This window comes from Lycium barbarum, chromosome 3 (genome assembly GCF_019175385.1).
Source record: "Lycium barbarum isolate Lr01 chromosome 3, ASM1917538v2, whole genome shotgun sequence".
NCBI classification, from domain to species: Eukaryota; Viridiplantae; Streptophyta; class Magnoliopsida; order Solanales; family Solanaceae; genus Lycium; species Lycium barbarum.
Window position 1 is genome coordinate 139,406,534 of NC_083339.1, and position 144,179 is coordinate 139,550,712.

At 35.3% G+C, this 144,179-nt stretch overlaps 8 protein-coding genes and 1 pseudogene across 11 annotated transcripts; 8 read left to right on the top strand and 1 right to left on the bottom strand.

Annotated features, from left to right (window-relative positions):
* Window positions 1-20,179: 20,179 nt before the first annotated feature.
* LOC132632961 (endochitinase 3-like) lies at window positions 20,180-25,229 on the top strand. 2 transcript variants are annotated; one of them, XM_060349118.1, is made up of 3 exons: window positions 20,180-20,734; window positions 21,265-21,427; window positions 25,090-25,229. In XM_060349118.1, coding segments are annotated over exons 1-3 (678 nt in total). In that variant the 5' UTR covers window positions 20,180-20,220; the 3' UTR covers window positions 25,091-25,229. The 2 variants fall into 2 exon arrangements, with proteins under 2 accessions (XP_060205101.1, XP_060205102.1); XM_060349119.1 differs by lacking the exon at window positions 25,090-25,229 and having other exon boundaries at window positions 21,265-21,428.
* A 3,645-nt stretch (window positions 25,230-28,874) lies between these two features.
* LOC132632960 (protein DMR6-LIKE OXYGENASE 2-like) lies at window positions 28,875-59,049 on the top strand. Of its 3 annotated transcripts, none has more exons than XM_060349117.1 (4): window positions 28,875-29,285; window positions 57,630-57,917; window positions 58,151-58,472; window positions 58,568-59,049. In XM_060349117.1, exons 2-4 carry the CDS (start codon window positions 57,664-57,666, stop codon window positions 58,835-58,837), a joined length of 846 nt encoding a protein of 281 aa, XP_060205100.1. In that variant the 5' UTR covers window positions 28,875-29,285; window positions 57,630-57,663; the 3' UTR covers window positions 58,838-59,049. The 3 variants fall into 3 exon arrangements, with proteins under 3 accessions (XP_060205100.1, XP_060205099.1, XP_060205098.1); XM_060349116.1 differs by lacking the exon at window positions 28,875-29,285 and adding an exon at window positions 41,574-41,976; XM_060349115.1 differs by lacking the exon at window positions 28,875-29,285 and having other exon boundaries at window positions 55,699-57,917.
* Window positions 36,128-38,501, top strand: LOC132631469 (uncharacterized). Its single transcript, XM_060347044.1, has 4 exons — window positions 36,128-36,809; window positions 36,937-37,097; window positions 37,304-37,585; window positions 37,896-38,501. Exons 1-4 carry the CDS (start codon window positions 36,128-36,130, stop codon window positions 38,499-38,501), a joined length of 1,731 nt encoding a protein of 576 aa, XP_060203027.1.
* A 1,148-nt stretch (window positions 59,050-60,197) lies between the features above and the next one.
* Window positions 60,198-61,679, top strand: LOC132632962 (1-aminocyclopropane-1-carboxylate oxidase 5-like). Its single transcript, XM_060349120.1, has 4 exons — window positions 60,198-60,584; window positions 60,780-61,100; window position 61,215; window positions 61,353-61,679. Exons 1-4 carry the CDS (start codon window positions 60,250-60,252, stop codon window positions 61,620-61,622), a joined length of 927 nt encoding a protein of 308 aa, XP_060205103.1. The 5' UTR covers window positions 60,198-60,249; the 3' UTR covers window positions 61,623-61,679.
* Window positions 61,680-64,606: 2,927 nt separating this feature from the next.
* LOC132631470 (jasmonate-induced oxygenase 1-like) lies at window positions 64,607-66,722 on the top strand. Its single transcript, XM_060347045.1, has 3 exons — window positions 64,607-64,959; window positions 65,858-66,179; window positions 66,453-66,722. The coding sequence occupies exons 1-3, from the start codon at window positions 64,607-64,609 to the stop codon at window positions 66,720-66,722; spliced, it is 945 nt and encodes a 314-aa protein (XP_060203028.1).
* A 3,514-nt stretch (window positions 66,723-70,236) lies between these two features.
* On the top strand, window positions 70,237-72,047 carry LOC132632959 (endochitinase 3-like; annotated as a pseudogene).
* Window positions 72,048-78,347: 6,300 nt separating this feature from the next.
* On the top strand, window positions 78,348-81,809 carry LOC132632958 (endochitinase 3-like). The gene is made up of 3 exons (XM_060349113.1): window positions 78,348-78,856; window positions 79,348-79,516; window positions 81,276-81,809. Exons 1-3 carry the CDS (start codon window positions 78,388-78,390, stop codon window positions 81,667-81,669), a joined length of 1,032 nt encoding a protein of 343 aa, XP_060205096.1. The 5' UTR covers window positions 78,348-78,387; the 3' UTR covers window positions 81,670-81,809.
* A 41,563-nt stretch (window positions 81,810-123,372) lies between these two features.
* LOC132631471 (protein MAIN-LIKE 1-like) lies at window positions 123,373-124,082 on the bottom strand. Its single transcript, XM_060347046.1, has 2 exons — window positions 123,558-124,082; window positions 123,373-123,468 (listed from the first exon to the last, which is right to left on the bottom strand). Exons 1-2 carry the CDS (start codon window positions 124,080-124,082, stop codon window positions 123,373-123,375), a joined length of 621 nt encoding a protein of 206 aa, XP_060203029.1.
* A 15,851-nt stretch (window positions 124,083-139,933) lies between these two features.
* Window positions 139,934-142,404, top strand: LOC132631472 (uncharacterized). The gene is made up of 5 exons (XM_060347047.1): window positions 139,934-140,340; window positions 140,606-141,185; window positions 141,265-141,797; window positions 142,012-142,089; window positions 142,314-142,404. The coding sequence occupies exons 1-5, from the start codon at window positions 139,934-139,936 to the stop codon at window positions 142,402-142,404; spliced, it is 1,689 nt and encodes a 562-aa protein (XP_060203030.1).
* Window positions 142,405-144,179: the final 1,775 nt, after the last annotated feature.

Genomic DNA, 144,179 nt, shown 5'->3' on the forward strand with positions numbered 1-144,179 from the left:
CCAAATGTGGCAAAAGCCCTGATAAATTCTTAGGGTATGATGGTTCACCAATCATGCTGGCCGTATGATTCTTTACTCATTTTTCGTAATTTAATTTTTTTTCCGTTTCACCTATTCCTACTTCAACATATTAAGGAAATAATGTATACTTGATCATTTTTTTTTAGATATCTGTATTTTCATTTACATCGTCAGTTTTCAAACTATCTAAATTATTATTCTTAATGATTCTACGGTATTGCGTTTGAGAATTTTAATTCCATGGTAAGATAATTATCCCACTCTTCAACTTTTTTATTATATTCAAGGTGATTAAATAACAAAAACATAATAATAACTAAAAAAATTAAGATTGTTGGCAGCGTAAAATCAGTTACAGTAGATTGACAAGGAAAAGACATAAATAACAATGTGACCAAACCATAACGTGCTAAAAAGGACTACCAGGTGATGTTTGATTGAAATGATGGGATTTGTCCCTATTCTTCGTCTCTCATTTTAAAGGGGCCCGTTATTAATGTATATATACTATTCCTTTGGTCTCAATTGTTTTGATAATTTAATTTAAATTTCCTATTTTATTGTTAATGATACGATTTTTGCAGCCACACATTCTTTTATATTTAAGATTAAAAGCTTAAGGTTTATAATCACTTAAAATGTTATGTGACATCTGCAAGACCGCATTTTTTTTTTTTTACAAAATTTTTGTATGTAGTTAAACATGATCAGGTAAATTAAAATGAGAGAGTAGTAAAGAGTTCATTTAGAGTTTAAATGTGTATACATAGGCAGTGTATTTTTTTTTTAACAAGTGAGGTCATTCAATGGATATTTACAGCACATATGAGCTTTCAGCCTCTTTAAATATGAGATTTGTAATATTAAAAATAGTATAGGTTACCTTTTATAACAAGTAAATATGACATGATGGTGGTGAAGTTTCTTACACTAATAATGTACTCCCTCCATTCACTTTTACTCGTCTAGATTGGACTTTGTACATCCATTAAGAAACAATAATTGATATGGGTATTTTACCACACTCATATTATTGATGTTTAGTCTTAGTTCTGGGAAAATGATTTGGAGAATAAGTAATTAATGCCAAGGGTAAAACCTGAGAAAAAATATGTTTTTCTCTTGATATGTTAAAAGTGACGAGTAAAAGTGAAAACGTATTTATAGTATCGTGGACAAGTAAAAGCGAACGGACGGGCTATACTATAACTTAAACGCATTTATTAAAGGTACTACTATAATGGCTAGATTTTTCTTGTATTGATATTTTCTAATAATGACAATTTTTTTTTGGAAAAAGTGAATAATTCTTATATATGCTAATATAGATACTAAATAAAAGTGAAAATATTTTTTTAGTATAATGAACAATTAAAAGAGAATGGAAGGAGTAAAACGGATTGACAAGAAAAGGCCTTGAGTAATGGTGAAACGACTGTATAATGTTGTGGACTAGAAACATTATCCACAACGTGCTAAAAAGGACCACAGTTTGACGTTTTATTGAAGTAATGGTTGGATTTGTCCCTATTCCTCATGTCTCATTTAAGGTTCTATGCAAGTCACCCTAATAATGTACATTTGCTTGGTCTCAATTTATTTGATACTATTTGATTTGTTATAAATTTCTTTTAAAAAAGAAAGATTTTTGAATTTTTTGATCTAGAACAGGAACATTTGTGGGCAATAAATCATTTTATTAAGACTGAAGAGGAATTTTAAAGTTAAATTTTTTATAATTATAGAAATGTGACATTCTTTTTGGGATACTAAAAAGGAAAGGGTACTATTATTCCTTCTGCTTCTAATTTCTGTGACCTTATTTTTACAACACTATGTTTTAAATTATGAAAAATAATTTAACTTAAATCCGTCATTTTATTTTTACTGATAATATTTTATCACTGCGCAAATTTTTTTTTTAGTGATACCAAAATATTAGTAACATATTTAATATCATATATTATAATTGTTTTTAAAAAAAATCGGATTCGATTAACTAAGATACATAAAATAAAACACGGAAGTAGTTGTGATAATTTTTTTTTAAAATTAAACGTACTACAATACTTGATTTTTCTTGTATTGTAGTATTTGTTTCCTTAGGGTCTGTTTGGCAAACCACCTGGTAATTCAAATTGGTGTAATTACCAGGGTAGTAATTACACGGCCTAATAATTGCACAACACAGTAATTATAACGGCCTGTTTGTTTATTATAACGTAATTACAGTGTAATTACAAGCATATTGTTTGGTTGCACAAGTTTAATTACACCGTTAGATTAGATTTTATATAAAGTTAATTGTCAAAACTTAAAAGTTAATATTTGACAAATATGTGCCTTTATAAATGATATTAAATATGGTATTTAAGATACATATGTTTTTTTGAAAACATATTAACTAATAATCATATATTTGTAACTAATATTGTAAAAAAAATTGATATATATGTTTTAAATTAAATATATGTTAAATTTAATTAATTATAAAAATTAAAAGCACACGTTTTGTAAGAGCATCATGTAGAGCATCATGTACTGCATGTATGATGAAAAATATTAATTTTATAAATATAATTTCATAACATTATTCAAATGTTTGACAAAAAATAATCTATCAATTCTAACTGAAAAATGAACAACATGCAATGTGAAATAACAAGTCAATACTACTAAAGCAAATAAATTGGAACCATAAATATAACAGAAATTCAATATCTAACAAAAAAGTTAACATAATACTCTTAAATCAAATTCTATCATAATATAAAATAAGTCTCAACATAACTCAAATAAATATAATTCAAAAGAAAATGAAAACATAATAAGTCCATAACCTCACTCAAAAATGAAATTCTACTTTAGTGACATAACTCATTATATTTCAAGTTTGTTAATGACTATTTTTAATGTTAGGAGGTGTAGTTTCAAAATCTAGAATATTGACGCAATTATAGTAAATGAAGAAAATAAAACAAATAACCAATATGACCAATTACAGGAATCACAAGAAGTAAAGATTGAGAAATGAAAGATAAAAAATGCAAAAAGAAAAATAAAACATATTAAAAAGTAAAAAAGAAGAGAGCAAATTAAAATAATAGAAATAAAAAATTTATAAATAAAATAAATTAAAATAGAAACAAAAAAAAAATTAACCTTGTAATTACACAGCGTAATTACCTCCAATTCTCACCTTCCCCTAGAGAATTGAAGAGTGTAATTACATTTCTCTAATTACACTCAATTCCATGCTAACCAAATAATTACTCGACTAAATAAACATGTCAAACCGTATAATTACATTCAATTACAAACAAATCTAATTCCTAGGTGGCTTTTCAATCAGGCTCTTACGGTTTTGGGGATATGCCACTGATAGGTGACTAAAAACATTATTCACAACTTGCTAAAGAGGACCACAAGTGATGTTTGATTGACATAATGGCTGTATTTGTATTCCTCGCCCTATCATTCGAAGGTTCTAGGCCAAATACATAAATAGACCTTTAAAGTTGGAAGAAAGTTTCATTTTGGCACCTTACCTCAACTAGGTTCCTTTTGAGCAACTCTTGTATGCTAATAATTAGATTCATATTTCGAATCAAAGTTTAAAAAGAAAATCTCGCAAAATCCACAAGTGGATATGAATAATACGTTGTTGACAATTGCCCTTACTTAAAAATATGAGAAGAGTTTAAAAAAAAAATTAAACTTTTTTCCAATCAGTTAAAGAGTATTACTTATAGTCCCAAATATTAATTGTTTTAACATTTTAATTTTTTTAAAAGAAGTTTAAACACCGCTATGATTGAGGTTGTTAAATTTCCTTCTTTAAAGGCGTAAAAACACTTAAAGACAAATAGTATGAATTTTACGCTTAATTGTCACTTATTTTACTTTGCTAGAACCAAAGTAATATCTGAGTGGTTTTTTCCTAACAACCCTCCCCCTCCCTCCCCCCCCCCCCCCCCCGACCCCCATGTACCCTGGTTGTTTTGGAATTTAAGAAAAGGTGCAGTTCAACTATAAAAAAAATCTGAGTGGTTTTAAACTTTTTAGTGGTCCTAGATTTAGAAAAGGAAAACTTCAATTTAAGTAATGTGGGTTTAAATGACACAATTTGAGCCTGCATAAGGTGCTCAAAAGGAATCTAGCTAAGATAAGGTGTCAAAATGAATTTTTCTGTCAACTTTGAGGGTTTGTTCATGTATTTGGCCAAGGTTCTATCTTCTATGCATGCCCCACAATAATGTATTATTCTTTTTGCTTCCAATTTTGGCGATTCTTACTTCTTTTTTAATTTATTATAAAAGGAAGTAAAATTTTCAAAATAATTTAATTTAAATATTTTATTTTATTTTAATACAAGTTTTTATAGCTACACAAATATCACAGTGCATTTAAGATTATATGTGTAAACTTTTTTTACAGACACACAAAATGTTACTTATAATATATTAAGATCTTAATTTTTAAATTTGATATTACTTAAACAGGATAATATAAAATGAAAGGACCAGTAGGTTTGATGAACAACTTTTAAAGGTACTATAGTGGCTTGATTTTTCCTCTATTTGTATTTGTTTCCTTATTATTTTTGACATGTGCCAAATATGTTGTGGGGATGCACGAACTTAACTTTTAGGATACATTCAATAATAATTGTACTACTCCACATGCTAATAATTAGATTCTTATTTTCGATCAAAATTTAAAAAGAAAATCTCGCAAAATTCACAAGAATCATATGATGTTGACAATTGCCCTTGTTTAAAAATATGAAGAGGAGTTAAAAAAAAAAAATTGAAGTGTTTTCCAATCAATTAAAGAGTATTATTTATAGTCCCAAATATCAATCATTTTAACATTTTAATTTTTTAAAAGAAGTTTAAATATTCCTATGATTGAGGTTGTTAAATTTCCTTCTTTAAAGGTGTAAAAACACTTAAAGACAAATAGTATGAATCGAATCACAATCTTAATGTTGGAAGTGGGTAATGACTGAACAGTGTAAATGGACTCTAGTGGGCAAATACACGCATGGCAGACCCCAAATCGACTTGATTAGAACTAAATTCAAAGAGCAGATCCTCTAAAAGGTAAAGTGCGTATAGGCGTGTATGATTATCGTCATATTTTTCTAGATTTTGATAATGAAGCCGACCTAAATGATGTCTACTTTAGGAGATTTATTTCTACTGATAATGCTTTGATGAGAATGTTCAAGTGGTCTCTGGATTTCGACCCAAACGAGGAAACCTCTTTAGCCCCAATTTGGGTCTTATTACCGGAATTGAAGTATCACTTGTTCCAATGGAATTATCTTAGCCAAATTCTTTAGCAAGTAGGAACTCCATTAAAAGAAGATCTTGCTACTAATCTAAGAACTAGGCCAAACTTAGCCAAAGTAAGGATAGAGGTGGATCTGGAAAAAAATCTCCCAAATTCTATTTTTATTGGTATAGAAAAGAAAGGGGCTGGTTTGAAAGGCTATTACCAAAAATTGGAATACGAAGGAGTCCCGGCATTTTGCAGAATATGTAGATTACAAGGACATGATCAAATTAATTGTAAAGTGGCAGCTAGAAAGAATGGTAATCAACAGGAAGGAAAACAGATTGTTACAGAGGAAGGGCCGAGCAAACAAAAACAGGGGGAACAAGGAGAAGCACAACAACAAAAGGGAGAAGGAGTGGTTACAAAAAAGCAAGATGGTGATGGTTTCATAGAGGTCACCAGGAGGAAAAATAAGAAGGCTTTTTTTAAGCCAACAAATCAACAAAATGATAAACAAGGTACTAGAGAAACTGGGAACAATTTAGCCCGGAACAAAACCAACAATACCTACTGAAGAGTGTTGTAGTATATGGGGTTGGTGCGGAACCACACCAGCCAATTGCGATCCTAAAACTTGTCAAAGCCAATGTGAAACATCAATTCCGCAGGGACGATGCGGAAAGCAAGCTGCTGGTAGAAAATGTCCAACTGGAGTGTGTTGTAGTATATCTGGTTGGTGTGGAACCACACCAGACTACTGTGATCCTGTTTACCACTGTCAAAGCCAATGTTCAGGCCCGTTCCCGCCGGGACAATGCGGATGGCAAGCTGATGGTACAAAATGTCCTATTGGAATGTGTTGTAGTAATTTAGGTTTGTGTGGAAACAATTTTGAATTATGTGCTCGTCAAAATTGTCAAAGCCAATGCAATGATCTAATCTCGCCCACCAAGAATCCTATGAGAGGTATTGGAAGCTTCTTGCTCAACATTGTCTAGATGCTAGCTCATGTAGTCCCAATTACTAGCTAGCTAGAGGATGTACTTTTACTCCTCTTTTGGGACCAGTGAAGTGATCTAATATTTATGCGTGTAATAATAATGCATATGAAATGCATTATTTAATATAATAAATAAAGATCTTTTTTACTGTCTAAATTAAAATAGCAAAGGAGGTTCATTCTATAACGTGTTTCCCGCCATTTTCATCTATATTATCATATATATGGGGTAACACGGTGGAAAAAGCGCGATAGAAGGAAAATCTTAATTATTCTACTGCCATTTTAATTATCACTCTTTACGTTCCATAAATTATGATGATATTAGTTAAGTGGCTCGTGCTTCGCGCGGTCAGATATGTGGCTTTATAAATGTAGTTAGATAGAAAAGATACAAATAAAACATACATATGAAAGTGTCACATATAGTTCCCGAGGAAGAGCCCCTACACGAGTAAGGGAAGTGAACCTTCATTTTATAGAGAAAAAAGATACGTACCAAGTCTTCTAGCCATCCCTGGTTATTTATATTTTGTCCACAAATAAATTTTATTGTTATAAATACTAATATTTATTAGTAAATGTATTTAGAGGTAATTGTTAATTGTAATAAGAAATAGTTGGTCTCAAAAGAAACACATAATTTAGTCCAAGAGAAGAACGGCAATCCAAAAATGAAAAGTAGCAATTAGTGGAAGATTAGAAATAAAAGAAAGGAACTACGTACCATTGTTAAATAAATAAAGGCCAAACCCATCGACAGACACTTGTGGTCGTCCACTTCTTTCACTTGAGCACCTAAAGTGTCCCTTATTCCATTTAGACACTTCAGGTTGACACCTTCTGTTCCACTGAGACACTTTTTGTACATTCAGTCAAATATAGAGAGTGAGTGTAATACCCTCGCCGATGACGTGTCAAAACAACGAATTAAATGAAGACACATGACATATATACTAAAAATAATTATTAAAGAATAAAATATGAGTAGAAAAATTATTTTAAAACTATTTAATTTTTTTTTAATCAAAACTTTAAAACTAATTAGTAAATTAAAAAAAGGAGCAAAAAATAAAAAAACTATTTTCACCCCCTCCCATCTAACCCCTCCGTCCTCCACCTGCCATTCCCCCAACCTCACCTACTTCCTCTATGTCTTTTTTTCTTTACAGATTCATTTCATTTTCAACGATGATTAATTTATCAAGTAAGCAATTCCAAAGAAAATACAGCAAACCCAGATGAATGGCTATTGCGGGGAAAATTTCTGATCGAAATATTTGAAATTTCACCTTCAAGCTTCATATGAACTTCAATGGAGTTCCATGAGTTTTCAAGTTCAACTTTAGCAATATTTCAGTTGGTTTTAGCATCGAGTTAGTTCAAACACAACTCCACTTTAGTTTCAGATTCGACAAGCAATAGAACTCCAAAACTAATACTCAAGTCAAAGCTCCATCGGCCAACAATGGCGGATTTAATTTTTTGCCCGACAAATGCTTCAAACCCGATGTAGCTTTCATATTTTCAACTGTGATTGAACAATTTCGATCTTACAAACATCAGAATCAACTAACATCAACAAACAGACCCAAAGTTTGAGAATCGAAGCCAAACCAAAATTTCAAACTCAAGCTTAGACTCCAACAATGTCTTTCAAATATTCGCTCAAATTAAGGAACGATCACGGTTTTCAGCTCTAAATAATTGTTACTCGAAGATTTAAACCCAAATCCAAGAAACTCCATCTACATCAACTTCCAATCAGATTTTTCAACGCTGATAATAATTTATCTTCAAGTTCAGATTTTCAATCACCCAGTCGAGTTTCAAAGACACACCAATGATTTAAAATTGCAGAACCAAAACTCGTGCAGTGGATTAGACAAGACCAACAGTGAGATTTTTCTGTAATTTTCTAATGATTTTTTTTTTTGTTTTTTGATGTAAAAGAAAGAGAAAAGGAAGAAGAAAAGAAAGAGAAAAGGAAGAAGAAAATTAAAAAAAAAATGCGTTTTTTAGGTCTTCACGCGCCTATTTGCTGTGCAATTCACCCAAATTGTCAGATCAACAAAAAGTGTTTAAATGACACAGTCTAGCCCCACCTGAAGTGTCTAATTGTAACAAGGAGCACTTTAGGTGCTCAAATGAAAGAAGTGGACGACCACATGTGTCTGTCGATGGGTTTGGCCATAAATAAAAAACAAAAAGACAATGCATTCATAAGAGAATCCCAAATATAATAAGGAAATATTTAAAGTCCGGAAATTGATATAACGATAAAATAGAAATTATGTCCGAAGAAATAAGAAATCATACATTTATCATCATGTTGTTGTTATATTACCTATGATAATAATTACAGTATATAACATATATAGATGTAGATTTAGTGATCATATTAATAGTTTGCGTTTGTACTTCTCCTATATGATCATTCGTTATTCGAAACCCATTGATCGAGAAAATTTGGATTCTCGTTATTGCGCTATGTAATGACCCATAAAGAAGAAAAAGGGATCTGATAGTCGAAGATTATTTTTTCCTGTTGTTAATTTAATTGATAGAAAAAAGATTAAAAAAAAAAATTATAATCAAATAGAAGGATATCATCGAAAATAAAGGGTAAAGTAGAACGAATGTCGGAGGAGCAAATTTTCCTCAACTCCTTTTACAAATTTTAAAAATAGAACCAGTTTAATAACCCAAAGACTAAGACACGTTTGGACGTGAATATATTTTTTCCTTTTCTTCAATAAAAAAAATCAAAACATATACATTGAACTGATTTTTGGAAAAAATTTCTAAAGAAGAGTTTCAAGTTTGAAAAAGTAATTTTGACTAGTTTTCAAGTTTATTTTTTCTCCACTGACAAAACTTTTATTTTTTGCCTAAACACAGTTTTAACTTCCACGTAGGCATTTTCAATTTTTTTTCAAATATCACATTCGTGTTAGGTCCTAACACCTAACAGAGGGGCACGTGGATTTTATTAATTTTAAAATTAAACAATGAGGAAAATCGCAAATCGCAATTATATTATATTCCTGTAGACACTGAAATTTAGTCGAACTTAAATTCACAAATTAATTTGGATCATATTCTAAATTCTAAATATATTGGTCCAAACAAATATTATGGGCTAACATAAATGGATTTATTGCTTAAATCCAACATGTATGGATTTAATTGAAACACCAATTCAATTGGGTTAGTCTATCTTGTCGGACTTCACATGATGAGCCCACTCTATTAGCCCAAGGTCCATGCCATGTGTCAAATGATGTGGCGCGCCAAGTCAAGTCAAGGACCAATAAAATCATGCCACGTGCATAAGTGACGCAGCATGTCAAGTCAATAGAAGAACCAATCAAATGTCGCCAAGTGTTGAAATGACATGGTTCAACCAATCATATACAAACCCTAGCTCTCCCCTGCAACTATAAAAAGGGGTCTTCACAAAGCCAAAAAGGAGAAGAAAAAAATACATAGAGAAGCTCTCAGCCGCAAGTCTTCCGCATACTAAGAAGTCTTCGCTCCAAGTGGTGAGCCGCAAGTTTCCAAACCTCTACGTTTGTGATTAAAGCTCGGCTCCGCATTCGTAGTGAAATATCAACAACAAGTGATTCGTCCATTCAAGAACAAGCAAAAGCCCTTGATTGACGGTCATATCGTGAGGAGAAGAATCAGAGGATTACATCTTTTTATTTAAGATTTCATAAAGATTGTAACCCCCGCGCAAATACTTGAAATCAAATATTATTCTTTGTCGCTATTTTTCTTGTCTTGATTATTATTTTCAGGAACGAAAGATTAGTCGTTACAAATTTGGCACGCCCAGTGGGACAATCTTTACCTCTCATCTCTTCTCTTCAATAGTCGAACTTCAAAAACACTAAGATGGCTTCGAAGAAGGTTAACTCGAAATCCGCATCCGCAAAAACTACCGGATCCAAATTCTCCGTTGCTGTTGGAAACATCCTAGATGTTACTGAGGGGAACATCGGACCTGTCACGAGAAACCAAGCCAAATTGCTAGGGCAACGAGTTTCGGAAGCACAGCTTGAATCTGTTGTCGTCTTTGGTTCGTCTTCCGCAAACACCACAGAAGAAGGGGAGAATGTCGCCAAAATGGTGGAGAGGGTTCTTGCCCAACTTAGTTTATCTAAGCCCAAGAAATCCTTAAGGAAAGCTGACGATGATGTCTTGAGCACTGGATCTACTCCGTATAACATGTCTGCATCCTATGTTCGCGAAAATCTGTGTTATTCTTCTTCGTCTATGATGGAGATGCATGCGATGATGACCAATGCTTCAACTGTTGAAGAACAACTCGCGAGCTTGACAAAGGCAATTGGAGACTTGACCAAATATGTGCAAGATCAAGATAATCGAATTGTCAAGTTGACAGACAGGTTTGATAGTGTGATGGAGGGGGATTCGAGTCATGCCTCTGGAAAACGTCCGCAAGCACAAGAAAGGATTGAATCTCCCGCAAAACAAGTGGAACATGATTCAGAAATCCAAGTTTCCTCTGAAGGGATGATTCCAATCAATCAAATAAAAGAGTTCATCATAGGGACCATCAAGGATAAATATGATGTTTCCGCCAAATTATCCCTTACATATGTGAAGCCGTACACTGCAAGGATTGACAACTTGAAGATGCCTTCCGGTTATCAACCCTCAAAATTTCAGCAGTTTGATGGCAAGGGAAATCCGAAGCAACATGTGGCACACTTCATTGAAACATGCAACAACGCTGGAACATATGGTGATTACCTTGCCAAACAATTTGTTCGTTTCCTTAAAGGCTATGCTTTTGATTGGTACACAGACCTTGAGTCTGGTTCCATTGATAGTTGGGAGCAAATGGAGCAGGAGTTTCTCAACTGCTTCTATAGCACAAGACGCACCGTAAGCATGGTGGAACTTACAAACACTCGCCAGCGAAAGGAAGAACCAGTTATTGACTTCATCAACCGATGGAGGCATGCAAGTCTAAACTGCAAAGACAAACTTAGTGAAGCTTCTAGGATCGAAATTTGCATCCAAGGTATGCATTGGGGGTCTTCGTTACATATTGCAAGGAATAAAGCCCAAGACATTTGAAGAGTTGGCAACTCGTGCACCAGATATGGAATTAAGCATTGATACAAATGGAGATCAATGATTTTCTATCCGTGAGCCTCACGAAGATGAAGATATAAAAGACATCCATAGTGGGGGCAAGTTTGAATCCGAAGATGAAATAGAAGAGTCCATGTATGTTACAGCGCTCCTCGACGCAAGAGCCTAAACTGCAAGTTGAACCGCTCCTCGACGCAAGAGCCTAAACTACAAGTTGAACCGCTCCTCGACGCAAGAGCCTAAACTGCAAGTTGAACTGTTCCTTGACGCATGAGCATAAACTGTAAGTTGAAATGCTCCTTGACACAAGAGTCTAAACTGTACGTCACAAGCCTTCAAATTCAGGATAAATCCTCAAGTCATAAAGCTCATCAAATTCGAGCTAAATCTTCATGTCAAGAAATTCCCTAAATTCGAGCTAAATCGACAGTCGTGAAGCTCTTTAAATTCAAGCTAAACCTTCATATCAACAAGCTCCTCAAATTCGAGCTAAATCTACAAGTTGTGTCGCTCCTCAAATTCGAGCAAAGTCTTCAAGTTTCGAAGCTTCTCAAATTCCAGCTAAATGTTCAAGTCACTGGGTTGTTCAACTATGAGCCAAATCTTCAAGTTGTGGGGCTCTTCAAATACGAGCTGAGTCTTCAAGTTGCGAACATCTTCAAATACGAGCCAAATCTTCAAGTTGCAAAGCTTTGTAAATTTCAGCCGAATATTCAAGTTGCAAAGCTCTTCAAATACGAGCGGAGTCTTCGCGTTGCAAAGATCTTCAAATACGAGCCAAATCTTCAAGTTTTAAAGCTCTTCAAATTTGAGCCAAATCTTCAAGTTGCAAAGCTATTCAAACTTGAGCTAAATTCTGAAGTTACTAAGCTCTTCAAAATCGAGCAGATTCATAAAGTTACAAAAGCTCCGTTTTCAAGATGATACTCCTATCCCGCATGAGTTTAAACTGTGTACGGCCCCCAAAAAAAAAGTCTGCTAGGTTGAAAACCTCGAAAGGGGCGACTGTTATATCCCGTATTTTTGAACGTCGAATTATTTTTAAGCTGAGGTGGGGCCCACACGTCAAGATTTTTTTTTGGAACATGTGACAAGTTATATGAATCACATATGTAAAGTTAAACACAACTCATGAAGGACCCTTGGGCCAAATCAAAGTGGAAGCCCTCCAAACGAATATTTTTAAGAAAATGTTTTCGGGTGACCTGACTTCAAGGGGCAAAAACGGTATTATAAGTTTGGAATTTTGAAAAATATTAAGAAATATAAGTTGTAGATAATTGAATTAGCTTTCCAACCATAGGTCGTGGGTCCCCAGGTGACATCGGTACAAGGAGATATGGACGTTTTAAGGTCGAAAGGTCAGTGGGCTAGGCCCAACTCGGGATCAACCGGGTTGGCCCAAAAAAAAAAAAGAGAAAATTTAGGCCCAAAAGTGAGGTTGGCCGGCCATGGTGTAATGGCCCAAGCCCATGGGAATTTTCCATGTGGAAAATTAATATAAGGGATCATTTAAGTTGCCTTGAAACATTTAGAAACTTCAAGAACACTTGAGAAAAAGGAAAGAAGGAGAAATCTCCAAGGCCATTTCGGCCAAGTGCAAAAATTGCCAAGAAAATTGACAAAAATTTCTTCAAAAATTATTTTCTACCAATTAAAGGATTCCTAGCAAGGTGGAGTGGTCTTTGGAGCAAGAAAAATCCATATTCTAGCAAGTTGCAAGTCTTAGCTAAGTGAAAGATCAAGGAAGAAGGTAAGAACTTATTCTTTACATGTTATGGATATTTTTGCATGTTGTAGTGTGCAAAAGTGAGTGAAATTCATGAATAGCAATAATATAGTTGTGTGGCCGTGAGTTGTATATCACATGTATAGCCGTGTATATTTGGTGAATCATGAATGCATGGTGAGCAAGTTTTATTTAGTATGTTGGTTGTTGTGTTGTGGATTTTATATTGCAAACAAAAGCCTAATGAGCTTAGTGAAGTATTAGTAGTTGGAGGCTTGTCTTGGAAGATTATGTAAATTGAATATTATGTTCTTACATGTATGGAAGATAATGATATTAGTATGGTGTTGTTGGAATATATATTATAAGGTTGTTATTGTTTTCATTGGAGTTGGAAGGTTTTGAGAGAAGTAGTAAATTGATTAAGTTGTTATAATGTATCTTGGATTGAATATGGAAATTGTTAGTGTGGTTGTTGAAATTATGTTGATAGTTTGGCCGGGTTTGAATTCCCGGATTGTTGTTGATTAAAAAAATTGGCTAAGTCGAAGTTTTGGAGATGGCGTATTTATAGGAGAAGTGCTGCCGAAATTTCGGTAGACAAGTGTTACTTTAAGAATCCAACTCTAAATGTTCTAATCAAGGTTTGGTAAATGTGACCAATTTGTAGATTTCGGCGGATTTGCAACTTGAATTTGGAATAGCAAAAGGAGCGGAAAGAGGTATGTAAGGCATCACCCTTCCTTCTATGGCATGTCTTAGACGTAATAAGTTGGATACGAGCCTCGGGGACAACTCCATTCTCCGAAATCCGCACCCAAAGTTTCCCCTTTTTCGTTCAGTAGAATTGAACTAAAAATTGTGCGAAATGTTAGAAAAAAACTTCCTAAACATCTAGAACTTATATAAAGAGGACCCGACTACCCTAAAACCCTCCCAAGTGACCTCATGAAATGCAATGAACGTAAATTTGGTACGCCGCCTCATTTGACCCGAAGTGGGCCCATGGTTCTCGGATTTTCCTTATTGTTCCGCTTGACCTATTTTGATGTAGAATCCAAAGGAAACTTTTGATCCTTATACCGCTTATCTAACGACAAGTAATGTAGCTATTCTAATGAGAATATTTCTATGATGATAATGATAATGATGAAGTAAGGAAGAGAATATGTCTATGACAAGTATGACGAGAATGATTGTATGTCAAAAAGTCTTAAGTGAAGGATTCAATATGAATACAAGAATAATGGACTAGTTCTTGAGTCCAACCCTATTCCTTTGTCATGACTCTATTTTCTAAAGACTCTAAAGTACATGAAGTAATGTTTTATGAGTTTTACGATCTTGTCCCATGTTTTCTCTTAATGCTATTCTTCATTGATAGTCTCGCCTCATAATATTAGTTCCTTCAAGGTGAGACATAACGATCATGATTGTTTCATAATGTAATCGGAGGCTACCGACCTTACGTCACTCCGACGTGGACATGGTTTTCTTGGACTCCCGAGCGTGTTGTATGCATGTTATAAGTATATGTACATGATACACGTATATGTATATGATAAAAGAGCCAGAGCGCTATAGACGCTGATATATGTACATGATACACGTATATGTATATGATAAAAGAGCCAGAGCGCTATAGACGCTGATATATGTACATGATGTATGCATATGTATACGGGGAAGATGGAAATGAGGGCAGAGCGTTATATACGCATATCCACCTGATCAGTTGGTATTATATGACATGATATCGTCCCGGACGCGGGATGTGTATATTTATGGTTAAATGGATCGGCTGCCGACGCCTCAGCAATATGACATGTTCTATTTTTATATATATGAACAAGAAAGGCTTTTCAAAGAAAAGTTAAGCATGCATGGTATCTGCCAAAGGGCACTTATATGTACAGGTTATGTTTCTACCTCAGGACATGTGCTATAACTCTTTTATGTCATTATCCCTGTTTTATATTTTACGTATGTTATTATTCATGCCTTACATACTCGGTACACTATTCGTACTGACGTCCCTTCTTGTGGATGCTGCGTTTCATGCCGCGCAGGTCAACAGACAGGCGGATTTGGTTCCTAGGAGCCCTACCAGCAATACTTGTCAGCGCTCCAGTTGCCCCGGAGCCTCAGTTTCTTGGTACTATTTTGTGTATATATTCGGGCACGGCAGTACTCGGCCCTTTCTATGTATATGTGTACTATGTTTAGAGGCTCGTAGACAGATAGGTACAGTTAGATGTTTTGTATTTTGGATTGTTCGCGTCGCTGTATAACGTGATAGCAAAGTTTACCAGTCTATGTTTATGACGATGCTACTAATGTTAATGTCCAGTAACGAAAAAAAAAATATATGGCATAGTTCCTACGGCCCGCTGAGAGGTAAAGGTAAAAGGATAGATAAGGGGTTCTCGGTACAAGTACCGGGTACTCGTCACGGCCCCTAGTTGGGTCGTGACAGCGGCCTAGGCAAAATTTAGGACAAAAAAAAAACTCTTCTTTTTCGGAACTACGAAATGACTTGATCCTCTTCACCGAGGTACGTAGGCGCTTAGAGTTTCATTCTAAGTTCAGTCGCATAAAAAAAATCCTTTTTTTTCTCTTTCTGAACTACGATATTCTAAGTTCAGTCGCATGAGTAAAAAAAAAAATTAAAAAAAAAACTTATATATACACATATATAGCACAGCGATACGGGATCGACGCTTGACCTCTTTCAGCGAGGAGACAAACATGACTGGAATGAAGAAGACAATTCACAGCAATTGAAGCCGAAGATGATTGCAGTTCGTTTTAAACGCTTCTATCAAGTCAGCATTACTTCTTCAAAGAATGATGCCACTAAAAAATTTGATGGATTCTTCAAGTATTCGCTCGCCAAAGCTAGAATGTTGGTCCTATGACGAGTTGAGATTTTTTTTTTCTTCACCACAAATGCGCAAAGCTGAAGAGTCGAACAAGATAGATTCTAAGCTGAACTTGGAGAATTATCTATACAGATGTAGAGGTCATTTGACTGTAATTTTTAGAAATATTGTATCTCGATGAGTCGTCTTTCCAACAAAATTGGAATCTCGTCATTTCGGTACTCATACCCCGAGTTATGAATTTTCTCCCACCGAGGCGCAAAGCTGAAAAATAGAACAAGGCAGCATCAGAGTTGAAATTTGGAGAATTATCTGTACAAATATAAAAGAAATTTGGCCGTTATTTTTATATATATTGTATATCAATGAGTCCTCTTTCCATAGAAATTGGAATCTTATGATTCCAACGCTCGTACTCCGAGTTATGAATTTTCTCCCACCGAAGCGCGAAGCTGAAAAGTAGAACAAAGCAGAATCTAAGCTAACTTTGGAGAATTATCTGTACAAATCTAGAAGTAATTTGGCCGTGATTTTTTATACATATTGTAGATCAATGAATCCTCTTTCCATAGAAATTGGAATCTTGTGATTCCAACGCTCGTACTCGGAGTTATGAATTTTCTCCCACCCAAGCATGCAAATCTGGAAAGTCATTGCGGCAGATCCATTGATCAACTTCAAAATTTAATTCCAGCCGATCCTGAAGGAGTTTGGCTCTAATATTTTGATATGTAGCCTCTTTTGAAGTCTAGTTTCTTCAGAATCAAGAGGATCTCCATTCCATCATTACTACATCAAAGAATAAATATTTTTGCAAAGATGCGCCAAGTACTTGATCGCCGAAGTTTGGAAAGGAATACCCCAAGAGTCAACCTCGCCAAGTCGCAATGATGATATGCACCACATAGTTTCTCTCAAAGCTTCAATAGGGGATGCTAAACACTGCCAAAGGAGTGCTCCAAGTGCTTTTTTTACCGAGCCGCACAGAGGAGACAGCTTCATCTACTTCAATGCCAAATATGGGACGAAGAATTCACCATGTACATCTTCGACAAACTCAAGAAGAGGATGCTCCATGATTCATGAGCTTCGTCGCCAAAAAGGATGCACCACGTGTGGTTCGTCGCCAAAGTCGTAATTGCAAACGAAGGTATACCAAGTGATTCTTCGCCAGTCATTTAGCCATCACTTAAATCTCTTTAGTTTGATAGCGAAACACTCTCTTGAAAACCTGCAAAAAAAAATCTAAAGCTCTCAGTGCCAACGGCACGACGCTTCAATTTGGCACGATAGACATGGATTGAGGCCCCAATATCACGAAGCTTTATCTTGCGGCCAATAGTTTGATCTTGAATATCAATCTCTCTGCCACTAATGCTAAGTCGTCTTGGCATGTCCATTGGATCTGTTGTCAAGAACTCAACTGGCAAACTTTACCAAATACGGAAAGGGGAATAATCCAAGTATTGGAACATCCATTGGGATGAGAAGATTCGGTGGGCGCGACTTCTCGATGAATTGCGGACTTCAACAGAGGGACGTCCATAATAGTGGCCTTGACTGAGAAGTTGCTCATGACGTCTTTGGTCTCCTTTTTAGACCATTCAGCAAGATGAAGCGTAGAAAGCTCTCCGTCAAGTGAGAAGGCACCGATCACTGAAGGTTGAACCTCCAAGGCAAGGACGTGGCGTATCGCGATCACTAAAGTGCATCATATTTGTTTAAATTTAAAGCCGTACAGATGCGCCCAAAGACCTGCAAATAAAATAAAGGGGACGGGTAAGTTTAGTAGAACATGTCCAAAGCCAAGAAAGCAAAATCAGATTCTGTGGCTGATTAAAAAAAATATACCTGAGCCAATATAGAAGCAATTTGATTGTGGTTTTCGGATATGACGTAGTTCTATGAGTCTTCTTTCCTACGCCACAAACCGTTCGTGATTGCGATGTTCCTAAGTCAAGATATAAGATTTTTCGTCAGGACGCGCAACACTAATAAACCAGCGAACCAGAACTCAAAAGTCTGATTCTTGATCAATATCTGAGCAAATATAGATGCAATTGAGTCGTGATTTCTGCCTATGACGTATCTCTACGAGTGTAGTTTCTGAAACATCAAGCGGATCATGATTTCGACGTTCCTACATTGAAATATGAATTTTCTACCACAGACATGCAGAGCTGTGAAGAAAGTGACGAAAATACTTATGGAAGAAGAGAATTACCTGAAAGAGATGCGTTCGAACCAACTCGATGATTCTGCAAATTGACGTCAAACCACCATGATAATGCGGTGTATTTATAGATGTCAAAATCTGGTTCCTACATGGACTACACAAAGAAATCCTTGTTCCAGTTGGAATCTAATCATGGAAAGCTTAAGTTTATGGAAAGTTTAGGCTTCATATATGGAAAGTCTAGGCTTATGGAAAGTCACTATTCTCTCCTAATATGAGAAAGGGCTTATATATGGAAAATTTAAACTTATGGAAAGTTTATATTATCTCCTAATAAGTCAAAGAAGTACCATGCAAATATGGAAAGTATATGAGAGATATGCATGTTGATGGTATGATTTGCTTGGGACTAAAAAAAAGGTCTACAGGGATTTTCTAATACAAGTTTTAGCCGTGTGCTATGCTCAGGACTAAATCATACATTGTCTACAAGCCATTCTTTTGATACACATTATGCCCCTTGTGCAGTTGTAAAAAACAAAAGGCTACATCTTTCGACAAAACTTCGTTTTCCCAGCTATTGATAATAAAGGAATGCCATGCAATATTTTCATAAGCTGGAAACACCTCAAATTCAAAAAAATGAGTTGGCGAAAGACCAAAAGCTAATTGGACCTCTTGCAAAATTAGAGAATGCCACCGCAGAAAAGAAACTTGTGGACGATCAAGTTGCGGCACCATGGAAGAACTTGAGCGTAGTTATTTCTTATCACATTTCAAATATTTTGGGGGAAATCAACTAGATGGAGTAAAAAAAAGTGTTTGCTTCACGAATACTTCAAGTCTCGTCTTTAAAGGTTCGACAAGTCATGCACCTCAACAAGCCTTGAAGCAGGGGGCATTTGTGGACACTGAAATTTAGTCGAACTTAAATCCACAAATTAATTTGGATCATATTCTAAATTCTAAATATATTGGTCCAAACAAATATTATGGGCTAACATAAATGGATTTATTGCTTAAATCCAACATGTATGGATTTAATTGAAACACCAATTCAATTGGATTAGTCTATCTTGTCGGACTTCACATGATGAGCCCACTCTATTAGCCCAAGGTCCATGCCATGTGTCAAATGATGTGGCACGCCAAGTCAAGTCAAGTCAAGTCAAGGACCAATAAAATCATGCCACGTGCATAAGTGACGCAGCATGTCAAGTCATTAGAAGAACCAATCAAATGTCGCCAAGTGTTGAAATGACATGGTTCAACCAATTATATACAAACCCTAGCTCTCCCCTGCAACTATAAAAAGGGGTCTTCACAAAGCCAAAAAGGAGAAGAAAAACATACATAGAGAAGCTCTCAGCCACAAGTCTTCCACATACTAAGAAGTCTTCGCTCCAAGTGGTGAGCCGCAAGTTTCCAAACCTCTACGTTTGTGATTAAAGCTTGGCTCCGCATTCGTAGTGAAATATCAACAACAAGTGATTCGTCCATTCAAGAACAAGCAAAAGCCCTTGATTGACGGTCATATCCTGAGGAGAAGAATCAGAGGATTACATCTTTTTATTTAAGATTTCATAAAGATTGTAACCCCCGCGCAAATACTTGAAATCAAATATTATTCTTTGTCGCTATTTTTCTTGTCTTGATTATTATTTTCAGGAACGAAAGATTAGTCGTTACAATTCCTTAATGAAAGTACGGAAAAACAGTTCTAGAAGTGACATTTTACATTAATTATCTCCTCCTCATCCTCCAATACACTCCACCTCCACCCCAGTCCCATAACCCTCATAACCCACACTCCTATCATCCACGCCACCCCCCATTATATGAAGATTTCATCTATTTTCTAAGAAGATATTTTACTAGAAACGTGAAAAACATTTTCCTTTGTACCAAAGCCAAACACCCGTTGTCCTTTAGAATTTTCCTATAAATAGTTTAGGCATCTCACCATTTGTGATCATCCATTCATCCCCATCTCAATTATATGAATATGATGAAAATGAGGCTGAGCCAATTATGTGTATTTGCAACACTTTCAGTTCTTGCTATATTACTGATCCCAAGTGTCTTGGCCGAACAATGCGGCAAGCAAGCCAGTGGTGCACCGTGCCCCTCTGGGTACTGCTGCAGCAATTATGGTTGGTGTGGGACCACCGGTGATTATTGTGATCCCGACAAGTGTCAAAGCCAGTGTCCTTCACCGTCTCCTCCGCCTCCTCCATTCACTCCTCCTCCTCCTCCGCCTCCGCCTCCTCCATTCACTCCTCCACCACCCACTCCATCCGGTGCAGATATTACCGAAATCATTACTCGTGAATTATTTGACCAGCTGCTTTTGCGTCGGAATGATGATAGGTGTCCTGCTAAGGGCTTCTACAACTACGATGCCTTTGTTCAAGCGGCGAGGTATTTCCCTGGTTTTGCCACCACTGGTGACATTACTGACCGTAAAAGGGAGCTTGCTGCGTTCCTGGCTCAAACATCGCATGAAACTAATGGTAATTTCATGAATTTTTACTCCTTCCGCCTTAAACTGTTTCTTACTTTCTTTTATAGTTGTTTAAAAAAGAACAGTCTCTTTCCTTTGTTTTTTTTTTTAGCAATTCTTTAATTTTTCACGTGACATATTTAACACCACAAGATTAAAAGACATTTTGGTACATCCAACACATCTTTAATTTAAAATCACAAGATTCAAAGGTTTTCTTTATTTTCTTAAATTCATATCAAATCAAACCAAACAAACATTTTGAAACGGAGGGGTTATCCGTAAAGGTTATTAAAAAAAAAAAGTAAAGGTTAACTTCATAAACACATTTTCGACTTTAGTGTTTTTCACTTTCATTTTTAACTGTTAAGGTTAACTTCAATAGTACATTGATGCTGCCTTTCCAATTTGATTTCTCAAAGTGGCAATTAATTAAATTCCTGATTAAAATGTCCATGTCCGTTTTCTTTATTTAATCTTTCCAGCAAACTAGTTGCGTCAATTTTTAAACTTACATGGAAGATATATATGGTTGAACAGGTGGTTGGCCAACTGCAGAAGACGGGCCATACGCATGGGGTTACTGCTTCAAGAGAGAACAAGGCAACCCTGCAGACTTGCCTTCTTACTGTACTGAAAGTGCTGAGTGGCCATGCGCTCCTGGCAAGAAATATTATGGACGAGGCCCCATCCAAATATCATAGTAAGTAATTTCCCCCCTTTTCTAAGTAGGCATTTGGCCATGAAAATTAAATATTTTTCACTTTATTTGGTATTTTAGAGTTGAAATTAAAGATGGAGTTGTGTTTGGTTATAGTTTTGCAAAGAATATTTGGTTGTTTGAATGTATTGAAAGTGAGAAAAGTAAAGAAAAAAAAGTGAAAAATAAGTTTTGGTTGTTTTCCAAATTCCAAGCACAACTTCAACTTATATTCGGAATTTTTATGGCCAAACACCATAAAGTGAAAAAATATTTCGGAAAAAAGTGAATAATTCTCATGGACAAACGGGCCCTAAATCTCCCTCTTCACTCCTATTTGTGCATTGTGATATTATGAAAGAGGTAGTAACACAGAAGGTCACCTAATTATGAATAATGATCTCCCAAAGTCATGTTTATTTATTTTGTAACAATAAAGTCACTCAACTTTTCCTATATCACATCAAAAATCACCCAATAAATATATATATTTTTTTTTTATTTTTTTTTTATTTTTTATTTAAAGCCACCTTCATGGTGGGGGGGGGGGGGGGGGGGGCGACCCCTGTCTTATATATTAAGATCCAAAACGAGAATACATGAGCTCGAGGTACATGCTGCCTAACCTCTCCGAGTCTACTTAAGCCAATGGACATGCCCATTGTACTATAATGTTTCTTCCAAGACAATGTCTTGGTAATCAAGCAGAAATTATCGCCCGAAGGCTCTTTACAGTTGATGAGAATAGTGCTCTCATATTTTTCTTTGGGCTCACAAAAAAGTAGGTACCAACTATACATTATGTACCACATCACTAAGATTGATTTCTTTAGCTTTTTTGTTCCTTACCCGAAAGTTTGGAAAACCTGCTTTGTCCAGATTGATCAGACCTTTGACCTTTAGGAGGAGATCATCAAAATTGTTGTAAAGCTTGTTGGTCTGGAACGAGTGGCTCAATGAAGCAAGAGTGTCCGCCACCTTGTTAGCTTCTCTAAAACAGTGCTTAATCGACCAAGAAGTGCCAGTCAAAGCTCTTTTAATTTCCTTGATGATTGCGTCAACTTGCCAAGGGATCTTGAATACATCTTTAACCCATGCTGCAAGGATCATGGAATCAGTTTCCAATTCCAATGAATTTATCCCATTTTGAATGCTCCATTGGATGCCAAAGACAAGAGCTTTGGCTTCGGCCACATTGCTGGAAACCTCGTCGAATGGGATGGAGTATGCCATGATCATCTTCCCTTGAGAGTCTCTGATCACACCTCCTCCACCACTGGATCCATCCTTGTGACTTCCATCGCTATTAATTTTGAGAAAGTTGGTGGCTGGTCTCTTCCAGAAGACTGTCCTGCACACTTTAAAAGCCATTTTTTTCTCAAGAAGGCAAGTTAGTTCCATCCAAGATAAGTCATATTTAAAATTAAGAAACTGAAGTCTTACTACATTTAAAATATTTTGGGAGATCTGATAAAGAATTCTGGGCAAGAAAGGTTTTTTACTGCCATATTTACCACTGCATCTTGTTTTCCACAAAAACCAAGTAATGATTATAGGGCAAATTTTGAAGAGAAAAGAAATAATAGGGTTAGAAGGTCTTGAATTCCACCAAGTATCAAGGGCAAGCTGCAAGGAATTGAAATGGCTAGGAATGCCAAATTGGCAACCAAAATGGTTCCATACAGCAGCCGCAAGTGGTCCGTCAAGAAAAATATGATTTAAAGTTTCAGGTTGTGTTATCCTGCAACAGACACAGTTAAAAGTATCATTAGTATGAGCTCTGTTAATAATATCCTCGGTTGGGACTTTCCTCTTAAGAATTCTCCACACAAAGAAGGACATTTTGAAAGGTATGGACTTGTTCCACAATTTGCTCATAAAAGGAACCTCCCTTCTAGGTGACCTCAAGAAATTCCATGCACTTCCTGTCGAAAAGTTGCCTGAGTTTGTTTTCATCCAGCATGGTTTATCCTCTTCATCGTAAAATTTGAGATTCATATGAAGAATGTGATCTTTGATGTTATCAGGTACATCCCCACATGCATACCAGTACCAGTTTTGTCCGTTAAAGGCATCTCTAATGACACTCCTATTGGGGACAGTCCCTGTTGGTAGTAGTTTATAGAGAGGGCCTAGAGAAGTCCATTGATCATACCAAAAGGAGACATTACCTCTACCAATATTCCAGAAAATAGCCTTCTCCGCTTTTTCTTTGATGTCAGCCATGGATTTCCAGTTGTGGGATTGACCACTCCTCCATTTAACAGTGACAGGATGGGATCTAGGACTATATTTAGCTTTGAGAAATTGACTCCACAGAGAGTCTTGAGTCCTAAATCTCCACCATTGTTTGGCACTATAGGCTTTACAAATATCCATGAGCTTCCTGAAATTAGCTCCTCCCTCAGTATAGGGAAAAGATAAATTATCCCAGGATGCCCAGTGTTGTCTTTTTGCACCATCAACACCACTCCAGAAAAATCTGTTGAATTCTTTTTCAATGATCTCAAAAACTGTAGAGGGAGGGTGCATAACAGCAAGTAAATGGGAGGGCATGGCTTGAAGGACATGTTTTAAAAGGATACTTTTACCTCCAGTTGAAAGAAATTTATTATTCCAACCCCTAGTTCTTGCCAAGATTTTATCTATCATACCAGAGAAGGTGGAAATTCTCTTTCTTCCCAAATAAAGTGGGCAACCAAGGTACTGGAAGGGGAAGGATTCTTTTTTCATTCCAGTTAGTCTAGCAGCTCTGTCTGTCCTTCTTGAACTAGCTTTCGGATGGAGAATTATGGAACTTTTATGCTTGTTAACTATTTGACCAGAAGCTTCTTCATAGGTTCTCAGCACCCGCATGATCCTTTTTAAGGATTTCCTGTTACCACTTGTGAAAAGAATAACATCATCTGCAAAACAAAGGTGGTTAATCTTAGGACCATTCTTATGCATATAAAAGTTCCTAAAATTCAGATCATCATGTAATTTGTTAAGTAAAACAGATAGTAATTCAGCACTAAGAACAAAAAGGGAAGGGGATAAAGGGTCTCCCTGTCTAAGTCCATTTTCTGATTTGAAGAAGCCATATCTGCCACCATTGAGGACTAATGAGTACCAATTATTGGAAATGAGTTTGAGCACCAAATCCACCCATTTTTCATCAAAGCCAAGTTTTCTAAGTACAGCACAGAGGTAAGGCCATGACACCTTATCGTAGGCTTTGGCCATGTCAAGCTTGATAACTAAGTTTCCTCCCTTGTTGGGCTTATTCATATTGTTGATTATTTCCTGAGCCAAGAGAATACTTTCCGATATCATTCTTCCTTTAATAAAGCCACTCTGGTTTTTAGAAATGATGTTTGGAAGTATGGAAGCAAGTTTGGTATTGATAAGCTTTGAGATGATTTTGCTAGTAACGTTGCATAAACTAATAGGCCTGAGGTCAGAGAAAAATTGCGGATTTTCCACTTTGGGAATCATTACCAAGCAGGTATGAGTGTAGAATCTAGTAAGGTCAGCACCCCCAAAGAAACTCTGAATAGCCAAAGTAAGATCGTGAGAGATAATATCCCATGTTGCTTGAAAAAAATTTCCATTAAGACCATCAGGTCCTGGAGAGCTGTCAGGATCAATAGACATAACTGCTTCTTTGACTTCTTGTTTTGTAGGAATGGATAATAGAGCAGTATTGTCTTGATCAGAAACCATTGGGGTAAGAAAATCAAGGGCAGGATGGTCTTCATTGCCTTCCGAGGAGCATAACAGGTTTTGGAAATAGTTGATACCGGCATTTGCAATCTCATGTTTACCCAACAACCAGTTTCCAGCATTGTCTTTGATTTGTTGAATGTTGAGTTTTTTTCTTCTACCTTTGATAGTGCTATGAAAATAAGCCGAGTTTGCATCCCCTTCAGCAATCCATTTAATTCTGGCTTTTTGCCTCAGAAAAGACTCCTTCCTTTTTAGCATTTGGATATATTTGGCATTGGCCAGATTCAGAAGGGTCCTGTTTTCGGCCGAATTATCCATAATCAAGTTGTGCTCCAATTCTGAAATTTTATTCTCCATCCTGTCCACTTCTTCAAAGATGTCACCAAAAGTTACCTTGGACCAAACACTAAGGGCCTTGCAAGTCTTCTTCAATTTCTGGTGAAGAATCCACAGAGGATTTCCATAGATGTTCTCTTCCCAAGCTTGTTGAACAACAGTGAGAAAGTCATTATGTTCAACCCAAAAATTCAAGAACTTAAAGAACTTAATAGGATTAGAATCTTCAATATTAACATTGATCAATAGGGGGGCATGATCAGACCCTGATCTTGGCAGGTGGTTAACAGTAGTGAAATCAAAAACGTTACTCCACTCAGCATTGATCAAGACCCTATCTAGTCTTTTCCAAATGGCTCTATGGCCTCTGTTATCACACCAAGTGAATGGATCGCCAAGAAAACCAGCATCTTGTAAACCAGAGTCCTCTATACAGTTCAAGAAATCTAAACTGTTGGAAATATTGAAAGGTCTGCCTCCTTTTTTCTCCTCAGCACTGGTAATAACATTAAAATCTCCAAAAACTGCCCATGGACAGTCCACACTTGAAGAGAGAGTGTCAATAGCTTCCCAAAGGTCCTTTCTTTCCTCACTGTTACATTTGGCATAAACAGCGGTAAAAATTACCTTATCAATTCCACAAACACCTTTAACGCAAGCAGAAACATATTGATCATCACTAAATAAAACATTGACATCATATACATCATCCCAAAAGAGCCAAATTTTATTGTTGGGATTACAAAAGCATTTGTCCATGCCAAGCATAATTCGAAACTTGTCTCCTAAACCATCCTGGTTTGGGTCCTGTAAGACAGGTTCCTGAAGACTAATGAAAGAGATTTTGTATTTGGTTTTTAAAATTTTTAGCCTATCAAAGGCTCCCATCGTTCTTACTCCTCTAATATTCCAAGACAAAAAAGTAATCATGGAAAACATTAAAAAGGGGTTTTTTTTTTGTGAGCCTTTGAGCTCTAGTTTTTAGAGGGGAGAATTTGCCTTTCATGATTTCCTGGCTTTTGGACCCTCTTGGGGAGAGATTTCCCGCCATGGATTGCACATTGTCATCATTTGAATTTGTAGACATATTAAAGATGATTCGCCTTGCATTTTCATCATCGGATTTGGCACAATCTGAGAGATCATCATCTTGGACAGAATTATAATCATCACTCCAATCCCCCTCCTCATGATCTGGTGGTTCTCCAGCTTGTTCGTTAAGTCCATCTTTTTCTTGGAGAGATTCAAAAGCATTTCCAATGTCTATAATGATAGCTCCTCCTTTTATATTGTCTCCTGGAAGAATCCTTCTACAAATGCCATTTTTTGAGATCACCTCTTCAAAATCAGGCTCCTTTGACACCTCTAATATCCTATCAGAGAGGATACTAGAAGAAGTAGTGGCAGTCTCCTTATTGGTAGATGTATTTGGTCCCGGACCATCCTTTCCCTGGTCATTCTTCATATCACAATTGTTCGACGTATTCTGGGATGACAAACTGATCCCTGTAGGTTGGTAGATCTGGTTGGTTTTAGTAGGAAGGTCCTTTTTATAAGTCGTCTTAAGGGCAGTTTCAGCTTTTCGATCAGTGGCCTTCTCATTTTGGGGATCTTTGCTTTGATCAACTTTGGTGATTTCAAGATCATTCGAGTTATTTAGCACAATGTCATCATCTCTTGCCGTCTCCTGCTGAGCATCCTTGTCACTTTTATCTTCCTTTTTTTGATCCATCTTACCTTGTTTGGTGATTTTATTGGGGTTTTTTCCCATGTTCTGATTTTCCTCATCGCCTGAAGATTTCTTTTGTTGCGCAGGTTCTTTTTCTTTGTATTCTTCATCTTTTTTGCCCTGAGGGACCTGTTTGTAATCCTTATTGCTAGCATTGCCTCTGTTAGAGAGCTTATTGTTGTTAGTGTCTTTTCCCCCATCCTTCTCCTCTTTCCTTTGGTTCTCCAATCTCATTTGTTGAGATTTCTTCTTTTCAGCCCACTTACACACATCTAGGGAGTGACCAATCCTTTTACAATGAGTGCAGTATTTTGGCATTTGTTCATACTCGATTTTCTGATAAAAGCCTTTCAAAGGGGAATTTTCATCCTCTAAGCCAATCCAAATCTTATCAAGACGAGGTTTCGTTAGATCCATGATAACTCTTGCTTTGGCTAGCCCCGGTCTGCTTTTAATCACAGTGGCATTATCGGGGGCCTGAGGGGTGCCAATTGGACTAAGGATTTGTTTAAGGTAATCCCAATGATAACAATTAAGAGGAAGGCCTGGCAATAACACCCACACAGGAGCAAATGGAGAGTCTTCATCCGGTTTGAAATCCGGAGTCCACTGCTCCATCCACATTTGCTGGCCGTCGATCTCGAACATTCTTCTAAAGAAAGCATTTTTACAGTCTTCTTCCTCGATGGCCACTCTTCCTCCCGAATGGCTAGGCAAACCCTACTAGGATCCATAGTGACTATCCTTCCTCCCGAGTAGCCAGGCCAATCACAAACAATATAAATCATGGCAAAAGATTCGAATCATAATCCTAGCATAGAAGCCGAATCACTCAAATCATGGCATAGAAGTTGAATCACAAGTCATATCATGATAATCACATTATTCATTAAGGATTATGTTCGTCATCCCATTATAGGGGTACATCAAGCCATTTCAGTTTTAGAAACCGGGTTCACTTCTTTAAACAAGTTTCAAGTTCAACAGAATCCATTATAGAGCATTCACATGAGATAGTCAATGTTGACACTCAATTTTGTCCCTCCTTTAATCCAATTCATTTTCTTGAACTTCTAAATTATTAATAAACTAAATATCTTTTTTTTTTGCCTTTACTTTATTATAATTGCTACTACTATATTATTATTATTAAGTGTTGTTACTTGATTAATACCTCGCACATTTTCTACTCACTTATTACATATTAATCATAAGTATAACCCAGATAATATTTTACTCTACTATTACCTTACTTATATTTTATCTACTAATAATAAAATTAGCATGCTAAATCACACCTTATTAATGGTAATTGCTAAATTATTACTATCACATATATATAGTATTCATTTTCTTAATACAAAGAAGCTCAAAGAAATACAAGGAAAAGAGGCTTAAATCCTAAAATAGGCCAAAATGTTGTCCATTATATAGAAGCATCAGCAGCCTAGGTTTTACGACCCAATGTAGCCCAAAATTAGTCCTCAAACCCACTTAGACCGAGGCCCAATTAGGATAAGGCTAGCCCAATCTTCCAAGAGTCAAACTAGGTTTACCCTCTCTCATAATTTTCTCTCTCCACGCCTTCACTACATCACTTCTCCATCTTCAGCCAAAATCCAAATTCCTTCATTCATAAAACAGAGTTTGCCTTGCTATTCTTGTGCAAGAAATGATATTACCCTCTCTCTCTCTCTCTCTCTTTCTTTTTTCAACTACAAGATTCAGTCAAAAGGTGAATTCAAAAGATGACAAAGCCTTTCTTCAGAAATCTCAGCAAAAACAATACATTTCAGAGATTTGATTCTTAATTTCAAACGACTCTACACCCATGACTCTCTTTGTTGTGCTCAAAATTTCAAATCTAAAAACCCTAACTTTCTCCTATAAATATCTTGTTAATGCTTCAACCGAAATACAGCTTGAACTATGGAAAACTCTCTCATCTAAGATATTTATATTTTCTGTTGTCTCTCAAAGAAACTTTAGCTTTTTCATTACTCTTACACTCTGTCCGACTCAATCTTGCTTACAAAAGGGTGGATCTGAATAGGACCTCAAAGCTTTAGTTCACTGCACCCACAAGAGGTAAAATCTGAATTTCTCCTTATTTATTTAGTGTCGACATGTGTTTTGTTGTTTAGAAATCATGTTTTTAGTATCTAAGTTTATGTTCTAGAAAACATGACTATAGTAGTGAATTTGTTTAGTCGAATGTTATATAAATTTAGAATATGTGATATGTGTCTATTATATAGTATATGTATTTTTTATACACTTTAGAATTCATGTTATATGGTTGTTGGGTTTACTTCTCGTTGGAGTGCTTCCTGGATAAGAGTTCTAATGAATGGTTATATTCTGTTGAATATTTGAAAAGTGTGTTTGTCTTTGTTTCTTAGTAGAGTGTTTAGATATCACGAATATAGGACGCAATTTCAATCTGTGTTTAAATGGACTGCCTATAGATATGTTGGTGAATTCTAGATCAATTAGCTTTAGATCTCAAATGAAGATATACATCCTGATGGTAATCACTTAGAAACTGACATTTACGACCCTTCTATATGAGTAACAACCATGTTTAGTTCTGTAGCACATATTTGTAAGTTGTTAATTCTTGAATTTTAAGTTCTCTCTATGTTTAGCACCACTTAACTATGGGAGTATTCCTTGAGATGTTGAAGCCACTTCCGATATATAAATTGTACCTACCCCGAAGTGTATGTGATATTGATAGCAGAATTATAGCAGTTAGAAGTGAAGTCCAGGAATCAGTTAGCATTTAAAAGTTAGTTGGCCATGTCAGCAGTTGGTTAGTGAAGTCCAGGAATCAGTTAGCATTTAAAAGTTAGTTGGCCATGTCAGCAGTTGGTTAGAAGAAGTTAGTTAAGCAGTTTCAAGTTAATTCAGTAGCTGATTCATTAGCTGTCAATTAGCTGTAATTAGTCAAGTAGTTAGTAGATATTTTCGTTGTATTCAACAACTATAAAGCATTGTAATTGAAGGATTCCAATCATCAATATACAGATTCATAAATTCTCTCTCTAAACTTCTATTCTCTATTCTATTCCAATTCTTCTAGTTACATTGAACTGTCAAATTCAAGTACTCAAACCTAGAATTCTTGTTGAATTTTTGTATTTGAGTAACATTGGTATCAGAGCTTACGAATCCTTGGATCAAAATGACAAAATCAACTGAGAACTCTAACAGTGAAGTGGGTGAACTTCGTGAGATGATGCAAACAATGTTAGCAGAAATGAGCACCTTAGCTGGTGAAGTTTCAACACTAAAGAAACTTGATCAGGTAGTGCTAGAGATGAAGGAGAAATTGACAAATCCAGTGGTCAATTTGAGGGATAAATCTCCTATGGCAAGAGAGGAAATTCCAGAAGGGGTAAGGCAGTTTGAAGGAACCTCGAGGCAAGCTGAAGGTGGAAGACAATTTGAAGGACCTACTAGACAGTTTGAGGAAAGATTCCAAAGAGAAAGGAGTGTTAGCAGCTACACAAACCACAGTTCTCAATTTTCAAGGTGGTCAAAATTGGAGTTTCTGAGATTTTCTAGGGAGGATCTTAGATCTTGGTTGTTCAGAATTGAACAATTTTTCCACATGGATAATATCCCTAGGGAAGATAAAGTGCAAATTGCATCAATGCAGTTTGAAGGAGAAGCAGTGCAGTGGCACATTTCTTACATGAAGTATAGACAGTACTTACAACCTCCAACATGGACGGAGTATGTAATGGCTTTGGTAGAAAGATTTGGGATAGATTATGATGATCCAATGGAGGAGATTAAGAAGGTTAAACAAACTGGAAATGTGAAGGATTATCAGGCTGTTTTTGAGAAAAATTTGACAAGGGTCAATTTATCTCAAGAAAATGCTATCAGCTGTTTCCTTGGAGGGTTGAAACATGAACTTAACATGGATGTAAAGATACAGGGACCACAGACCTTGTCTTAGGCTTACAAGACAGCAAGGATGCAAGAAGCTTATCTTGCAGCCATAAGGCAAGGAGGTGGCACTGGAGTTCAGACTCAAACTAACACAAAAAGGTATGGAGATTAGAAGTTTCAATCCAAACCCCCATTATTACCAACTCCAACTTATGGAAATACAATGCCATATAAAGGGTTAATAGAAGAACTCTAAGTGTGGAAGAGATGAATGACAAAAGGGCTAAGGGACTCTGTTATTTTTGTGATGAAAAATATGTTCGTGGTCATAAATGTAAAATTTTGAAGCAGTTGTATCTGCTAGAAGTGGAAGAAGTGGTACCAGTAGTGGAAGAACCAAGTGAAGATGAGGTAATGGAGTTAGAGGAACAACAATTACAATTACCACACACATTAGAGCAAATGGAGATTTCAACTCATGCTTTGAATGGACCATTGGGATATAGGACTATGAGGGTAACTGGTTATCATTCAAAGAAACCACTCCACATTTTGATTGATACTGGAAGTTCTCATAATTTCATTAACCCTAATGTATTTATGAAGATAGGGTGTCAAATCAAACCTACTCTACCAAATGTGGTGTCAGCAGCTAATGGTAATGCAATGAAGGTGGATCAGATGTGCACCATTTCTTGGTTGCTGCAAGGAGTGGAATTCTCAGCTGAATTCTTACTCTTACCTTTAGGATTTTGCAGTATAGTATTGGGGGTCCAATGGCTATTGACATTAGGAGATATCAAGATGAACTTTAAGAACCTTACTATGGAGTTTTGGTATGAAGGGAAGAAGCACTGTCTTAGAGGATCTGGAAACCAAATCACTTCTCCAGGAGCTGGAAAAATAGCCAAAATATCAGGTAATCAATCTGAGTTATGCATGATACAAGTTGTCCCATCTATGAACACTGAATTTCAATGGTATGCCTTAGAGTCTACAACTGATCCAACTACTAATACTAGATTATTAGACTTAGTACATGAGTTTAAATAACTGTTTGAAGAACCAAAACAACTACCCCCATTTAGAGGTGTTTTTTACCACAGAATTGTGTTGAAAAGTGGTACCGAACCTGTCAATAAAAGACCATATAGATATCCTTCTGTTAAGAAAGACATCATTGAAGAAATGGTTCAGCAGATGTTGGATCAGGGAATTATTCAGCCCAGTTGCAGTCCCTTTGCTTCCCCAGTTGTGTTAGTAGGAAAAAAGGATGGGTCTTGGAGAATGTGTAGATTATAGAGACCTCAATAAGTTCACAGTAAAGAACAAATTTCCTATCCCTATTGTTGAAGACTTACTTGATGAGTTGGGAGGTTCAAAAATCTTTTCTAAGATTGATCTTAGATCAGGTTACCATCAATTAAGAATGGCAGTAGAAGATGTACCAAAAAACAGCTTTCAGAACTCATTCAGGACATTTTGAATACTTGGTCATGCCTTTTGTCCTTTCAAATGCCTCTGCCACATTTCAAGGCCTCATGAATGCTGTTTTTCACAATTTTCTTAGGAAATTTGTATTAGTGTTCTTTGATGATATATTGATATATAGTCAGTCAATGGATGATCACTTAGTCCATCTTAAGGCGGTATTTGGAGAAATGCAGAAACATCAACTTTTTGCAAAAGAAAGTAAGTGTTTCTTTGGAGTAGAAAGGATAGAATATTTGGGTCACTTCATCACTCAAGAGGGAGTATCCACTGACCCTCAAAAGATTGAAGCAGTTAGGAAATGGCCACTTCCTACAACCATCAAACAGTTAAAGGGTTTTCTGGGGTTAGCTGGTTATTACAGAAGATTCATACAAGGATTTGGAATCATTAGCAAGCCATTAACTGACTTGTTAAACTAGGATAACTTCAAATGGGTAGATGCTGCAACTGTTGCATTTGATAGATTGAAGGTGATGCTTACTCAAGCTCCTGTTCTAGCATTACCAGATGCAAAAAAGACTTTCATTGTGGAAACTGATGCAAGTGGCTATGGGATAGGAGCTGTTTTGATGCAGGAAGGTCATCCTATTGCATTTATCAGCAAGGCCTTATCACCAAGACATGCTGCTATGTCTGTCTATGACAGGGAATTATTGGCTATTGTCCAAGCTGTGACTAAATGGTCTCAATATTTGCTTGGTCAAAAGTTCATTATCAGAACTGACCAAAAGGCTTTGAAGTTTTTAATGGAACAAAAGTTACACACAAACTCTCAATTGTCTTGGCTCACTAAGTTGATGCCATTTGACTATACAATTGAGTACAGGCAATGGGTGGAAAATAAGGTTGCTGATGCACTTTCTAGAGTAACTGGTGCTGAATTGATGTCATTGGTTCTTTCTGCCAATAATACTGATCTGTTGCAGGCTATATCTGATAGTTGGGACTCAGATACTGAGTTAAAATCCTTGATTCACCAGTTGCAAACACAGGCTGGTTCTCATAAACAGTACACTTGGCAACACCAACAACTCAGGAGGAAAGGCAAACTGGTGGTGGGAATAAATTTAGGCTTGAGAAGGGAGATCATTACTCTTTGGCATTCATCTCCTCAAGGTGGGCATTCTGGCATTGAAGCAACTCTGAAGAGATTATTGACCTTTTTTTACTGGAAAGGTATCAGATATGATGTCAAGGACTTTGTGTTGAAGTGTGACATTTGTCAGAAGAACAAGTCTGATTTGGCAGCTTACCCTGGGCTGCTACAACCCTTGCCAATACCAGATGTTGTTTGGTCACAAATAAGCATGGATTTTGTTGATGGTTTGCCCAAGTCCAAAGGCTTTGAAGTCATTTTGGTGGTAGTTGATAGATTGAGTAAGTATGGACATTTCATTCCATTGAAACATCCTTACACTGCTCAATCTGTAGCCAAGGAATTCATGGATGTTATTGTAAGGTTGCATGGATTCCCTGATACCATAACTAGTGACAGAGATGCTGTATTTTTGAGCTCTTTTTGGCAAGAATTGTTCATTTTACAAGGAGTTCAACTAAACACTTCTTCTGCATATCATCCTCGGTCTGATGGTCAGACTGAGGTGTTGAACAGATGTCTTGAGACTTATTTGAGGTGTTTTTGTAATGAAGATGCTACTGATTGGTTCTCTTGTCTAGCTATGGCTGAGTATTGGTATAACACATCACATCATTCAGCCATTCACACCACACCTTATGAGGCTCTATATGGCAGACCACCTCCCTTACATTTGCCATACTTACCGGGGGAGTCTGCTTCTGCAGAAGTGGATCACACACTACTCAACAGGGAATTGAAGTTACAATTACTCAAACACCATTTGTTAAGAGCTCAGTTGAGGATGAAACAACAAGCTGATGCTCATAGAAGTGACAAGAGTTTTGAGGTTGGTGATTGGGTGTATTTCAAAATTCAACCTTACAGGCAGAGGACTGTTACAAATCAGTCTTTCCACAAGCTATCTGCCAAGTACTATGGTCCATTCCAAGTCATCAAGAGGGTGGGTCATGTAGCCTATACTCTCCTATTTCCAGATTCTGTGAAGATTCATCCTACTGTGCATGTGTCCTTACTCAAGAGATGTCATGAGGTGCCTAGTTTGATCACTTATCCTCCTTCTATTGACATTGCTCATCCACATTGTCCTGAACCTGAAGTTATTCTTCAGAGGAGGATGGTTAAAAAAGGTAATAAAGTTGTTGCACAAGTGCTGGTTCATTGGAAAGGGTTACCATCAGATGAGGCTACATGGGAATACTACAATGCTCTAAAGATCAGATTTCCACAGTTTGACTCAGTTGATCCTTGAGGTCAAGGATCTCTTTTGGGATGGGAGTATTGATAGCAGAATTATAGCAGTTAGAAGTGAAGTCCAGGAATCAGTTAGCATTTAAAAGTTAGTTGGCCATGTCAGCAGTTGGTTAGTGAAGTCCAGGAATCAGTTAGCATTTAAAAGTTAGTTGGCCATGTCAGCAGTTGGTTAGAAGAAGTTAGTTAAGCAGTTTCAAGTTAGTTAAGTAGCTGATTCATTAGCTGTCAATTAGTTGTAATTAGTCAAGTAGTTAGTAGATATTTTCATTGTATTCAACAACTATAAAGCATTGTAATTGAAGGATTCCAATCATCAATATACAGATTCATAAATTCTCTCTCTAAACTTCTATTCTCTTCTATTCTATTCCAATTCTTCTGGTTACATTGAACTGTCAAATTCAAGTACTCAAACCTAGAATTCTTGTTGAATTTTTGTATTTGAGTAACAGATATCCATTTTGTGTCGAAACATTCTCGACATGGCGAACTTGATGTACATTAATTTGGACTTAATTGCTTGGCTGCACATACGTTACTTTCTGTACTCTGTTAAGAATTAAGTTTCCTTGTGCTGATTCCTCTGTTATTTTTCTTTGTTTTACATGACAAACCGAAGCGGAAGAGTTTCACTTTGAAACTCAACGATGCCTCGCAAAGGAGTCTGCATTACCTCTCCGTTCCTCGCCATTTATTTCCCTTACTCCTTCCTAAATGCATCCGAATAGAGAAACGAAAGAGGAACGATGCGAAATTCTGAGTTTTAGTGCAAGCTGTCTGCTACATATTCTTTATATTCTAGTTGCACAAAAACCGTCGAAACTCGGCGGAATGTGCCATTGATTTGCTTTGTTATATTTGTTGGTGTGATTTGAAACTTTAATTATTCATTATATGTTAGGACCCATGACTAACATAGGATTAATAACAAGGTTATTTTCAATCATTTAAGTGCTTCTCTAACTTAGTAAGCTACTTCATTACCTATTTTATGACGCCAAATTTTTAAAAGATTTTAAAATTTGTGCTTTAATCATCATTGGATGTCTTACTGATTTTTAGCTAATATACTCAAGATTTTTATCAACTTTAAAAATCAGCTTCTAAACAATACGATAGGTTTTCTTGGCATTTCTTGTGTGCTGTTTTAAAAAGACTTGGGTTTGCTGAACAGTGGGTTCATATGATCTGGAACCTACTGTCCAATGTATGGTATTCTGTGATTCTTAATGGGAAACGGCATGGCTTTTTCAAATCTGAGAGGGGTGTTAAACAAGGGGATCCCATATCCCCTTCTTTATTTATCATTGTTGTTGAAGTTCTGTCCATGCTCCTCAATAACTTGTTTGACAAACCTGAATTCAATGGCTTCAGCATGCAGCCTAATGGTCCAAAGATAAATCATATCTCCTATGCAGATGATATTATTATATTTTGTTCTGGTAAGACTGCTACTCTGAAGCTTATTATGGCTACTTTAACTCAATATGAGCTAAATTCTGTTCAGCTGATCAACAAAGAGAAGAGTTGCTTCCTGGTGGCTGATGATATCTCTACTAAAAGAAAGAACATCATTCTCAGAAATTTGAACTTCCAGGAGAAACAATTCCCAATTACTTATCTAGGATGCCCTTTATTTGTTGGAAGGAAGAAGATTCAATATTTTACAGAGGCTGCTACCAAAATTATTCAGAAAGTTGATTCTTGGCAAGGCAAAATGCTATCTACAGGTGGTAAGATTGTTCTTATCAAACATGTCCTCAGTGCTATGCCTATTCATCTGTTATCTATATGCCAGCCCCCTAAGAATATTCTTCAACAGATTGAGGGAGTTTTTGCCAACTTCTTCTGGGGTACTCATGAAGGTAAACATAAATATTATTGGGCTTCATGGGAAAAAATGTGTCTTCCTACCAGTGAGGGTGGAATAGGTGTGAGGAGCATGATTGATATTATTGATACCTTTTCTGCTAAGATGTGGTGGCAATTTAGGACCAAAAAAATCCCTTTGGACTGATTATCTAAAGGTCAAATATTGCAAAAGGGTCCATCCTTTAGCCAGAAAATTCAATTATGCCCATTCTCATGCTTGGAGAAGAATGATGAAAATTAGGCACAGAGTGGATCATTTAATTCTCTGCAGGTTAATTCAGGTAACACAAATTTTTGGTGGGACAATTACTCATGTTTGGGTAGTCTTATTCAATTTGGAATTCCCTCAAAATCTATCAAAATTGTGGTCTCAAGCTACATTGACAACAACAGATGGAATACTTTTAAACTTTCTCTTGTACTTCCCATAAAAGTGGTTCATCATATTCAAGAAGTTAAAATTAACTCCTCTTTTGCCTTTGATCAGCCCATTTGGACGGTTACTGCCAGTGGGAGATTTGATTGTAATTCTGCATGGAATAAGCTCAGAACCCCTCATATCTCTTCTATGATTAATATGATGATTTGGCATAAGAAGTGCCCTTTCAAAGTATCTTTCTTCCTATGGAGAATCCTCAAAAACAAGACATATGTTGATGTTAATCTTGGAAGATTGGGTATTAATTTACCGTCTATTTGTTCATGTTGCGTCAACCATGCTCGGGAAGATGAAGATCACTTGTTCCTCAAGGGCAGAATTGCCAGAATGGTATGGGATCATTTTTGCAAAATGATGGGAATACCTATGGTTCAAAGTAATATGAGATAGATGCTCATCAGCTGGTGTATGGCTAAGAAACACAACAACCTGGAAAAGATTGTGATTCAAATTCTTCCATGTATTATTGTTTGGCAGATCTGGAAGGATAGGTGTAAGGCCAGGTTTGAAAATTCTAAAATGTCTCATAATATAATTATTCTCTTATCTACTCAAAGGCTTAACTTGACTGTTCATAAACAGTTCCCTCAAATACCTCTTTATATGAAATGGTATCACTTTTTTTGAATTAATTCAAAAGGCTAGAAATTCCTTCTGTATAATTCAAGTCAAATGGAATCCTCCTAATAATGGTTGGGTGAAGATTAATTCTGATGGTTGCTCTAAAGGTAACCCTGGCTTGAGTGGTAGTGGTGGTGTTATCAGAAACCACCTGGGCAATTTGGTGATGGCCTATGCTATGAATCTCAATATTCAAACCAATAACTATGCAGAGGCCATTGCCCTGAAATCTGGGATTGATTGGTGTATCAACAATGGAAAAAGAAAGGTGATGATTGAAACTGACTCCATGATGCTAATCCACTGGATACTGGACATTGCTTATACCCCTTGGCCACTTCAAAACATCATTTTGGATATCAAGACTCAACTGAATTTTTTTGAAGACAAAACCATTAATCACTGTTTTAGGGAATGCAATAAGGTTGCGGATTGTTTGGCAAATTTTGGTTTGAACTGCAATGGTACTATTTGGCTCGACAACTCCCAGATGCTACCAAAAGAGGTCAAAGGTGAGATCAACATGGATAAATTGCAACTTCCCTCCTTCATAATGAAACACCTCAAGAATTCCTTCTATCTGGACAAAGAAATTCTCCGAATGTACAACTTTGATGTTCCTTAATGTTGTTTCTTTTGTTGAAGAGTGCTTTATGTTAAGGAGCCTCTATATCATAGCTTTAGGCTATTTTTTTGGGAGCTTAACTTGATACCTACATCTTGTACAAAATGGAGCATGTTCCATTCTATGGTAGGCCTGAAAGGACTGATTTTCCAGTTCTTTCCACTTTTGTACATCTTTCTGTTAATAATATATCTTCCATGCCCTAAGGAATAGGGATGGAAAATTGAATTAAAAAAAAAAAGCTTCTAAACAATACCTTACCAGCTAAAGTCACATTATTCACGTTGTACAATTATATCCCTTGCCCGGTTAGCAATATTTTCAAAAGTGAATGCAATATTACAAGTTTTACGTTAATCACTGCCTATTGTTTTCAACGTTTTGTTTTAAAAAGAGATCATTCAAATATAGTCAATAGACATTTATATATTTTAAACAACTCTTTAGCATATTCAGCACATAAGTTAATTAATTTAAGTCCGCTCGGATAATCATTGTTAATGAGTCTTAAAGGGTGCTTAATACCTTCCCTTTAGATTAATTGAGCCCTTACCTAAAATCTTTAAGTTTCGTAGACTTTAAAACGGAGTTAACTTTAGACAATAGCTATAATTAACTTTAGGTGTCCTAATTCACCATAATAATTAGGTGGCGACTCCTTTACAGAAATGTTGTAAATCATTTTGACTCCGATTAAAATGGAGTATAACAGTAAAGCTTTTCAATTATCAAGTTTAAACATCCCTTATGGGGCAATTCAAGTTCGAATACCAAAGCTTTATATCTCAAATTTTCAATCATCCTTTAAAGATGAAAACAATCATGAATACGTATATATAATATAGTACAAACAATGTTTAATGTGGGCTTGTCCTCACGCACACAAACCACAACCAAAGATTTAATAAAAAACGATCGAAAGAGTATGTTCAAAAAGAGACATACAAATCACCTTTATAGTCAAAAAGGATTTTTACAAGAGACATACCTCTAATCCCACTATAATCTAGAAACCGGATTCCTTCCAAGTTCAACAATCACTCTACAATGGCTATTAATAATAAAGTTTAGAACTTTAACCAATTCTAGGGATTTCTAACCTTATTCGAAAAACTAGGGTTTTTCTAGCCTTAAGACTTGTTCTTGAATCTGTATGTGAATCATTAGTGAATTCTAATCTTGAAGTATGCTCCATACCAATCCAAAACTTATTACTAAACTTAGAAAATCAAAAGTCTTACCTCTTAGACGAACTCCACCTTATCTCCTTCTTCTTGAGTTTTCAAGAATCTAGGGTTTGGAGAGATGAACTAATATCAAGAAGAGGTGAATTTAGTGTAGAATCGATGTAGATGGAGTAGTAACCCATCTTAGAGGTTTGGGGAGGGCTTAGGGTTGATTTTTGTGATTAGAGATGTTTAGGAACTAACCCCAAGCTTAAATGTAAGAAAGAAACATGAAAACCCGACTTTTGACCTAAAACCTGACGTTTTTGCGATGGGCCCGCGATGTGTGGTCATTGCATGACCCCCTGCAGACCTGAGATTCAGAAAGGGTGTTTTTGTGTGCTCGACGAGCGACGCGGAGCCATCTCACACGCCCTCACGCGGGTGACCCGTGTTAGTTTCTGCGCAGTGTTCAGTAAAATGGACATAACTTCTTGTACAAAGCTCCGTTCGGCTCCATAATATATCGTTGGAAAGGTATTTCAATGACCTACAACTTTCATGTTTTGAGTTTTCTCAAATTCCTAATGCAAATGTCCTAAAACCAGCCATTAGTGCAAACTATCTCAGATTTAGATGAATTTAGAAGCCCTTTAGAACTTCACTTTTTGGTTTGATTTCAAAACGACAGTTTATCACGCGAATTCATCCCGAATGGATTCATATAGCTAAAATATCATCTCAATACTAGTTTTTACACATTCACACCTAACTCAGATTTACGGGGTGTTACACATAACTTGCTAATCATTACTGGAGACATAAAATTCTTAGCAGAATCCTCCAATTTATCTCAAATTATGATGAGAGGACATTTACACGAATTTATTCATTTAATCTAATAATCCAGTATCAACAAATTAACTTTTTTCATCAAAAGATCTGTCATATTCTACTTTACAAGAATGATCCAAAATATAATAAATTATTCACTCTTAATTCCATGCTGAAAGAGTTAACAATGAATTTATTCGACATGATTACAGAAATCAGGCATGCATTATTATTTAGCTTATTCATTTGATCCTTAGTCTATCAATCACATATAGCGACACAAAGATATTCTACACACTCAAATTTGTTAAAAATTAATAATCTAAATTCATTATCTCAGGCTTTTCAAGATTTCAAAAATCATAACGGAATCGTACCTTTACCTTCTGTGAAGAAAAGAAAATGGGTGGATTTAAAACACTGACCGGAACACTTTGTGCAGCAGTTATGGGAGTATCAAAGTAAATGTTTTCCTTAAGAAAAGAGTATGAAAATATCCTTAAGATTATTGGAAATCCTACGGAAAATACTTGATTACGAACCTTGTCGGAAAATACTTGATCACGAACCTTGCAGGAAATACTTTAAAGCTTGAGGCATGTCAATTAAGACACTTTCCTTAAGGATATTTCACCCGGCATGGGTGTATCCCCCAGTATTCAACAAGCTTTTCTAGTACAAAACTAGAAGCCAGAATCTAATAAAGATTTATCTTAGTATAAAACCCAGCACAATAGTATAGAAGAAAGAATTTGTATTAATTTCTTTCTTCAAATGAGAGGACCAAAGACTATATAAATAAGAAATTCACAATATAAGAAGGGTTCCTGGTCTCTCAATGCTATTCAATTCACATAATCAAAAGTTGGAGTAGTTAATGACATGCTAGAAATGCCAATCAATATGATAACCATAGAATTAGTTTACCAATAATTCTTTTTGAGATATTAATAGATAAATTTTGTAACACGCTATATAATAAATAAAAGAGGTTTTGAGATATTCTCTATAGTATTGTGCGGGTTTTAAATAGTTAATTAATTAAACTCATTTAAGGAAAACAGGGGAGCATGTACCCTAAAGCTCATCTGTTACAAAATCATGGGATGTTATGAGCAGGTAGTACTGATAATGTTAAGTGTGCAAGCAAAGCGAAATACAGAAGCAAGTCGTACAATTTAAAATTTACAACAAGAATTCTCGTGGTTTAAAGTAAAAATTTTTGCAAACATTCAACAAATAATAGACTTATCACGTCTATAAAGGAAAAACATTATTTAAAAAAAAAAAAAAAAAGAGAAGGGATTGGCTAAGGATATATATAGAGCTAAAAATTCTAGATGAGAAATCGTTCAACCATCTGCAGAGTTGATCTCTCCCCTTTTTCTACAAACGGAAATTCAGCTGAGAAGCACTTCTTGATTCTTCCTCCTTCCTGTAGCGTCAATGTTTACCTCAATAATCCACCTCAATTCGTATGTTTTCATATTCCCTTCTTTGTTCGTCTAACTTATACCCTTCCAAATTGAATTTGATTTCCATATACATATAAAAACGCTACTGTTTTTTCATTTATAAAAATTAAAACGCCCTTACCTTAGTAGTATTGTTCAAAAAAAGTAGAGGCCTAATTTAGAACGCAGGGTGTATTTTCAGATCACTGAAATATTTTTCGAGAACAATATTTGCATATAATGCATGTCCAAACGCATATATATATATATATATATATATATATATATATATATATATATATATATATATATATATATATCGTCATCATTTTTTTGGCCGTCAAGGTCTTATATGAAGAAAACTATATTCAACACTCTTGAGCATAACGTAAAGCTTGTCCAGAAGAGACTTGTTACAGTACTGGAAATCCCCAATAATCTGTTACTTTACTAGCTGAAATAGTTAATTTTGAAAGAGATTAATTCCGTCATTATTCTCCTTGATTGAGTTGGTAAATATACCATAGTTACAATGTCCTATTAGGATACAAACTATACTAACCTAAAATAGAAGATTTACAAAATATTCTTTTACTACATATTTACACTATTTATCACACCCCCGCAGTCGAAACGGGAGGTTTACGAACGCTGAGACTGTCCCAAAAATCCTCAAATAAGACTTGTGGCAGTCCTTTAGTGAAAATATCGGCGAGCTGATATCGGGATGGAACATGAAGGACACGGACGTGGCCGCACGCCACCTTTTCACGAACAAAATGTATATCCATCTCAATGTGCTTGGTGCGCTGATGTTGGACTGGATTTCCTGTCAGGTAAATGGCACTGACATTATCACAATAAACTAAAGTAGCCTTAGGGACCGGACAATGTAGTTCCAAGAGGAGGTTACGTATCCAGCATGATTCAGAGACAACATTAGCAACCCCCTATATTCTGCTTCCGCACTAGAGCGGGAAAGAGTAGGTTGGCGCTTAGATGACCATGATATCAAATTATCTCCCAAAAACACGCAATAACCCGACGTCGAGCGTCTTGTGTCTGGACATCCCCCCAATCAGCATCAGTGTATGAAACCAAATCAGTAACTGAAGAGAGTAGAGATGCAAACCATGATCAAGAGTACCCTGAATATACCAAATAATCCGCTTAAGAGCAAGCATATGCGTATCTCGTGGAGCATGCATATGAAGACAAATCTACTGTACGGCATAAGAAATATCCGCTCTGGTGAAGGTAAGATACTGAAGAGCACCTGCAAGGCTCCGGAAATGAGTGGGATCTTCACACAGATCGCCAGAAGAGGCACTGACCTTCGGTTTAGTGTCAACCGGAGTGGAAGAAGGCTTACACGAGGACATTCCTGCACGCTCAATAATGTCTGTAGCATAACTTCGTTGTGACAGAAACATACCACCCTTGTGACGGGTCATCGCAATGCCAAGAAAATAGTTCAAAGGACCTAATTCCTTCATAGCAAATTCTGAGCCAAGAAGGTCCATAATAGAACAGCGGAGAGCATCTGAAGAAGCAGTAAGAATAATGTCATCCACATATAGTAAAATGTAAGCCAAGTGGCGTCCTTTGTGATAGATGAACGAGGAGTGGTCAGACCTGCTATTAGCAAAACCAATGGAAGAAATAAAGTCAGCAAATCTTTTATACCAAGCTCTCAGTGCTTGTTTAAGCCCATATAAGGACTTGCGCAAAAAACACACATAATCGGGACGAGATGGGTCTCTAAAACCCATAGGCTGATGCATATAAACTGTCTCCTTGAGCTCGCCATGAAGAAATGCATTTTTGACATCCAACTGATGAATGGGCCAATGTTTAGATAGAGCTAGACTTAAGACAGTGCGGATCATTGCTAGCTTCACGACCGGACTGAAAGTCTCACCGCAATCAATGCCAACCGGCTGTGTTTTGCCATCACCTACAAGACGGGCTTTATGCCTCTCAAAATCACCATTAGACTTTTCTTTATGAGTAAAAATCCACATAGACCGAATAACATCCACATAGACCGAATAACATTCACATTAGGTAGACGGGGTACTAAATCCCACGTCTTATTTTTAATAAGAGCATCATATTCATCATCCATGGCTAATTTCCAATTCGGGTCACGTAGCGCATCCAACGGTTTACGAGGTATGGGGGACTTGGTAACCGCCGCATGTAGATTAAATGGGTGCTTGGGTTTGAAAATCCCGCGCTGACTACGAGTGACCATGCGAGTGTGGGTATTGGGCTGGACAGGTGGAGGAATGGTCGAGTTTTGCAGGCTGGTAGCAAGATGGTGGGGAGAGGGGCGGACTGGTCCTGCGGAGAGGACGACGGAGGCTGCTGCCCAGGTGGGGAGGGGTCGGCGTGGTCCTGAGTCACGGGCAGCGACGGAGGGGGACAGGGCAGCGGTGGAGCTTTGGCGGCTATATGATGGATCAAGTAAGGAGAGAAGCCATCATCAAGGAAGTCATAAGTGGTGGGAGTCGGAGTATGGATTTTGGAAAATGGAAATTGAGTCTCATCAAATAAAACGTGACGACAGATAATGATTTTATTTGAGGATAAATCAAAACATTTGTAGCCACGATGGTTTGGTGGATATCCCAAAAAGACACATGGAGTTGATCGAAGGTGCAACTTGTGAATAGTAGTAGACGGAAAAAGGGGATAACATAAACACCCAAAGACTCGGAGATGAGAATAAGATGATTTCCGTTGGTAAAGGACCTCTAAAGGTGATTTGTGAACCAATAGCTTACTTGGTAAAATATTAATGAGATACGTCGCCATTTGCAATGCATGATGCCAAAAAGACGGAGGAATGGAGGCATGAGTCAGAAGAGTCCGGATGACATTATTTAGTGAACGAATTTTTCTTTCTGCTTTCCCATTTTGAGAGGATGTATGAGGACACGAAAGACGGAAAGACATCCCATTGGACGCACAAAATTTTTCGAATTGACTATTAGTATATGCCCTCCCAATATCACATTGGACATTCTTGATAGGACGTTCAAATTGAGTAAGAATATGGGTCTTAAAATCCATGAATTTTGAGTAAACATCAGATTTTCTAGCTAAAGGGAAAGTCCACAAATAGTTGGTAAAATCATCAAAAAAAAAAACATAATAACGATGGCCCATAGAACTCAAAATTGGAGAAGTCCACAAATCACTATGAATAATGTCAAATGGAAACAAAGTTTCGGAAATAGAACTAGCAAATGGCAACTTAACATGTTTACCAAGAACGCAAGAATGACAAATACTAGATGAACTAGACCTATTACATTCAATGCTTTTATTATGCCTAAGAAAATCTAAAATAGAAGCTCCCGGGTGGCCCAAACGATCATGCCAACGTGTAGAAGACAAGACAGCAAAAGTTGATGGTGAATTGGTGGGATATTTGAAGGTGGACAATGGATAAAGAGCACCCCTACTATGACATCTCATGAGAGCCATCCCCGTCCGGAAATCCTTCACAGAAAACCCATAAGGATCAAATTCAACACTTACATAGTTATCAGTAGTAAATTTACGAACCGATATTAAATTCTTTATGAGTTTTGGCGCATGAAGGACATTGTTTAACAATAAAGGAGGGTTCGGGGGAGGCAATTTAGCATGACCACAACCTCGAATTGGAATTGAATTACCATTACCAACAACAATGCCAGTATAACGATTGCTCAAATTAAAATAAGACGAGAGAGTACCTTTTGTGGATGTCATATGGGACGTGGCGCCGGTATCTATATACCAATTCGGATCGGGTTGGTTCAACGTCATCGTGTGCATGGCCGATTCAATATCAGTCAGAGTCCATTGCGTCGGTGGGCCCGCGGCTGCATACGCCTGTTGCTGTGGTCGCGAGCCCAAAATTCCAAGTTAGGCCAGCGACCTTGGGCCAGACGACGAAGATGGCGGCTGCCACTGCTGCTGTGGCCGAGCCTAATGCGTGGTAGGATACGGGCAAGGGGGAGCCCACTGAGGCATCCATCCCCACTTCCACGGTAAGGAGGGCTGTTGCCACTGTTGTTGGTCACCTGAGGGGCGTCTTCCACGGCGTCGGCTGCCACTGCCGTCGCCAGAACCACGGCCACCGCCGTTATTATTCCCGCCGCTAGAGCCACGGTTTTTGTTGTTATTTTTGCTCCGATGATGGTGAGAACGACCAGAATTATCCAGAGGAGTAGAGTCATCAAACTTACGTTTGGAATTAGCCACCATAGCTGCGGGCGAGTCATTATGCATTTCAGCCAACACCTTTTCCTCAAGGCACAAACTTGACCGAGCTTCGTAGAATGATGGAAGAGGCTTACTTTGGCGGATGTAGGTACCTGTCACACCCCATTTTTACCCGGATTAGAGCGGAGTACAACATATTGGAGATTCCTGTTTTTGTTTATTTTAAGGAGTCGCCACCTAATTATTTATGGTGAATTAGGACACCTAAAATTTATTAAAGTTATGTTTAAGGTCTGCGAAACTTAAGGTTCTAGGTAAGGGTTCAATTAGTCTAAAGGGAAGGTATTAGGCACCCTTTAAGACCCATTAACAATGGTTAACCGACCGGACTAAAATTTGATTAGGCTAAGTGTAAATATAGTATTATAGAAAAAAAAGAAAAGTAGTTTTGTAAATATGACTAAAGTTATAGATAAATATATAAGATTGCTATTTAAAATAGAACTTGTAAAATAATAATAATTTGTATAAAAGAGTACTTTTAACGCTATTTTGAAAAATACGACTTATAAATGTTGTTAAGATTTTTAAACGAAAGTGTAATAATAATGTTTAAGATAATACTTGTAGAAAATGTAGTGATTTAACAAGAGTTTAGTTATAAATAAATCAAAAGAAACGGAATGAGTAATATTCATATGTATCCCGAATAGGAATTGCGCCAACTAGCAAATTAAAATGTATTTGTAAAGTTATTGTAAGATTAATATTAATGTTTTAACAAATGTGTATTTCAAGCGTTCTAAGATAAAAGAGTGAATGTTGATTCTTTTTTACTCAAATATATAGTCATGCTATTTAAAAATTATTCCAAATAAATGTTATAGATACTATATAAGTAGTTTAGAACATAACTAGAAGTGAATGTAATTTGTGGAATTAACTACCCATAACTAAACTAAAACCCTTAATGTCACTAAGATTTATCTAAATTAACAAACAACAAAATGTTAGTCATACAAGGTAAACAAGAAATACAACAAAATAAGATAGGAGGAAAGAAGAGCAAATGGAACAGTCCATTTATGGACTGCTGCTGCAGCCTATTTTGCTATTGGGCTTCAGCCCAGAAAGTCCCTTTTTTGTTGTTGTTGTTGTGGGCAGGCTGGTCAAGAAGAGGCCATGTTGGGCTTTTATCCCAACACCAAACACGGAGGAAGACGAGTCCGAGGGACTCGTATGCGATAGTCATGCATAAACACGAAAGAAAAACGATTAGTATACAATCAATAAACAAGGTTTAAACATGTAAAATATAATTCAAAACAAATCAATAGATTATGTATACACTGTGTATAGTCGAGTATATCTCATGTATACACATTCATGAAGAAAAGATTAAGGAAAGCACATGAATATACATTCAGTCATATGCCCAAACCGCCTTGACCAATTTTAAGGAAAGCACTTAATGTTCAGCGGACATAGTCAACGAACAACAACATGGATCAAGTAGAGCATTATGAATCTGATTAAGCATATAGCAAGAAAAAGCAAGCTCTTAGAGAAATCGTAGACATTTGTGGAAGCACTTTCAGGATGCAAGAAAGCAAATACCAATTGTAGAAGGACATAGCAGTTCTATATAAAATTTAGACAGTAAGGCAAACAGATTGAACTACTATGGATGGGTCTTAAGTACAGAATCTAGACAGTCAAACAACCTCTCCAGGTGCTAGTTAACCCATCAAGCATGTTGCCTAAGTGTTCTCGGCAGCTCTGACTAAACAAGATATCCAACCAGCGCAATGTAATCAAACTAATCACTCACACAAGTACACAGATTCCTGCTAGTGCAGGAGTGTAAATAACATACCCTTCTATACTTTACATGAGCTCACATAAATCCAAACAGGCATAATCATGAATTAAACAACTTGATGACCAGCTTACCCTTTTCGGACTCAACAGAAACAGCTGTCATATAAAGTAATACCAAATGAAAAGATTTCACATTATCAAAGGACTTGGATACAACACAAAGGGAAAATGACATGTGTTTCAACCATAGGGGACTGATTTCATCATACGAATTTAAACACAAATATCAATTAGAGTGACATATGCAAATGAGCTTACTAGCACATGAGCAGTCCTAAGTATGCAAGAGAGATGCAGGAGGAAATGCATAAGTGCATGCATATGAAATTCATATCAAAGACCTTAATGACACCAAACAATAATAACCAAATCAAACACATACTCCTTTGAAGGGCAAAGAAGAGTAGTAACAGCAGCTGTAGGCAAAGCAAAAGGGAAGAGGTAACAAACAGCAGTGACAGAATTAGTGCAGGGGGTTGATAAATTTGGGTTGTTAGCAGGGCAAGGCACAAGTAGCAATTATAACATGTGAATTGGCAGAAATTTGCGAGTATAACATGATCTTAAGGTTAAATATGAACTGTAACAATCAAGCAACAAGATTACAGATAACTCCTATTGGTCCTTATGAAAGTTAACTTAAATAATTTTTTAAGCATGATATTGTATCATATCAGTTTCGCAACAGAACAAAGAGAATGAGATCTTGAATCAAACTATAAGTGGAAAATAAGGCAGGATTTAAGCATAATTCATCATAGAGTGCATCTGAGAACACATTTAGACTATAAACTAGGGAGGAAGAGTCCTATTCTATTCCAAACTAACCCATCACAAATGTCAAAAAAGTGAATCATCTAATGTCTTTAAAAGATCACACGAACTATCATTTATTTCTTTGAACAGAAGGGTAAAGAGAAGACGACAAATGAGCATATTGCAGTCACTTGACTAAAAAATGAAGGCTAGAAAGATTCAAATGAAACAGCAAAGTAGAGATTAAAGAGAATGTTTTGGAAATGTGCTCATTTGTTCACTTATAAACAGCAAGGTAAAGCAAAGTAAAACCTTTATCAAAGTAAAGCATTTCTCATTTGATCACACGACAAAAGGGGGGAAAGTAAACAGCGAATTAAGCATATTGATCCAGATCATTCAATCGTGACTCAACCTGAAACTAAACATGATGAAGGAAAACTAACAACAAACAGCTCTGTAAGACAGTGAAACTACGTCACATAAGCACTTAAGCGCGTCCTAGTGGCATGTTAAACTAAATAGCAAATTAGGCATAGAACCACACCACACAAAGGTTCAATTATACAGAGGCGGGAACATTCAATATACTTACATGCACTACATACAGGCATAAACATGCTAATAAAAACTTAAAATTAGCTGAACTGAATTAAGGAATGAGCAGACAGATTCTACTGGTAGCTAAGCTGGAAACTAAACCATATTAAAACACGAATATCATTCAAGTAAGATGCTGGACAACATCTACAAACACATAATCAAACAATACTCAAACTAAACAAATTTGCAAACACCACTGCTTCACTAACTAAAAATAAACTGACACAATCATCTATTAATATTAACAAATATCAAACCAACCTAACAGCTAACTATCGAACCAACGAAACACTTCGACGTATGAAACAAACAGAAAGTACTGAAGCTGCTAATAAACAGATAACGAAGGGAGATTTACCGACCTTTTGTGGGTACAGTGAAGTGGGGCGTCGACGTCGTCGAATCTACGCTCGAACTCGAACGAAATAAACGATGCTTTCGATTAAAACCCAGAATTGATTGTGTGAAAATATGGTGATTTAGAGTAATCCGGCTAAAGTTCACCGGAAAAGTGAAAACTATGGTTGGAAAATGGTGAGTGTCCCTAAACACTGAATCAATTCCTAAACTCCAAAAAAAAAATCCCCCCAAACGTTGAACGATTCCCCCTTCAAAACTGAATCCCCATCATATTTATAGGGTTTCATTTGTGTTAAAATAAAGAGTGGAGCGTATGAGAGAGAGGAGCGGGGGACAGGGGAGAGTGGAGACGACAGGGAATATGGAAGAGATAGGCGTGGGGGGACAAGGGAGAGTGGGAGAGAGCGTGAGACGAAGAAAGAGAGAGAGGTGGAAGTGGAGGGGCGGCGGTTTTTTTTTTAAGGACAAAGAGAGGACGAAGGAGGCGGGTGAGGGAAAAAAGGGAAAAGGATAGGGTTTAGGTTAAAAGGGAAAGTTGGACCGGGTCGGGTCGGGTAATGGGCTGGTCCGTTTGGGTTGGCCTATTAATTTAAATATGGGCTGATAATGTGGGTTGAGTATTAAAATGTGGGCTAATTATTTGGGTATGAAAAAAAATAATATTGTATTTGTATTTTGGGCCATTAATTTGGCTGAAAAATATTAGTCCTTCCTCCGTTATTTAATTATTTTTGGGCTTCTAATTTAATAACTGATACAACATGTACTATGTAAAGACAATAAATGATTAATATGTAAAAGAATAAATATTTTACAAAGTGTTGTCTTGTAATTAATTTAACGATTCCAAACCCGAAAACGAGACGATGACTAACCGTTTGAAATTTGTGATAAAGTAATGCTTATAATGTTTAAAAATAAAAGTTGTGATATTAATAGTAGTAGCAATAAAACATTGTGAAAAATAAAGTATTTAGCTCGTCAGTAAATTTAAAACCCGGGTAAATTAAATAAAAGAGGGACAAAATTGGGTGTCAACAGTACCCACATTCTTGTATGCCTCGGTGAGTCCAGCCACTAGTTGGAGAATGAGGCGGTTGTCAGTCACCGGAGCCCCCACACTCTTAAGTTGATCGTCCAAGGTCTTGAGACGTTGGCAATACGCCGAAGCGTTTGGAAAATCTCGCATCTTGACATGAGAGAAATCATGTTCCAATGCAACGGCACGGGAGTTTTTGTTGTCTTGAAAAAGATTACGAAGGCGATCCCAGGCCTCCTTTGCCTATAGGTCTTTTTCGATGATCGTATGCAATAAGTCAGTGGAGATGGTTGCATACACCCATTGAAGTACCGTGGCATCCAAAGTGGACCACAACTCCTTTTCATCGTCGGTGGTAGGAGCCTTCTCCTTTCCGGTCGACAGAATGTGGAAAAGGACACAGTGAGACCGGGCATGAGGTTTGAATAATTCGGCCCAAGCCGAATAATGATCCGTTTCCATCTCAAGAATGATTGGGATGTGATTCTTGATGTTGGAGACAGCCAAATCAGGATGGAACTTGGTTTCTGCCATTAATGGAAGGCAAGAAAGTGGACGGAAATCGAAGAAGGAGAAGACGTCGGAAAAAGGAGGTATAGGACGTCGAAGAATTAGGGCAGTGGAAGAGAAGGAAAAGAAACCCTAGTATCTGATACCATGAAAGATATTAATTCCGTCATTATTCTCCTTGATTGAGTTGGTAAATATACCATAGTTACAATTTTCTATTAGGATACAAACTATACTAACCTAAAATAGAAGATTTACAAAATATTTTTTTACTACGTATTTACACTATTTATCAAATTTGGTCAATCTATAAATTTGAGTTGCCATGCACAAAAGTTTTAAAACTAACAACAGCTAGGCAAGATGAGAACCGATGGCCTCTCTTAGGAAGTTGAGGCGCTTGACCAGACTGTAGGAAAGAATAGGAAGAGAATATTTTTCTTAGAGAATGCTCAAGTTGTATTAGGCTACTTAAGGCCACTTGAGATGATTACAATCATCAATTACATCTCTATTTATACTACTTAAAAACACAATTCAAAAGTATTGCACAAATAACTAGATACATGTATCACAATTCACTAGATACATGTATCACAAACTTTTAAAAGATTTCTTGAAAAACTAAGAGATAATATTGAAAGACAAAATGATATTCTTGAAACAATAAAGAACTCCTAAAAAACATAAAAGTCAAGGATAGTATCCTTGTGAATGCATTAATTCCAACATTCCCCCTTAATGCATTTGCTTGACAACTCCAATGCGTTCTCGAAGATAGCAAAACTTTTCTCTAGGAAGTGCTTTGGTGAAGATGTCAGCAAGTTGTTCTCCTGTCTAGCAATAATGTAACTGAATTTCACATTTCTTTTGTGCTTCTCAGATAAAATGGTACTTGATGGAAATATGCTTCGATCTTTCATGGTTGACCGGATTCTTGGCAATGGCAATCGCTGATTTGTTATCGCAAAACAAAACGGTCCCTTCTTTTTATTTTTCACCAATATCTTCAAGAATTCTCCTAAGCCAAATAGCTTGAGAAGTAGCCTTAGCTGTTGAGACATATTCTGCTTCGGCAGTGGATTGAGCAACAACACTTTGCTTTTTTGACAACCAAGAACAAATGCTTGAACCAAATAAGAAAGCATAACCAGACGTACTCTTCATGTCATCTATACTTCCAGCCCAGTCACTATCAGAATAGCCAATTAAGTCCAAATCTCCATCAAATTTTTACATTATACCATAATCCATTGCTCCTTGCAAGTAGCGTAGAACACGCTTTGCAGCTCCAAAATGCACTTGGCTTGGTTCTTGCATGAATCTGGATAACAAACTAGCAGCAAACATAATGTCAGGTCTTGTTGAAGTAAGATATAGCAGGCTTCCAATCAAGCTCCTGTAAAGTGAGCTATTAGCTTTCTTTGCTCCATCATCTTTTCTGAATTTCTCATTTGCTGCTAATGGTATGGCCACGGGCCTGCAATCCATCATTTTAAATTTTTGAAGAATACTTTTAGTATACTTCTTTTGAGAAATAAAAATTCCTTCTTTCACTTGAGAAACTTCAATGCCCAAGAAATAATGTAGCAACCCAAGATCACTCATTTCATAGGTTTGCATTAGGGGTGTTCATGGTTCAGTTTAGGTCGGTTATTGGTTAAAACCAACCAAACCAATTTAGTCGGTTTTTAAATGTCTAAAACCATAACCAAACCAAGTAAAATAATAACCACCGGTTTGGTTATTGCCGGTTTGGTTCGGTTTGGTTCGGTTTTTCGGTTTATGATTAGCCGTGACAATTCAAATATTCTCTCTCTACATTCTTCAAATTTCTTATGAAGCTTTTTTTTTTCCTCATGGCCCACTAGGGTGAACTTTGCTGCATATTGAGGGAAAGACACGCTGTTGGCAAATCAGGTGGACCAAACTTGCAACGCAGTTTAGATTCAAAAGAACAAGTCAAACAGAGGTTTCAAAATACAAACAACCCTTATGCTTACGACTTATTAGAGTTGGGCTTGGATTGTTGTACATATTCTTTTAAGACATGGGCCTTAAAAATAAGTAGACCAAAATTAAATTAATAATTAAAAGGTATAAAATATCTTAATTATTTTTGAAAAGCTAATATTATACATATAAATAATTATAAATTTTATGTATATAATTATCGGTTTGGTTCGGTTATTTTTTACTATAACCATAACCAAACCAAATATTATCGGTTTTTCAAATTTAAAACCAAACCAAACCAAACTAAACCAAATGTCGGTTATTTTATTCGGTTTGGTTAAATTTTCGGTTTGGTTTTGGTTTTAACCAAAACTGTGAACAGTCCTAGTTTGCATCATATCTTGCTTGAATTTCTGCATCATCTTCAGAACATTTCCTGTAAAAATCAGATCATCCACATAGAGGCAAACAAAGACAATGATGCCATGTTCTTGCTTCACATACAAAGTGGCTTCGCTTTTACTTCTCTGAAAATCATTTTTCAGAAAGTATGTATCAATTTCATTGTACCAAGCTCTTGGCGCTTGCTTCAGCCCATAAAGAGCCTTTTTTAGCCTGTACACCTTCTCTTCTCCCCCTTGAACAAAAAATCCTTGAGGTTGCTCAACATAAATTTCTTCATCAAGTTTTCCATTTAGAAATGCAGACTTAACATCAAGTTGAAAAATCTTCCATTTCTTTTGTGCAGCAACAGCAATCAAGGTTCTAATTGTCTCAAGAAGTGCAACTGGAGAGAAAGTTTCATAGAAATCAATACCTGGCTTTTGAGTGAAACCTCTAGCAACCAACCTTGCTTTGTGCTTTGAATTTCTCCTTCTTGATTGAGTTTGATTTTGTAAATCCATTGTAGACTTACAACTTCTCTTTCTTTGGGTACATCCACAAGCTCCCAAGTATTATTTTTCTCAATCATCTGAATTTCTTCTACCATGGCTGTCTTCCTTACATCATGCTTTATTGCCTCCTCATAATTTTCTGGCTCAATACAGGCAAAGTTGCATCTTTGATAGATGTCACTCAACATTCTTGTTCCTCTAGGAGGTGGTTCTTCATCTTCTGGATCTGAGATTTATCCCTATTGAGGGACATCTTCCGCTTCCTCTCCTCTTCTTGACTTGGCACATTTAAAGAAATGATAGAAGTATTCTCCACCTTTTTATCTTTCCAATTCCATGCTGTTTTTTCATCAAAAATGACATCTCTACTAACAACAAGTCTGTTAGTTTTGACATCGAGAAGCCTATAGCCTTTTGTCACATCACTAAAACCAAGAAATATACATTTTTTACTCTTTTCATCCAATTTTGTTCTTTTTTCAGCAGGTATATGAGCATAACAAATACACCCGAAAATTTTAAAATGACTTACAGAAGGTTGCATTCCACTCCAAGCTTCAACTGGTTTCTTATCCTTCAATGCCTTTGACGGGCACCTATTGAGGATGTGCACTGCTGTATGTACTGCTTGTGCCCAAAAATATTTTGGCAGCCCTTTTTCATTCATCATCATTCTGGCCATTTCAACAATGGTTCTGTTTCTCCTTTCTGATACACCATTTTGTTGAGGAGTGTACCCTGCGGTAAGTTGCTTCTCAATGCCTTCATTTTTGCAGTATTCTTCAAATTCTCGACTTGTGTATTCACCTCCTCTGTCACTGCGAATGGTTTTGATGCTACAGCCTTTTTGCTTCTCAACAAAGGCTTTAAATCTCTTGAATGTAGCAAATGTTTCTGACTTTTCTTTCAAGAAATAAACCCAAGTCATTCTTGAAAATCATCAATAAAAATTAGAAAGTACCTTTGGCTTCCCTGAGATGGAGTCTTCATTGGTCCACAAATGTTTGTATGGATTAGTTCCAAAAGTACACTTGCTCTCCAAGACTTCCCTTTTGGAAAAGACTTTCTATGTTGCTTTCCCATAATACAACTTTCACTTGGATCCACCTCAATATGTATCTCAGGAAGGCTTGCAACATGTCTTTTTGTTTCAAAAGCTTCAAACCATGAAAATTCAAGTGACAAAACCTTTTGTGCCAAATGAATCATCTACAACTTCATTTTTGAATGCATTGTAATGAAGTTGTAAAGGAAAGTTTCTTTTTATCATATTTACTTCAACAATGACTTGATTTGGCTCAATTTTATCATAAATTCTACAACAATTATCTCTAAACACAAGAGAATAACCATTTTCCATGAGCTAACCAACACTAAGCAAATTTTCTTCCAAGTCAGGAACATAACGGACATCATGAATTTGCTTACCGCTCCCTTTTCTGTTGATCGAAATGGTACCTCTACCTTTTGCATCAATTAAGGCTCCATTCCCCATTCTCACTTTAGAAGTGATGTTGCAATTAATTGAGAGGAATGCTTTTTCATCTCCAGTCATATGATTGGTACAACTGCTATCAACATACCATTCATTGCTTTTTGCTGAAGCATTAGATTGAGAAGCGTAGAAAAGGTTTTCTTCCTCTTTTCCTTCACAGAAATTTACTTACTCCTGTTGCTTGTGCCTGCAGTCCTTCTCAATATGGCCAAACTTTTTACAAAAGTTACATTGGGGCTTGCCTTTGTGCCAACATTTTTCTGCATTATGATTAGTCTTTTTGCAAATTTTACAAAAAAGACTAGTACTTTTCTCACCTTTTTCTTCAACCTTCTTAGTAGAGCTATCACGATCCTGCTTCTTTTTTGGATTGTACTTCTTTTTTTGTTGATTCTTTGAGAAATTTTGAGAATTATCATTGGTTCTGGACTGGAAAGCCGTCTCTGTGGTTGATTCTCACGAAAAAATCTTCGCTTCTCGTGTGCACGGAACGATCCAACTAGCTCTTTGATGGAAAGCTTAGAAAGATCTTTCGTCTCCTCAGTGATAGCAACAATATACTCATACTTTTCTGTGACACTAATTAGAATCTTTTCCACAACTTGTTGGTCAGAAATTTCATCACCATGATTTCTCATTTCATTAACAATATTCATGACTCTTGTACAATATTCATCGATTTTTTCAGATTCTATCATCTTCAAATTTTGAAACTCACTTCTAAGAGTTTGAAGATTGATAGTGTGTACCTTTTCGTCACCATACACCTCAGCTTCCAGAGACTCCCAAGCTTGCTTTGCAGTCTCACAAGTAGCAATTTTTGCAAAAAAATGCTCTTGAGACTCCCATTTGAATTTGGCTCAAAGCCTTTGCATCTTGACGACGCTTAGCCTCAAGATTTTTCATCTCTGCTACTGAAAGTTCACCATCGTCTTCTGGCTCTTCATAGCCATTTGCAACAATAGTCCACAAACCTTCAGCTTTTAGATAAGTTCTCATTCTTATCTTCCAGTATTCAAAGTCATTTTCATAAAAAAAATGGAGTAAGAACAACTGAAGAATCAGCACCATCATTTGTTTTAGATGCCATAAATTTTTTTTCTTCACCTAACCCCAAATTAAGAACAAAAACTGCTCTTGATACCAATTTGTAGGAAAGAATAGGAAGAGAATGTTTTTCTTAGAGAATGCTCAAGTTGTATTAGGCTACTTAAGGCCACTTGAGATGATTACAATCATCAATTACATCTCTAATTATACTACTTAAAAAAACAATTCAAAAGTCTTGCACAAATAACTAGATACATGTATCACAATTCACTAGATACATGTATCACAAACTTTTAGAAGATTTCTTGAAAATCTAAGAGATAATATTGAAAGACAAAATGATATTCTTGAAACAATAAAGAACTCCTAGAAAACATAAAAGCCAAGGATAGTATCCTTGTGAATGCATTAATAATTCCAACACAGACTAGCTAAGAGACAATTCTGTCTTATTTAGCATATATTATGTTTCTATATATTGATTATATATACATACCTTGTAAACATTTCTGACGAAGCGGTATCCTGTGACACGGCTTAAGCCAAGGGGTACCCGCCCCTCGCTCTAAAGCAAGGTGGGATAATCAATAGGAGACAAACATCATGGCCACTGTGTAAAATGTAGAGTTGCTGGGAATAAACAACTACAGTAGGTAGTTAGTTTAATTTGCAAGTTGATCTTTGAAAAATGTTAGATCTGAGTTGATATAAAAAAATGTAGGAAGGTAGTTAGGTTTGCATGGAAGTTGCGTTTTTGAAAATTAAAAAAGAATCAATAGTTTTGACTCTCTTTAAAACTACTGTGTTTTTTGTTGATAAGGAGATTTAAAACAACATTGAGAGTCGAGAAGGAAAACATCATGGCTAGTTTTCATATTCCAACAATTGATGTTTCTCCATTTTTCAGATCAGAGGAAAACGAAGAAGGCAAAAAGAAGGCTATGGAGCAAATAGGAGAAGCCTGTGTTAACTATGGCTTCTTCCAAATTGCGAATCATGAAATTCCTTTGGACGTGTTGAGCAGAACCATGAATATGTTCAAGACCTTCTTTGCTTGTTCAGATGAAGATAAACTCTTTGCGCCTGCTGCTTACTTGAAAAGTACACAGCATTCAGCTGGGATTTATGAGCACTTCGTGTTTGATATTGCATGCTCTAGCTTCCATATCTGCCCCAAAAATCCACCTCATTTCAAGTAAGTCCTCCTATTCCAATGTGAAAACTAATTAAATCAATTTATATATATAACTATATAATAGAAACTGTGCCATCACCCTATTATCTCTCAATTGCATCTCGAATTACTGTTTCTAGTATACTCGATCGTATAAGAACTAGTACAAGTTTGAAATGAACTTGCATTTTCACCTTTTTCAAAATATGTAAGAATGTCTTTGTGGTTTAAATATATGTGTTTGATATTCTTAGACAAGTTTTGGAGGAGATGTTTTCCCACTTCACCAAATTAGGAGGTGTGTTGGAGGGCATCATAAGTGAGTGTTTGGGTCTCCCTCATAAATTCCTTCCAAACTACAACAATGATCGTTCTCAGGATTCCCTGATGGGCCTCCACTACTTTCCAGCAACAAAAGCTGAGAACTTAGGAAAACCTGCACACCAACATCCTGGCTGCTTCACCATTGTCTACCAGGATGAAGTTGGAGGCCTTCAAGTGCACAAAGATGGCCAGTGGATCCCTATAGCGCCTTCCAAAGACAAACTAGTTGTTAACATTGGCGATGTTATTCAGGTAATTAAATATAATTCGGCTGCTGGTTAATATCACAGTTATCATTATCCCAAAATTTGAGGAATCACCTTTGGTTTTTTGTTGACATTAAAAAGGTGCTAAGCAACAATAAATTCAAGAGTGCAACTCACAGGGTGGTGAGACCAAGAGAAATAAACCGTTACTCGTACGCATACTTCTATAACGTGCAAGGGGATAAGTGGGTTGAGCCATTGCCGCAGTTCACAAAGGAAATTGGAGAGTCGCCCAAGTACAGAGGATTTGTCTTCGAAGAATATGCACAGTTGAGACACAGAAACAGGACTCATCCACCAGCTAGACCTGAAGATCTCATCCATATAACCCACTACTCAATTTCTAATTAGAGGAGAATTGAAGTCTATCTGACCAAGGATTTTTTTCTCTATGTGGAAAGAAACATAGAAATAATATGTATCACATCACTTCTAACATGTACGTTAAAGCGTGTGACTGGTTTATACTGTCAGAGAATACACAATTTTTTTTCTTAATTATGTCTTCAATACATCGCTCATTGTACAAGCTTGATTCTTTGAAGAGGAATCCTCAATTTATAGCTATGTGTCTCGCCACTGTTTGTTGTTGCTAATTCAAAATACTCAAATTGCAGATACTGCAATCTTGTTTCTTTCTTTCCTTTTTTCTTTTTTGAATAACGTCAAGTACTCATGCATATTGTTTACTCTAGTTTTAGATACCAAAGCGTCTGTTTTAATAAACTTTAACTCCCTATTAAAGCCAGATGGAATCTAGAGTATTGAGATTTTTTCTAAACAAATCCTAGATAATGCTAAAAAAATATATAAGACAAATGAGAAAGAGTAATAGATGAGATCTAACACACAGCAAATTATGATACTAGTAAAATGTGACGAAATCACGTGAAGATAACAAATTAAAGGCTCCATGTGAGCTGTTAGGTGGTTATGTCCGTCTCTATGGTTCCGCAAAGCGAGTTAAATTATTTGATTTAATTAATCTCTAACTATCCTTTTTTTATAAACATAGTCATCAGGGAGCCAAGCTAATCATCAACCAGGAACGCACATACAAAAAGCCACAGTTTTGTGTGTAATTTTATACTAATAAGATTCGTCTTAGCCATCTCACCAACCAAATTATTCAAAATATTCCTCTGTAAGAAAGGCTCTGTCCAAATAATTTAACTACGTTTCATCGTCATTGCCTGGGAAATCTATGTTTACTATCGCCAGTTAGCTATGAAAAATAGCAACAACAAAAATATTGCTGGATTCTTCTTTGTGAGTTTGAGATCTAAAGCAAGTTGAGAGTCAGTTTGAATACAAACATCATCGAGAGTTGCTGGAAATGAACAACTACGCAAGGAGGAAGTAGTTGGTTTATAACTTTTAAGAAATAGCAAAGTCATTTTCACTGCTATATAATAGCAATACAACATCTCGATTTGTAGAGACGGATCTAAAATTTAAATTTGACGGGTTCAACTTATCAGAATTTTAGAACTAAAGTCATTCGATTTTTATAATTTATGGGTTCAGATCTAAAACTAGTTGAAATTTTAGTGAGTTTTAAATATGAATTTATTTCAGAGTTAAAAATGCTGGGCTTGAGTTGATAGGGAAAAAGAAGTGTAGGAAGGTAAAGGTAGTAGGTTTGCAAGTTGCCTTTTTTTTTAAATGTAACAAAAAGAATCAACTGTGGGATTAAAACAATTATTTTTTGGTGATAAAGAGGTTTAAAACAACATTGAGAGTCAAGAAATAAGGAAAACATCATGGCTAGTTTTGATATTCCAACTATTGATGTTTCTCCTTTTTTTAGATCAGAGGAAAATGAAGAAGGGAAAAAGAAGACGGTGGAGCAAATAGGCGAAGCATGTGTTAACTATGGCTTCTTCCAGATTGCGAATCATGGAATTCCATTGGACTTGTTGTGCAGAACCATGGATATGTACAAGACCTTCTTTGCTTGTTCAGATGAAAACAAATTCTCTCTACCTGAAAATTATTTAAAAAGCACACAGAATTCCGTTGAGACTTATGAGCACTTAGTGTTTCGTCGTTCATCTTCTGGCTTCAATGTCTGCCCCAAAAGTCCACCTCCTTTCAAGTAATATTTTAACTATTTCCGCTATCGCCATATTCTCTCTCAATTGCATCTCAAATTAATTGTTTCTAGTTTAGGCAATCCTCTGATATGATGATTCCAAGAACTAGTACGAATTTAGAAACATAATTTGCATTTTCTCCCTTTATAAAATTTTTAAGAATGTTATTTGTGAAGTAAATATGTTTGATTTCTTAGGCAAGTATTGGAGGAGATGGTTTCACATTTGACAAAGTTAGGAGTTGTGTTGGAGAGCATCATAAGCGAGTGTTTGGGCCTCCCTCCTAACTTCCTCGCTAACTACAACAATGATCGGTCTCAGGATGCCTTGATGGGCCTGCACTACTTTCCAGCGACAGAGGATGAGAACGTAGGAAAACCAGCACATGAAGATCCTGGCTGCATCACCATTGTCTACCAGGATGAAGTTGGAGGCCTTCAGGTGCACAAAGATGGGCAGTGGATTCCTATAGCGCCTTCCAAAGACAAACTAGTAGTTAATATTGGTGACATGATACAGTTATATATATAAACCGGCTGGCAGTTAATATCACAGTTACCATTATCCCAAAAATTTAAGGAATCACGACCCTTTCCTATAAAAGTCACTGAACTATTTCCCATTTACAGTAGAGTTGATGTTTTAAGTTTAATTTGCTTTATATTTGAGTTAACATGGTATTTTGCTTGTTTATCTAGTATTCTGGTGAAATTTAGTTCGATGACCATTTGAGGAATTAACTTTTTTTTTTTTTTGTGACATAAAAAAAGGTGCTAAGCAACAATAAATTCAAGAGTGCAACTCATAGAGTGGTGAGACCAAGAGGAAAAAACCGTTACTCATTGGCGTTCTTCTATAACGTGCAAGGAGACAAGTGGGTTGAGCCATTACCACAGTTTACAAAAGAAATTGGAGTGTCGCCCAAGTACAGAGGATTCCTCTTCAATGAATATTTGCAGCTGAGACGCAGAAACAGGTCTCATCCACCAGCTAGACCTGAAGATCTCATCCACATAACCCACTACTCAATTTCTAATTGAAGTCTATGTGATCAAGGATCTTCTCACTATGTGGAAAGAAACCTGCAATAATATGTATTACTCCTGATATGTGTGTTGACGTAAACCTGCAATAATATGTATTACTCCTGATGTGTGTAGAAGTGTGCGACCAGTGCCGGCTTGATGGCTAGGCCCACTAAAGTGTTTGCCTTTGGCCGCCATTTTTTACCAGAATAAGTTTAATAATTTTTTTTAAAAAATGGATTTTTTAGTAAAAATAACAATTTTTTGTAAAATTTAAAAGTGGATGAGAAAATTAATTTGGGCCCTTATTTTTACAATGAATAGTTTGTGTTAATCGTGAATGTTCTTTAAAATATACTCAAGACGCTATAGTATTGATGATTTAGACTTACTTTATGAATTAAAAATGTTAAGGAAAATATTACAAGTAGAAAATAATATTCTAATTGATATACTTAATTGGATAAAAAGACTTGATTCATTTTCAAATGCATATATTGCTTTTATATAAAATTATGTTAAAAATTGCCTCAATGGAAAGAACTTTTTCAAAATTTAAATTTATAAAATATCACCTAAGATCAATAATGTATCAAGAGATATTAAATCAATTAGCTATATTATCGATTGAAAAAACATTATTAGAAGGAATCATTATAAAAAAGCTAGAAAGATAGATGTCAAATAATATATCAGTGAGCTTTTTCTTTTAAGCATGGGCCTCTGATTAAATAAGACAATTTGCAGGATTGCCCTTAGCTGGGGTGGTCTTTAATTTTTATCCTTCTCTAAAAGCCCCTTGATTCCGAGTTCGAACCTTCGTTCAGTAAAAAAAAATTAAAGAAAATTGCAAGGCATAAGTTGAATTCGCAGGGCATAAGCTGGACTTATGCCTTACTCTGCCTTAAGGCAAAAAAATAAAAATAAAAATATTTTGCTGAAATTTTGCAAACTTCTGCCTTAAGGCCTAACTTTAGACCTAATTTTGAGTAAAAGTTTGTCTTAAGGCCAACTTATGCCTCAAGGCATAAGTTGGGGTGACTTATGCCTCAAGGCATAAGTTGGAACCTAACTTAAGGCATAAGTTAGGTGCGAATCCCAACTTCTTCCCAAGAAATCCCAATTTATGCATTGCGATTTTTTTTTTTTACTGAGCCTAGATTCAAACCCAGGAAGTGAAGGGCAAATATTAAAAGACCACTAATTTGAGGGCCAAAAATTAAAGATCACCCCAAAAGAAGGACAATCCGCGCAAAAATATGTTAAATTTTTTGCTTTAGGCATCCAATTATGTTGAGCCGCCCTTGTGTGTGACCATCTCAGTAAAAAAAATTAAGTTGTAAGAGAACACACTATTATTTTCTTAATTAGCTGAATCCCCGCATCGTATCCCTACCTGCATCTGCATCCGTGAATCTTAAAATTTAGATTTAGCATGAATTTGACACTGGGGTCTGTACCCGTATCGGATACCCGCACCTGAGTCTAAGCAATTTAGCCCCCTCTACCTCTCTTGGTACATATGACACAACCTCAAAATACCTGGTACATATGACACAACCTCAAAATACCTGATTTCCAATATCCTACTACTTAATACATTTAATCATTATAAAGAAATCATGTAATGACAATAACTCATTACTTTAAACATCGCCAACAATAAAGAATAAAAGAAATAGAGAATAACAGAAACAATATCAAGACTCATTTGCAAAAAGGTCCACAAACACAAGAAATTTCTATACCTGAAGAAGTGCTAGTGCATTACACTCTATTGGATTGTGCAAAAGTCAGGTTTGGCCGCGACAAAATAAGATTGATGAAACTATCTCCTGCAAACATGCAAATTAACGTTTACAACATATGTTTAGCTAGTAACTCTCACAATAGAAGTTTAAAAAAATAAAAATTAAATAGTTGACATGAAATTTCCACGGTTGAAATTTAAGACAGAATGATATGGCTGGAAAGAGAGTACAACTTCAAAATTTCACTATGGAAAAAAGATTTAACTAAACCAATAATGTGTTTCTGATAAAGCAAACAACCACCTACTTGTAGTAGGTTATGTTTACCATCTAAGTTGGGCCAAGGTGCAAAAACAGGGAAACATAACAAAAATATGTGGACTAAAAAAAAAAAAAAAAAAAAAAAAAAAAAAAAAAAACTATTAGACTGAGATAAAGAAAAGCATACATCATAAGCTATAATTAAATTTGGTGGGAAGACCTTAATGCTATGGGTAGTGAGTAAAAGTACAAAATCAAGAGCAATAGATTAAATCTTCAACACGTCTTTTATCGTACATGCCTGATTCCTTGAAGAGGAATACTCAACTTATAGCTATGGCCTATGTGTATTGCTGTTGTTTGTTGATACCAATTTAAAATACTCAAACTGCAGACCCTGCGGTCTTGTTTCTTTTTTATTTCTTTTCTTTTTCGAATAATGTGAAGTACTCCTTTAGATTGTTTACTCTAGTTTTGGATACCAATGCACGTCTGGTTTTATTTAAATTTAACTCCCTAGAGTATTGAGATTTTTTCCTGAGGAAATCCTTGATAATGCTAAAAATATTATCAAACAAATGAGAGAGTACGAGATGAGATCTAACACAGCAAAATATAAGTAATAAAATGGGATGAAATCACGTGAAGTTGACAAATTGAAGGCTCCGTGTGAGCTGTGAGGTGGTTATGTCCGTCTCTAAGGTTCTGCAAGTTTAAATTATTTGATCTAATTAATCCATAACCATACTTATCCTTTTTTATAATGATAATCATCAACCAGAAACACACACACATATAGACACTTAAAAAAACTACCGTTTTGTGGTACTAATAAGATTTGTCTTAGCCATCCATCTCACAAACCAAATTATTGATCAATTTTTTTCATATAGTTATATTGTAATCTTGTTATAAGAGTCTTGTAGTACTTCTGTCCATTTTCGGAAACACTGCAACATCTTGTACGCTTAGGTTTTGCAAGTCCACATGGCTAATTTAGCGATACCAATAGTTGATCTCTCCCCTTTCATTCTAGGTGATGAAGATGACAAGAGAAATACGAGAGAACTGATAAACGAATCATGTTCTCGATATGGCTTCTTCCAAATCGTCAATCATGGGGTACCTTTGGACCTAATGAGCCACGCCCTGAACTTATCAAAGGCATTTTTCGAGTCTCCTGTCGAAGAGAAACTGAACTGCTCCCCATTGCCAGGGTCACCTTTTCCTGCAGGCTATAACAGAAAACCAAATCCATCTTATGAGTTTGCAGAGTTCTTGGTTATGCTTCAGCCTGGATCCAACTTCAATGTTTTTCCTTCCAATCATCCACATCTCCGGTAAGTTATATCTTTAAATTAGAAAGACTTATATGCATAAAAATAAATTACATGATCACTGGAGTTTAACCATTATTACCAGGTTACCAATTAATATGAGCCCATTAGCCTTAGCTGAATTAAAATAGTTTCACCAGGTCCTTAAAAACACTCTTTAAGTCTTGGAGCTGAATTTACAAATAAGCAATTACGTGTTTGGATAGAAATGTTAGAGACTGAGAATAAGCAGTGAGTGATCTGATTGTACAAATACCTTTTACACCGTCAGTGCATTTAAGTTAAACTCGTAGTAGTGACACTTTTATTTTACACTTTTTTTGCAAAAGCTTAAGCTGTTTAATGTCTAAACTGGCGCCTAGTAAAACTGGTGCCTATCAAACTTTTCTAACAGAGCTGTCCATGTCTTCACATTCTCTGCTATCTAATGGTTATTGTACTCAATGATTTGCGGAGACCCTTTAACTAATATATTTGTTTTGTAAGATAAAAATACAACGTTATTGGATCTTCTCATATCGCTACTAAAGTACAAAATTCTTAAAGTATAGCATATGATAGACTTGAGTTTTGAAACAAAGTTGGAACATCTTTTTAAATTTATGACAGAGCTATCCAGAAACTGAATATTTATATGGCTATATGGGGTAGAAATGATTAAGGGCCATTTAATTTAAATGCCGTTTAATCATTTCATTTGAGTGAATGATTGCATACATTTATTATTAATCTAATGGATAGAATACAAATCTACTCCTATCATGACCTTGTAGGGCATGAAAAGCTGATCAGTTAAAATAATCAGAGTGAAACTTGACTCTCAAATTGAACGAATAGCCATTGAGAAGATAATTCATTAATTCTTGTTAATTCATTAATTCTTGTTTATTCAATGTTTCAGAGCAGTAATGGGAGATTTATTCAATCACTTCGCGAAGATCGGAGCAATTTTAGAGAGCATCCTTAGTGAATCATTGGGGCTGCCTCCAAGCACTCTCCAGGAATTTAACAATGACAGAAATTCAGATGTGTTGACAGCTCTGTATTATTTACCAGCAACAGAGAAGGAAAAAATGGGAATAAATTCACATAGAGATGTTGGATGTATAACATTTGTGTTACAGGATGAAGTTGGAGGGCTTGAAGTTCAAAAAGATGATGAATGGATCCCAGTAACACCAAAAGAGGGTGCACTTGTTGTCAACGTCGGTATTATTCTTCAGGTAAAAAGGAAAAAAAATTGTTTATACTGGCAGTGTTATATAAGTAAATAAATATTTACATTACTGAAGTGTGGTAGGGTGGATGCAATCTCTCGGCTCTTAATTACAGGTTTCGAGTTCGAGATATAAAATTGAGAAATTCGGGCTTTCCCTTAAATGAGTTTTACGAGACACAACTCTGAAATAGTCAGACCATTAAGTTCAGAATATCAAATGGTTAAACAAAAAAAATGTTTTTTTCTTATGACGTTTATTTTTTATTTTTTGTTGAAGGTACTGACAAATAACAAGTACAAGAGTCCAAATCATAGGGTGGTGAGACCAACTGGAATATCAAGAAATTCATTTTCATTCTTCTATAATGTATCAGGGGATAAATGGGTTGAACCCCTTCCCCATTTCACTAAGAAAATTGCTGAGAAACCCAAGTATAAGGGATTCATTTATAGCGATTATTTGCAAAAGCGCAAGGAAAATAAGCTTAAACGCGCTTCTGGACTTGAAGACGATCTCGGCCTATCTCATTTTTCACTCACTGTGTAGAGAATCAGTAAATGAATCTCTGATTAATCATCGTTCTCTTCATTTTTATATGATTTTAAACTTTCTAAATTTGTACACATTTTTCTAGTCTCCGTTAATGAACTTTATCTCGTGCAGAAACATTTGCAACTTTGCTCGAATGTATTTTCATTTTCCTATGATGGACCATGCAAACATCATTTAAAGGCAATTACTTTTCTATTTTTGTTTTCTTTACTTTTCTAGTATATTAGAAGTGGGTTTGGTCCTCAACCACCCACTCTTCTAATATAGTTATTAATTAAAATAATTTATTAAAAAAATTAAGGTGGGGTCCACTTGAAGAATTAGGAGCCAATTGGAAAAAAAATAAAAATAAATAAGGTGGGGCCCACGTGAACAAGTAGGAAACAATTGCCAAAAAAAAAGGACATTTAAATAATGATAATAAGTTCAGGAAATGATAAAGGTACGCTTAGAGAAAATTTAAAGAAGAGAAATTCAGGAAAAAAAAATAACGATTTAAATTGAACACAAAAACCGCTAAAGAAGTCATAAAACCAAAAGATTTAAAACTTATACCTTTGGGTAAGGATAAAAATGCACTAATTTTAAACATATACGTCTCACACAAATAATGAGGAATACCATCAAGAAGACGAAATATAAACGGTCAAGAAACGTATACACATATTTTCTTAAAATGATGAAGTTGGTCTATACTTAAAAATTTAAGACTACAACAGATGCTAACACATGAAAGCATTTTTCAATGTTGTTGAGTAGAAAGAAATGATGGCATGAAACTCGATAGGAGAAGATGTATTTTAAATCTTTCAATTGTAAAAGCAAACCAGGAAAATCATATATGGGAGAATCGGACTAAGTAAAATAATTTATTGATATTTTCAATTAATTGAATTATAATAATTTCTATAATAAAAATTTCATAATTATATTACTAAAAGGTACTCTCTTTGTCCTAATTTATGTGACATAGTTTGATTAGGCACGAAGTTTAAAAAAGAAGGGAAAGATTTTGAAACTTGTGGTCTAAAACAAGCTATAGATATTTGTGTGGATTTAAATCATTTTATTAAAGGTAAAAGTGGAAGTTTCAAGTTAAATGATTTCTAAACATAAAAATATATCATTCTTTTTTAGACAGACTAAAAAGAAAAGTGTGGTACTATTTTTGTATTGGGGCGGTGCTAGCACAGGCTTTCATCGTCTAGTTTTTATCTAAGGCAAAAGCATTTTTCGTTCTTTTATTATCCAAAACAATATATGCAAACTAATACTCCAGGTAAACACGAATAAAAAAAACCTCCAGGTCAAGAAAGTTGTGGGTTTAAGTCACCAAGGAGCAAAAAAGAGAGCTCCTAAGGGACCCTGGGGAAAGAACGCGTGTGACCCCCTCAAACCAAAATCAAACCCTAGAAAAAATTTAAACTATTTACCCCAGATGCCCCCAAATTATGATACTAACATGCTATATAAATATACTGAGTTGGTACCATCGAAGACTGCTTCAATCCTTCTCTTAGTCCTCTATGATACCATCATGATATATAAATATATTAAGATAGTATTATGGATGATCATGTTCAATCATTCAAAAAGACACACTTTTCTCGAAAAGAACAGCTGTGATACAATCATCTTATATACATATATTGTGATGGTATCATGGAGGACTGCTTCAGTCCTTCTCGTAGTCCTCCATGATACCATCATGATATATAAATATACTGTGATGATATCATGGAGGAAGGGATTTGAACGAGGGGGCACGTCGGGTAATTAATTTGGGCTGGATTGGGAAAAAACGAAAATAATTTGGGAGGGGACATGGGCGCATAATTAGTTTAGGTTGGACGGGCAATTAGTGATATTTTCCCTAAAAAAAAATGAACTAAGAAGCAAGACGTAATAAAATGTTGGGCCAAAATCGTTCAACCGTTTTATGGACAGATTTCAAGTTGATCAACATCAACAGCCCAAGAGGGCGGAGAATAGTCCAGGTCCACCTCCCCCATTTTACTGGATGAACGAGACTGGTACAATCAATATATATATATATATATATTTTGAATCCCCTTGCTAAAAATTACGATTCCACCACTCAATATAGTATTCACTGTCCAAAGAAAGAATGACTTAAGAATCTTATGCTAAGATGGTTAGTTATATGTGAAAGTCATCAACCGGGCTTCATTCAGCCAGATATAGGACAACGTTGCAAGACCGGTTTGTAGCCCAAACTCTAGCCCATTTAATTTCAGGCCTAAACATTGCAGGCCCATTTATGTCACTATTAGTTTTGACAGGCCCGTTATTTCTATTCCGTTTTTCTGTAGAAATACCACTTATTGGCAGTGCACTCTTCGGCTCATTGTCCTGAAACTTAGCTTGTAAAATTTGAAATTTCAAGATAGTGGCTATTCATTAACTATAGGGGATGAAACATGAATATTTATGAATTTTTTTATAGATTGAAAAGTTAAAACGAGTTGCAAACAACAGCTAAAAATTGAAGAGTGCAAACCTCTTTTAACCCTCAACATTCTTTTTGAGAATGACATAAGTATTGATTACTATCGTCAAGTTTCACATTACTATTTGTCTGAATCATGGAAACCAGAGAAAGATTTACAAGATTGACCAAAGTGTTGGTCAATGAAGATGTGTTGTTTAGGTACCTCATTTTATTTTCCTGTTGAATCCTCATCGTCCAATCCACCAACGTTCATAGGTCATTGTTTCAATTGTTACTACGAATTAGGTCAAAAAATACAATCCTTTAATTTTGTATCAACCTCGCCCGGCAAAGATAAGGTTCAATTGAAAAAAGTGTGTATCTAGCACAAGCATAAAGTCAAAACTTTGACTCCAGATATAAAGACTGAAAAAAGGATTATAACCGGAAAGAAATCCCCATTTGGTGTTTTCACCAATCCAATAAATACATAATACATATGTTCACATACACTTTTATCATTAAACTATAGTTAATTTATTACGTTACCAATGTAAATTAATATAATTTGATGCAATTAAACACAATGTAGGTAAGTTTTTACCCGATTTTGCTTTATATATAACCTTCTTTGGACAGCAATGAGAGAAAAATATTACCATTTTATACAATTTTAAATGTCTCATTTTACCTTCATAAGAATATTAACAGTAATACAAATGTATCTGGCTTGATTTATACCATAACTTTTAAAAGTTTTTCCTTCTTAACATGCTCTAAAAGTCTATCAATTATCAACTTCAACAATTAATATCACCAAAACACTCGAAATCTTCATCTTAGCATATCCCTTTTTTGGAGGAACCCGCTTGTTTTGATTTGGTAGGCTTACTGATTTGGGATGAAGCGGAATAAATTGTTGTTTGAGAGGAGAGAAGAAAGAGAGTATTTTACCTGGGTCAACATGGTTGGTTAACCAAAATTAATCTGGACCATAAATATTTCAAGAGGACACGTGTAGTAAATCTACTAGCCAGCGGAGGAATTGGAGGGTTTGGCTATCCAAGCATTTTCTATCATACAAAACACACCCATATAGTCCTTTAGAATTTTTCTATAAATATCTTAGGCATTTCACCATTTTTGATCATCCATTCATCTCCATTTCAAATATTATCAACATGATGAAAATGAGCCCGAGCAACTGTTTATTTGCAACTCTTTCTGTTCTTGCTATGTTACTGATCCCAAGTGTCTTGGCTGAGTCTGAAGAATGTGGTACGGAAGCCGAAGGTGCACTGTGCCCCTCGGGGTACTGTTGCAGCAACTCTGGCTTTTGTGGGACCGCAAGTGCTTATTGTGATCCAGGTAACTATCAAAGTCAGTGTCCTCCTGCGCCTTCTCCAACCCCTCCATCTCATCCACCTGCTCCAAGTCACTCCTCCTCCTCCCGTTCCATCACCAGATATAACTGAAATCGTTAGCAGTGAATTATTCGAAGAGCTTCTATACCTTCGATGCATTTGTACAAGCGGCAAGGAATTTTACAGGTTTTGCCACCGCTGGTGACATTGGTCACCGTTAAAGGGAGGTTGCTGCCTTCTTGGCTCAAACATCGCATGCAACTACTGGTAATCTTCAGCTATTTTAATTATATATATTCCGAATACTTGTAGTGTATAGTGATCTCAGAACAGAGTGTGTATATATAGTGCTATACTATATATGCATGATGTGTACCTTATCTTTGTTTATTGTTTCCAAATTAACAGCCAACAACTTGTGTAAAATTTTCTGTGTATATCCTTAAATTGCAGAGGGTTGGGATGGTGCACCTAATGGCACTTATGCATGGGGTTACTGCATGAACGAAGCAGAAAGCAATGTGCCCCCTGAAAATAAGTCTATTGAATGTCTTCCAAGCGCTGAGTGGCCGTGCGCTCCTGGCAAGAAATAATATGGACGAGGCCCCATCCTAATTTCATAGTATGATCTCTTTTTTTGCACATAAGACAGTTTTTACTTGTCATATGCTTTAAAATGACAAATTTCTTTCCAAAAAGTGTTCTATGCGCCAACAGTACATATATAGATTCTTTACACGGCAGATTTAGTTGATTTAAGACATGCAAGTAATACATTACGTGAAAACTAAAGTTGTAATGGCTATAACCATGTATTTTGTACTCTCAGTGTAAATTTCTCTATTACATACTTAAAATACTTCCAACAACATGAAGATAATTAACGTTAGGTTTTGATCATACATTATTATTTTTTATTGCAGCAACACCAACTATGGGCCTTGTGGAGTGGCTTTAGGGGAAGACCTCGGGTAATCCTGATTTGGTTGAGACTGACACAGTGATCTCTTTCAAATCTGCACTTTGGTACTGGATGACTCCTCAACCACCAAAAAAGCCTTCTTGCCACAATGTCATGGTTGGAAATTGGGAACCATCCCCATCAGACATAGCTGCCAAGAGGCTCCCTGGTTTTGGGGTCACCACAAACATCTTTAACGGAGGTCTTGAATGTGGTCATGGCCCTAACGAGAGGGGAACGAATCGAATGGGCTTTTACTTGAGGTACTGCAAAATTCTAGGTGTTAGCCCTGGGGAGAACATTGACTGCGTCAACCAGAGGCATTTCGGCCACGGCGGCCTCTTCTACAGTTCTATGTAGAATATAAGCAAGTACTGATGCTAGCTTTTGTAATCTCTCGTTTTAAGGGCATGAATTGGATGCTTGTAATTAGATTAATCGGGGCCATGTTTTCTTTTTATCCCTCCCTAAGAGCTTTCCCTTTTCGCTCTCTTGTCATAATTGTGGCTATGTGATGCCATTATAATAATAATAATAATAATAATAATAATAATAATAATAATAATGATGATGATGGAGGTTTCCTCTATGCAGTATCAATGTGTTTATTTATTAATCATAAATTGGCTTGCTATTAATATTATAGCTATGCCATTTTATTCGATCATGGGGGTGTAAAAATGGTTAATTCTACCTCATTTAAGGAAAGCACGGGAAGAATATAGATCGATCAAGCATGTACGCTGTGTAGAAGCAGGATCCTACGATGTTCATCATGAAGTGCTAATGGTAACGTTAGGAACGCTCTAAACACACGAGTATATATGTAGAAGCAAGTAGCTAGCACAGTTTTAAAATTTAAAACAAGAATTCTCATGCTTTAAAGTAAGAGAGATCCAACAAATAATAGACTTATCACGTTTACAAGGATTGTCGAAGGATATAAACAAGTTTTAAATGAGATGTAGCTCAATCATTTGCGAGTTGATCCCTCTCCTTTCTCTACAAACGGGATTACGGAAATTAAAGAAAGTAAGCAGAAAAGACTGAGCACGAGCGGAGGCCGACAGGTACAAAGAGTTTAATTGAACCTCGTTCTTGACATAAGAATATTTTTTTGATTCCCCTTAGTTGAATATCTGGCTTCTCCACTAAGTCTTGAGTGTGATGAAACATAAATAAAGACGCTGACAAATAAAAAAGAAGAGCAGAACTAATTAAACGAAACCTGTATTGCAGCTACCCAAAACTAGTTGTATATTAGCTTGATTTTGGAAAACAAAAAGTAGCAATCATTTCGAAAAATGTAACCCAAATCAGTAGTAAATAACTTATAAGCAGGATAATTGAAGACTCCCTAAATTTGACACGAATTGTTATTTGCACATCTAAATTATAAGTAGTCTCAATTACTCTCTGAATATGAATATTTGATAGTCTATATCCCCTATGTGGGGATGAATTTTTTTTTTTTTTGAAAAATCAACTCCCAAGTAGTTTTTTTTTTCAACCGTTAATCCTGCATAATGATTAATTATTTATTCCAATTATGTATTTCTTCTTTCTTTAACTTAATAAATAATGCAAATTTTATCCCAATTTTGCATTTTAAAATTTTATTTCTTCAATGTAGTGACTACTGATTCCAACTTTCAACTATTTATTTCAATTGTATATTTTTTTCGGGTCAATTTGTAAAAATAAAATAAAAACTTGGCTCGAACTCCATTATATTAGCAAAATAAAGTTAGCTTTATCCAAAACAAAAAGAAGTACCAACCATGTATTTGTTTTTTAGATATAATTTCTATTTATTTCAATAGTATATCTTTTTAGGCCAAATTCAATAAAAAAAACTTAGGTCCCATCATTTTAGTCACAGAAAAAAAATATTTAACAAAAATAATGGAGATACAACTAATATGTACTTCTTTTTATTTCTTTAATAGATGTAATGACTATTTATTTCAACTGTTATATTTTTTTCAGACCAAATCTATAAATAAATAAATAAATTGGTTAGAGATCCTTTATTTTTAGTGAGATAAAAAGTTTTAGCAGAATTCAACCTTTTAATTCTTGTTATATGTTATTTGATGTAATGAATCTTTTTTAACATTGTATTGTTTCTTTTCGGGAAAAATCTGAAAAGAAAAAAAAATGAAATTTTATTATTTTTAACCAAACAAAATTTGTTGGCCTAGAAAGTTCTAACCAATATTTTTACTAATTTTACCTGAAAAAGAAAATCTAAAATTAATGAATTAAAATAGTAAAAATTAAAATTTGTTTCTAAAAAATGTCACGTAGACAAAAAATCTATGTGGAACAATGAAATGGGTTGAGAACTGTGAGGTCTGAAGTTCAATTCCAAGTTGAGCCTGGATAGAGTTACCCAATACCTATACTGCTAGTTGGAGAGAGGTGGCAGGTGCCCGTGAAATTACTCGAGTTGTGCGCAAACAAGACCGAACACCACGATTATCATTTATTATATTAAAAGTAGGAAGCAACAAAGTTAAAAGTCAGATTATTAAAATAATCCTATAAAGTTAGTTACTCTAATACCCTTTGAAAAATAGATATACTACCTTTTCATGAAATCATGCATTAACTTTCTCTTTGTTGGTACAGAAAATAAGAATATTGAAGAGTTACTTAATAATTATTGCACTAAATTCAATTAACCAAGAAATGAATATTTGGACCATATTCATCTACTTAGGCCTCATTTGTTTTCATTAAGATTAAGACGTTTGAATCTGAATGCACATCTGAATGATTAAAATGTTGTCTCTAGGTTTGAACACTGAATGATTAAGACTGTTTGTTTTTCAATATCTAAATGTGCATAAGGTATTTATTTAAACATAATAAATATACAATTCAAATTAAAAAGTAACTAAATAGTAGAAAATAAATACAAATTTACTAAAATAAAATATTATTTGATTAAAAAAGTGAAACATTTATGTTCACTAGTAATGGTAGAGATGTTTTGGAGTCGTGGTGGGTGGTGAGTGGGGGTGAAGGGGTGAGTGGTGGTGGGTGGTTGGGGTGAGGAGTAGGCAGTAGGGGTGGGGTTGGTGGGGCGTGGGGGTGGGGTTGGTGGTGGGAGGTGGGGTAGTGGGGAATGGGGGTAGGTGGTGTGGGGTAGGGGTTGATGGTGGGGTTGGTAGGGAGTGGGAGTGGGGTTGGTGGTGGGTGGTGGGGGTAGTGGGGAGTGAGGGTAGGTGGTGTGGGGTAGGGGTTGGTGGTGTGGCGTGGGGGTGGGTGGTGTGGGGTGGGATGGAGGTTGGTGGTGGGATGGGGGTGGTGGAGAGTAGGGGGTTGGAGTGGAAGGTGGGTGGGTGATGGGGTGGGGTTGAGGTGGATGTGGAGGGGGGTTGGAGTGGAGAGTAGGTGGGGGTGGGGTTGAGGTGGAGAGTTGGGGTTGGGGTTAGCGTTGGAAAAGTTCCATACAAAAATACCTCTTAATGATATTAAGACTTGGTTCAAGATCTTAATGATTAAGACTTATTCAGACTCAACAAATGCTTAGATCTTAATGCAAACAAATGCACTTAATGACTTAAGGTCTGAACCATTTAGATTCAGACCTCCAATAAGTGCAAACAAATGAGGCCTTAATGCCTCTACTTGGTAGAAAATCTAAAGACAGAAACGTTTGGAGTGGCTTCTGTGTCCCTTCACTTTCTTCGGTTTGATTCCCTTTAAATTCTTACATAAAGCTTAAGTTACAATTCACCAACTTAACTAATTTTCTTTCTCCTATTTAAGACCCACCTTTACAAAATTTACATAAATCTTCAATTACAAAAGAGATGTTTTGCTGATTTCCCTGGAAAGAAAAGTCGAGACAGCAGCAGCGACGTTAGTCTTCATTTCATCTTGCCTAAAGTCTCTTAGAGCTGTGCAAGTTCTTTATATATTTTTCATTATCTATTATTGTAATTTGTAATAACTTTTTTATTAAGATGTTTTTATTCTGTCAGTAGATCAAAAAAATTAAAATGTGAAAAATTCAAATATTTATCATATGATTGTTTTTCTTTCATAATATCTATTGATTTCCTTGCCTATAATATCATAGGGATTTTAGTCCTTTTTATATAGTTTGTTTCAACAGGACTCTGACTATGTCTGTGATTGTGAGTAGGGGTGTTCATGGTTCGGTTTGGGTCGGTTATTGGTTAAAACCATAACCAAACCAATTTAGTCGGTTTTTAAATGTCTAAAACCATAACCAAACCAAGTAAAATAATAACCACCGATTTGGTTATTGTCGGTTTGGTTCGGTTTGGTTCGGTTTTTCGGTTTATGACTAGCCGTGACAATTCAAATATTCTCTCTCTACGTTCTTCAAATTTCTTATGAAGCTCTTTTTTCCTCACGGCCCACAAGGGTGAACTTTGCTGCATATTGAGGGAAAGACACGCTGTTGGCAAATCAGGTGGACCAAACTTGCAACGCAGTTTAGATTCAAAAGAACAAGTCAAACAGAGGTTTCAAAATACAAACAACCCTTATGCTTACAACTTATTAGAGTTGGGCTTGGATTGTTGGACATATTCTTTTAAGACATGAGCCTTAAAAATAGATAGACCAAAATTAAATTAATAATTAAAATGTATAAAATATCTTTAATTATTTATGAAAAGCTAATATTATACATATAAATAATTATAAATTTTATGTATATAATTATCGGTTTGGTTCGGTTATTTATTCGGTTATTTTTTACTATAACCATAACCAAACCAAATACTATCGGTTTTTTCAAATTTAAAACCAAACCAAACCAAACCAAACCAAATGTCGGTTATTTTATTCGGTTTGGTTAAATTTTCGGTTTGGTTTTGGTTTTAACCAAAACTGTGAACAGCCCTAATTGTGAGGTATGACTTTTCCTGAGTTATATCGCTAATTTTGTTTCTAATTCTTATTAGCCACTTTTGGTAAACATTTGATATCATCTCTTGATTTTTCATTCTTTGCTTCTTCTTTTTCTTTTGTTGCAGACAATTGGCTGTTGTTGGTATTGGTGCGAGGACTTCTTTGGACAAATAATTAAACATTGATAAATATTTATATTTATATTTTGGGCTTCAAATTTATATTTTAATAAACTATTTTCAGAACGTATATGGATAATTCCAACTATTTTTATATATACTTTATAACAATTGATATGGGATACAATATACTAGTAAAAAATAAAAATAAAAAAGGAGCCGTACCGGGCGTAAACTTATGAAATTAACTTAGTGATAGTTTAGTTCACAAACAGTTATCATCAATAATTGATGCTACTTTAGTAACTAGTATCTCCCCCATTATAAAATACGATTGATAAAGGAAAACCTATAGTACGTGGATCACTAAAATAATCAAAGTTGTGATAGACTAAACAAAAACCTATAGTACGTGGATCACTAAAATAATCAAAGTTGTGATAGACTAAACAAAAACCTATATCAAAGTTGTTAAACGGTCAATTTTGGAACTTACTCTAGGGACGTTGCAAGGAATATGTTAGGCAGCTTAGCAACAGCTCTTTAAAACTAAAAACACGTTCTTCATTTAGTTGAATGAAAACAAGTTATAAAGTACTTAATCAAGGAAAAATGTGATTCACATTCAAGTTGCATTTTCATTTTTAATGCACTTGAACACTTTTGTTGACAATTCTTAAGGTTTTTCGAACAATGTAATATCTCACATCAGAAAAATTGTTGTCACAATGCTACCTACTGCTCCAGGAGTCCGGAACCAAAATGACTCAATAAAAAATCAAGTGAACCAAAATATTTCAAAAAACAAAAGTTATAAAACTGCCTTTAGCGCAGTAAAATACTGCGCTAAAGCAGCTCACGGAGACGGAGCCGTTAACTGCTTTAGCGCAGTGTTTTACTGCGCTAAAGTTTTTTTTTTTTTTGCATAGCGCAGTAAAATACTGCGCTATAGCGAGCACTAAAAAAAAATTTGGTTGAACTTTTTTTTTTGCAACACTTAGTGTGTTTTTGCATACTTTGACCAACGATTAGTCGTGTGTCAAGACTCCGAAACGTCAATATTTTATATAGAACCTGATATTTTTTCAATATCAGGAGGTGTGGGGTAGGGGTTGATGGTGGGGTTGGTAAGGAGGGGGAGTGGGGTACCTTTTCAACCCCTAAAATGACTATCCGAACGTCTACGTATTCTTGATGTATTGAGCCTAAATTATTGTACACAGAAAAAATATCAAGTTCTATATAAAATATTGACGCTTCGGAGTCTTGACACACGACTAATCGTTGGTCAAAGTATGGAAAAAACACTAAGTTTTTTCAAACAAAACTTATTTCGGGCACCTTTTAAACACCAAGTAATTTTGACTAGTTTTCAAGTTTATTTTTTCTCCACTGACAAAACTTTTATTTTTTGCCTAAACACAACTTTAACTTCCACGTAGGCATTTTCAATTTTTTTCAAATATCACATTTGTGTTAGGTCCAAACACCTAAGAGAGGGGCACGCGGAGTTTATTAATTTTAAAATTAAACAATGAGCAAAATCACAATTATATTATATTCCTTAATGAAAATACGAAAAACAGTTCTATAAGTGATATTTTGCATTAATTATCTCCTCCTCATCCTCGGATACACTCCACCTCCACCCCAGTCCCATATCCCTCATAACCCACACTGCTATCATCCGCGCCACCCCCCATTATATGAAGATTTCATCTATTTTCTAAGAAGATATTTTACTAGAAACGTGAAAAACATTTTCCTTTGTACCAAAGACAAACACCCGTTGTCCTTTAGAATTTTCCTATAAATAGTTTAGGCATCTCACCATTTGTGATCATCCATCCATCCCCATCTCAATTATATGAATATGATGAAAATGAGGCTGAGCCAATTATGTGTATTTGCAACACTTTCAGTTCTTGCTATATTACTGATCCCAAGTGTCTTGGCCGAACGATGCGGTAAGCAAGCCGGTGGTGCACCGTGCCCCTCTGGGTACTGCTGCAGCAATTATGGCTGGTGTGGGACCACCGCTGATTATTGTGATCTCGACAAGTGTCAAAGCCAGCGTCCTTCACCGTCTCCTCCATTCACTCCTCCACCACCCACTCCATCCGGTGCAGATATTACCGAAATCATTACTGGTGAATTATTTGACAAGCTGCTTTTGCGTCGGAATGATAATAGGTGTCCTGCTAAGGGCTTCTACAACTACGATGCCTTTGTTCAAGCGGCGAGGTATTTCCCTGGTTTTGCCACCACTGGTGACATTACTGACCGTAAAAGGGAGCTTGCTGCGTTCCTGGCTCAAACATCGCATGAAACTAATGGTAATTTCATGAATTTTTACTAAAAAAGAACGTCTCTTATTTTTTTTGTAATTCTTTAATTTCAAATTTTCACGTGATATATTTAAGACCACAAAATTAAAGAATATTTTGATACATCCAACACATCTTTAATTTAAAATCACAAGATTCAAAGATTTTCTTTATTTTCTTAAATTCATATCAAGTCAAACCAACCAAACATTTTGAAACGGAGGGGCTATCCGTAAAGGTTATATAAAAAAAAAGAAAAAAAAAGTAAAGGTTAACTTCGTAAACACATTTTTGACTTTAGTGTTTTTCACTTTCATTTTTAACTGTTAAGGTTAACTTCAATAGTACATTGATGCTGCCTTTCTAATTTGATTTCTCAAAGTGGCAATTAATTAAATTCCTGATTAAAATGTCCATGTCCGTTTTCTTTATTTAATCTTTCCAGCAAACTAGTCGTGTCAATTTTTAAACTTACATGGAAGATATATATGGTTGAACAGGTGGTTGGCCAGCTGCAGAAGACGGGCCTTACGCATGGGGTTACTGCTACAAGAGACAAATAGGCGACCGTACAGACTTGCCTTCTAACTGTATTGAATGTGCTGCTGATCAGTGGCCATGCGCTCCTGGCAAGAAATATTATGGACGCGGCCCCATCCAAATATCATAGTAAGTAATTTCCCCCTTTTTCTAAGTAGGCGTTTGGCCATGAAAATTAAATATTTTTCACTTTATTTGGTATTTTAGAGTTGAAATTAAAGATGGAGTTGTATTTGGTTATAGTTTTGCAAAGAATATTTGGTTGTTTGAATATATTGAAAATGAGAAAAGTGAAGAAAAAAATAAGTAAAAAATAAGTTTTGGTTGTTTTCCAAATTCCAAGTACAACTTCAAGTTGTATTTGAAATTTTTATGGCCAAACACCATAAAGTAAAAAAATATTTCGGAAAAAAGTGAATAATTCTCATGGACAAACGGGCCCTAAATCTTCCTCTTCACTCCTATTTGTGCATTGTGATATTATCAAAGAGGTAGTAACACAGAAGTAGGTCACCCAATTATGAATAATGATCTCCTAAAGTCATATTTATTTGTTTTGTAACAACAAAGTCACTCAACTTTTCCTATATCACATCAAAAATCGCCCAATAAATATTTGATCAATAAAATATGATATGACATTTAATTTAGTTTACATGGACTTTTTTTTCTCAATCCACGTGACAAAAAGACCCGACCCCAGGCGACCCAAATCCCACTCAAATTAACCCTTATTAACCCTATTCTCTCTTAATTAAAATAGAGTTTCACTCTCTTAATTAGTTTTTGTAATCATTTGGACTGTAGCATTAATGTTTTCTGTAGGCTTTGTTGGAGTGAAATTAGCAGTAGTATGGTGCACTCTCAGGCTAGTTCTAATGTAAATATAGTACTGAGAAGGGCCTCTGGATTTAAGTAAGTTTGCTTTACTATAAGTCTTTTTATTACCAAAAAAATAAAAAAGAAAGCATTTGACAGTTGCTATGTAGAGAACAGTTGCAAATTGCCTGTTATTTTGTTATGGAAGGTATATGAAAAACCATTTTTTGTTACTGATATCTTTGTTTAAACCTTAGTATATATATTTCCCAAATAGCTGCAGTCTGAAGCTAATATGGAGTAGAAAGATATTACAAGGGACTTGAGTGAAGATTGAAAAAAGCCTACATTTACTTAATGTTGTCAAAAGAATCCTTATGGACTTCGCCTGAGAGAAGAAAAAAGAAGATGACAAGATTTTAAGAAAATGGTGGGCCAATTTCTCCCGGAGAGAGTGAACCTTTATTTTAATTAAGAGAGAATAGGGTTAACTTGGGTTTGAGTTTGGGTCGGGTCCGGTCGGGTAGGATCTTGTTGCCACGTGGACTGAGGAAAAAAAATTATGTGAACTAATTTAAATGTCATGTCATATTTTATTAGTCAAATATTTATTAGGTGACTTTTGAAGTGATATACGAAAAGTTGGGTGATTACAAAATAAAGAAACATGACCTTGGGAGATCATCATCCATAGTTGGTTGACCTTCGATGTTACTACCTTTATTATCAAGTATCCGCCTAATATTTCAACTACATATTATTCCCTTCATCCCATTTTAACTGTCGTTTGGTTCTTTTCACACTTATTAAAAAAATAAAATATAAAGTATGGGTTCCATTATATTATGCATAAAAGACGGGGGTGTGGGGTGTGGGGGTAGTAAGTTATAGTTGAGAATAATTTCCAATTTTACTTTTCAATTCCTAAAATGAAACGTAATTATTTTGGGACTGTTTTTCTGAGCTAAAGTGACCAGTAATTTAGGACGAAGGGAGCATATAACTACGTAAGAGATTCTATTCGTGATACCAAAAGTACTTAGAATTTTTCTTGTTTCTATAATTGCAGCAACTGCAACTATGGTCCTTGTGGAGTAGCCATAGGGGAAAACCTCCTGGGTAATCCTGATTTGGTGGAGAATGACGTAGTCATCTCATTCAAATCTGCAATTTGGTTCTGGATGACTCCTCAACCACCAAAGCCTTCGTGCCATGATGTCATCCTCGGGAAATGGGTCCCATCCCAATCGGACATAACAGCCCATAGGGTCCCTGGTTATGGGGTCATCACAAACATCATCAACGGAGGATTGGACTGTGGCCATGGCCCTAACGAGAGGATAACGAATGGAATAGGCTATTACACGACGTTCTGCAAAATTCTAGGTGTTAGCCCGGGAGAGAACCTGGACTGCGGCGACCAGTTGCCTTTCAGCCAACACCCCTTGTTCAGCTCTATGTAGAATAAGCTAGTACTAATCTTGTAATACTAGCTTTTATAATTTCTCGTTATATGAATAATCGTGGGCATGTGACGCTATGTTAGAAATTTTATGGAAAAATACTTGATCACGAACTTTATCAGAAAATACTTGATCACGAACCTTGCAGCAATTCTTTAAAGCTTGAGTCATGTCAATTAAGACACTGTCCTTAAAGATATTTCACCCGATATGAGTGTATCCCCAAAGTTCAATAAGTTCTTCTAGTACAAAACTAGGAGTCAGAATTTAATAAAGATTTATCTTAGTATAAAACCCAGCACAATAGCATAAAAGGAAGAATTTGTATTAACTTCTTTCTTCAACTGAGAGGACCAAAGACTAGGATAATGGTTAATGAGAGAAAGATGGGTCACTAAATGCTATTTAAGTCACATAATCAAACGTTGGAGTTGTTAATGACATGTTAGAAATGTCAATCAATATGATAACGATAGAATTGGTTTACCAACAATTCTTTTTGGGATATTAATAAATTAGTTTTATAACAATCCCTTACATATCTCAAAAAGAATAATATGGAATAAATAAGAAGTTTTGCTGGGTTTTCACATAAGAGTACAATGCGTCGAATCTTGTGTCTCGTAGACTATGAACTAGACCTAGATAAAACAAGATTGAACTTACAGAATAATTGGTGAAGTTTAAAACTTCTATGAACCAAGAATTCTTTTGTAAGCCTAGGGTATTATTCTATCATATTATACTCATACAATATTTGTCGGGTTTTACACTAAGAGGTTATGCACGTGTCCTTGTATTCATGAGTACTCTAGAAATCCGTCACAATTTCATAGGAGCGGCACCACTCCACACTCATATAGGACCACCCATCAAGTATGTTCTGCAGAGCAATGCACCACCTATAGGATATGGTAATGGATTGAGAGTATAACTCATCCCTCACTTTGCCTTGCAGAACTGCACTATATTCACACACTATAGGAAGAAACATAATTTAATAGTGCACCTTTGATCAACTAATGACTTGTTATTACCCATATGAACCTAATCCATAGGATCTCCAATCACATAGGTTGGGTTACATCATTGTTGATCTTCTCAATTGACAAAAGTCTCATTCCCCTCGATGTTTCTTTTAGTCTTGTGAATCAGCCAAATTCACCCCAGACATCATATAATTATATATAAAAAATTATCACATCTCACAGCAGCTGCTCTTATCACAATGTGTCTCAAACAAAGTTGATTTTGTTTTAACTTGAATAGTCGCTGAGTATTTTCTAAACCATTCAGTCATAACCAGCCAACTCCAAAGCCTCAATTCAGATATCATAATCCATTTAGTAACTAAGCTTTGCTTAACTGATTTATATGTTATTTCACCCTCTACTAAAGGTGAACACATAGTTTCTAATGAATTTTGTCTCATCTAACTCAAAGATCCAGATATCATCATTGTATCTCTCTAATACAAATACCATAATTCATGGTACTTCTCAAATATTATTTTTTCAAAATTTAGGATTGATCCCATCATCCATGGTTTCTTTCCAAAACTTTATTTTCAAAACATTTTGAACAGTAAGATCACACATAAAAATATCACTTTTTAAAACAATTCTCTCAACATAACTCTAGTAAGATATCATGACTCCCAGAATTTCAAAAACTTTTATGTAAGGGGATAATATTTTCATGACTCGTACAAACCAATTCCTCATAAAATATTTCATCTTATTAATAACAATCTAGTAATATTTCGCCCAAATAATTATGTAAAATTTACTCACATTATGTCATCATCAACAAAATATTTTTAAAAAGCAAATATGAGAAAAGTAAGCATTGAAACTAAAATTTTTTGTCATTTATTTAAACATAGTAAGCACAAATATACTATGATTGCAATATTCATTGCTCATAGAAATATGATGTTGGTTGGCACAACCTTATCATACTCAAATAAAACCTTCAAAAAAAAATTTCTTTCCAAATGTGAGTTTAAGAAGATTTTTTTTCTTTTTTTCACAACTACTTAAATTCTCGAATCACCAAAATAAATACAACATTCTTCTTCTTCAATTTGGGTGTAAAACACAAAATTATTTTGTTAGCACAAATATGCTTAGTAGCACCAAAGTCTAACACTCAATCTCTCACATTAGCCACAAGATTCACTTGAGAAATGACCACAATAATTATATTATTCATTAGTCAAATTTATTTTACTTAGCGGGATTATCATTTCTCCTAATCTTCTTCAACATTTAGGGACATCGATAGCTTAGTTTTCCACTCGCAAAATACTAATTATATCCCTGGAAGATCTTATTATTAGCTTTGCATCATATAAATAAAATCGCCAATCAGCAGTAATTAATGATCTCAAATTAATTTTCCTTTACGCTAACACAATTCGTTCACCAAGCATATAACATGAAAATATAGTTATGTGCTCAGAAATAAAGTTAGTAGAAAGACAACATCCTTCATGAATCCTTATTACATAATGTCACGCCCCAAAACTCACTCTAGACTTGACTGGAATCCAATGTCATGAACAACATCGGAAGAACTTTATAGATCAATAACCACCAAGTCAATTTTTTTTTATAATCTTTCATTAATAGTTGAAGAGATGTTATAAATAACTAATTAAAGATCATTGTCATAAATTATGAAATAAAAATCAGCAGAAGTGTTATTCAACATTTAAATTAAAATGTGGCAACATCCCTCCATAAAACAGAAGAGATATCCAAGACGCTAACCACAAGTTTATAACTATCTATGGAGCTTCTAAGAAAATAAACTAACTCAAGACACAACCTGAAACTGCCAAGAAATAATAATTGACTCAATGAAAACCCACGAACAAATGTGTGGGCTCACCAACAATCTGGAAAACAACAAGTACTCCTTGTTGACACCTAATTTTGTCCCTCCTTTATTTAATTCTATTCATTCAGACGTCTAAATTTATTGACGAGCTAGATACTTTATTTTCACTGCTATTTATATTCGCTACTTTTATTTTTAACATTACAAGTATTAATTTATCACAAATTTTAAATGTTCATCGTCATTTCACTTTCGGGTTGGGAATCGTTAAATTAATTACAAGACAACACTTTGTAAATCCTTACTTTCTATATACTGTTGACACCTAATTTTGTCCCGCATCTCCTCCGAAGTACCTATTTATACTTCTGGTATTTCGAGAAATTAAAAAATATGCATTTAAATTTTACTATAATTATTAGTCTTTTATTCTTCTGCAGTTTATTATTATCATTATTATTATTATTATTGTTATTATTATTATTATTATTCTTAAATTATCATTTATTACTAATTGTCATTTATTATTATCATTCTTGTTATTTCCATTATTATTATTAGTATTATTATTATTATTATTATTATTATTATTATTATTATTAATTACTAGTCATTATTATCAGCGTTATTTTTGTTATCAATTATTTATCATCATTATCATCGTTATTTTATTATTAATTATTATCATTGTTTTATCAATAATTGTTATTTATTATTATTATTATCATCATTTGTTATTTTTTATTATTATTATCATTATTATTACCAGTATTATTGTTATTAATTTATTATCATTTTGTTATTATCAATAATTGTTATTTATTATTATTATTATTGTTAATTATTATCATCTTTATTATTATTATTAATTATTCTTATTGTGATTTTGTTATTAGTTATCCATATTTGTTAGCCACTATTATTATTATATCTATTATTATTTTTTATCACCATTATCATCATCATTATCATTATTACCATTATCATTATTGTTATCATTATTAGCAGTATTACTACCGCTATTTATTTGCTGCTATTATTTAGTATTGTTGAAACTTGCATTTCTCAACGTTTCTACCAGCTTCCGCATACACATCGCATTTATTTCACACATTTAAATGACAGCGTTTGTTTGTTATTAAATGTTTATTGCACGGTCATTGCAACATCATATAATTTTATTATCCGGATCTTTTATAATTACATATTTCCGTATTAGGTGATATTCTGGCACCCTTAGTACATCGTTAATCGGAATGGGTCTCTTATCCAAATTTAAAAGCCGAACTATTTCTTGCACTCGGTCCGTATTTTGACTTACCGGACCCCAAATCAAAGTCCGATTAACTCCTAATATTTTTGGACCAGACCATATTTTCTATCTCAATTTTTTTAGACCAATCCATGTTTTAATTCTAGTCCATTCTTTCAATACTCAGTCCAAAATTTGACCCAGTCCATTTGAATTCTAGTCCATTCTTTCAATACTCAGTCCAAAATTTGACCCAGTCCACAAATGGACTGGGTCCAGCCCATTTTCGCCCAAAATAAGGGAAACCCTAGGTTTCCCTCTTTTCATTTTCCTCCATACCCACGCCGCACCCCTTTCTTCCTCTTTCTCTTCTTCTCCTCCTTTCCCGCCTCTCTCCGCCGCTCCTCTCTCTCCCCCTTTTCCTCCTTCTTCTCCGCCTCCCCACTCACGCCTGTCCCCCGCTCCCGTCTCTCTCATACGCTCCTATCCTTACTTTAATACAAACAAAAAACCCTATAAATTTGGGGGGATTCAGTGTTTTTTGAAGAAAGAAATGGGACGGTTTCCTTGAGAGGAGTTTCCTTGTTAATGGGTCTTAAAGGATGCCTAATACCTTCCCTTTAGATTAATTTGAACCCTTACCTAGAATCTTAAGTTTCGCAGACCTTAAACAGAGTTCACTTTAGAAAATAACTTTAATAAACTTTAGGTGTCCTAATTCACCCTAAATAATTAGGTGGCGACTCCTTAAAAACAAACAAAATAGGAATCTCCAATATGTCGTACTTCTAATTTTAACCCAGGTTAAAAAAGGGGTGTGACAGCTTGGCGACTCTGCTGGGGATTACTTAGGTTCTAACCATAACGGACTTAGTCTAATAGGCTTTGTGTGCTTATTTGAAATTACTTTATTTATTTGTTAACTGTTTTTTACATGCTATTAATTGTTTGTTGATATAAACTGTTTGTTTGATATAAACTGTTTATGTGTTACTGCTTTGATAAACTGTCATTCCGTTCATATTTCTTCCACTTCTGGAAACTCACACTATCACACGTACACGCGAGGTGTGTTTTGCTCACCCGTAAATTTGTTTCATAGAATCCAAATTTTAGGAGAGTTGGCGTATGCGCGGGGTACCCGAGTAACGGGGACCGCGTAGCCTTCTCACTCGAGTTGTCCGCTCGGGAACCTTGTGTCTAGTAAACCCACTCTTAGTCAGCCTAAGATAGAGCTGAACCAACACCCTTTATTAAGAGCATACATTTTATAACCTAGGAGGTTTAATACCCTTGGTGTATTAAACCCATTAGACAACTTTACCCAAACGTCCAAGCGGGTTCACGACCCCAAGTGACACTAATCATACTTTATGTGCATGTTTGAAGGATAATTGTGCCTAAATATTGACTATTTGCTCTAAATTAATTAAACTTTAGGAGGTAGGGAATGACTAACGTTCCTATGACAGGTATGGATTTGCATTGGAGCACAACAAATGACGAAGATCAAGGACATCACAAATGGAACCAGAAGTTAAACATAGGAAATTTTATTTACTTTATTTTAGGAAACACTTTATGTTGTATTCATTGGACGTGTAATAAATATTACATTGTTTTGTACTTTATTTTTTGAGAAATAGAATCTGTTTAATTAATCAAAGCAACGGGATGACATATTATGGCACATTTTACCCTTCAAACAAACGATAGGCCTACCTCTGGCACAAAGAGGTCACATGCATATTAGGACGCGTTATGGTTTGATATACTTGTTTGACAATTTGTTTGACTCTATTTGATGGATTATTTGCTACATGCCTTACTTGACTCTATGTGATCATGACTTTACCTACTTGACTCTATGTTATGGGACTGACATCATTTTTTTTTTTTTTTTTTATGTTCTTATATCCCCAAAAAGAGAGTTGATTCATGTTGACACCGAGACACCGACCATCCGGGATGCCGAACCAGGAGAAACTTTGAAGAATTGGATTCTTACTCCGGGAGTCTTGGTAGTTTGAACATGTAAAAAAAAAAAAAAAAACTTTTGAAATAGTACGATTTTAAAATTGAGGTTTGAATCATGCTCAAGACTTTTGTTGCTTTACCTCATCTTTTGAAAACTTAATCGCAAAATCTATGCATTTCTGATTTTCCTTAATCATCTATTATTATTTTCTACTTTATTTATCAAATCTGTCAACTCTATGATTGTGACATAAGATGAACGAATAGCATACGTCTCAAGAGAGTGTAACAAAGAAAAACAAGAGGACAAGACAAGATCTCACTTGGAAAAAATCGAAATAGCCGATAGACAATAACACAAGCATGAAAGTTATCAGTCAAGATGAAATCAAGGACGACATTAGGTTAGACAGCCTAGTCTGCAACCTTTCCTTTAATACATATGAACTACGCTGACCTGATTCCCATGGCGGGATACGTAGGCAATCCAGATCGGGTTCGGTCCCTTATTAGAAAATTTTAAACCATTCTTATATACTTTACGAACTACGCTGACCCGATTCCCTCGGCGGGATACGTAGGCAGCCCACATAGGGTTCAATTGCATTTGAAAAAAAAAAATCAAAGATTTTGCATGCATACAAACTACGCTGACCTGATTCCCGTGGCGGGATACATAGGCAGCCCACATAGGGTTCGGTTGCATTACAACAAAAATCCAAAAATCCTTATACAAGGAGAACTACATGGCCTGATTCCCTCGGTGGGATTCGTAGACTATCAACATACCGGTCCGTCACAGCTAGATAAAAATCCAACAAATCTTTTACCATTTATATAACAGAACTACACATATGGCCTGACTCCTTTGGCGGGATTCGTAGACTATTAACATACAGATCCGTCACACCTAGATAGAATCCAACAAACCTTTTACCATTTATATAGCAGAACTACGCCGACCTGATTCCCTTGGTGGGATACGTAGGCAACCTATATAAGGTTCGGACATACCGCAACATAAATTTAGCATACTCTTCTGAACCCAAAACTGGGGCATATTTTGAAAAGATATAGACAAAACAACAATTGTGCATCGACAAGATTAAGGCTACCAGACAGGAAGTATTATGAACCGATTACTTTAGAAGTGTCACAATCTAAAGTTGGCAGAATATTTTACAACTTACATATATATACATTTACACATATATCTTTTCTTATATACATATACTTACGCATATTTCTTTCCTTATACATATACTTACATACATGCCTTTCAAATGAAACACTTTCTTTCAATTGTTTCACTACTGTTCATCTACCGAGGCTTGAATGGAGATCACAAAATCCAAACAAATAAGACGAATGGAGCAGCCAACAACGTCAAGCTTCGAGTCAACACGAATCAACTTCCCCCTCCCAAACTAAGAATTTTTCTTTGAGCGCAGGAACCTAAAATCGCGAGATCAACAGTCAAGTCTAGAGGTGTCAATATGGGCTGGCCCAGCCCAACCCAACCCAGCCCTAAAGGGCTAAAGAATTAAATGGGCTAGGACGGGCTGACCCTTTTAATTGAAGGGCCTACAAAATGGCAGCCCAACCCAGCCCTAAGCGGGCCGCGGGTTAGGACGGGCCAGCCCTTTAAGTTTTTTCGTCTTCCGAAATAACATTTTCTAAGTGATTTTTGGTACAATTTGAACATGAAACTTATGCAATATAAAATAGAATCTTCTACCACACCATTCTTAAGCAAAATCATATCATAGAAGAAAAAAATTTAAGAGAACAAATATAAATTATTATTTTTGATCACTAATTCAGATCACGTTCAAAAGAAATTAAACATAATATAAATTCTAAGACTAAAAAGTATTACTTTATTTTCTAATTTACTACTTAGTAGTAAGTACATTCTTTTTTAATCATTACTTTTATCTTTTTGTTTAATTTACTTATATTTTTTTTAAAAATTAATTAATTTATTATTCTTTTCTGGCCTCAAGGGCTGGCCTCAGCCCAACCCTTGAGGCCGGCGGGCCAAGAGAGGCTGGGCTTTTGAGCCTCACTTCTATATGGGCCAAATAAATCCTAGCCCAACCCTACTTAAATGAAGGGTTGGGTTGGGCCGGCCTCGCGGGCCAAGCCCATATTGACAGCTCTAGTCAAGTCTATCAATCAGGGCCAAAAGCATCATTTGGCTCATTGTGGCCTCGCCTCAAAAGCCATACGGCTTTACTTCCAACCTTATCTTTTAATTTATTTTTATCAAAATAATTTTATAACTTTATACACCTGTTTTTGTAGGTTGACGAGATTGAAGGCGAATTAAATCAGGATTACGTGTCCTAAATTTGGCCTGTCATGATACCATCAACATCATGAGCCAGACGGCTATTCCACCACTTTACTCCATACTTTATCAATTATTTTATCATATACTTTACCAGCTTTAACCATTTTACTCTGAACTTTGCAGGAATCATTGTTAAGTTTCCGAAGATAGCTGAAGGCATCTCCCAAGACCGCTGGAGGCATCAATATCACACCCCGAGGATAACTATACATTTTAGGCTCGTCCGCCTTTAATAGGACATCATTTTTTCAAAAGCATTGCATTGCATATGCACTACTGATTTCAAATGCCCGACAAAGGGACAACATCATTGTTCGCAAACGCACAACATTTAGGCTCGTCCGCCTTTAATAGGACACTCTAGGATTGTCCGCCTTTAATAGGACACTTTAGGCTCGTCCGCCTTTAATAGGACACTTTAGGCTCGTCCGCCTTTAATAGGATATCATTTCTTTAAATGCTTCACACGGCATATGCATCATGTCCTCGAAAACAACCGGAGACATGCTTGGGTTCGTCCACCCTAAAATAGGACATTTTAGGCTCGTCCGCCTTTAATTGGATATCATTTCTTTAAAATGCCTCACACAGCATATGCATCATGTCCTCGAAAACAACCGGAGACATACTTGGGCTCGTCCACCCTAAAATAGAACATTTTAGGCTCGTCCACCCTAAAATAGGACATTTTAGGCTCGTCCGCCTTTAATAGGATATCATTTCTTTAAATGCCTCACACGGCATATGCATCATGTCCTCGAAAATAACCGGAGACATACTTGGGTTCGTCCACCTTAAAATAGGACATATTGGGTTCTTCCACCCTAAAATAGGATATTGGGTTCTTCCACCCTAAAATAGGATATCGGGTTCTTCCACCCTAAAAATAGGATACTTGGGTTCTTCCACCCTAAAATAGGATGCTTGGGTTCGTCCACCCTAAAATAGGATACTCGGGTTCGTCCACCCTAAAATAGGACATATTGGGTCATTCTAACCTAAAATAAGAATTCACATATTTATCTTGAATTTTACAGGATTGGCGTCGAGTCTCTGAAGACAACCGGGGGCATCATTCGGCTATACAGTCTCATATGCATAAGCCAGACGGCTACACTATGACACTACTCTCTACCTTATCATTCACTTTACCAATTCTAACGATTTTACAGGAATTATCATTAAGTCTCTGAAAACAACCGGAGACATCATTTGGCTGTACGACCTCATTAGCATATCATTGAGTCCCGAAGACAACCGGAGACATCACATGGCTACACAGCCTCACCCGCATAAGCCAAACGGCTACATCATAGCATCAAGTCCCCGAAAACAACCGGAGACGTAGCATCAAGTCCCCGAAAACAACCGAAGACGTAGCATCAAGTCCCCGAAGACAACCGGAGACATATCATCAAGTCCCCGAAGACAACCGGAGACATCGCATGGCTACACGGCCTCACCTGCATAAGCCGAACGGCTATACACTTATTTTACTCCTTACTTCATTCCTTTATTTCATCATCTACCTTATCACTTTAATGAATTTACCTTAAAATTCGCAGATATCATTTATCATCGAGTCCCGGAAGACAGCCGGAGACCTTATCACTATCGTTTTCAAATGCAACTAGAGATATTATCATATCCTCAGCATACGCGTCACACATTCATTCATGTCCCTGAAGACAACCAGAGACAACATTAGCCACACGGTCGCCAAGCTGTCACACCCCTTTTTTAACCCGGGTTAAAATTAGAAGTACGACATATTGGAGATTCCTGTTTTGTTTGTTTTTAAGGAGTCGCCACCTAATTATTTAGGGTGAATTAGGACACCTAAACTTTGTAAATCCTTACTTTCTATATACTGTTGACACCTAATTTTGTCCCGCATCTCCTCCGAAGTACCTATTTATACTTCTGGTATTTCGAGAAATTAAAAAATATGCATTTAAGTTTTACTATAATTATTAGTCTTTTATTCTTCTGCAGTTTATTATTATCATTATTATTATTATTATTATTATTATTATTATTATTATTATTATTATTATTATTATTATTATTATTATTATTCTTAAATTATCATTTATTACTAATTGTCATTTATTATTATCATTCTTGTTATTTCCATTATTATTATTAGTATTATTATTATTATTATTATTATTATTAATTACTAGTCATTATTATCAGCGTTATTTTTGTTATCAATTATTTATCATCATTATCATCGTTATTTTATTATTAATTATTATCATTGTTTTATCAATAATTGTTATTTATTATTATTATTATCATCATTTGTTATTTTTTATTATTATTATCATTATTATTACCAATATTATTGTTATTAATTTATTATCATTTTGTTATTATCAATAATTGTTATTTATTATTATTATTGTTAATTATTATCATCTTTATTATTATTATTAATTATTCTTATTGTGATTTTGTTATTAGTTATCCATATTTGTTAGCCACTATTATTATTATATCTATTATTATTTTTTATCACCATTATCATCAGCATTATCATTATTACCATTATCATTATTGTTATCATTATTAGCAGTATTACTACCGCTATTTATTTGCTGCTATTATTTAGTATTGTTGAAACTTGCATTTCTCAACGTTTCTACCAGCTTCCGCATACACATCGCATTTATTTCACACATTTAAATGACAGCGTTTGTTTGTTATTAAATGTTTATTGCACGGTCATTGCAACATCATATAATTTTATTATCCGGATCTTTTATAATTACATATTTCCGTATTAGGTGATATTCTGGCACCCTTAGTACATCGTTAATCGGAATGGGTCTCTTATCCAAATTTAAAATCCGAACTATTTCTTGCACTCGGTCCGTATTTTGACTTACCGGACCCCAAATCAAAGTCCGATTAACTCCTAATATTTTTGGACCAGACCATATTTTCTATCTCAATTTTTTTAGACCAGTCCATGTTTTAATTCTAGTCCATTCTTTCAATACTCAGTCCAAAATTTGACCCAGTCCACAAATGGACTGGGTCCAGCCCATTTTCGCCCAAAATAAGGGAAACCCTAGGTTTCCCTCTTTTCATTTTCCTCCATACCCACGCCGCACCCCTTTCTTCCTCTTTCTCTTCTTCTCCTCCTTTCCCGCCTCTCTCCGCCGCTCCTCTCTCTCCCCCTTTTCCTCCTTCTTCTCCGCCTCCCCACTCACGCCTGTCCCCCGCTCCCGTCTCTCTCATACGCTCCTATCCTTACTTTAATACAAACAAAAAGCCCTATAAATTTGGGGGGATTCAGTGTTTTTTGAAGAAAAAAATGGGACGGTTTCCTTGAGAGGAGTTTTGAAAATTCCAAACCTTATTTCTGTTCGCTCTTTTATTTTTTCGAAGTCAAGCATATAAAAATTTCGGGGGATTTTCTCAGGTTTTGGGAGGATACACAAGTTTTCCTGTCCTCAAGTCTTAAGCTTCGTTTCTACTTTAGTCTTGTTTTTATTTTAAAATCAGGAAGAAAAAAACCTTCTGTTAAAATTATAAGATTTGGGACTGAACATCGTTTTAAAAAAGGGATTATGAGGATTTGAGGGGATTTTCGGTATTTTGGGGGATTTATCAGATTTTGAGGAAGGGGATTCAGCGTCATCGTTTCGAATTCAAGAGCATGAAAATTCAGAGGTGTTTTGGTAGTCATTGCTAGAATCTGAAGACCATTTTGAAGTAACCAACTTATTTTCTAAAGAAAGAGTGTACTATTTCTGTTTCTATTGGGATTTTGACTTGTTGGTTTGTTTCAATCTGAGGTTCGAATCGCTCGTCGTACTTGGGTCTATTCATAACGAGAGAGTAGATTCGACGACCTCGGCGCCCTGTTCACTGTACCCAAAACAGGTCAGAAATACTCCTTCTCTCTCTGCCTTTAATTTTGTTATATACAGACTTATGTAGCTAAGTTAGTTTAATTTAGAGCGATTATGATTTAGCATGGTGATTAACTATTTTGCGAAGTATGTTTCGTTAGTCCAGTTTGCCGAGATATCGGAACTGTATCATATAGTTAATTTGCCTTAATAGGATTGTATGTGCTAGAGTAGTTGGTTACTAAGCATGTTGATTATTGCCGGATGGATAATGTTTTCTACCTTATTTGATAGTTGAACATGTTCGGCATATTTAGATTGGCTCAATATGAGTTGATTATGCGTATTGTTTGAATCTCCTCTATTTAAAGTCCAACAAGGATCAATACCATGTTTTATCTATAATATATGAGGATGTCTACGATATCAGTGTGTAAAAATAACAACAGCCTTCTAGTCCTTCCCTTTTGTTTATCTTTCCCGCTTCTGTTGTAAAATCATAACGCTTAGTTCATTTTCAAGAACTTGTCGTTATAGTTTTTTTAAAAAAAATATATAGTTGATGTATATGTTTGTCCCTAGTTTCCTTGCTGTTCTTAAATGCCAAATACATATGTTAGCAACTTATGATTCTTTGAGTAGCATCCATAAACCAGGTATTCGACAATGTCAATAACTCTCCCTTTACTGTATTTCATCCCAAATAAATGTAGCAGTCTCCTGTTTGGATCATAGTAGGTTACATTTCAATTGCATCCCCTTTGAACTCTTTATTCTTAAAACTATGATTGAGTCCACACTTGAGAATTGATTCCTGTTTAATGCAATCATCTGTAACTTAATGATGAATATGAAATTGGTTTATTTAGTGTTAGTTCAACTAGAGGAACAAGCTCAGAGTTAGCAAAACTGTCTTGTCAAGTTCAGAAATTTAGAACATGTCTTTACTTGATTCTCATTTAGTAGATGAGTTTAAAATTTGAGAAGTAGTTTGTTCAGTCGTTTATAACTGTGCTTTGATCCTTTTGTCTCAGACCTGTAGAGATCACCCTCATCTGAGGATCATCTTATAAAACAAGAAAGAAATTGTGTTTTAAAGGATTAAAAGTGACAAGTTTAATTTATGCAATTTATTTGTGTAAATAATGTCGCTTGAGTTTCTTTTACTGCACCACAGACTAAGCATATAGTTGTTTCATGTGTGTTAAGGGGACTGCACTGGTCCAACTGCGGTTATGCAATAGAATTGTTATGAACAGGCAAGTTGTTTCAATTAGGGTCATTGCAAAATTTATAAGTTAGAATGATATTATCCTTCTAGGACAGTCTAGGTAAAGCATATTATTCTTCCCTTGCGAGAAGCGTGTTGCTGCATTAAGTTTTATTAAACTTGGTTAATAATTTTCTTTTTGTTTCAATAGTATATAAGGTAGATGTTTCTCAGTGGTTTTAGTCCAATAACAATAGATGATTAATCAAGAAGCTTAGCAGATAACAAAAGGTGGTCTGTTTGGAATTGATGGAAAATTTGTCTGTTTCACTATTTGGTCATTAAAGAATCAGAATATTGTTTTAGCCTCACTATGGATTTCACTTCAACTGTTGCTTGACAATAACAACCCTCTCTGCTTAGTGCTACTCACGTAATGTTGTTGTCAACATGAATAGTGGTACATCCTAAAGACTAATGAAACTAGAATAACATTGTGGTCTTGTTCACTTTTATTTGTTTCTTTATGAATTTTGACAAGCAGATTTCCTTCTAATGGTTTTCTTATTTTCTTTTTTTCATTCTTTGCATGAACGTCGGAGCCGAAGAGTTCTACTTTGGGACTCAACGACACCGCAGGACCTGAGCGCGTATCCGCTACTTCACTCATATATCTCACCCTCTCGAATCACACATCCAAACCGAGAACGAACGAGAGGGGCACAACAAAACAGTAGACGTCCCATTAATAGCTTTCAATATCCTTCTTCTTATGCATTGTTGGTGTGGTTTTTCTTTGTCTATTTGGATGATTGTTTGACCATGATGTTAGGCATTGTGATGAGATTATTTTACTTAGAGCTTGATCCTATAAGAATTAGTCTCAAATGATTATTTCAGAAAGCAATAACCGAAATGTTTTAATCATAATATTAGCCGTCATTAAGTAAATACAAAGTAAAAAGATGGATTTTATTCTAAGTAAGCTTCAACTTAAAATTTGAAAAAAAAAATGATTTTTTTTACCCATTGTTACATCACGTCATTTTAAAAAATGAAGGGAGATTTGCTTATGTATGATATCATCTTTCTTTCCTAAACAAAGTTCTACGTTATTCATGCTTATTCAAGTGACTAGTCCTATTTTTAGAGGTTTTTTTCAAAATACTTAGCTTTTTTATTGCAAGCGGTCCGCTACACTTATGCTCATTGCTCAGTTGGCAATATTTTTAGAAGTGAATACAACATCACAAGTTTTACGTTAATCATTGCGTAGTGGTTTCAACGTCTCGTTTTAAAAAATAAATGATCGGAATATAATCAGTAGACATTTATATATTTTAACAACTCTTTAGCACATTTGCACTTAGCCTAATTAAATTTAAAGTCAGGTCAGTTAACCATTGTTAATGGGTCTTAAAGGATGCCTAATACCTTCCCTTTAGATTAATTTGAACCCTTACCTAGAATCTTAAGTTTCGCAGACCTTAAACAGAGTTCACTTTAGAAAATAACTTTAATAAACTTTAGGTGTCCTAATTCACCCTAAATAATTAGGTGGCAACTCCTTAAAAACAAACAAAACAGGAATCTCCAATATGTCGTACTTCTAATTTTAACCCGGGTTAAAAAAGGGGTGTGACACTCCTAATCCGCGAGATCTGTCTGTACTTGCTCTTCTTCGTTACCTAACACGCCATCAAAAATAATAATGGTATGTCTGAGTACTGGGTACTCAATGAGTGTCTCCGGGACAATAGCTAATATAACAAAATAATATAATAAGGATCAGTAAAGCGGTGTCCATAAAAGCAGTTTAAATTAAGAGATAGAATAAATCACCAAACTTAGTAACACCATTAATGAAAAACAGTTAAAGAAGAAATAAATCAATTTCAACTCATTATGTCGTTTATCACATTTAAATCTTTCAATCATGAATCCAAGATCATCAACAAGCCACTCACAGGCAACCAAGGTATCACACATGCCAATACAGGCCCAAATCAACATAACGAAGGGATGACCATTTAAGGTTCCCTAAACCGCATAGAAGCACCACATCGGGGTTTGTCACCCCTCGACGGCTATCCTTCCTCCCGAATAGCTAGGCAAAACCACATCATGGTTATGAACCCTCGATGACCACTCTTCCTCCCGAATGGCGTCGGGGCTATCAACCCTCGATGGCCACTATTTCTCCCGAATGGCTAGGCAAACACCACTAGGATCCATAGTGACTACTCTTCCTCCCGAGTAGCTAGGCCAATCACAAACAATATAAATCATGACAAAAGATTCGAATCACAATCCTAGCATAGGAGCCGAATCACTCAAATCATGGCATAGAAGCCGAATCACAAGTCATATCATGATAATCACATTATTCATTAAGGATTATGTTCGTCATCCCATTATAGGGGTACATCAAGCCGTTTCAGTTTTAGAAACCGGTTCACTTCTTTAAACAAGTTTCAAGTTCAACATAATCCATTATAGAGCATTCACATGAGATAGTCAATGTTGACACCCAATTTTGTCCCTCCTTTATTCCAATTCATTTTCTTGAGCTTCTAAATTATTAATAGACTAAATATCTTATTTTTTTGCCCTTACTTTATTACAATTGCTACTACTATATTATTATTATTATTATTAAGTGTTGTTACTTGATTAATACCTCGCACATTTGCTACTAAATTATTACGTATTAGTCATAAGTATAACCCAGATAATATTTTACTCTACTATTACCTTACTTTTATTTTATCTACTAATAATAAAATTAGCATGTTAAATCTCACCTTATTAATGGTAATTGCTAAATTATTACTATCACACACACACACACATATATATATATAGTATTCATTTTGTTAATACAAAGAAGCTCAAAGAAATACAAGGAAAAGAGGCTTAAATCCTAAAATAGGCCAAAATGTTGTCCATTACATAGAAGCATCAGCAGCCTAGGTTTTACGACCCAAATGTAGGCCAAAATTAGTCTTCAAACCCACCACTCAGACCGAGGCCCAATTAGGATAAGGCTAGCCCAATCTTCCAAGAGTCAAACTAGGTTTACCCTCTCTCATAATTTTCTCTCTCTCCACGCCTTCACTACATCACTTCTCCATCTTCAGCCAAAATCCAAATTCCTTCATTCATAAAACAGAGTTTGCCTTGCTATTCTTGTGCAAAAAATTATATTACCCTCTCTCTTTCTTTTTTCAACTACAACATTCAGTCAAAAGGTGAATTCAAAAGATGACAAAAGCCTTTCTTCAGAAATCTCAGCAAAAATAATACTTTTCACAGATTTGATTCTTAATTTCAAACGACTCTACACCCATGACTCTCTTTGTTGTGCTTAAAATTTCAAATCTGAAAACCCTAACTTTCTCCTATAAATACCTTGTTAATGCTCAGCCGAAATAAAGCTTGAACTATGGAAAACTCTCTCATCTAAGATATTTATATTTTCTGTTGTCTCTCAAAGAAACTTTAGCATTTTCATTACTCTTACACTCTGTCCGACTCAATCTTGCTTACAAAAGGGTGGATTTGAATAGGACTTCAAAGCTTTAGTTCACTGCACCTACAAGAGGTAAAATCTGAATTTATTCTTATTTATTTAGTGTCGACATGTGTTTTGTTGTTTAGAAATCATGTTTTTAGTATCTAAGTTTATGTTCTAGAAAACATGACTATAGTAGTGAATTTGTTTAGTCGAATGCTATATAAATTTAGAATATTGCTATGTGTCTATTATATAGTATATGTATTTTTTATACACTTTAGAATTCATGTTATATGGTTGTTGGGTTTACTTCTCGTTGGAGTGTTTCCTGGATAAGAGACGTCGGCTTTTGTGATGAATGGTTATATTCTGTTGAATATTTGAAAAGTGTGTTTGTCTTTGTTTCTTAGTAGAGTGTTTAGATATCACGAATATAGGACGCAATTTCAATATGCGTTTAAATGGACTGCCTATAGATATGTTGGTGAATTCTGGATCAGTTAGCTTTAGATCTCAAATGAAGATATACATCCTAATGGTACTCACTTAGAAACTTACATTTACGACCATTCTATATGAGTAACAACCATGTTTAGTTCTGTGGCACATATTTGTAAGTTGTTAATTTTTTAATTTTAAGTTCTCTCTATGTTTAGCATCACTTAACTATGTGAGTATTCCTTGGGATGTTGAAGCCGCTTCCGATATATAAACTGTACCTACCCCTAAATGCATGTGATATCCATTTTGTGTGGAAAAAAAATAAAAAAATAAGGTGGGGCCCACGTGAACAAGTAGGAAACAATTGCCAAAAAAAAGGACATTTAAATAATGATAATAAGTTCAGGAAATGATAAAGGTACGCTTAGAGAAAATTTAAAGAAGAGAAATTCAGGAAAAAAAAATAACGATTTAAATTGAACACAAAAACCGCTAAAGAAGTCATAAAACCAAAAGATTTAAAACTTATACCTTTGGGTAAGGATAAAAATGCACTAATTTTAAACATATACGTCTCACACAAATAATGAGGAATACCATCAAGAAGACGAAATATAAACGGTCAAGAAACGTATACACATATTTTCTTAAAATGATGAAGTTGGTCTATACTTAAAAATTTAAGACTACAACAGATGCTAACACATGAAAGCATTTTTCAATGTTGTTGAGTAGAAAGAAATGATGGCATGAAACTCGATAGGAGAAGATGTATTTTAAATCTTTCAATTGGAAAAGCAAACCAGGAAAGTCATATATGGGAGAATCGGAATAAGTAAAATAATTTATTGATATTTTCAATTAATTGAATTATAATAATTTCTATAATAAAAATTTCATAATTATATTACTAAAAGGTACTCTCTTTGTCCTAATTTATGTGACATAGTTTGATTAGGCACGAAGTTTAAAAAAGAAGGGAAAGATTTTGAAACTTGTGGTCTAAAACAAGCTATAGATATTTGTGTGGATTTAAATCATTTTATAAATCATTTTATTAAAGGTAAAAGTGGAAGTTTCAAGTTAAATGATTTCTAAACATAAAAATATATCATTCTTTTTTAGACAGACTAAAAAGAAAAGTGTGGTACTATTTTTGTATTGGGGCGGTGCTAGCACAGGCTTTCATCGTCTAGTTTTTATCTAAGGCAAAAGCATTTTTCGTTCTTTTATTATCCAAAACAATATATGCAAACTAATACTCCAGGTAAACACGAATAAAAAAAACCTCCAGGTCAAGAAAGTTGTGGGTTTAAGTCACCAAGGAGCAAAAAAGAGAGCTCCTAAGGGACCCTGGGGAAAGAACGCGTGTGACCCCCTCAAACCAAAATCAAACCCTAGAAAAAATTTAAACTATTTACCCCAGATGCCCCCAAATTATGATACTAACATGCTATATAAATATACTGAGTTGGTACCATCGAAGACTGCTTCAATCCTTCTCTTAGTCCTCTATGATACCATCATGATATATAAATATATTAAGATAGTATTATGGATGATCATGTTCAATCATTCAAAAAGACACACTTTTCTCAAAAAGAACAGCTGTGATACAATCATCTTATATACATATATTGTGATGGTATCATGGAGGACTGCTTCAGTCCTTCTCGTAGTCCTCCATGATACCATCATGATATATAAATATACTGTGATGATATCATGGAGGAAGGGATTTGAACGAGGGGGCACGTCGGGTAATTAATTTGGGCTGGATTGGGAAAAAGCGAAAATAATTTGGGAGGGGACATGGGCGCATAATTAGTTTAGGTTGGACGGGCAATTAGTGATATTTTCCCTAAAAAAAAATGAACTAAGAAGCAAGACGTAATAAAATGTTGGGCCAAAATCGTTCAACCGTTTTATGGACAGATTTCAAGTTGATCAACATCAACAGCCCAAGAGGGCGGAGAATAGTCCAGGTCCACCTCCCCCATTTTACTGGATGAACGAGACTGGTACAATCATATATATATATATATATATATTTTGAATCCCCTTGCTAAAAATTACGATTCCACCACTCAATATAGTATTCACTGTCCAAAGAAAGAATGACTTAAGAATCTTATGCTAAGATGGTTAGTTATATGTGAAAGTCATCAACCGGGCTTCATTCAGCCAGATATAGGACAACGTTGCAAGACCGGTTTGTAGCCCAAACTCTAGCCCATTGAATTTCAGGCCTAAACATTGCAGGCCCATTTATGTCACTATTAGTTTTGACAGGCCCGTTATTTCTATTCCGTTTTTCTGTAGAAATACCACTTATTGGCAGTGCACTCTTCGGCTCATTGTCCTGAAACTTAGCTTGTAAAATTTGAAATTTCAAGATAGTGGCTATTCATTAATTATAGGGGATGAAACATGAATATTTATGAATTTTTTTATAGATTGAAAAGTTAAAACGAGTTGCAAACAACAGCTAAAAATTGAAGAGTGCAAACCTCTTTTAACCCTCAACATTCTTTTTGAGAATGACATAAGTATTGATTACTATCGTCAAGTTTCACATTACTATTTGTCTGAATCATGGAAACCAGAGAAAGATTTACAAGATTGACCAAAGTGTTGGTCAATGAAGATGTGTTGTTTAGGTACCTCATTTTATTTTCCTGTTGAATCCTCATCGTCCAATCCACCAACGTTCATAGGTCATTGTTTCAATTGTTACTACGAATTAGGTCAAAAAATACAATCCTTTAATTTTGTATCAACCTCGCCCGGCAAAGATAAGGTTCAATTGAAAAAAGTGTGTATCTAGCACAAGCATAAAGTCAAAACTTTGACTCCAGATATAAAGACTGAAAAAAGGATTATAACCGGAAAGAAATCCCCATTTGGTGTTTTCACCAATCCAATAAATACATAATACATATCTTCGCATACACTTTTATCATTAAACTATAGTTAATTTATTACGTTACCAATGTAAATTAATATAATTTGATGCAATTAAACACAATGTAGGTTAGTTTTTACCCGATTTTGCTTTATATATAACCTTCATTGGACAGCAATGAGAGAAAAATATTACCATTTTATACAATTTTAAATGTCTCATTTTACCTTCATAAGAATATTAACAGTAATACAAATGTATATGGCTTGATTTATACCATAACTTTTAAAAGTTTTTCCTTCTTAAATTCTATATTTAATTAAATGGTGTCACATATATGGAGACCGAAAAAGTATCACGTATTAGAGCTCCAAAATGAAGTAAAGAAATGATGAAGAAAGATTATGAAAGGTCAAGAGATAAGCTGGGATTCCATCCGGTGGCCCAAAATTAGGAACGAGTATTATAATATTTACGTTTTCTTCAAATTTCATGTCTGCATCATACATAGTAATAAGCACTCAATTGGCAAATTGCATTTGCTCTTGACTTTTCTTTAAAGAGGATAGGAGCTTTCTTAATCGTTGTGTCTCCTTTTCCTTATTCTGCTGACGTGTTCTTTTTCTACAAAAAATGTCTCAATCATATTTGCTTTTATTATCATCACCCATGAGTGACCATCATTCTTTCCTTAATCATGCAACCGACAATCAAAAAGTCGCTGCTCATCAAGCTAAGTTAATAATTTCGTACGAAACTGCCAAATATTAATTCCTTATTGGGAAAAAGTGATTTGATGAGGGGGTAAAGAGTTATCAGACCTTAATTACCATCATAAGTGTAATTAAGTTCCAACTAATAATTTGGTTAATGAACATAAGGGAAGCCCTCCTTCTTCCACAAAACAAACTCTTTTATTTTCTCAAGAGAATTCATTCATAATTACAAACATATATTGAAAATTAAACAGCTTAGTCCATTTCAGTCTATACTAATATAGTAATATATATTCATCGATATACAACAACAAGCCCAGTATAATCCCACCATATGAGGTCTGGGGAGGGTAGAGTGTACGCAGACTTAACCCCCACCTTGAAAGGTAGGGCGGCTGTTTCCGAAAGACCCTCGACTCAAGAGAGGAAAACAAGACAAAAGGTCAGATAGGACCAAGCATATCGAAAACAATATGAAAACAAGGAATAACAAAAGCGAGAAAGTCATGGTAGAACAGTCCGGAAAGAAAGGAGCATTAACTACTATAGATAAATAAGATAACCAAAGTACAACGGCCCAACAAATATAAGCAGCAATCAAATGCAGAAATCAAATGGCAATAAACAAATGAGCAAAACTACAACTACTATGGTGAAAGGATAAGCCACCTAGCCTTCTATCCTAATCTGAGTCCTCCACAACCTCCTATCTAAGGTCATGTCCTCAGTGAGCTGAAACTGTGTCATATCCTGTCTAATCACCTCTCCCCAATACTTCTTCGGTCTCCCTTTATTTCATCGATATAAAAGACATAAAATGTTTTAGGATTGTATAATATTTTTACGAAGAAAAGATATAAAAATTAGACCAGATCCAATAAACTCGGTAAAAATTTATGTGTATTACGCGTGTACATTAAATCATAATTTATTATAATTAAGTTTATAAATAAAAAATATATTAATTAATTACAATTTAGTGATCAAAGATTCAAAATACATCTGAAGAAGTAAATTATGTATTCTTTAGATTGGTATAAAACACTAGGGTGGATGATGCTTACCAATTACTCCGTCAGTTTCATAATAAGTGTCATCTTTGTCAAAAAAATTTATCCCATAATAAGTGTCATCTTAAGAAATCAATATATAAATTGACTTTTTTTTTCAACTCTACCCTTAGACAAAAACTGACAAGTTAAGTAATAACTAAATGATGATTGGAAAAGCCACATAGTAACTTGGTATTTTGGATTCCCAATGCCAAAAGATTTACTACTTGTGCATGCGCTAATCAAGAGGAAAAATAATTTATTTTATTATATAAGGGTAGTTTAGTAATCTTCACATTATATTATCGATTTTTTAATATGCATGTTTTTTGTTAAGGTGATACTAATTATTGGACGGAGAGAGTAATAAACTCAGTGGGAGCTCTTTAACAATAGAATAAAATATGGAAATTAAGCATATAATGACAAGTGTAACTTTATCCAACTCGTCAAGATTTGAGTAAGTGCTTTTCTCCATACTAGATGGCTATGCCCGTGCTGCGCACGGGCCCAACACTAAAATCTACGCACTGAATGCAGGCTCTATATTTTTCACTCCTTCAAATTAATAATGTTGGTATGGTTTAACACAAGAAAGGAAAGATGCAGATGTCTATATTGTGTTCATACTTGTGTCCTCATTCAAATAGTCTCATGCTTCAATTGAATGACCATATTTGCCTGCCAACAGAGCTAATATAAAAGGGTGTTCCCCAACAAAATAAGCTTCATAGACTGGTAATCTTGTCCAACTCCTACATATGCACTTATAGTGCCATTGGTAGTTGGTGGAAGAATTCCACCTAAAGACAACTCTCACTTGTATAGAGGCTGAAAAAGCACACATCTCCACTCTTCAGCTTCCAAAATCTCTATACTACGCAAGCAGCTATCCCAAGGAATCAGAAAGCTAGGGAATATTAAAAGTCTATTAGCAATGATTTGTAGATACTAAAAAACATTTGAAATTATCAGTAAAACGGAAAATGGAAACGTTATTGACAATGATAAATAAAGAATGAACTCGTACAATTGATAAAATGATCTCAATTTCTAGCAGAATCAGTATACTGTTCTGTAGTATAAAAAAATTCTAATATAGACATCTACAAAAGTTGTTGAAAGGAACTCAAGGATGCTACTGCAAACACAGAAAGTTCTAACTTGTTATGAACAACAAAGTTAGCACTAAAAAAGCACAACAATTAAACAAAATCTTATCAGCTTTGTGCGATGGTATATAAGTGTATATTGTGAATCTATAAAGAATAACAGTTACTAACTACCATAAATTATACGTCAAGTGTTGGTCCTAGATTCTCATTTTGATCAATTGCCAAAATGAAGCACCCAAAGCTAGAACAACCTTTCATTGTAGCATCTGTGTCTTAATTTGTCAGACCACCTGTCTGTAACTCAACACAATGATACACAACCCTATACCAAGTTTCTTATTCCTTTAATTTCGACGTCTGATTTTACCTTTCTCAAATGAGCTCGGTCTCTTTTTAAATAGATTGCGAGGAGATCACTAACACTAAGAACTCCCAAGAGCAAAATTGGGTCTCAGAACTCCTGAGTTCTCTTTCTCTTATTTTCTTCTGGTGATTTTTTTCAACTTCCCGTAACCACTTGTGCTTCCAATTTAAGGTATCTGTACTCCTAATTTTTGGTATGTTTTCTGTGTTTCTTTCTTTCTTCCTCTTTTTGAATCTATTCATTGGGTATATTTTCAAGTTTCATTCATTCTTCCTCCCTCTTTTTGCTTATAAGGAACCTCTAAAACATGTCTTAAATCCAAAGTCTTCTGCTTTGTTGGCGTTTGGTTTGAATTTTTATGCTCAAAGCAAATCCAAAAGAGCATCGCCTATACTAACAGCATCGCCTATACTAACACAACATACGTAAATGGTCCATCGCTCCCTTGACATGTTCATTTGGTCTTTATCATTCCTCGTTCAGCGCAATCTTTTTTAGGTCTTTACGCCATAACCAATATCACAAAGATTCATTTATAATCTCACATATATCTTAATATAAACTCCTATAAGCTTTAAATAGTACTAATGTAGATTTCGTTTCAGAATACATTGTAATAGAAAAAAGTTAACATGTTGAAGATGACATCTATTAATTATACCTAGCCAAGCTAATCTCAGGCTAGATACTTTCTCCAACAGCTTGTTTCAATAGGCTACTACTGTCATAATACGTTGTGCAACTTACACGAATTCATCCTTTTTATTTAATTGTGAACATTTAAACAAAATAGATATGTCTCTGGTCTGACCCATATTTATAGGCTTTACTCTAAATGCCATCTTTTAAATTTAAGGGAGCTTTCTCTTCTTCAATATTTCATTGCCTCTGCTCCAAATGTAAAAAATCACATAAGTAATTGCACAGATACCTTGTCATCATATTCTCTTCTGGACAAGACCTCTGGAGCAATGTAAGCCGGAGTCCCAACGGTTGGTTTTGGCCATGAATGCAACAGTGAGACGACTGCAATTCCAGGAGGAACGCTATGAGCATCTTAGCATTTAGTTGTGGTATTGAAGGCATAAAATTTCATTTTCACTATAGCTTCTTTTTTATTAACTCTTAAAGCGTGTGACGAACTTAAAACTAAAAACCTTACGATCTAGTCGCTGCCAAAGTAGGAAAACTCTTCTCAGGTATGAGAACTATGTCACAACTACAAACATCTAATCACATAATGGAAGTACTTGCAGAATGTCACCTCTCAACTGAAAATGTGTCGAAGCTAAGCATATTTACACTCTAAAGAAGCTCACCAGAAATAATAATCGTAAAAAATATATGCATCTTCGACTTCAAATATTACATGTACTCCAATAGTCCAATCCTCTCGACATGTTCAAGAATCACAAATTATGCTTGTATATAAGACAAACATAGTAGCCAAGATCAGTATGCAAATAAAAATCTTTAATCATTGTTTCTGAATTTAAATATAGAGACCTGACAAATATTAAATATGGTCATTGGGGTAACATACTAGGTAACTGTGACAATAGTTAATATACATTTCAAATATACTCATTTAGCTTACCAATCAGTAAATAATTATGTAGTAAAGTGATTAGAAATTCAAAATAAGCTATAACAGAATATAAAGGTTATCTTATAGCTCATCCTCCAAACAAATCTACTTGTACGCACTAAGCCACTGACACAATAAGGAATGAGACCTTCTATTAGCAGTTCTCTCCACAACATGATTCACTACTCTTAGTGACGCTCCTACTAACAGGAAAATCAATTATTTGTCTCTATGTAGAAGCTTTTAGCATCTCGTTTCAATAGGAATAAATGTAGTAGCTAACTAAAAGAGTTGTTGAGTTAACAATCAAAGAAATATATATCAACTCTAATAGAGATGTCAGTCAATGTCATTTCTACAAACAACAAATATGATGTTAAAATCTTGTGCATTATTTAAGAAAAGAAACACACACCCCTTCAGATAATTTTCACTCCTCGTGTAATCTGGTACAATTTCAATTTAGTGAATGTGTTTGTTGTCAAATATTTCCTTCAACATACCAAAATGGTCATTTCTACACCATTTGTACTTCATATCAAATGAATGTTAGTTTAACAAATAATCAAATGGAAAAAAATACACCTTAATTTCCTAATTCAAACATCCCAAAAATGTTTAATTACATCCATTTAGCAAATTTTAAAAGTACAAACAGATGAAACTTAGAGTGTAACAAACTACAATAAAAACAATCACTAAGCAAAGCTGAAAAAAATAATTTTAGAATGTAAAACATAAAGAAGGAAATTCAAAAACCTTGAGATAATAGGCTCTGCATATCTCTTCTGGAGATGCTATAGAAACAACACCACGAACATCATAGTACTCAGATTCTTCCATTATTTGCTTTTACCCTGTTATTTCCAAAATGCTAAATAAGAAACTTCTCTTTTACATCTTCTAAAATTTAGAGGTCAAAACAGATACTAACAAAGAAAAACATTCTCTTCTTCTCATTACGCACTTTAGCAGGGAAGCAGTGGAAGCACCATTAATTCTCTTCTTCTCTTTCTTTCCCTAGTTTTGTTTGCCTAAAAGCTCTTAAGCACTCTGGAAATGAAGCAGTAGAAGTACCACTATTATCTTAGCGATGTTTATGGTTTACTACTACTTTGTTTTTTCCAAAGAATGGTATAAAGCTATTATGAGAGGTGTTGTAACATGACCACTAATTCAGCAGAGGAAAAGAAAAGGGTTAGAGTTGGCGAGTAAGAACACACATGGGCCTAAATTGGTTACTACTAATATTTAGTTGTGTATTCACCACTTCTATCTGTTCCCTTCTTACTATATTATCTTCACATAATTCAAAGTAAAATGCATCTCATACCTCCATTTTGGCGGCATTAACATACTTATAGGCCTTTTCACATATCGATTAACTACATAAATTCAGAAAATTTAAGAGGACAAAGCTGATTCCAAACTACATCTCAATATTAGCCCTTGCGGATAACCATATCAAAAAATTCAATAAAAGCAAGTGATGAAAACCAAGTGATGCAGTCACCAAGCACTTCCGAGCCAAGTGATGCAGTCACTAATACAGTTGGACAACCTACAACTATGAACTAAGTACCACTTCAAAACCAAGGAAACTAAAATAACAAAAAATTTACACGAAAAAAATGAGAATAAGAATGCTTTAGAAGAATCAACAATTGTTACCTTGCCCAAAATTGAAGCATCATCGTAGATGAGTATTTCTTCACCCGCAAATTGGAGCTTGTTGCGGATGCCATAAGCAAGAGTAATCTGTTCCTGAATATCAAATTAAATGGAAAATAAAATTAATTTTTACTTCTCCTGGAATTAGGAATTATGGAGGGGTTGAAAGAAAAACTAAACACATGAAACTATAAGTAAATTAAAGTAATGACCCATCAATATTAGAACCAGAAACAGCTAAACACAGGAATGGAAGGGGGGAAAAGCATAATTAAAACAAGTCTTTGTAAAAATTATGACATAAAAAGTTAAAAACACCCAAAAAAGCACTATATCAAAATGGGAATTGACTCTAATGTGATTCTTGAAATCAGATTTCCACCAAACTGTAATAAAAAGTGAAAGCTCCAAGTATTCCTTACTTAGCAGCGAAAAATACACAGTAAACTAAGAGCACCCACAAAAGTATGGCTTCCAGAACCGCCTTGGTACGCTATTCAAACACAGCTCAAACTTTTTTTAGCCCCTTCAATTTATCAAAGCAATCACTATGTTTATTGTATACATGCATGTGTTTATTGTTTAGGGGCTCTAGAGAAGATGGTCAATTGGGTTTTGGAAACAATGAAGAGAGAGAATGTGTAAAAACTACTTTAGCAGACTACCTTGGCCTTGCCAGGAAGAAGGGTCGAGAATATGAATTACGTGACGGCTCAGATGTCAGATTGAAAGGCAAGCGTGAAATGATCGAAATGCCCTTGGAATGACGACGATCCTGCTTCAACCCGTGCTTCTAATATAGTAGAAATTCTCTGCTTGTCGTGGTTTGCTTATGTGCTATATTTTGATTGGATTATGTGGAGATTGTTTGGATAAGATATTCTTACGTGGTAGTTTTTGGCAATTTGGGATGAAGACAAACAGACTAAAAGGCAATGGAAAATGACTTCAGTGACCAAAAATTAAAATGAAAATGACTTCAGTCAATTGATCTTCCATAGTTACATCCTTTTAGAATATCTTATCATAGATCCCCGTTTGTTAGTTATCACATGATTCACATCCAAGACTTTGAGGTTCTTAGCTCTTCTTCGCTTCTTGTAAATGTTTTTTTTTTTTTTTTGTGGCATTAACTTCAACATCAGAAAGTTTATCTATTAAAAAAAAAACGTCCAAATATAAGACCAAGAATATCAACGGCTCTGAGTTTTTAAAATAGTTTCTTCTTAAAAAAATATTAAAAGAAAAAAATAGCTGGAGAAATCGATCACGGATATAAAATAAATACTAACTTAATTCATAAAGTACAAAAGGTACTAAATGATGAATAGGTAAGACACTAAATGATGAATAGGTAAGGCATTGCGTATCTATTGTTTTGTATTAATGTTACTTTTGCTCTCTCAACATTGCATATGTGCATCCTATTTATAGGAGCAACATACAAAGGATTAACATAGTTAATGGACATCCACTACATTGGGATATTTTGGGATATTTATAACACTCCCCCTTGGATGTCCATTAATAGATGATGTACCTCGTTAAAACCTTATTAAAAAAAACTGTGGGAAAAAGTCCTAATGAAGGAAAAAGAGTGCACATATCTAGAAATACGCTTTGAGAGCTGCCTCATTAAAAACCTTACCAAGAAAACCCAATGCGACAAAACTTGGTTAAGGAAAAAAGAGTACAACGCGTATTTCACTCCCCCTGACGAAGACCAAGATTCAGATGTCGGAGTCTTCGCATTCCAATCTTGAATATCATCTTCTCAAGAGTTGAAGTTGGCAAAGATTTAGTGAACAAATTTGCAGGATTGTCACTTGAACGGATTTGTTGCACATCAATATCACCATTCTTCTAGAGATCATGTGTGAAAAATAACTTTGGTGAAATGTGCTTTGTTCTATCTCCTTTTATGAAACCTCCTTTTAATTGAGCTATGCATGCAGCATTATCTTCATATAATACTGTGAGTATTTTTGTATCACACTTCAAGCCACATCTTTCTCTGATGAAATGTATCACTGATCTCAACCACTCACATTCTCTACTTGCTTCATGAATAGCGATTATCTCAGCATGATTTGAAGAAGTAGCAACAATGGACTGCTTGGTCGATCACCATGATATAGCAGTACCTCCGCATGTAAACAGATAGCCCGTTTAAGATCGAGCTTTATGTGGATCATTGTTTTAAAAGGCAGTGTCACGACTCGTCCCGGGGCTCGCCTCGGGGCAGGGCAGTGACAAAACTCCCTGGGGCTAACGTGCGGGGCTTAGTTCCTATGAGGCTTACACCCTAAGCGCCCAACCGTACGCCTTAAACACGCCTAATGCCCAACGCCCAGGGCTCGCCTAACAGTTCTTACACAAATTATATTTTGAATTTCTTAATTAAAATCATTCACCCACATAATTGTTTAACAAAATAATGATACTTAATAGTTTTTCATCTATAGAAATAGAAGATTGGGTGTAACTCATATAACAAATCGTAGTATTGGATATTTACTATTTGAGAACGTCGTGAGGGTGAATATCACTTAATTTAAAAAAAAAAAAAAACACATAGCGGAATTGTACATTTTCACTTGTCATTGGTCATAAGTCCTATGTATCAGAATTATCATATAATTTTATTTTTTGTTCATGAAGAAGTTATGTTTTAATTATAATATTGATAAATTTTATTGATTATTTGCTTATAGGGAGATAAAATGAATAGTATGATAGTAATAGTGTTTTAAGAAACTGTGTTTTTTTCCGTGTTTGAAAGTTAAAATGTTAGAATTGTTTTGCATTTCATAATAGCTTTTATTTCATTGTATTGTTTATACTTGTAAAATTATGTTATATATAATTACAAGTTATAGGCGGTGTATAATGGATTGCTTTGATCATTTTTTTGTGAGGATCAAGCGCGCGCGCGCTCACACACACACACACACACACACACATACATACATACATACATACACACATATACATATACATACATACATATATATATATATATATATATATATATATATTTCATTTATTTACAGTTTTCTTTTCTTTTATTTTTATGTAATTTTACCTATTTAAAAATATTTATTGTAATTATATTATTTTAAGAAATACTAAAAATTAAATACCCATGGGGCTTACGCCCTATACCTCGAGGCTTACGTCTCGTCGAGGCGTATGTAAAACGCCCCGCCTTTTAAAACACTGATGTGGATCAGATAAATAACCTGCATCTGCATAACCAACAAGATCTGTACTACTTTTGTTAGTATAAAACAGACCCATATCGCTAGTTCCCTTCAGGGAGTTCAAAGAAATCTGCCACATCTAGATGCATGGCTCAACATTATCTTCAGAAATAAAATTTGCTTCGGCATCCTTTTCTGCCTTTTTGAGGGAGGCTTGATATAGCTCAACAAGGTGCTTTGGCGTACGACAGGTACGTGACCAGTGCCCTTTTCCTCCACATCGGAAGCATTTATTTTCTGAATTTTTCTTTTGCACAACTTCATGCTTTTCATCCTTCCTTTTACACTGCTGGTGGTGAAGGGTATTATATGGTGCAAAACAAGAATCATGATTAAAATTCCTTCCTCGACCACGACCATGACCACGACTGGGGCCACGACCTCTTCCACGCCTAGAATGGCGAAAATTTGCCTCATTCACTTCAGGGAATGGGGCAGTACCAGTGGGTCGGCTTTCATGATTTTTCATCAGTAATTCATTATGTTGTTCAGCCACTAGAAGATGTGAGATTAGATCAGAATATTTCTTGAACTTCATTTCTCGGTATTGCTGCTGCAGGAGCATACTCGAGGCAGGAAAAGTGGAGAATGTTTTCTCCAGCATATCATCATCAGTAATATTTTCACCACATAATTTCAGTTGAGAAATAATTTTAAACATTGTAGAATTATATGCCTTAACCGATTTAAAATCTTGGAACCTTAAATGGAGCCAATCAAAACGTGTTTGTGGAAGTATGACCATCTTCAGGTGATTATATCTATCTTTCAGGTCATTCCACAGCGTAAGAGGATTTTTAACCGTCAGATATTCCATTTTCAAATTCTCATCAAGATGATGGCGGAGGAATATCATTGCCTTAGCACGGTTTTGGTTTGATGCCTCATTTTTATCTTTGATGGTGTCTTCCAGGCCCATCGCATTAAGGTGAATCTCGGCATCAAGAATCCAAGACATATAGTTATTTCCGAATATATCTAAGGCTACAAATTCACGTCTAGAAAGATTTGTCATTAGTAATGGAAAACAAAGAAATCAATACCTTCGAGGCTTGTAAAGTATTTGCTCAAGATGACAGAGTCTCGTGCTGATAACATGTTATAAACAGCTTGTAGATATTGTCCACTTTGGCGCACCTCACGGCTTTAAAACGCGTATACAAGTAAAGGCTTCAGGCTCAACTTATAAGCACGCACACAATCCCGTGTGCGAGCGATGTGGGAACTTCAAGTTCACAACACACCCCCTCATCGCGAGCATCGTGCTGATAACGTGATATAAAATAAATACTAACTTAATTCATAAAGTACAAAACGTACTAAATGATGAATAGGTAAGACACTAAATGATGAATAGGTAAGACAGTGCGTATCTATTGCTTTGTATTAATGTTACTTCTGCTCTCTTAACATTGCATCTGTGCATCCTATATATAGGAGCAACATACAAAGGATTAACATAGTTAATGGACATCCACTACATTGGAATATTTTGAGATATTTTGGGATATTTATCACATAATTAATTTGTACGGGCTAATGTTTTTTATATGAAGCTCATCATATCTCTGCCATTTTAAATATAGTTGATGCAGTAGTAAGATCTTTAAACAGCTTGGCGCATATAATATAGTATTTATTTTGATAAGAATAAAGTAAAATCCACATAAAGAAAAGAAGATCAATGATGATGTATAATATGTGGAAGATGGTCTGCTTAAAACAAAACTAAATGGAGTGAGTGGGACAAGGAATATGCAGATTGTGCCTTTTATTTTGTAAAAGGACAGATTTGTTTTCGCTGCGCCTCTCTTTTTAGCATCAAAAGAATAGATTATAGGTCGGACAAACTAATTTAACCGTCTTCACCACACCAAATTCAGCACTAAATGGACCCTATACACTAATATAATCCTCCATTCTCTCTCCCCCACAATTGAAACAAAAAAGTGTCATGCATAAACTATTTATAAATCTTCAAAAAAAAAAATGTTAAAAAACGATGGCTTATTCTCTGTTAGACGCGCAATAAGAAATTTTTGGATTCAAATTTGCGATCTTAAGCAATATTATAGTCACCTTTGAGACGACACTGAAGTCTAGCTTATGTTAGGGAAGTCAATATTTTTATCTGAAAATATTATATTTTTACCTATTATACAGAATACATTTATCGATTAAAGGGATTTGAACAAACACCCGACTTTATAGCTCGGCTGGAAAGTTAACCCCCATATATAATTTTTTGAATAATATCGTTGAGGTAAACCAAGTTAAAGTTCAATGATTAGTAACTCGTCCAACATGCATTGTGAGGAGGGGCCCCCATCTCCGTGCTAATTGAATGTCGTGTCAGGAGGTCCTCATCGTGCATCCAGGGAGAGTTTAAATATTTTTCCCCTTATTCACGGATTTGGGAAGTCCGTCTATATTTTAGAAAAACATAAAAGGAATGCATATAAAAGTGAAATAAACTCGAACCCTAAACCTATTAATACTTTTTTATTGTTATTATTTCAATTAATGTGAACAATTGACACATAATAATTGCTACCGCTTAAGGACTAACAACCTTGTTAGTCACGGTTGACGACACCACTTCTTTGATCCATGCCACCAATTGTAGCACCCCTATATGGCCAGTTGACCGCGGTTGTCATCTCATTTTTTTTCCTTTTGGCTCCAGTTGGTCCTAACCGGCACTCATCTTGGATCCACGCCACCCACTTTGAGTTGCGGACTCAAACATTGTTCGACAAATCTATTGTCACAAACTGAACAGTAGAGCTCAATTCAAAAGACTAGACTATTCGATGGCATACAAGTCCATAGAGTCTATAGACTTATAATTACTGTTTTTTCTTAAACAATGAGGACATTTGATACACCACAATTAATGAACAATTGTGGAATTAGAATACCATTCGTGTGGGACTACACTATGGCTGCTTTCACAGAAACGACCAAACGAGACGGAAGTTTTGGGGAAGTTGATGTCACAATTCCCAGTCTGCTAATATAGACTTTGAATCATGACGTCAATTTCCTCCCCACATAAAACATGAGGAGTTCCTGTACTTGCATCAACTTACCTCAGGACAATCTTGTACCTATGTTTCCGTCGAGGTGAAAAATCGTACGTGTACATGTTTCTGTTACGTAAAAGTTATATGATATTCGATGATACTACAATTGCGATAACAGCATGTGAAAATGAAATTTGCGTGTGAAAGTGAAGTGAGGAAGCTGTAGCTATTACAGTGTTGACAATTGCAAAAGAGGAAAGGGAAACACAAATTTAATGGTCTGATAAAAAGCAACATTGACAACCGGTCCACACATGGGCGGAGCCACACATAAACAGTTACGGCCTAATCCATTAACTCACGGCTCAAAACCTATTCAAAAATTAGTTTAATATGTACAAATAACTTATTCAGAATTCAGTAAGCAAAACAAAAAATCTAGTTCAAAACTCATGAACTACAAACCCTGATTTCGCCTCTGCGTCCACAATTGCATTCACGTGATAACATGTTCTAAATTACTGCCAGTAGTACTCTTATCTGTATTTCTCTGCATTCAACCTTCTCCATAATATATACTATGGACCCCTTATAAATTATTAGAGTGTCCTTTTAGTCCCTTCACCCACCCACTTCCATCCCTACAAGTTTTCTCCAACTTTATTTGGTGGGCAGGTTTGGTTGGTTTCAGATCAAACACAAGCTCAGATGTCTACTGTTGCACTTCCCCTGTGAATCATGTCATGGGATCAACTTGATTACTCTATTATTTGCCACTTCTAGTTCTAAAGTCTAACATCAGCAAGTTTCTGAATTGTCTGTTGGTGGAACTTCACAAATGTAACTTCTTTGCACTGTATAAAAGAGCAGGATTCTTTGTCCTGAGAAGTCACTGATGATACTCAATTTGAGAGGTCGGTCTGTAAAAGTGAGATCTTTTGTCGACACAATGTTAATTATTTAGTTAAATTTCTTAAGAAATAGTATTATTAAGCCTTGGCCATATTTTTTTGTGAATATGATGCCTAGGTGTGTCAAATGGATCGGCGTGTTTGGCACAATTTAGAGGGATAAAAAAGAGCTAAGTTAATCAATGAGACTGATCATTGACCCGTCTAGCTGAAATGAGCTGCATCAAAATGGGCTAAATAATGAGCTATAGCTCAACTTGCACAACTCTTATCCAGTTAATTTTCTTGTTTGTTTTCTTATAATTTGTTTAATTACGTAATATAATTTTATTTTATTTTATTTATTTTGGTTGTGTAACATATCAACCAATTTTTTTTTCTTAAAATGTTTTACTAAGGTTTCTCATGGGGTCAATTTGGATAGGTTACATATAAGCCTAGCTAAATGTTAAATTAATGAGCAAATTAAAATGGGTTAGAGTTAATGAATAAACAGTTCATTAAAATGAATGAATAGTTCATTAACCCCTTAACTTGAACAAGTTGGCCAGATGATGTTTCATAAGCTAAAATTATCACACGTGGTGCATAGGATGACAAATTGTCCTTGTCCGCTCATGGATGTGATGCCACTTGACATTTTGCTTTGGGTAGAGTACTTATCCTGTGAAATAAATTGCATGACAGACGAGCAACAAAAAACCAATATGTAATAAACCAATCAGTGTAAGAAATAATTTAGTAAAATCAAAACTAGATTCCTGCTTCTTTTTCTCCTCAGAAAAAAGGACTGTCATCATCAAGGACTACAGAGTAAAGCAATCGAGCTTATCTCAATGAGCAGTCTCCTTTTTTGAATCTCGGCACCTAATTCATAACTAGCACTACATAGTCAAATAAAGGGAACAGAAAAGTCCAAATATTCATACTTTGACAGTTTGACTCCTTTAGAACTTGAAATTTTAAATTTTACAAAGTCAAACTTATTAGGGGAATTCCTCTATATTCACCTACTTAACGCAGCAATGAGAATAAAGGAAAAAGAGTAATATTGGAATGGATATGTGATAGATAATAGATGGAGTCCAAAACTTGGAATCGATCTAAAACTAATAAATGCAATCTAACACATTCATCAAAGAAGAGTTGACAGTTTAACATACATGCTACGACATCCAGTATTGATGAGCCCAAAACTTTTCTAACCCAAAAATAAATTTTTGGAATCAAACTAACCCATTAAAAAAAAAAAAAAATCTAAATAGGCTTTACGCACAGATTCTGTGCGTGAAGTGCCTTTCCCCCAAACCTCAACATTCACTCTTTGGAAATCAAACTCAAATTAAGCTTTTTTCCATACTTTGATCGAAAATTAGTGACGTTTCAAAACCCCGGAATATAAATATTTTATATAGAACTTAATATTTTTTTTCGTGTACAATAATATCGACTCATTACATCAAGTATACATATACATTTAGATCGTCGTTATAGGGTTCTAATTAATATAGGACGTCGCACAAGTTATTATTAATCAACAATAAATACTAAAATAACTAATTATCATTAAATAAATAATACCCAAAAATATATATAATATTAACATAAAATGTACATTTTATTTACAAATATACAATCTCCTAAGGCCTAAGGATCCTCCTAACCCCACCACCTTCACTATCATGAGGATCCTCTCTCCTCCTCTTAATGACAGGATGATTTATGGCATGATCATCCATTCTTCAGGCCCTGGGTGAAAATATGCTTCCTGTGGGAGACGGCGGCGGTCTCCACCTGAGTATCCTCAGTAGATGCCTCAGGAGATGACTCAATCGAAGGAGACTGGACCACAGGAGCAGAACAATGAACCTGAAATAACATATAAACAATTAATTTAGACTTATCATAAACTAAACATGAAATAACATATAACAATTATTTAATAAATTATTTCTTTGTAAAAAAACAAACCTGTATGTCGACGGCCTCCTGAGATGGCTGGTCAGAGGGCTCCTTAGCTGGCTCCTCAACGATCTCCTGAGCGCTACCTGGAGCTGTAGTTGGAGGTGGAGACGGGTCAATCTGAACGGGCTGAGACAGGTCCACAGGCACAGAAGAATTAACCTATAATACATGTAAATAATTTAGTTTAGATTAATAAAATAAATAATTAATACATTATTTTATTGTAAAAAACAAACATGTGTGTCAACGGGCTCCTGCGATGGCATGTGAGAGGGCTCCTGAGCGGCCCGCGGAGCCGGAGATGCAGATGGTGCTGTAGGCCCGACTGTAGAACGAAGAAAGTAGTCATCGAAAATAATATTCAAGTCCTCATCTCCGCCTCCCATATGTAGATCACCAACTGGCACCTGTGGAAATGATGACCAAGGATCATAATGTGGGACCATCTCTGGCGTATATCCAGGTCTCTGTGAAGTCGACGGCCTGGAAGAAGAAGTCGACGGGATATCTGTAGCCGACGGAGCCTGACGGGATATATCGTCAGGCTCATTTACTAGACCTCTGCCAGCCCAACCACCTCTGCCAGCCAGATCACCTCTGTCAGCCCGTCCACCTCTATCAGCCTGCCCACCTCTATCAGCCCTACCTGTTGACACCCAATTTTGTCCCTCTTTTATTTAATTTACTCGGGTTTCTAAATTTATTGACGAGCTAAATACTTTATTTTCACTACTATTATTTTCGCTACTTTTATTTTTAACATTACAAGTATTACTTTACCACAAATTTTTAATGATTCGTCATCATTTCATTTTCGGGTTTGGACTCGTTAAATTAATTACAAGACAACGCTTCGCAAAATATTTATTTTACATTATTAATTATTTATCATCTTTACCAGTTATTAAATTAGAAGCCCAATAATTATTAAATAGCGGAGGAAGGATCAACAATTTTCAGCCAAATTAATAGCCCAAAATACCAATACAACATTATTTTCCTACTCAAATAAATAACCCACATTTAAATACCCAATCCACATTTTAACCCAACTAAAATACTAAACGGACCAGCCCATTACCCCTAAATAAACGGACCAGCCCACTACCATTTCAGTCCAGCCCAGCACCCGACCCGCTCCACTTCTTTTCCTCTTCTCCTTTACCCTAAACCTAATCCCATTTTCCGCCTCTTTTTTTCCTCTTCTTTTCTTTCCCCCTTTTCTCTCCTCTCACCATCGCCGCCGCCTCCTCTCCTCTCCTCTCCTCTCTCTTCTTCCACGCTCTCTCCCACTCACCCCTGTCCCCCGCGTTCTCTGTCACCCACTCACCCCTGTTCCCCGCTTCCTCTCTCTCATACGCCCCCTCTAAAACCCTATAAATGGGTGGCAAATTGATCCGGAAAAGGGGGGGATTTTTGGCTCTTGAATGGTTTATTTGTTTTAGGAACAAGAAACCCGAATCAACGGAGAAGATTTAGAACCGAAATCCCTACCAAAGCATCAATCTTAATCAACAAAGACAGCGAACGATTACTCTATTAGCCTTTCATTTTCTGTTTAAAACTTTAATTTCTTCAGTTGATTTTGAGTTCGTCTTGTTCGAAACATAGATTCGACGACCTCGATACCCCAGTTCATTGCGCACAAAACAGGTAAACCTCGATACATTTATTACTCCTAGTCTTTAGTCCTTGCTTTAGTTAAATTTTTAGCTGATTTTGCTATTTTAGTTATGTAGTTTCGTTGTCGTCATATCATTTTTTGATGTTTGGGAGCTGTTAGGATAGGTTGATTAATTGCTAATTGAATTTAAAATGTAAACTGTAGTTTGGGTGATTAGGCTGAATTTCCCAGAACTCAGAACCCATTTAGAACTAAATATACATATGGTATACAATGAACTATTAAGATAAGGCGAAGGTATATATTCGCTATACGTCCGATATACACACTGGGTTGTGTATATCTTAAGTATATCATGTATATAATTAAAGCAGGTCAGTCATGTCCCTCTTTGCTCTATATGTTCGAAATAACGTTTCTGTTACGAATGTAATTTACCTGGGTTTAGATGTGACGAAATGATTATACGACATATCGATATTCGTTGTTGATTTTATTTGGTCAGCAAGATCATGGTCGCCTGTTTAAAATGATAGGATTAATGTCGAAACGACCAGTTTGGGATTTCAGTTAGTTTACCATGTCATTGTTGCAATACTAGTTTCAAAGGCCTGCATTTTTCTACATCCCTTTAGAATTCGTTTAAATTGATAGGATTCATGCTGAATATACCCATTTACAAATATGAATATCCCTGTTGATGCAGCTGTTTTGGTATGAATTGATGTTGGTTATTGGTTCAATCCATGTTTGGTTAAGTTCTAGTATGCATATGTTGTTCTCGTGGATAATCTGATCCTCTTTTGTTTGTTTAATAACAGCAGTATAGACCTGAGTTTTAAGCATAAATTATTATCCTGGTGTATGCTAAGCAGTTGGGACCAAAGGAATATGTTACAAATAATTCATTAAGCTTCAACTCTTGTCTTAGCAGTTTAGAGAGAATACAATGATATATGGTTATTTAAGCCCAATCCTGGTGGTATAATCTGTTAACAAGAATGCTACAGACTGAAATGTATGACGATATGGTTGTGCTGTTTGTTTGAATATCTCAAATCCGTCTTGTGCTATTAAGTAATGTATGAAAGGCATGTTGTTGAAATTAGCAAAGGAACAAGTTTGAGGCTGCAACAAATTGAGTAGACTTAAAGAATATTAGTCATATTATTCAAAGTTTATGACCAACTTGCTTGCGTTATATACCTGCTAACATTGTTTGTGTCTCGGATTTAGAGGACTTAAACCTTTCATAGCATATGACCTTTGTCTCATCCTCATTAGTGTTAAATATGCATATATATTGTGGAAAATGATATGCAAACATGCTGCATATGTCTTGCCCAGAATGAAAAAATAAAAAAAATCCAAGCGTACGATGTTTGATCCCTTTCCCTTTCCCCTGTATCTGCATATGTTTCTTCTTCAGAAAATCCTTGCTTGCTGCCTTAAATACATTGTATGAACCTGCAAAGGGATTGTTTCCCTTTGAGTTATCAAAACCAAACCCCTCTGTCCCTTGTGGCTGCTGCTTTATTGTTGGGTTTGTGAGCCACATTTGATAAAATAGCTACTGCTGAACTTTGGTATAAACAACGATACTTTGGTCATTACTTTTAGCTAGCTGCTGTTGCCATTTTCTTGACTGTTGCTATACTACAAACAGCTATTGCATCTGTGTGTTAATCCAGTACCTGTGTCAAGAAAGATGTGGTTATACTTGGCCGCTATGTGGATATTACTTACGCTCGATAAAACAGTTGATGTTTTTGCTGCTACTTATAGCTGTGCTAATTGCTACGTTTGGAATTACGCTAGTGGTCGTTGTGTATCGCTTATTTGCCCATTTCTTCACATGTCACTTAGTTCCAGTTGCAAGTTCTTATATTTTAGGCTGAATATATCTTGGCACATGTTAATCATCTCTTAAGTTTCCCAAATATGATGATTTTTGTACATTATAGGAATTATACCCTCGCACTAATTTCTTCTCCTTTCTTTTGCATGACATCAGGGATTGTGAGGAGTCTCGAATGAGACTCAACTTTGCTGCAAGATCGAACAATCATGCTACCTCCTCTCGAGTCAACCCACTCTAAAAAAAAGGGGATAATTCTGGGCCAAAGCCCATCACATTGGCAGCGAATAGCAGCAGTCCAAAAGGATTGAGCCAAACAGTAGCTTAGTCGCGGCAGTCCTAAAAATGGATTGAGCCCCTTTAATTTCTTTGCTCTTCTATTTTATCGTTGTGTATTTAATTTTTGTTGTATGACTAATTCTTTTGTTTGTTAATCTAGATGAACTTTAGCAAATTAGTGGAGTTTAGATGAATAATGGGTAGTCAATTTAAGGAAACTAATAATAATCAATTCCATGAAGTTTCATTTTTTAATTATTTATAGAATCTATAATATTTACTTTTGGTATAATTGATTTTCAATAGCAAATTCATATTTTGAGTCAAAGGAATCATAATTTATGTTTTACTATTTAGAAGTGTCACAAATCTCACACTACATTAGCGTATTCTAAGAAAAAATAAAAAAAGCAAACTAACTCAACGAATAATTCTTTCACTTTAGTTTCTTTCCAACACTTAGAAATATGTATTTGTCTAGAACAACCTTCAAAGCTTTTACTAAATAACTCTTTAAATTTTAGTCATTTCTTTCACATATAAACATACATGTCCCGTTTTCTTTTAGTTTATTTTTGACTAAACTCTTTTATGCAATTGCTATTTTCTACAAGTATTATTTTAAACAACGCTATTATACCTTCGTCAAAACAGCATTAAAAATACTCTTTTATACAAATTATTATTATTGTTTTACAAGTTCTATTTTAAATAGCATTCTTACATGTCTATTTATGGCTTTAGCCACACTTACAAAACTGCTTTCCTTTTTCTATAATACCATATTTACACTTAGCCTAATTCATCTAAGTCATGTCGGTTAACCATTGTTAATGGGTCTTAAAGGGTGCCTAATACCTTCCCTTTAGACTAATTGAACCCTTACCTAGAATCTTAAGTTTCGCAGACCTTAAAACAGAGTTTACTTTAAACATAACTTTAATAAACTTTAGGTGTCCTAATTCACCATAAATAATTAGGTGGCGACTCCTTAAAACAAATAAACAATAAAACAGGAATCTACGATACGTCATACTTCTACTTTAATTCTCCGGGGTTAAAATGGGGTGTGACACTACCACCCTCAGGAACACCCTCTGGTACATCCTCATCGACACGATGCCACTCATGTGCCTATGTCATACCAGTGTCGGTAAGATGAACTATCAGTGCTGTATATGCCACTATCCAGGGGTCGGAGGACTCCGTAAGGGGAATGCCCTCATAGCGTATCATCAGAGTCATCCGTAGCTGCATATATTTGCAAATTTTAAGAATTGAATAAATTCGTAAAGTAATACATAATAAGACGACGATTGAAGAAACTTACCAGCGCCTCATACGCTCCTGAGAGTGATGTATATCCTCGACCATCAGGGCGCGGCGTCGAGGGGTTGGCAATCAAGGAGCGAGTAATATGCATGTACCACGTCATGTACTCATGGACCGGAGTGTTATCTCTGACCGCCGCTAAAGTCGTCATCCTCGCGTTCCATGCATCGACTTCCTGAAGCATACGCGCCCGCCATGCCGCACTGTCGATCGAACGCGGTGTGCTCCCAATGTGTAGTCGCGGGTATGTTCTGCACATGCCCAAACTACCGTAATACGCGGTCGGGTGCGTGATGCTCAACGATGTCCATATGGATCAATGGACACCGTGCAGTCCACATGTGCTCACCAGTCCTACAAAACGCCGACAGATGACCCAAAATCTGATCATACGGCGTCCATATGAAAGCCTATAAAAGGAATTCAACTAGTTAACAATAAAAGACTAACAAAAATAACAAACTAATGTTAAATAAAAAAATCTTACCTCGAGCGCCATTATGCGGTCTAACTGATCCCTAAACGGGAGAATGACATGGTGCGTCTCCACACCTCTGGTACGGCCTCGCGACTATCTCCGCGCGTATGGCATATCCTCAGCAACATAGTCATTGGGAGGGTGAGCAGCTATGGGCTGAAAAGGTCTCAACCTAGTCCACATCCATATCTGTCATAGTCATCAAAAAAATTATTTATCAGTCGTCGTTTCGAAAAAATATATTTAGTGTTTTATCTACACACACTTAAATATATTACCTGAAGAAGAGGGATAAATGCAGCGACCTCAAGCCTCTCGCCCATAGAGGCTCGATCAAATCCTCTGTACATGTAAGCCAGGACAACGACGCCCCAACTATAACATCCCAGCTGGTCTAAGTCCCCAATAAAGAGCAGATACCTAATGCTCATATCCGCACCCGACGTGTTCGGGAACATGATGCCCCCGAATATGATGAGAAGATATAAGCGAGCACGTTGGTCAACATGAGCCTGAGGCGTCGCCTCGCCAATCGGATGTTGCAAATCTACAAGGCGCAAGTGAGCATGGAGGGAGGACCGCAACAACCGACTCCGTCCACGCATATCCCTCTGCAGAGGCTCGAAACCAGTGAGCCTAGCCAACTCCTGGCGATACGCCAGCATGTCCGGAGGCTCCACTCTATACAATACCTGTCCATCAATCTGTAGACCATAAATTACCTCAACATCTTGCAGGGTGATGGTAGCCTCGCTAGTGCGGAGATGAAATGTATGGGTCTCCGGTCGCCAGCACTCAATCATGGCCGTCACTAAAGCCCTATCGTGCACAGCCGACCAACCTCGATGCACCGATAGATAGTGCCCCGACGTAGTATATCTATGACACAAGGATGTGGGGGAATAGCCACTAGAATATCCCGTGCTGACTCCCTCACACGGGTACGGACCACTCTACTAGAGGATACCGGTGCATCCTATACATACTGGGACCTATGCTCATGCTGTAGATAAAGTAGCTCTCTGTTGTCGAAGGGTCCCGGTTCCATGGTGTTGTCCTATCTATTTTAAGCATTTTAAATTAATAATTAATACATGAAGTAAGGATTAAAGTGGTATATTTTTACGCATTTTAAATTAATCATTATTTTTTTAATTAATGTCTAATACGTAGTATTAGTTATGTAATCTTCTACCGAGAAATTGTATAAAGGATTGAATCCTAAACTAAGGATTTTCAATTTCTAATTAGCAAATAAATAAATTAACAATTAAAGATATAAAGTAATAATTAACAAATCAAAAAAATAACAATTATCATATAATTAATAAATAAACAATTAACTAACTAATCAAATAATAAAAAATTAACTAGCATATAATTATTAAATAAAAAATTAACTAACTAATCAAATAATTAACAAATTATTAACAAATAAACAATTGGCTTAACAAAAACTAAATAAATAATTAGATAGTCTAACAATTGAAATAACTAATCTAACAATTACCAAATACTAAATAAGCAACTAATAAACAATTAACAAATTAACAACAACTAAACAAATAAAAAAAAAAGGAAAAAACGGGCTGAAAACAGCCCTTTTGCGCACAAAAAAAGTGTGTAAAAATATTTTTTTGTCCATATTCTCACAATAGTAATGCTTAGGTTAATAAATTAAACAATTAACAACAAATGAACAAAAAAAATATTAAAAATGAAAAACGGGCTGAAAACAGCCCTTTTGCTCACAAAAAAAGTGCGTAAAAGTATTTTTTTTGTCCACATTCCCACAATAGTAATGCTTAAGTTAATAATGTAATAGAAAAATCTTAGTAAAATACCTAGATTGAAGCTTTGATTTTGAGTTTTTGAATTGAATTATACGCCGCTTTATTGCGAAGAAATTTATTCCTAGACTTCAATATACCACTTTTGGGTTGGAAATCAACAAGAAAACGATGTTTTTGATCGCGTGGGACCTCGGAAAGGGACCTTTAATGGCTGATTTTTCGTGATTTTCGTTTTTTTTTTTGTTTTTGTTTTGAATAGGGAGGCCAGTGGGGAAGAATGAGGGGCCGATATATTCGACCTATTTTACGCACAGATTCTGTGCGTAAAAGGACTGAAGTGTAAATGTACACTTTGGTCCTTTTACGCACATAATCTGTGTGTAAAGCCTATTTACGTTCTTTTTTTTTAATGGGTTATTTTGATTCCAAAAATTTATTTTTGGGTTACAAAAGTCTTGAGCCCAGTATTGATTGATACAGACTGGCTGCTATAGCATGTCATTCTTCTTTTCTGCTAAATTATGTTTTTCTTTCCTTCTTTTTTTCCAATTTTTTCCCTCTTTTTAGAGTATCATATCACTCTCCGCTGTCACTCTTGGACTGCATAATATTTGGTTTGTTCCATTTATCAGGGCTCTTTTCATTTTTATAAGTATACTAGTGAACATCCCGTGCTTCACCCGGTTACAATGAATTATATTTATGGAATGAACTTCTTCTCATAGTTAAATAGTTTAAGAAATAATATAAAAAAAAGGGGTGTATATAGATATTCTTAAAGCATATCCAAATTAGGAAAAAGCATCCAAGCAAGATAAACATTATAAAAGTAATTACTATATTACTACACACATGACTATATATAAAAAGTCATAAGTTTAGTTCATTAGACTAATTAATTAGGTCGAACTGCTTCATTAATCAATTAGTAGAAATAACGAAAGAAAATATCAAAAACTAAATAAATGGAGTTAAACTACATACTTAATTTCATTTTTTGAAAATTAAATCTTTTGTACTTTTATGACTTTCTCTTGAAATGTATAATGTCATTATAAAGATTAAACAAAGAAAAGAAAGCTTTGAAAAGAGCTAATTTAGTAAACAATGTCACGTCAAATTTGGTTTGCTCCTTCGGTTATTCCTTTTTTTTTGGGGGGGGGGGGGGGGGGTGGGGGTGGGGAGGGGGTGTTTAATTTTCACATCCTTTTTCTCCCACCTTACACGCCACTTCTCCAACAAAATTCAAAATCACTCCATCTCAGAAAATTTATCCTTAAGAATTAGTAGTATATATTTCTTCACATTTTCCCATATAAAATATCCACTGGAGAATTAAAGAAAATGTAATAAAAGTTAGATATATCCAAACTATTACCCAACACATATCATGATTGGTCTATTGAATTGTAACTTAATGGAACGTGAAAGGATAAAAGAGTTACCATTACAAAAGGCTTCAAGTAAGTGTAGAAAATAGGAATAATAAAGCAGAGCATTTCAACCACGTTACATGAGTATGGCATTTCAGTAACCACAAAAGCAACATCCATGAAATGGAACTATATCTGTCTATTTGCCATGAAGAAAAATCGATCAAACCAAATTATTGCGGATGATCTTGGCCATCAGGATCGTTGTACCTTTTTTTTTTTTTAAGGCTTTCTTATAGAACCATTAAATTCACAGAGAAGATTTTAGGTATGAAGCTATATTAATGTCAAAGCCATATTGATCAATATTTTAAGAAGGAAAATACAATATTTAATATTGATCTGGAAAAATAGATTGTTCAGTTTGAATTGACCGTGGCTACAATAGGCAGTTGATAGGATCATCGGTCTGCGGCTCTTTTGAAGTAAAGGGAATAAGAATTCAGTTAATCCTCCAAAGGGTGTGACTTTTGTGGAGGGGAAGTGATTTGTGAGCATTTCTTTCTTAATCAACACATGTTTTTTTATTTTATTTTGAAAATACTTTAAAAATGAGAAAACAAAAAAATAGTCATTCTATATGTGTCACATCATCGGGCCTATATCCCTTCGTTATATATGTGCCCGCGCTTCGTACGGTTGTACAAATGACTCAAAATACTGATAATTAATTAATGTTAAAATAAAATGTCCATCTTTTTTAATCAAATAAGAGGTCAAAAAGAGAGAAATATAATTAGTAAAATCATGGTCTCTGAGATAGTCCCTACAGCAAAATTCCCGATTAGAATATAATTCTTCTCGTATTTTAATTTTATAGTATATTTATATAAAAAAATACCTAGATACAAATTTATTTTTAAAAGTACAGAGATTATTCAATTGTATTTTAGCGTTTACAGTGAAAGAAAAAATAAAAAAAAATTAAAAAAAAAAATCTTCTAATTTACATAATTTAATTTTTCAGGAACCATTAACTTATTAATTTAGAAATTTTACAATGGTAGTTTATTTTTATTATCTATATGTTTACGTGTATATTTGTTTATATATTGATTAAACAATTTTTCTTTCTCTGTAGATTTAATATATCTTTGGTTATGTCCTTAATTAATTAGAGAGTCAAGTAATTGTTTTTCAAAATTATCTCCACGGCTAAATATAAGACGTTTTTAATTTCTCTCTCCTCTTTGTTTCCTTGTTCTCCCCCTCCCTTCAGGTTTCTTCTCTCCCTTTATCCCTCTTCCTTCTACCTTCTTGTTGTCTCTTCTCTCTTTTTTACTTCTTTCCTACCTTTTCACCCAACTGTTGAACTTTTTTGAGAATGTTACTTCCTTTAAATAACCAAGTTACTTCCTCTTTTCCTTCCTCATAATGGTTTACTTTCCTCTTGAAAAGAAGAGAAAATATATTTAGCGGGAAATGGCCATATAAAATGTAAATAAGAAATATACTTCCTCTGTTTCAATTTATTTGAATCTATTTCCTTTTTAATCCGTGCCAAAATGAATGATCTCTTTCCAAATTTGAAAATAAATTCACTTTATGAATGATTTACAGTCACACAAATTTTCAAGACTTATTTTAAACCACAAATTTCAAAAGTCTTTCCTCTTTCTTAAATATCGTGCTCAGTCAAATGGGTTCATATAAATTGAAACGGAGGGAGTAGAAGTTTGTATCATCACAGATCTAGTCTAAGATGTCGGACGCAGCACTCTTTGATAAACTTTATGTTGGAAAATTATGTGGTATAACACTACCAACTGCTTTTCAACTATTTAAACCTTCTTTTTTGGATTTTAATGTATACATCAAGCAAAAGACTTCGATAATCATATGATACACCAATAAGTAAATATGTAGTCATTATGCGCCTGAAAAATAAAAGTGCAAACCTTGCAGATTTTTTTTTTTTATTATTGAACTTTAACTTCTGCTTCAAGAACGTCATATGTAAAATGGTCAAACACAGATTTGAATCTTGTCCCCTACAAGAATTATATAAAAATATATAACACATGTTTCATATAAATGTAATATAGTTGTGAGTTTGTGACAGTGCTTTGAAAAACGGCAGTCGTGCTGAAATCAAAGATTAAGAGAATCCTTGGAAAAGATAAAAGAGAAGTCCGAGATGATGTAAAAATTACTCTAGTAAATTATTTAAGAGAGAAGAAGAGATGGAGAAGTAGCATGAATGTAGTGGAGAATAAGGGGACCGAAGAACCTTGCTAGAAAAGCCATTGTCAGAAGCCTGTGTCAGTTTTTACATCGACGGAATTTGGGTTCTATTGTAGATTGCAGGGGATGTTTTCCCCTCTAAATGAGGAATACGAATGGTTGCAACAGTAACAACGCTTAAGAAACTGAAAAGGTTCGTTCATTAATAGACATGAAAAGACACATATTTTCGGCTTCTTAAATTAAATTAAAACAATTATTGATGGGAAAATAAGAAGGAAAAGCCAAAAAAAAGAGGGAAAAGATAAATGTGTTTTCTGATATCAGAGTGCCACATCACCAGGCTCATGTCTTGCAATGCTCATGTCTTGCAATTATATATATAGATTCTAAAATGAATATTATATTTATTTCAAAATAATTTAGCTTTCTTCTCCTTGTACCTCTATAGTCGGAATAAACTAATTAAGAAGTTAAAGTCTTCCTCTGTCCCAATTTATATGATACATTTTTCTTTTCAGTCTGTCCCAAAAAGAATGATACATTTCCTTATTTGACAATAATTTAACTTTAAACTTTACCTTTTACGCTTAACGGGATGATCTATAACCACACAAATATCTTTGGTTTATTTTAGACCACAAGATTCAAAAGTCTTCTTTATTTCTTAAATTTCGTGCCCAATCAAATTATATCACATAAATTGAGACGGAGGGAGTATTATCTAGTAGTAGTTGTTTCTAGTATGTAGTAACGTAGCAATCAGAATAAAAGAAAAAGAGTTATATTGGAATGGATATGTGATAGATCACTACAAGAAAACACCTAATTTGTGGAGGTTTTTAAATCAATTTATGGCAGCTTCCGACCCCTACAAACATAATTGTGGCGGTTTTTGGAAACGCAACGGTTATCAATGCCAGGTGTCAGACCCTTTTTTTACCATAAAATAAATAAATTTTAAATTAAGTTTATATTTATTCAAAAGGGTTTTTCCAATTAAAGTGACGTTTTGAAAAGGGATTATTTTATTTATTCAGAGTCGTCACTTGGAATTGAGTTTTGGTGTTCCAAGTCACCTTATGAATCCCTCATCAAAAGGAAATGACTCTATTTTTATTTGTCACAACCCAATGAGGGGCCATGACGGGTACCCGGAGCTAACTACCGAGCACCACTCATTCTAATACTTATCAAACTTATCCTGCATACATTTATTGCCCTCACACATCTAATCATAAGGAAAACCATTTTTCAATTTCAAACATATTTGCCTTTATATATATAAGCCCTTCGACTATCCTTCGACTATCAAAATAATATATATATATATATACACACACACCCACATATACGTATCTACAAACCTCTACTAGAGTACTAGACATAAGGACGGGCCAGGACCCTGCCGTGCCCAAATATGTACACAAAATAATAAATCAAATAGCATCTCCGGAATAATGGATTGCTCTCGTAAATCTGCTGGTCAGCTCCTATGAATCTGGGTCGCCTCCCTGTCTACCTGTGGGCATGAACACAGCGTCCAAAGAAAAGGACGTTAGTACGAACATTGTACTGAATATGTAAGGCATAAGAAATAACGACATATCAATAAATAAGGAGACATCAAATGGAGAACAACCTGTAACTGACTGTTACTTAAGAAGGAAATAATGCATGCTAACTTACTTCATAAACATCATCATGTCATGTATGCATATACATATATAAGCTGCCCGACCATATAGGTACGGTGTGATAATCATTAGCCCGCGTCCAGGCCTGCTGCGTCCAGAGTAACCATCTCATGCCGCCCACTAGTGGTGTCTGCCCATGCCATCTAGACATGGTGTATACTGTTACATCCCGCGTTTTCACAAGTCTGAAAGCGTACGAGTTCAATGACATTAGTAACGGAATAAGTTTGATGAATTTTGAAACTGTTATATATGGTCTTGATATGGTATTTTCTTTTAAGTAAACCCCTTTTAGTAAATATTTGATAAGCATGATTTTTTATAGCTATTACTGCTACTACTTCTGGGATACATTTTTAATTATGTGTGTGGTATGAGGACATTTAGAAATGAGATTTTATTTGTTATGGGTACATAAATTATTTTCTCTTATGAAAAGCTATCTTTTTCCATTATGAGAATTGATAGTACAATAATTTGTACTCTTGATGTTAAGTTGAGGAATGATTATAATTTGACGAACATGATTTCTAGATGTATTAGTTTTTGTGAAATACGCGTATGTCTTAAGTTGATATGATATTTCAATAACAAAAGTTTTGGAAGCTTATGTATTTCAAAGAAATATTAAAATATTAGTGTATGAGATTATATCTTATGATTTTACTTTTTATATTAAAATAATTGAAGGGGTGGCATATCATCCACGTTACCACATGGATTTTGGACATGTATTAGACATCATCATTACCTATTCATTCTTTATAATTAAGCAATTTGGCCAGTAATAATCTTTTTCTGATGAGTTTCCATCTGACTCCATAACATCCCGTATTTTTGGACTAGGAAATTGAAACATCCAACATGAACAAATTTACCCGAGCCCGAAGAATATGGTCATATTCAAGCATGAAAATTAAGAACTCGGTGTATACAAGGAATAAAGTCCCGAAATGATTTAAGATGGAAAAAGTGTGACAACGGTGATTGAAAATAATATTTTGCGTGTATCAAAAAGAGCTATGAACTAGCGCCATATTGCATAATCATGATAATGAGTATATGAAGTATGTTAAGAGTAGTCCATATTTAATTAAATCAAGATTAAGAAATAAATTACGTGTAGAATTATTATAAACATTCTATTGATTTTAAGGGGGACAACATGGGACACATCGGTCCCACCAAGGGAATTACTAGCATTGGATAAAGATTAACATCAATAGTTGGAAAAGGATTAAATGGCCTGTCCAAGTATTGCTACGTGGAGAATTCATGTGCTCACAAGAAGCTAAGTTAATTCTAAAGGATGAGTAAAATAAGGGACACATGCCTTCTTATATACCAATTAGACTAAATGCTTCCAACACCCATTTTCGTTAATTTTAGCAACAAGTCATTGAGGGAATTAAACGTTGGCAGTACCTATTTTCTCATTTTGGGAGCAATTTCCAATCGTAACCAGCAGCCCCAAGTTATACTTAGCTAAATAATTTCTCATGAACTTATGCAGCAACGTTTCACACTTATTTTATGAAAGCAAGTATAGTTCTCGTTCAAATATCTAACAAGAGCAAGATTGTTCTTGGCAAGTTTAAGTGAAAAGGGTGGTTGATAGATTCGTCAATTAAGGTATGTTTTATCCTCATATCTTGTTAATTAAGTTGTTTACGAAAGAATTCCCTAGTTTAAAGTGGCGGAAATGGTGCTACGAAAGTATTAACTAGTTTGTTGACATGATGGCCTTGTGGACTATTTTGGTGAGATTTTTGGGGAAATTCTCAAATGGTTATGTTGCTATTTAGTGTTGTTGCTGTTGTTGGGGATATTGTACATATTATGGACCGTTTTGGAATTGGATTGGAGTAAGGGTTATAGAGGAAATACTGCTCGAATTTTGTTAAGTTCCATTCGTATGCAAATTAAATTGTAAATGGTGTAGGTGGTCTAATCGTGATGTTATCATCTTAATTGTATACTTACGAGTTCGAGAAGTAGACGTTGGATAATTAGATATATTCCCAGGTATGTAAAGCTTTACCTTTCCTTCTCTTGGCATGTCTTAGACATAATAGGTTTGGATACGAGCCTCGGGGACGACTCTATTCCTAGAAATCCAAGTCTGAATTTGACCCCTTTTTATTCAATAGGATTCAATTAAATATTTCATGCTTTGGTGAGGTAATTGCCTAAACACCTATGATTTGCCCAAATGGAAACGGACTACATTAAAACTTTCATAAGTTACTCCATAAAGCTCGATATACGTAATGTGTGTACGCCACCTCAGTTGACCCGAGGTGGGCCCACTATTCCTGATTCATCTCCTATTGTATTATTGTCTTATTTTCGAGCGATATTAAAGGAAACATTTTAACTATTCTTCTAACTACTAAACGAGAATTGTTTTAAATATTCCATCGAGTCTTATAAACTATTTTGGAATATGGAAACGATTCCAGGAAAAAGATTTATTTTTACGTAACCTATTGTGGTATCTGAAATATACGCACTATGATTATCGTGCGATACCATTATTAAGCTTTGTTATTCGAGATATTCCATTGAGTCTTTGTAAATGTATTATGTTTTATATTGCATTTAGTTTCTCACTACTCCACTCGTGGATGCCTCAATGTTTCCTTCACTGAGCCCGGGCCAGGATATGTTATCAAGCGTATTCCACTGCATTGTTCGCCGTGCCTCGATGTGAGGGGGCAGGTATACATGTACATGGGTTGTGGAGTATGCTGTGCCATGTACACATATTCTGATATGATATGATATGATACGATACGATATGGCCATCTGATATGATATGATATGTTACGGAGTTATTCCCTACTCTGGAGTATGATGTGTTGTGGCGCCAGTGTCGGGGTGGCGACCACGTTCTGTTCATCGAGTCCCTTGACGGGGGCCGGATATGGCATATGTTCTTGCATACAGTATTTATATTTTGGTAAATATGTATTTGATATTCTGGGTATTACACTCATTTTCTGTACGTTCTGTTCCGATTATGATTTTATTACTGTACTCCAGGCTTTACATATTCAGTACATATTCCGTACTGACCCCCTTTCTTCGGGGGCTGCGTTTCATGTCGCGCAGGTACAGACGACCGATTTGTTGATCCGCCCACTTAGGATTTTACTCTGCTGTCTCGGAGTGCTCTTTTGTCCGGAGCCTACATTTCGGTACAGTCTTTTGCTATTGTACATATATACGTTATTCAGGGGTATGACGGGGCCCTGTCCCGTCTTATGATTCTGTTATTATTCGTAGAGGTCTGTAGACATACATGTGGGTTGTGTATATGTTTTGGGTTGATGTGTTCAGTGATAGCCTTATCGGCTTCCACACGTTATTTCTGTTTATCTGTGATAGTTAGTAACGCCATTCGACTCTTATATCTATATATACTGCTTATATGCTGGTTTGGGTTACTGGGTACGTACGGGTGTCCAGCACGGACACTAGTCGCGGCCTACGGGGTTGGGTCGTGACATATACGCTGCCCGTCTTAGCGGTGTCTGCCCGGCCATATAGGCACGGTGTAAAATCATCATCATGTACTCATCATAATGCATGCATAGAAACTCAAAGATAACTATACTTTATCGGGGTGACATAAGGTCGTGAACCCCCGATTCCATTATGGAGTTTCATAAGCATTCTGCCTCACCTTGAAGGAATTAGCATATAAGGTGAGTGTAGCACAAAGAACGACATCAATTAATCATAGTTAGGATCATTAGCTTGTAGAAGCATCATATCATGAACTTTAGAATCTTTAGACTTAAGCTCATCATCATCATTATCATACTCATAACGTATCTCTTATCTTTATTTCATATAAGGCTCTTCATGAACATAGACTCATAATTTTCGGAATGTAAAAAAGTCACGGAGAATAAGGGAAAATCATGTCATAAGATTCATGCCTTAGAAAGTAAGGAACTAGCCTCACATACCTTTTCGTTTAGCTACTCTATCACTTGAACGTTCCTCTCCAATATTCACGTTTCTACCTTCAAGAGAGTTCATACTAATATTAGATAATCGATAACGTAAACACGCTTGAACTAAAGCTAGAGAAAATTGGGCAACATCTCCTTAGTTTATACAACTTTCTTCATATCATCTATCAACTCCCAATCATCAATGATAACAATCATAATATCTTAATCAATAACTTTTGTCAAGTTCATCATTATCCAATTCCCACAACTCCCTCTCAAGGTCATCCATAATCATGATCATAACACAACATTACATTCATCCTCATCTAATGTTTTTCCTATGTTCTTAACATCATTCATAACATAATTATCATCACAACATATCAAGAATCGTGATTCCTATTAATCTACTACTCAACAATGTCGCTATTCTCATGTTTGTAACCCATTTTCCTACTTCCTTCCACAATCCAAGTCTTTCAACCTCTCAATACTTTAAACAACATGGAATGATCATAAAAATTACCTTTGCTTGAGTAGGAATGAGTTTTGGATAGCAATACTCCACTTGAGGAAAATCCTAGTTCCACTTCCAAAGGGATTTCTTGCCTTGGATGAACCCTACTGAGCTTCTTGCACTTGATTCACTTGAATTTATGATAGGAACATTTGATTTCCTTTGTATTCTTGAAGATGAAATATATGGAATGTTCTAGAGACTTGGAGAGAAGTGGAGAAGAGTGGGAAATGAAAATAATGAAGTGGGAACATCATTTTATACTTGAATTTAACTCAGCCCGTCGGGACTTCCACGGACACTTATACGGTCCATACAACATTATACGGTCCGTATAAGTGGCCGTACTTCACCATCAGAGAAACAACATTTTCGTTGGGTGTTATACGGACCGTATAAGCGGTCGTATAACCCCACTTCTCTGAAATTGTTTCCGTCGTTCGTTTGATCTCCAATCCTTATGGAACCTTCTTAACAGTTGTTTAACACTTCATTACCAATCTAAGGAGTGTTATAACTCTTCTTTAAGACATCATCAAGTCGACATTAACTCGATACTTTACACATCCTTCTTCAAGATACAACTTGTGCTCGACATTCTTTAATGAACTTTCTTCTCTTACTTCCAACGTCTTTGGAATCTTAATTAAAATCGTTAAATAACCTTTCTTACTTATAGAAACATCGTATACTCCTTACCCTGCGTTAGCCTATTCACTAGGCATCGACATGAAATTTTTCCGAGGTGTAACATTATTGGTCTGCGAAAACAAAAGTCCGGGTAAGGAATTCTGTTGACCGGGGAGAAGGTGTGAGGCATTCCCCGAGTCCCGTGGTTCTAGCACGGTCACTTTATCAACTTCTGTTTCGCTTTAATTATTTTGCATAAAATGTATTTATTTAGCTATGCCTATGATTCGCTTAAAATATTGTTGAACTTTTATTAGTCTTAACTAAGGCGCGTAGTTGCGACCTCAACCTCGACATACACCAGCCGAGACGCGTAAACGCGACCTTAACTTTCATATCACACCTAGAATTTTGAGCCTACTCACCTTACTTAAGCAATGATGATTATCTTTATTTAAATTATTAATTCAAGACGTGTAACTAATTCAAGACAATTATTTTGTCCCCTTTTCACTCTTTGATAATGGATTTTGAAGCAAATTCGCAATTCATCTCGTTCCCTTAAATTTAATTAAATAGGCATTAATATTAATCTGGTCCCAAACTAGTATTTAACTTAAACTCAAAAACTCTTTTAATTATAATCACAAATGCACAATATACGGATCATTAAATTTTCAAATCCTTGTAAGCATCATGCAAAGGACATCACATTCACATTTAAAGGAATTGAATATGCCTCGTCTAACATACAGAGAACATTTGTGAGTCAAAGCAAAAAACTAAAGCACGATCTGACTCTTTAACTTGATGCTATATTAATTTTCTATGTATCTTGATTAGAGCCTTTTATCTTTGTAATAACTAGGAATCAACATGTAAAATAGAAGTGATCCATTGGAATATACCCTTTTTATTTTTTAATCAATACGTAAGCAAATTTTAGACCATCAATGTGTCCAAGCTTTATCTCTTAAAATAAATTTTCATGCAAAACTCCTTCAAACAAACTCATAATTCAAACTAATCTCAGAGCTAGCAAGTTTTAATAATAAACAAATTCCAATATCCACTAATATACACTGGATTCATAATAAAGCCCCGTGAAACCACTAAATAAATTAACTACAAATTTGAGGAGCTTCACAGATATAAAAATAGTACAATTAAAAATAAAAGGAATGGACCTTTATTAAGCCAAGATTTTCAATACAGTGATACGAACAATTAACTCGGAAATCCGCAAGGATAAAGAAAATGATTGATTTATTCAGGAACCATGGCACGTGACATTAAACTATACAAAGAAGATTGAGTGTTACCTTTTGCGAATATTACAATAAGGAAACAGCTACAATCTACTGATCTCCAAGTTAACAATAGCTAACTTTCAGGTCCATGAACTCGAAACCCAAACAAAAACCCCGAACTCGAACAAAACCTTTTCGAAAATCCTAAATTGCTCTAGGGTTTTTTTTTTCTTCTTGGTATATTGTGTTTCTTTTTTTACTCCTTCTCTGTTCTTTTTTTTTTCCTCTATTGTTTTTGTGTGTCTTATATCTGTGTTTTGTAGTATATTTATGTTTGGTGTTTCTGTGCGTATATGTGTTATGGGTGTATGGGGGTATATATAGTTGTGTATGTTTTGTGAGTATATTTATGTTTGGTGTTTCTGTGCGTATATGTGTTATGTGTGTATGGGGTATATATAGTTGTGTATGTTTTTAGGGAGTTGGAGTCTTTAGAGATAAACTTGGTTGAGAGTTTTGAGGATGATGGGTTGCAGGGGCGGACCCACATGGTCTCAAGTGGATTCATATGAAACAACTTATTAAAAAATTACAGTGTATATATATATGTATATTTATTCAGTTTTTGAAAAAATTGACGTATATATTTAATATTTGACTCCCCTTTAAACAAGTGCAGTGCTCAGCGCAGTGGCAAGTGGGTTCAAAAGTTTCTCAATGGTCGTGAGCTCGTAGCCCATCTACAACAAATCAGCAATCTTTTTTTTCTTTTAGTCATTTAAAATTACAATTTCACCACACAAGTAATATTATAAGTCATAACCTGTTGTGCTAATTTTACCACACAAGTAATATTATAAGTCATAACCTATGAGCACAGCAGCATTTGTCCCTTACTCCCTTTTCCATTTTTTTTTTCAATTTCTAATAGGGAAAATGGTCAGATTTACCCTCCAAGTATGGTTTATAGTTTAAATTTGCCCTCCGTCAAAGTTTGGCATCAAATTTTTCCTCTCCGTCAAAGTTTGGAATCAAATTTGCCCTCCAAGTATGACTTATAGTTTAAATTTGCCCTCCGTCAAAGTTTGGGATCAAATTTGCCCTCTCCATCAAAGTTTGGGATCAAATTTGCCCTCCCCATTAGGATACTTGATATATTTGCCCTTATATGGATGGAAGTCTGACTTGGACTCCATAACACAAAAAAATTAGCCACGTCGGATCCACATAGGCTCCAAGTTGACTCCCAAACCCAATTCTCTTTTTAACCCGTTTCCCAATCCCAATTCTCTTAACCCGTCTAGACTATTGCTGATACTAAGACATATGTAGTAATGTGAAAAGCCAGAGCTTTAATCGCATCGAGGTACACATGTAATGCATAAAATAGGAGGCATATAAGAAAAATTCTGCAGCAGCAAAAACAAATGTTTAATACGACCAAGGATTCGTTGTTCTCTCCAGAAACATAGAATTTATCTGACCAGCAAAACTTTCTTGAACATGACATCTATCTTAGATAAACTTCGATAGAGCTAACTTAACTCATTGTTGTCGCCTCCCTGTCAGAAGCTCTCAAAACCTATTCAAGAGAACTGAAAATAAATTTTCGTTGAAGAGAACTGAAAATGGATTAAGAGAACTGAAAATGGATTTTCAAAGCTGAACTGCACAAATTTATTTTGGTGTCTTGTTATCACTTTTGCAGGATCATAACTTTTCTGATCTTACTTTCGGTATACGTTTAGGAATGTATTCTGAGAAAAAATATTTTCCTCTGTTCAGAAATGCTCTGAAGAGTTCACGAAGAAACCTTCATTATGACAAAACAAATGTTGCAGAGGCACTTTTTTTTCCCAAAAGAGAATTGGGTTAAGAGAATTGGGATTGGGAGTCTACATGAAGCCTATGTTGATCCAATGTGGCTAACTTTTTGTGTTGTGGAGTCCAAGTCAGACTTACATCCATATAAGGTCAAATTTATCAAGTATCCTAACGGGAAGGACAAATTTGATCCCAAACTTCGACAGAGAGAGAAAATTTAATCCCAAACTTTGACGGAGGGCAAATTTAAACTATAAGTCATACTTGGAGGGTAAATTTGACCCTTGTCACTTTCTAATATAATAGAACTTAAAATACAAAAAGGACCCAAATCCCAATCTGAAAAGTGAAATCCCCAATCCCAAACTCCTCGCTCGTCTCTCTCAAGTCTCAGCTGAAGCAAATTTCATTATCAAGTTCAGCTCTTGCATCAACACAACATCAAGCATCGATCAAGTTTGCCTCTTTGTCCTTTACTCTGTACTTTCATATAAATAAAATTATTGTGGCTGTTTTTGATTTCTTCACTTGAGAAAAACCCTACCACTTAAAACTGAAGAAAATTTCAATTGATTTTGGGATTTTGGATGTTGAATATAAGGAAGGAATAGGTAGAATGAAAACAAAGTTTTCATAATAAAATAGTTCTCAAGCATGATGCCATTTTTTCTACAGTTACACTAAAACTCTATAATAGAATAGAAAAGCTAATGATAATGAACCTTTTTCCTATGTCTTCGCTTTTCCTTGTTGCCTCTCTGTTCTGTTATATTATTATTCTAACTTCTAATTTGGATTTTAATTTTGTAATCCAGTTTCAAAGTCCAATGAAGAGATATTTCTCTACGATATCATCCAAGATGCCACAACCAAGTCCATCCGCTCAAAATGTTCCTCGTATGGAAGAAAACTTGAACCTGTTAGAAGAAAATCATCATTCTACTAAAAAATAAAAGCAATGAGTCGATTTGGATTCTCTACTCGCGGATCCAAATAAAATAATACCCATTCTGGACTATCATCCAGATGAACGTGATGAGATTAGACGAGCATATATCTAAAGGGGTCCTCATCAACCTCGACTTCCTAGGTTTCCTCAAACAGATTTTTACGAATATAAACGTCGTTTTAATCGTAAATGGTATAAAAAATACCATGATTGGTTGGAGTATAGTGTGGTAGAAGATGATGCTTATTGTTTGTGTTGTTATTTATTTCAAGATGAAAGCATTCATCAAGGTGGAGGCGAAGCATTTTCAAGTATAGGGTTCAAGAGTTGGCACAAAAATAAAAGAGTAGATACGCACGTTGGTGAGTTGAACAGTGATCACAACCAGGCAAAGAAGAAGTGTGAAGATCTAATGCGACAAGAACAGTCAATTCAAGTTGCGTTTGTAAAGCCGGATAATAAAGCTAAGCTTGAGCACAAAATTCGTTTAAAGGCTTCAATTGAGGTGGTGAGACTCCTTTTGAATCAAGGATTGGCATTTTGTGGACATCGTGAAGATGAATCATCATTAAACAAGGGTAACTTTCTTGAAATTCTTTCATGGTATGCGAAGCGGTGTGATAAAATTAGTGATCTTGTTTTGAAGAAGGCTCCAAAAAATAATCAGTTGACTTCTCATAAAATTCAAAAAGATATTATCACCGCATGTAAGCTGGAAACAATTAAAGCTATTATGGAGGACCTAAATGGTGACTATTTCTCATTGCTACTTAACGAATCTTGTGATGTGTCACGTAAGGAGCAAATGGCAATTGTTTTGTGATATGTTGATAGATGGGGATCTGTGGTGGAACGCTTTATTGGGATTGTTCATGTTCGTAATACTAGTGTTTTATGTTTAAAAGAAGCAATTGTTAACTACCTTGCTCAACATTCTTTGAGTTTATCTAATATACGTGGACAATGCTATGATGGAGCAATATGCAAGGGCGTCTAAGTGCGTTAAAATTTTGATTCAATAGGAAAGTAGATCAGCTCATGCGATTCATTGTTTTGCTCATCAACTTCAATTGACTCTTGTCAGGGTATTTAAAAAATGTCTTCCGGTTGGAGAACTTGTATTGTTGGTTTCTAATGTCTTAAATGCAGTGGGAGCTTCTTTTAAATCCATGGATGAACTTGGAGAATATCAAGCAGAAAAAGTTCAAGAGGCACTAGATATGGGCGAGGTTGAAACTGGTAAGGGCTTGAATCAAGAGCTTGGTCTTGCTAGAGCTACTGATACACGTTGCGGTTCACACTACAAATTTTTTAAGAAATTCATTAGTATGTTTTTCTCTATTACTGATGTTCTTCATACTATTGTTGTTGATTCCGAATGTGTTGAAGATAGTTGTAAGGCTACAGGATATCTTAGAGTTTGTCAAACATTTGAGATTGCTTTCATATTGCACTTAATGAAAGATATTTTGGCGATTACAAATGAGCTTAATGAATCCTTACAAAAGAAAGAACAAGATATTGCAAATTCCATGTTACTTGTTAAAGTGGCTAAGAAACGATTGCAATGTCTGAGAGAGGAAGGATGGGATCCACTTATCAAGAATGTGTCTGCATTTTGTGTCAAGTATGATATTTGGATACCTAATTTTGATGAGTTCTATGTTAATTTTGGAAGATCTCACCGTAAAGTTGTGGAGCATACTTTCTCACATCACTATCATGTCGATATATTTTTTTAAGATTATTGATTGGCAACTTCAAGAACTCAATGATCGTTTTAATGAGGAGAAAACGGATTTACTTATTAAAGTTGCTTGCTTGAATCCAGTTGACTCATTTTCTAGTTTTGACATCAATAAAATACTAAGAATGGTTGAATTATATCCTGATGATTTTGGTGAAGATATAATGGTTACTCTTAAAAATCAGCTAGAGACCTATATTGTTGATGTCCGTGATGTTGATGAAAGGTTCTCCAACCTGAAAGGACTTGGTGATCTTTCTAAAGAGCTAGTTAAGGCAAAGAAACATTTAAATTATCCCCTTGTGTTTCGTCTTGTAAAATTTGCATTGCTCCGACCGGTCGCCACCGCTACAGTTGAAAGAGTTTTTTTGGCGATGAAGTTGATAAAAACTGAATTGCGAAATCGAATGGATGACGACTTCATGAGCGGTTGTATGGTGCCTTATGTAGAAAAATATATATTTAAGACCGTTTCTGATGAGAGTATTATGAACAAGTTTCAAAAAATGAAAACTCATAGAATACAATTGTAATAATATATTTTAATTAATCAAACTTTATTTTGATGCTACTATCAATCTTATGGTCAAGAATTGAAATTCTCTGTAACTTTCTATAGCTTTCTGTTTGGAAGTGGAGGGCCTGCTAACAATTCTCAGACTACTCGCAACCATGAAAAGGCTCCAACTAATGAGCCTACCCCAAAGCCAACTGCTCTTTCTAATTGGTACATATTTATATAGGGACAATGGAGGCATCCTATTTGATGGACAAACAAGCAAGGAAGATTCTGTTGCTCATAAGCTTTACTGGAATGATATGTAATTTTTTTTTCCAGTCCTTGATGGAGTTTGTTATGTGAAAATATACTACAACTTGGTGAACTGCACACCTCTTTTTAGATTGTTGTATCATGACTTATTCGCTTCCGTTTTTTTTTTTTTTTTATTGATTTGAATTGCTTGTCTTTGTGCCGAGGGTCTACTGCAAAATAATATCTCTACCTCCCATTTGAATGTTTTCGTCCACTCTATTTTTTTCATAGATTGAACCCGCTTGGTGAAAATCCTGAGTCCGCCACTGATGGGTTGAAAGGGATTAGCATGGGGGGAAGATGGGATGAGGACGTGAGGTGAGGGGTTTAGGTTGGGGTAGTTTAGGATATAATATTTTAGTTTCGTTTTTTATTATATTGGTTTTTTTTTTGGTTTTTTTATTAAAGTTAAACAAAGATAAAAGTATAAAAATAAAAAAATTAGCTAATTATTTATAGACCAATCAAATATAGCAAAATTAAATAGCTAGTTCATTGTAAAAGAATACTAAAATCACTAGCTTATTTAATAAACCCAAATTAGAAGAAAATATATTTTTTGTAATTTTTCTTTTCTTCCCTTTTTGGAAAGAAAAACAAGACTTATCCTAAAATGACTCAATTTTTTGAAGATTTCAATTTTTAAAATAAAAATATACTAAAAATTAAATAAAAATTAAAATATTTAATTAACCCTAAAAAATTATTAAACGCTAAAAATGGTGTAAAAATTTATGTCGGTAAAAAATTAGGTGTTCACACCACGAGCGTTATAATGGCGATTTTTTAAAACCTCCGCTCAACCGTCACAAAATAAAATTTGACTTTGTGGAGGTTTTCAAAATCAATTTTTGGCAGTTTATAACCTCTAAAGTTTACAATCCTACCTTGAAATTGCTGTCCAGTTAAATATTGTAACATCAAATGAAAAGGAGGAAGTATGTATTGATTATTTTGCTGAGAAGAATAAACAGCTAAACATATTTTACTTTTCTTTCTATAAAAAGGAGTTAAGTTATATTTTACGATAACTGCTTAGACGGTTTGAAAGCTGCTTAAACAATATTGTGCATTAACGCCCACTAATTATTAGATGATAATCCTTTTTTATATTTTAAAATTTTAATAAAGTTAGATTTGGTTTTTTCTCTTGGTAATCTATAGATGAAGTGATATATTTGGTATGGGGTGGGTTCTTTCGAAAATTAGTGGAGTTTATAATCATGAAAAAAAAAAAAAAAACTAAGCTCTAAACTAAATTAATTTTTGAAATCGGTGGTATGCAAAGTTTGGAACTAATTCGAAAAAATCTTTATATTTGTATTCATTTATACATAAAGATTTCATCCGTTATATCTTTGGTTAAATTTATATTGAGATCATATAATAAAATCATTTTCTTTTGTATGACGACGCAAAGCGTCGACAGTTTGATTAGTTTAATATTAAGCACCGCCTTAGGTTTTATATCACCATATATATGTCAATGTACTTCATGTTGATAAATATGTTCTTCAAATTATTGAAGAACATATTTATCACATGTTAATATGGTTTGGCTGTTGCAATTTGGGAGTCTGACTCAAGAAATAACAGATCTTTTCAGACTTCGACTTTCAAATCTGTCGGATTTGCGGATTAACTTTCTTCAAATAATTACAACCACCGCAATATTTAGTTAGGGGTTTAGTCTGATCAACACCAATAATAGTTGATAGCTAAAGAGAAACGATATTATATATTACAGGGACATGGAGCCATACCTCTTTACCTTATATATGTTGTGACATTATCATCTGTATATTCTGCATATGAGATCTAAATCTAAATTAAATTAAAGAGGTACATGCCATTTTGCCTAACCTAATAAGGAGCTCTCGTAATATTTATTTTGGGAGTTCATCAAAATTGACAAAACAAAATGATCAGGTGATTGTAAAATGTAAATCTTGTGCAATATAAATAGCCAAGGAGGCTGCAAGTTTGATAACTCCCATGCTGCAATGTTGTAGATCGATGAGCCCTTAATTTGCCTGTTCTATCAGCAGGTAATTCACCCATTCAAAGTGATGAACCCTTAATTTGCATGTACCTTCA

Excerpts from the sequence above, each read along its gene's own strand:
- LOC132632961 (XM_060349118.1), top strand. The coding sequence starts at position 20,221 with ATGAATATGATGAAAATGAGGCTGAGCCAATTATGTGTATTTGCAACA. Across the intron at positions 20,735-21,264 it reads AACATCGCATGAAACTAATG|GTGGTTGGCCAACTGCAGAA; the intron begins GTAATTTCATGA and ends ATGGTTGAACAG.
- LOC132631469 (XM_060347044.1), top strand. The coding sequence starts at position 36,128 with ATGATCTGGAACCTACTGTCCAATGTATGGTATTCTGTGATTCTTAAT. Across the intron at positions 36,810-36,936 it reads CTTCTGGGGTACTCATGAAG|GACCAAAAAAATCCCTTTGG; the intron begins GTAAACATAAAT and ends GTGGCAATTTAG. Across the intron at positions 37,098-37,303 it reads TTCTCTGCAGGTTAATTCAG|CCCATTTGGACGGTTACTGC; the intron begins GTAACACAAATT and ends GCCTTTGATCAG.
- LOC132632960 (XM_060349115.1), top strand. The coding sequence starts at position 57,583 with ATGGCTAGTTTTCATATTCCAACAATTGATGTTTCTCCATTTTTCAGA. Across the intron at positions 57,918-58,150 it reads AAAAATCCACCTCATTTCAA|ACAAGTTTTGGAGGAGATGT; the intron begins GTAAGTCCTCCT and ends TGATATTCTTAG. Across the intron at positions 58,473-58,567 it reads ACATTGGCGATGTTATTCAG|GTGCTAAGCAACAATAAATT; the intron begins GTAATTAAATAT and ends GACATTAAAAAG.
- LOC132632962 (XM_060349120.1), top strand. The coding sequence starts at position 60,250 with ATGGCTAGTTTTGATATTCCAACTATTGATGTTTCTCCTTTTTTTAGA. Across the intron at positions 60,585-60,779 it reads AAAAGTCCACCTCCTTTCAA|GCAAGTATTGGAGGAGATGG; the intron begins GTAATATTTTAA and ends TTGATTTCTTAG.
- LOC132631470 (XM_060347045.1), top strand. The coding sequence starts at position 64,607 with ATGGCTAATTTAGCGATACCAATAGTTGATCTCTCCCCTTTCATTCTA. Across the intron at positions 64,960-65,857 it reads TCCAATCATCCACATCTCCG|AGCAGTAATGGGAGATTTAT; the intron begins GTAAGTTATATC and ends TCAATGTTTCAG. Across the intron at positions 66,180-66,452 it reads ACGTCGGTATTATTCTTCAG|GTACTGACAAATAACAAGTA; the intron begins GTAAAAAGGAAA and ends TTTTTGTTGAAG.
- LOC132632958 (XM_060349113.1), top strand. The coding sequence starts at position 78,388 with ATGAATATGATGAAAATGAGGCTGAGCCAATTATGTGTATTTGCAACA. Across the intron at positions 78,857-79,347 it reads AACATCGCATGAAACTAATG|GTGGTTGGCCAGCTGCAGAA; the intron begins GTAATTTCATGA and ends ATGGTTGAACAG. Across the intron at positions 79,517-81,275 it reads GGCCCCATCCAAATATCATA|CAACTGCAACTATGGTCCTT; the intron begins GTAAGTAATTTC and ends CTATAATTGCAG.
- LOC132631471 (XM_060347046.1), bottom strand. The coding sequence starts at position 124,082 with ATGATTGAGTGCTGGCGACCGGAGACCCATACATTTCATCTCCGCACT. Across the intron at positions 123,469-123,557 it reads CATTTATCCCTCTTCTTCAG|ATATGGATGTGGACTAGGTT; the intron begins GTAATATATTTA and ends TGACTATGACAG.
- LOC132631472 (XM_060347047.1), top strand. The coding sequence starts at position 139,934 with ATGCGACAAGAACAGTCAATTCAAGTTGCGTTTGTAAAGCCGGATAAT. Across the intron at positions 140,341-140,605 it reads GAGCAAATGGCAATTGTTTT|GGTATTTAAAAAATGTCTTC; the intron begins GTGATATGTTGA and ends GACTCTTGTCAG. Across the intron at positions 141,798-142,011 it reads AAAACTCATAGAATACAATT|GGACAATGGAGGCATCCTAT; the intron begins GTAATAATATAT and ends ATATTTATATAG.